Below are 143,505 nucleotides of genomic sequence, written 5' to 3' on the forward strand. Positions count from 1 at the left end.
CCGGTCACTATATCACTGAGTGCTGAGACCCCGGGGCTATTACTTCTTATTATAGGATGGATTGCTTTATACTTTATTACATTGTCTTCATCTTCAGTATCATATTTTTCACTAAAGACTCTGTTCTGTGTGTTACTCCCATGTATGATATCTTATATATTTACCAGTCAGTCTCCAGCACCGGCCTGTAGGCTCCAGATACAATCAGTGTATGAGGACTATGAATATGTACAGGACGGAGACATTATGGTCGGAGGAGTTGTCACTGTCCACAGTCTTATAAAATATGTGAGTGCGATGGATCAAGGTGGCCTGATGTGTCTTCAGTAAGTGCCAGAACAGTTTTACATTCTGAAAATCCGGCTCTTAGTGTGGCGAGAGGGTTGGGTTTAAGTTTTATCATGTGATAAAACGTACAGGGATAGATGGATGACGTCTCAGAGAGTGATATATACCGGTGCACCCTGGATTGTCACACACTGTTGTCTGGACGCACATTTTGGCACATAGGGGTGGGGTGGGGGGGAGGGCACGGCAGCATGGGGGGGGGGGGAGGGCACGGCAGCATGCATCTTTTCCACTCATTCGCTTCATTAGAGTCTGGACAGAAAGGGGGACATCAAGACTAGTGTATGAGTAGGCCGGTCTTATATAAAGCCCCATCCCCGGTTTCTGATTTGCAAGGAGGCGGGCAACTCAGGAGCAGGTGTAGATTTGTGGCATGATTTACCCCACACCTCCTCTTACCTGCCTGCAGGAGATACAACTGGTTTACACCACAGGAAAATGACGAATCTGCCCCTTTTCCATGGCGTACGCCTGTGGTGCATTGTGATAAATGTAATGTCCCCCAAAAAGTTGGACAGGATGGGGGGGGGGGCATTTAAAAAGTTTACTATGGGGCCCAGCCATTTCTAGTTCTAGTTACGCCGCTGCCTGACACCATGGGCCCTGTAGAAGCTGCTATGGTGGTAGTTATGCCCCTGAAAATAATTTAATAACTGAATATAAAAGGGAAATTGTAAAATTCTGATGTAAATACTGGTCCATAGTTAGAAGTGATCTGATCCTGAAATCTGTAGTTCCCCAAATATCCAGGTATTATATTCCATAAAACAAGAAACCTATGTAGCCCCTTGTTGTCTTAGTCCTTTAAATCAAGCATCAGTGATCTGTCAGTTATTCAGTTAAACTTTTTGGCCTAAAAATGGACCCAATGACCTCTGAAATGATCCCTGATACTCACAATAATATGATCCAGAGAGGGAGTGTGATGTTCCAGAGAGGGAGTGGGGTGTCCCACCATGGGTGTTGCTACTTTAAACACCCCTTACAAAAGCCTGGTATCTTAAAAGTGAAATGGTAATGAAGTCATGTATATGTTTTGCCACTAGATGTCAGTAGTATTTATATTCATGTATATACTTTGCACAGCTGTGGTCATGTCAGGGTTATTGTTTTGTTTGTGATCTGTACACCAATGAGAGCTACTCTTTCCCTCCGCCTAGCTCTATCCTTCTTTCTTCTCGCACTCTCTTCTCCACCACTGACAGGAGCTGTTATACCCCTGTAGGAAATCGTTACATGGGAAGAGAAAGTGTAGACCCACACTTAGTTAAGTTCTCTTCTGTTTCTCAGTGAAGAACGACACACAGATCAGGCATCCCTGCTGAGTTAGCCACTGACCTGGCTCTGCCAGGTTCCCTGTCTGGGACAGACCAGCTGTAGTGTACAGATGTATGGAGGAGAACACAGAGACTTTCCTTTCTAATGCAACACTACCTATAATGCAGTGCTAAACACCTAAAGAGAGGACAAGTCAGAGATCACCCCAACCCACGCCGTGAACCACTTAAACACAGTGCAGAACAGTATCCTATAAGTAGAGGAATTGATCCAGATAGAGTACGTAGGCTCTTAGCTGCTTTGCTCTATCTCGCAAAGCAGGTGACACCGGAGGACCGGACACTTCGCTCAACTCAGGTAACTAGTACTGGGGCTTGTGTCACCCTGATAGGACGGGTAGCTCATCACTGCAGGGCAAAAGGTGGTATAGCGACAAAGGTCGAAACACAGGCACAAGTATTCTTCTTCTTTCAAGTCTTCTTCTCAAGTATTCTACTTCTTCTAAAGTTCCGGCAGAGCACATTACTAAATTGGGTTTGGACTCTCATGACCTACTCTTCGCCACTCCTCTGAACTATCTCTACTTTTCTCAGCACACAACCAAGTCAGCACTGCTACTCTTCTCTCTACGTCAACAGCTATCAGTACAAATCTAGTGTCTGGTCTGTATCAGTCAAGAATTGTTAATCTGTATTGCAAAAGATTCATCAGTAAAAGAAAGTTTATTTATTCTATTGGGGCTCAGTAATTATTGTACCAGCACCTACACAGCAGCTACACCATCCTTGGGTCACCTCCCCTTTCTGTGGGTGCGGTACCGAGAGTCTGAGTGGGTCATAACCCCACTCCGGACCACTGTGAGGGAGCCCAAGGGAGCCATCACAAGCCAGCAGGTCAACGATCATTGGGGAACAGTAAAGCCGGCCACAAAAAACTAAAAGCAGATGTGCCTTTATACCTGTGTGCTGAGTCAGCAATGGCGTCACGACAACCTATCACCTGGCTGAGCTATATTCCACCAATAATGATGAGCGAACGTGCTCGTCCGAGCTTGATACTTGATCGAGTATTAAGGTACTCAATGGTACTCGTTACTCGGACGAGCATCTCACGATACTCGAGGAAATCTCATCATCCGTTTCTGGTAAGCTTGGGCGCTATTTCTCAGCCAATAAACTTGCAGGAGACTCTTTGGTACATCCTGCAATGACGTGGGACCCATACATGTTGATAGTAGCGATTGGTTGGCCAGATCAGATGACCCTGCCATACAAAACTTGGCGCCGGCAGTGCTCGCTTCAGGCGCATGCTGTGAGAGATCAGGGACAGAGCTGCTGCTGGTCACGGAGAGTGTCAGTGTAGGATTTAGTGTTCCAGTAGGCAGGGTATATACTAGCAATATAAACAAACAGACCTTTTCAGGGCTTAAAAGCTTTTATTAATACTATTACTACAGACTGCTGGCTGGGAGTTGTAGTGCTGCTACCGCGATTTCCCCAGCACACTGTGGTGACCGGCTGCTGGCAGAAAGGGGGCAATAGGTATTGCACATACCCCTAAGAAGTGCTCAGTGTACTCTTTTTTTGATTTTGGGGCTGGTGGTGCTGCTATATTACACTGTATTGCTGGGATTTGTAGTACATCCTGCATAGAACTTCACTGCTGATTGGAAGGGGGTGTCAGAGTGTGTATAGTTCACGCCAATACCAGATTGAACCAAACAGCCACCCTAAACTAGTGGGCACTACACTGTATTGCTTCTGTATCACTTCTAATGGTTCTCTTTGTCCTGCCATGGTCTGACGTCACACTACATCTGTGGAGGAGCAGGACTAGTTGCCGGGGGCCCGCCGATTGCACCCCGCCAACCAGCCAGCTGTTTTATTTTATTTTTTTGGTCTAGCCGTGGCCGGGGCCTCACCACCCCCGGTTGAGAGGCATCAAGTGTACTGTTGAGGGTGAGTGGTGACTGACAGCAGGCTTAACCAGTTAGCTGTCAGCACCCGGGTTCATGTCCACTACATATCCCAGCCCCTGGACTCACTCCAATTTGTGGGTGAGCTCACTTGATTCCTCACTTACTTGTAATGGTTCTCTGTGTCCTCACTGCCATGCTGTGTCTGGCCTAATTTTTGGGAGACTCACTAGCTTCCTCACTCACTTGTAATGGTTCTCTGTGTGTTCAAGGCCCTGCACTGTCTGACCTAGTTTTGCCCTTGCCTCTAAATTGTCTACTGCTCGGCCTTAACTGGCATCCATGTTGACTACTGCTGGGCCTTAACTGGCATCCATGTTGACTACTGCTGGGCCTTTACTGGCATCCATTTTGACTACTGCTGTGCCTTTACTGGCATCCATGTTGACTACTGGTGTGCCTGCTCTTGCCTCCTTGTTGGCTACTGCTGGGCCTTAACTGGCATCCCGGGTTCGAGTGTAATTAGCAGTGAGCTTGGTTGCATGTGACAAGGGGCGGAACCTGGTGGCGGCTCTGCAACTCGGCAGCCTCACACATGTACCATGCCTGGCCCACGTCTTCAACCTAATGTTGCTGCGGTTCCTTAAAACTTACCCCAATGTGGCTGACTTGTTTACCAAGGTGCACCGCATCTGTGCGCATTTCCGCAAGTCAACCAGTTAAATTAACCCCAACTGCTGCAGTCAAATTCAAAGTCAAATTGAAACTCAAAACAACGGTGGGGGGAGAAGTGGAGAGTGTCATGATGCAGGGAATGTTACCCCAACTGCTAGAGTCAAATTCATAGTCAAATTCAATTTACCTTCCTTGTCTTGTCCATTTCGAACCATATTATCTGTGGATGTGATCTTATCTTAGGGGTGTCCTCTGCCATCCTTACACCAGCACCTTCTACCTTTTTTGGATGTTTTAGCCGTTTTGAAGGCAGGATTGACCAGGCCTTTCACCAGTAGCTTCTATCCTTACTTGGATGTTGTAGCCTTTTCAAAGGCAGGATTGACCAGGTCTTTTTAATAGACATTTGCCCTCTCTTAGAGACTCTTTAAAGGATTGAAAGTGTATTCATTCATTCAAATCAAATTCCGGGTCCCCTTAAGAAGACTGTATTGTTATTCTTGGTCCCTACCACCAAAGATATGCCTCTCATGCACAACTGCATGTGGGTGTGAGACTAGATCTAGACATAATAGCCAACAGAGGAGCCAGAAGCAGCTATCTCTGCAAGCTAAGTTCTTTTATATTGTATTTGTGAGCGAGTTTTGGAGCGTGCAAGTTTTTGATCTGAATTGTGTTTTTGTCTCAAGTGTTGGACTTTAATATTCTGGGACTTTAGATTTGGGGAGTTTTAGAGGAAAACAAATTGTTTATTTGCTTTTGAACACATTGTTTGCTTTTGTTGCTTGTTTTTTTATTTTATTTATTTATTTATACATAATATCCCCATAAAAATGAGCGCCATGTTTTACAATGCGGCCCAGTGTACATCTTGTGCGATGTATGCAATCCTTGATCAACTGATCGAGGGTGCATACCATTGTGGGAGATGTGTGCATGTTGCTGGTTTGGAAGCCCAGATCCTGGATCTAAATGAGCGGCTGCGACGATTGAGATGCATTAGCAAACTGGAAAGGGGTCTGCTGCTCACTGAGCAAGCACTCCAAGGGGTAGATGGGGGAGAGAGTGATAGCATGGAGGTACAGGAGGAAGAGGCAACTAGTTGGGTCACAGTTAGAAAACGGGGTAGAGGGAAGAGTGTGAGGGAGGCCAGTCCTGATCTGGCACACCCCAACAAGTTTGCCAAATTGGCGGATGAGGGGGATGTTGATTCAGGGGTGGCATTGCTGCAGCAGGACACTGCCTCTGAAAGCCAGGGGGTGTCTGCTCCAGTAAGGTGGGAAACAGGAGTTCAGGGCAGGCCAGGCAGCTACTGGTAGTGGGGGACTCAATTATTAGGGGGACAGACAAGGCAATTTGCCACAAAGGCCGGGATCGTCGAACAGTGTGTTGCCTTCCTGGAGCTCGAGTTCATCACATCGACTACTGCTGGGCCTTTACTGGCATCCATGTTGACTACTGCTGACTACTGTGGTTCCTGCCCTTACCTCCATGTTGGCTACTGCTGGGCCTAAACTGGCATCCATGTTGACTACTGCTGACTACTGGTGTGCCTGCCCTTGCCTCCATGTTGGCTACTGCTGATCCTGCCTGGCCTCCATGTTAACTACTGTTGCTCCTTCCTGGCCTCCATGTTGGTTACTGTTGCTCCTGCCTGGCCTCCATATTGGTTACTGTTGCTCCTGCCTGGCCTCCATGTTGGTTACTGTTGCTCCTGCCTTGCCTCCATGTTGGCTACTCCTGATCCCGGGAGTTCTCTGTGTGCTCAATGCCATGCAGTGTTTGGCCTAATTTTGGGGAGGCTCACTTGCTTCCTCAATTACTTTTAATGGTTCTCTGTGAGCTCACTGCCATGCTAGGTCTGGTATAATTTATGAAAGGCTGATTGGCTACCGCTTCTACCTTGTTCACTCTGTCCTCACCACTATGCTGTGTCAGGCTGAATTTTTTGGTGGTTCATGATATGCTACCTCTGTTTTAATGGTTTCCTGTGTTCTCACTGCCATGCTGTGTCAGGCTGAGTTTTTGGGTGGTCCCTATGCCTACCTCCATTTTAACCAGGCTGTTGCACAGAATTAGGCATAATGGTATCATTAGGCAGCCTCAGAGGCATGCATACATGCTGCCCCTGCTGTTTCCTGTACATTTCTGTTGTGTTTTCATCAATTTCTGAGGTTGACAGGTTTTCACACGACCTTCTCTGTACTAAACTTGAGTCTCCTGCAAAAAAGCTTGAGTCTCCTATTGACTTCGATGGGGTTCGTTTCTCCAAACGAGCATTCGAGTATTGGAAAAAACTTGTCTCGAGTAACAAGCACCCGAGCATTTTATAATATTCATTTGTCAATCCGTCGGGTCCGGGTGACTTATTGGATTTAAGTGATCTTATTATGAAGGCCACTTCTTTCTCTGTCAGTGGTTTGGATGGTTCTTCACGTTCTTGGGGTTTGACAGAGGGGAGTGAGATACTATTCAGAAATGACTGAATACCTGTCCTAGTGGGTTGGATATTATTAGAGTCCTTAGCAAAATTATAAAAATTCTCAGAATATTCTGCCAAACTGTCCATTATTCCCTGTGGGTCCATAATTTTATTTTTATTAGTCATAGGGGATTCTTGGTTTAGCTGTTTGGTCACCGATTTGGTTAGCTAGCATTGCAGATGGCATGTTTCCATACCATAATGCTACAATTTTAGCTTTCGTAAAGAAAAATCTTACTTATACATATTTATTTCGTGAAGATGTTGTGATAAAGCTGAAATTTTATCTGCTCTTTTTGGATCAGAATGTATCCTATGCTAATATCTAATGCTCTAGGCCCCATCTCTTTGACACCAGAATAAAATGATTTTTTTCACCAGAATATCAGCACCAGCAGACAAGGGAGCCCGGGACCTGGCATCTATCAAGGCTACAGAATGGTATCAGAGGTTTAGGGGTGGTGTTGGGTCAAAACAGATTTTCTTTAAAAGAAACTGTGTTACCATGCTGTGGCGTGTTATCGGTAAATCAATCTCCTTATTTTACAGGCCAGTCACGTATTACTATGAGAATCTATTGGCTTTCTTCTATTCTGTTGATGAAATCAATAAGAATCCTGCTATTCTACCAAACCTGACTCTGGGATATCACATCTATGACTCCTGTGCAGATCCCAGGAAGGCCATAAAGAGCATTTTACAGATATTATCTGGGCCCGGACACATTGTCCCCAACTACTCCTGCACTCGGAAGAAGAAGGTTGTTGGATTTATTGGAGATCATTTCTCTTTGACCACTTTACCTGTAGCGCAATTCCTGGGGATCTATCCGTACTCACAGGTTAGTAATAGTGTCACATTAGCAATCAATTTCAGTACCTGACTCCATGCTATTCAGTAACTGAGCAGACTGTTCAGCATGGGGACCATGCTATTAAGTCTGGCACCCAGAAGGTTAAATGGGGATGCTATGCATCCTCACTTAACCCTCTGGAGTCCAGACTGTTCAGCCTGGCATCTGATGGGTTAAAAGGGAATGCAATGCATCTTCATTTAACCTCTGGGGGCCAGATGTTTAGCATGGTCCCCAATGGGTTAAGTGGGTATGCTATGCACCTTTACTTAACCCCTTGGGGACCAGACTAAGTTTTTGAGCCCAAAAATTGCATTCCCATTGATTTAAATGGGATGCAGATTTGATTCTGGGTTGGGGTTCAGTCTGGCTACTCGAACCATTTTTCTTTTTCCTGTTTGGTCTTACCCAGAAAACTTTAATATCTGCCCAAAACCACTGCTACAAATAATCATCTTGAAGATAGAGACAGAAAGGAATAAAAATGTGACCAGAATATGACCCCTCCCCAAATGGAATGTGCCTTGGTTTAATTGCTTATATTATGCTTATGACCAATATTTTATTATATTACAGATTAGTTATGGAGCCACAGACACATTGCTGAGTGACAGACGTCTCTTCCCGTCTTTTTTCCGGACCGTCCCTGACGACCAAAGAACTTTTTCTGGCATATGTCATTTTTTGAGATACTTAGGATGGACCTGGGTTGGAATCATATCCAGTGAAGATGAAGCTGGAGAAAGAGAAGTACAAGTACTAATAAACCTTCTCGCCAGTCACGACATCTGTGTGGCCTTTGTTATGAAAGGTGGAAATCATGCTAGTGATAACATGGCAAGAAACATTGCGATGATAAAGAAGTCTTCTGCCCGGGTTGTTATAACTTGTGGAGGTTATACCACCTTTCTGCAGTTTATTTATGATCAATTTAATCATGTGTTACATGACAAGATCTTAATCCTTACCCCCACCTTCGCTCCTAATATTGGATACGTCATACAACATCCACAGGTGTTCAACCTTAGTCTTTTATTTGTTGAACGCCCAGGGAAAGCTCCGAACATGGAGCATTACTTCAAAAGTTTCCATCCCCGGAGGAATCCTAAAGACATGATTCTTGAAACTTTCTGGATTATATTGCATAAATGTTTATCGGGAAAAGCGGAAAAGGATGATTTTTTTTCAAAACTACATAAAATATCTCTTCGTAAATGTGACGGAACAGAACGAATAGATGATCTTCTTGATATGTCATTTAAAAGAACCTATTCTCAGATGTATTCTGCTGTTGGGACCATGGTCTTTGCCGTGAACCATATGTACAATGTTCATAAGCATCAATCTACAGCCCATCAGTTATATCAATATGCACACTCTGTAAGTCAGTGGAGAATATTTAAGATCTCCTTAAAAAACATTTAACATCCCCGTTAACAGCCCAGTCTCCCCATCATCCTAACAGTTTCTTTCACTTCCTCTCTTTGCCTCTTTCAGTTTTCTGACTCTCCAATGCACAAGTAATACTCTTGAACTGGTCTTCCCTAGACTAGTCCAGTTGCTAACTTTAATTTGTCTCTCTCTGAACTCCCAGACCACAAATTGCTCTCCTTCTTGATCACAAATTCTGGCCACCAACTTCAAAGACAAATAGATGACATTTGTTAAGAGATCATCTCTCAGTCCCCAAGTAGTATTAATCCCATTCCAGGCTCCTCTCGTCCCATCACCCGGTGGCATAGCTACCATGAAGGCAGACCGTGCAACTATCATGGGGCCCATGTGGTAAGGGGGCCCTGCGAAGTGTGCCTTCATGGTACACCAATGACAGCAGAGAATGGTGTAGTTGGGGACACGCAGACAGGTCAGGGCAGGCTGCTGACAAAAATGGAGTCAAGGGCCGGTAGCAAAGGGACTGGTACACTGTATCACTGACAGAGAATGTTTTTTCTGCAGACCGTAAGGCACTAATGATTCAGCAAGGACCAAAGGAAGAGGCTGGGCTCTATAGGGAAGGCCCTGGGGCTTAAACCAATTTTGGTGCACTGGCTCTTTAAATTGTAGCAGAGTCGATGTGTGTGCACCAGCCCTAGGAGAAGGAGACACATGTACCAACCGGCAGAGGAGTCAGGGAAGTGTCAAGAGGTGCAGGAGCTGGGAAGAACAGGAGGAGAAGCTGGGCACACCAGAGGTACGTGTCATGACTGTGACACTGACAATACCTCCCACCTCTTTGGCCTCCCCTTCTTTCTTGCATGTAAGAACTTCTTGGTGAGATCCCAATCTAGAATTTTGGCCTCAGGCTCCCAAGATCTCTCTTCAGGGATGAAGCCCTTCCAATCTACCAGAAAACGATGTCTTCCTCTAATAACCTTCATGGCAAGAATTTCCTGAACCAAAAATACATCAGAAATATCCACTTGCGAAGGCAACACTTTGTGAATAATGATTTAAAAAACTACTAGTCTCAGTGGGGAAACGTAGGAAGAATCTGGAGTCTGGAAAAGGAAGGCAAACAAAGCTTGTAAACCACAGGGTTGATCCGTTTCAGCACAACAAAAATTGAGAATCTTCAAGTGGATGTATTTGGAAGATAGCCAAACCTTTTCCACAGGAGTGAAAGAGGCTGTAGGCCTTCTTTTGTCTGCCTGAGACTTCATACGTAAGGAAGCCTGTAACAAGGACTGATGAATCTTGTTCCAAATAGCTGAGAAGTCCCGAAACAACTCAACAGCGAGACCATCCGAGCAGACGGGCACAGGCAGGGGAGGACAAGAATGTTGGCTATACATGGAATGGAGAGTCTCCAGTGGAACTGGAGTCTTGATGAATGTAGGAAAATTCTGCCCATGGTAACAAGTCAGCCCAATTGTCCCCAAAAGCCGACACAAAACGGCGCCGGTTGCATCCTAGGATCTGGTTAAGCCTTTTGACTTGGCCAGTCCACTAGGTATGATAGGCTGAAGAGAAGTCCACTTTGCAGACGGTAAAAGAGGGCTCACCAGATTTTAGAGACAAATTGGGACCCATGATTAGGGGTCCCATGATGAGGTAGGGATGGTCCGAACCTGCTGAGGTTCGGGTTCGTACGAACCTGAACTCTCGGCAATGATTACTGCTGTCTGCCCGCTCCGTGGAGAGGGTGGATACAGCCAGAGGACCACCTGGAAAACTGGGATACAGCCATAGCCATAGGCTGTATCCCAGTTTTCCAGGCGGTCCTCCGGTTGTATCCACCCACTCCACAGAGCGGGCAGACAGCAGTAATCATTGCCGAGAGTTCAGGTTCGTACGAACCCGAACCTCGGCAGGTTCAGACCATCCCTAATCAGAGGCAATATTGAGGGGAAATCTATTTAACTGAAAAATGTGCTGAAAGAAAAGACTGTCCAGCTGGGGAGCATAGGGAAGCCAAGGGAGTGGAACAAAATGAGACATTTTCGAGAACCGGTCTGTGACTACCCAAAATGACAGAATTGCCAGCATAGGAGGGAGGGTCTGTGATAAAGTCCAAGGCAATATGGAGCCAAGGGGTATCCAGTACCAGCAAAGGTTAGAGTAGACTTTCAGGCTTTTGTCAAAAAGACATATTGTGGGTACATAAAGCGCAGGAAGACACAAAAATGTCCTTCGTCAAAGTAGGCCACCACTAGTAATGGGAGAACAGGTCCTGTTTAGGCCAGGATGCCCCACCGCCAAAGAGCTATGCCCACATTTTAGTACCGGTCCTCTGAGTGCTGGTGATAGATGCTGGTGGTTTTCCCAGGAGGCAACAGATGGAGATCCACAGAAGATCGGGGGTGAGATTTTCTGGTGGGGCAATGTGACAAGGTGTAGAATTTTGTCCAAGGACATCAGAGGACCAGGACAAGGCTTGACATTTGTCTCCAAGGGGCAGACGTTAATAAAGTAATTAAAATGTGAAAAGAACAGAGTCAACTGGCTTGCCTTGGATTGAGGTGCTGGGCCGACTTGAGGTACAGAAGGTTCTTGTGATCCATAAAAATGTTAATAGAATGCCCAGCCCCCACCCATAAGTGACACCATTCCATGATGCAAGCTTAATAGCTAGGAGTTCACAATCCCTGATAGTGTTATTTCTCTTGGACAGAGAAAATGTCTTCAAGAAGAAGCCACAGGTTTTGGTCTCGCTCCTTGAATTTTTTTTTTGAGTAAGGACTGCTTGTGCTTCAACTGAAAAAGCATGCAGCTCTAGGGAGAAGGGCTTAGCATATGGGCAAAATAAAATGGGAGCGAAAGCAAAGGCTGCCTTGAGTTTTTGTAAGGCCTTCTCCATCTCTGGAGACCCTGATTGTGGGTTACCATTCCTCCGGGTGAGCGTTCAATAGGTGCTACTACTGTGGAATATTGTGGGATGAACTGACAGTAATAGTTGGTGGATAGCCTGGAAGCCAATAGGACAAGGCCAATGAAGAATGTCTGAGAGCTTGGCTGGATCCATTTGAAATCCCTTATAGCCAAGGAATGGAAGACTAGAGTGATGGTACAAACATTTCTCCAGTTTGGCGTAGAGATGATTCTCCCTAAGATGCCTTTGAACTAAACGGACATGGTTAATTTGTTGGTAAAGAAGATGAGAATATCATCAAGGTAAACGACCACACAGGAATACAGAAGTCTTGGAAGACAGACAGGGCATTGCAGAGCCCAAATGGCGTAATCAAATACTTGTAGGGACCGTTCTGGATATTGAAGGCCGTTTTTCACTCGTCGTTCTTATGAATGTGAATCAGGTTATAGAATATAGTTTGGAACAGATTCAGGCACCTTGGAAGTGATCAAACAGTTCAGTGATTAGGGGTAAGTGATCTTATTAAGACCCCGATAGTCAATGCATGGCCTCAGGAAGCTGTCATCTTTTTAAACAAAGAAGAATCTTGCGCCCATAGAAGAAGTGGATTTTCAGATGAAACTTTTTTGCAGGTTTTCCTTGATAAAGGCACACATGTTCTTAGTCTCTGGAATTAAGAATATACCCTCCACCGTGGAGGTCAAGAGTCTTGCAGAAGGTTAATTGGGCAAATGTAGGGCCGATGAGGAGAGTCTCTGCTTTTTTGTCCCAGAAAAAACATCAACAAAGTCCTGGTAGGAAGCCGATAAAGCCAACAGATGCCCGGATGGGATTGGTGAAGGAACGGTAGGACCTCAACAAACTACCTCCCCTAAGCTGCAATCCAGCATGGGAGCTTGCCGCTGAAGCCATAGAAGCCCTAGGAGAATGGCTGAAGAGAAGCGGGTAAGAACAAAAATCTCTTCTTTGTGCAGGACGCCCAAATAAAAAAAAATTAAAAATCACCAATCCTGTACGATACTGGATGGTATCATTGAGAAACAGAAGATACGCTCAACGATTTAGGGAGGTGGAAAATTGCCCGTCCATAAGGCATTGAGATTCAGATCCACAGGAACAGTCATGGAGAGGAAGTATTCACACCTAGGAAGGCCTCTCCTACAGTACATTGCCTAGGTGCGGGAGTTTCCTGAATGCTGTGAACGCTGAGGGCAGTTCAGGTGGAAATGATCGGGACTGGCATAGTATAGGCATAAACTCTACTCCTACGTGAGACAACGCTGTCCACCTGCATGGGTTCCTCAGTAGAATGCTAAGGAGAGGGAGAGGGTGGTCTTTGGAAAGCAGATGCCAACCAAAAGGAATGGAAAGGACAGGCCAACTGGCACTATTGATGGACCTCCTCCTCTCTTTCAGAGATCGTTAATCTCGGTAGCGAAAAGGATTATATTATTCACGGAGGACGGAAGATCTCTGCTGGATAGCACATCCTTAACTTGACTGGCAAGTCCCTTCTTCAAGGTAGCAACTAGCATTGTTCTAATCAAGCTCTGAGGCCGGAGTGCAGAATTGCTCTGCATTAGAGATGAGCGAACCTCGAACATGCTCGAGTCTATCCGGACCCGAGCATTCGGCATAGTGGGGCTGCTGAACTTGGATAAAGCCCTAAGGCTATGGGGAAAACATATCCATGTATTAATGTTTTCCAGACAGCTTAAGAGCTTTATCCAACTTCAGCAGCTCCCGCTATGCCGAATGCTCGGGTTCGGATAGACTCGAGCATGCTTGAGGTTCGCTCATCTCTACTCTGCATACTCCTCAGTGGAAAAGTTCCCTTAATTAACATTTAGAAGATCGGTCTCAGCAGAGGATGCACAGGCAGGCTCCTCAAAGACGCATTTAAACTCTGACAAAAAGGCTTGGAGGTTGGTGGTGACTGGACCATCCCGATCCCACAGGGATGTAGTCCATGTCTTCCCAAAGAGAAGACAAATGCCCCCTTGGAGCGTTCAGTTGTAAAGTGGTTGGCCATGAACTCAATGTGCTTACTGTGTGACAAAGCCCACAAGAACAACTTGGAATTCCCATCAAATTTGGACAGTAGTGCCAGATGAAGATTAGGTTGCAAGCTTGATGCTGCAGGCACTGCAGGAGGTGGAGGCGCTGGTGGAGATTGTTGAGCCACTAGAAGTTGCTACACTGCAGCAGATAGTTGCTATAGTTGTTTGTGACTGCTGGACCATCTTCTGGGACAGCTAGGTGAGCAATCTGGAAATGTTAAAGACATCAGACACCTTTCCGGGATCTATGGCCGGGTCTTACTATAATGGCTAGAGTATAGTGGATGTGCTGCACCAGGGAGCGGAGTCTAAGGGGCTCTTTCACCAGAGACTGCCATAAGGCGACCCTAAGGTAACTAACCCAGTACAACTTGCTTGTGAGGTGAAGCGTGGTACAGTAACGTAAGGCAAAAGCATAGCCGGGGACAGGCAGACACATCAGGGCAGGCAGCTGGCAAGAACAGAGTCAGGGAACGGTAGCAAAGGGACTGTAATGGAAACCACTGGCAAAGAATGCTTTCTCTGTAGGCTGTAAGGCACTTAAGAACCAGCAAGGACCAAAGAAAGAGGCTGGCCTTGATAGGGAAGGTCCTGGGGCTTGCACTAATTAATGGTGCACTGGCCCTTTAAATTGAGCAGAGCCAGCGCAAGTGCATCCTAGGAGGCGGAGATGCGCACACCAGTCCACAGAGGAAACTGGGGAGTGCCGGGAGGCACAGGAGCTTGGAATCACAGAAGGATGAGCAGGGGATGCCGGATAACCGCAGATGCGATCCCATCCCCGGAGGTATGCGGCAGTGACAAATGGTATTGCAGTTCATTGGCTCTTCTGCAGGTAAGTGATATAGCATTGGGGTCTTTAAAGGAGCACTCCAGCAAAATATAAAAATTTACGGTGGGCAGGGGTGGGTGAGAACACAAAAAAGTCATACTTACCTATCCTAGTGCCTCTGCAGCACCACAAGCCCTCTGCTGGACTCCAATCTCCTGTTTCTCCCAGCTTCATGTGTCATTATGGAATAGGAAACAGGACTGCACACCTCTACCACTAAGATGGGGGCTCTTGTAGCAATAGGTTCTTCAACCGATTATCATGGATCGATAAGCCATGGCACACCGATTTACAATGCAGGTGAAGTAGTTTATTTACAGTGTAAGTAGAGAAAAAACAGACCAAAATGGGTCCTAACCAGGCACAGGGGTAGGACCTTCCTCAGGCATAGGGGTCTCTGTGTAAAAAATGGACATACTATAAATCAGCTGCTCATGGTACAGTATACATGGGAGTAAAGTAAGGTTTACAGTAGATGGTATAAATCAATAATGGAGACTGGATGACCACAGGCAAAAATAAATTACATACTATATAATACATGTATGTACACATTTCTATATACAAAATGATGCAGCGTCTGAAGCAAAACAGCATAAAAGTATGTATAGGGCAAGAGGTAAACAAACCAGATGGAATGGAGCCATAAAAAAGAGATAAAAAAATCAGATGAGATGAAAGGAGCAGAGGATAAAGAGAGAACAGCATAGACAGGGGCCATCTGCTGGCTGGTCAATAGTACTGCAGCTAGAGGATCAAAATGGAGGACTCAGGGAATGAGGGATGGAAATGAGGAGAAGAGTCAGTGGGAGAGAAGGGAGGTGGGAGCAGATGGATGCAGGGAAGGATCACCACATACTTGTAATGGAGGAGAAGGAATCCCGGCTGGTGGAGTGTGTGGGAGAGCAGCCTGTGCTGCCTAATAAGCATGGATGGTGGGGTCATGTGACATGGCATGTTCACCCGTCGTCCATGTACTACGTGGTGGGCGGGGCTAAGGGGGCGGAGCGTCAGAGCAGTCTGTGACATCAGTATAGGCCAGAACTAAGGGCAAAAGTGAGGGCAAGTGGGATGCACATGAGACATGTGAGTGGTGGCGCTGCGGCGGCGCTGGGACAGGTAAGTATGACTTCTTCATTATCTTCCTACCCACTCTGGATTTTTACATTTCACTGCCTTTATTTCTCTAGGGGGAAGCGGGTGTGCCTGAACAATAGGCAGCTTACATTATTTCTTTAATGGAGTGTATAATATTCTGTGGCATGTTACAATGATACGTATACATACAAAACCAGCCATTACATAGTATATCCTATTTCTTATGAATATTTGATGGGATCTTCATCTCTTTTATAACAGCTACCCCATCATTTAAAACTATTATTATGTTCCCACGGAGATGAAGGAGTCGATTCCTGTTTCACGGACAGAGGAGATGTAGTTTCCTCCTATATCATCTATAACGGCATCTTATGGACTGGAGATAACTTCACTATGTACCCGGTGGGACGGTACAGTTTTATTAAAGACTTGGATTTTTGGGTTGCCACAAAAAAAATAGTATGGAAAAATAATGCCAAAGAAGTGAGTTCTTGTATTATTTTCATGCCTGGTTTTAAGGAATGTACATTAAGGGTCTGTTCACATGCAGAGGATCTGCAGCTTCAAATCTGCGCCATCAAATCTGCTGCAGATCCTGTACGTGTGAACGCACCCTAAAGCTAACATCACAATTTGCCAGGATTGGCCATAACATTATCACTGGAGATAAGTAAGAGAAGAGAACACCAGGGTTATAGTGGGGGTCAGTGCCAGAATTCACAGCACTAAATGCTGTGGCTAATAAATCCAAGTCTTACCAGAGTTAGGCAATCAGTGCTGTGGCTCATAAATATAGGTGTTACCAGAGTTAGGCAATCAGTGCTGTGGCTAATAAATCCAAGTCTTACCAGAGTTAGGCAATCAGTGCTGTGGCTCATAAATATAGGTGTTAGTAGAGTTAGGCAATCAGTGCTGTGGCTAATAAATCCAAGTCTTACCAGAGTTAGGCAATCAGTGCTGTGGCTCATAAATATAGGTGATGCCAGAGTTAGGCAATCAGTGCTGTGGCTCATAAATATAGGTGTTACCAGAGTTAGGCAATCAGTGCTGTGGCTCATAAATATAGGTGATGCCAGAGTTAGGCAATCAGTGCTGTGGCTCATAAATATAGGTGATGCCAGAGTTAGGCAATCAGTGCTGTGGCTCATAAATATAGGTGTTACCAGAGTTAGGCAATCAGTCCTGTGGCTCATAAATATAGGTGTTACCAGAGTTAGGCAATCAGTGCTGTGGCTCATAAATATAGGTGATGCCAGAGTTAGGCAATCAGTGCTGTGGCTCATAAATATAGGTGTTGCCAGAGTTAGGCAATCAGTGCTGTGGCTCATAAATATAGGTGATGCCAGAGTTAGGCAATCAGTGCTGTGGCTCATAAATATAGGTGATGCCAGAGTTAGGCAATCAGTGCTGTGGCTCATAAATATAGGTGTTACCAGAGTTAGGCAATCAGTGCTGTGGCTCATAAATATAGGTGATGCCAGAGTTAGGCAATCAGTGCTGTGGCTCATAAATATAGGTGTTGCCAGAGTTAGGCAATCAGTGCTGTGGCTCATAAATATAGGTGATGCCAGAGTTAGGCAATCAGTGCTGTGGCTCATAAATATAGGTGATGCCAGAGTTAGGCAATCAGTGCTGTGGCTCATAAATATAGCTGATGCCAGAGTTAAGCAATCAGTGCTGTGGCTCATAAATATAGGTGATGCCAGAGTTAGGCAATCAGTGCTGTGGCTCATAAATATAGGTGTTGCCAGAATTAGGCAATCAGTGCTGTGGGTCATAAATATAGGTGATGCCAGAGTTAGGCAATCAGTTCTGTGGCTCATAAATATAGGTGATGCCAGAGTTAGGCAATCAGTGCTGTGGCTAATAAATCCAAGTCTTACCAGAGTTAGGCAATCAGTGCTGTGGCTCATAAATATAGGTGTTAGTAGAGTTAGGCAATCAGTGCTGTGGCTAATAAATCCAAGTCTTACCAGAGTTAGGCAATCAGTGCTGTGGCTCATAAATATAGGTGATGCCAGAGTTAGGCAATCAGTGCTGTGGCTCATAAATATAGGTGTTACCAGAGTTAGGCAATCAAGTGCTGTGGCTCATAAATATAGGTGTTGCCAGAATTAGGCAATCAGTGCTGTGGCTCATAAATATAGGTGATGCCAGAGTTAGGCAATCAGTGCTGTGGCTCATAAATATGTGTCTTGCCAGAGTTAGGCAATCAGTGATGTGGCTCATAAATATGTGTCTTGCCAGAATTAGGCAATCAGTGCTGTGGCTCATAAATATAGGTGATGCCAGAGTTAGGCAATCAGTGCTGTGGCTCATAAATATAGGTGTTACCAGAGTTAGGCAATCAGTGCTGTGGCTCATAAATATAGGTGTTACCAGAGTTAGGCAATCAGTGCTGTGGCTCATAAATATAGGTGATGCCAGAGTTAGGCAATCAGTGCTGTGGCTCATAAATATAGGTGTTGCCAGAGTTAGGCAATCAGTGCTGTGGCTCATAAATATAGGTGATGCCAGAGTTAGGCAATCAGTGCTGTGGCTCATAAATATAGGTGATGCCAGAGTTAGGCAATCAGTGCTGTGGCTCATAAATATAGCTGATGCCAGAGTTAAGCAATCAGTGCTGTGGCTCATAAATATAGGTGATGCCAGAGTTAGGCAATCAGTGCTGTGGCTCATAAATATAGGTGTTGCCAGAATTAGGCAATCAGTGCTGTGGGTCATAAATATAGGTGATGCCAGAGTTAGGCAATCAGTGCTGTGGCTCATAAATATAGGTGTTGCCAGAATTAGGCAATCAGTGCTGTGGCTCATAAATATAGGTGATGGCAGAGTTAGGCAATCAGTGATGTGGCTCATAAATATGTGTCTTGCCAGAGTTAGGCAATCAGTGATGTGGTTCATAAATATGTGTCTTGCCAGAATTAGGCAATCAGTGCTGTGGCTCATAAATATAGGTGATGCCAGAGTTAGGCAATCAGTGCTGTGGCTCATAAATATAGGTGTTGCCAGAATTAGGCAATCAGTGCTGTGGCTCATAAATATAGGTGATCCCAGAGTTAGGCAATCAGTGATGTGGCTCATAAATATGTGTCTTGCCAGAGTTAGGCAATCAGTGCTGTGGCTCATAAATATAGGTGATCCCAGAGTTAGGCAATCAGTGATGTGGCTCATAAATATGTGTCTTGCCAGAGTTAGGCAATCAGTGATGTAGCTCATAAATATGTGTCTTGCCAGAGTTAGGCAATCAGTGCTGTGGCTCATAAATATGTGTCTTGCCAGAGTTAGGCAATCAGTGCTGTGGCTCATAAATATGTGTTAGGCTGCATTCACACATTGGTAGATTTTACGGACCTACGGATGGTGAATTCATGAAATGGATTGTTTCCCCGCTGCCGGCATGATATTGAAACATTGTGCCAGCAGAAGGGGAACAATCCATTTCATGCATTAACCGTCCGTAGGTCCGCGAAATCTACCGATGTGTGAATGCAGCCTTAGGCCATACGTGGCTATTAAATCCAAGTGTTTGGGAATAAAAAATGTAAAGAAACCAATAAATAAGGGACGTGATTATGGTTCTCTTGCTAGTGGTGATGGAGCTGATGATAATGGGAGCAGATGGGTAGATCACCTTCCTCTGGTGCAACCAGGACCAGGGTCTGCAGTGTGCGTTACTAGGCCTCAATATCGCTCGCCAAATGGTCAGTCAGGAGAAAGTGAAGGCGTCAGTAGATTTTATGGCACAGAGTGGCTCCAGTTCCATGGGTTTGTCTTCCACCTGCTGCTGAAAGCATAATCCCTCCACCTCACCCCCTTGCAGATCAGCAAAGCATTATGAGTCCCACGTCATGGAGCAGTCACTATTGCTCTCTGAAGACTCCTCTGTGGTTGATTTAGTGGGATATCCACCTACTCCAGTTGAAGACATTAAATCCACAGTTGCCCATTCACTGATGGAGGATAAGGACCCCGGAATGCAGTGTCCAAGAACCCATGTGCCACTGCTGTTCTGTTTGTATGTAGGTTGGCACTGTATATGTATTATTGGAGTCAAGCTGAGAATGCACTTTGGTATCTAGATGTCACTGTCTGCTGTTCTATTACAGTAAGCAAAGCTGAAGGGAACTGTAAAAAAAAGGGTAATGGTATTAACTAGTGTTAGTGTTAGGAATCAGGGACAGGGTAACACAAGGACAGGTGAGCCCTGAAGCTGGCACCCGCCCCACCGTCACTGCCTACTTGCCTCAGAAGCCCTAAGCGACAACGGACAACTGGACGGCAAACCATGTTCTCTACTAGGTGCAACACAGAACAATACAAGACAATCACACACAATAAGGCAATGTCAGAAGTCCGGGTCAGTAACACACAAGCAATACATTACAATACAGAATCCAGGAGGGTAGTCGAATAGTCAAGAGCCAGAAGTCAGATAACCAGGAAAGCAGTGCAGGAAATAATGCTAGGCCAAGATACACTAGTACACTAGGCACTATCGCAGACAAGGACTGAGGCAGAGGGGAAGATACCTATGGAACCTGGAGTCCCAGTCCCAGAAGTGATTGGGTCTGAGGCTCCAGGTCCGGCCCAGGTGCTGACAGCTGTCAGTCAATCAACACATATAACAAACACCTTATGCTGATCGGCCGTGGGCGTTAAAACCCCAGCTGCAGCTACATCAAAGGAAAGCACTGCAGTGCAATAGAAGCAGGTCTTTTTAAAGTCTCCCTGCTCAAAGCCAGTGTAGGCTCAGGAGCCTATTCACAGGAGGCCATTCGGTTATCAGCCTACTGAAGTCCTCCAGTAGGATATCTCAAGAGTCTATAAATATATCACAGAAATACTAAAGGATAACAATAAAGCTTTGTCTGATTTCTCCAGATCCCGCAGTCTCGCTGCTCAGCAAGATGTTCACCTGGACAGAGGAGAGTGACAACCTCTAGTATACACATGTGCTGCTATGACTGTGCCCGATGTTCAGAAGGAGAAATCTCCAATATATCAGGTAGATTATAGTAGATTATAAATAACAGAATCCTTTACCCCTTAAACGTTCTGAGTGACTTTTAGGTGATTATAGGTAACTACAGTGTGTCCACCCTTACCCTTTTCTTAGTTAAGTACCCCAATTTCTCATAAGAATCCCAATTTCCCAAAACCTTTACTTTTCCAGATTTTGTCATTTTTTATTAGGCCCACACCCTTCCTCTCCATTCACTAGCTTTTGGTTCCATTACTTCATTATGAGCCTAAACTGTTAACTTAGTGGGAATTACCACTTCCGCTCAGAAGTTAGGTTTGAGCCGAAGCATTTTAGCATCATGGTATTAAAAGATACGTTTTACCACTAATACAATATTTATAGTTGAGTAGGAACTGGTGGTCGCGTTCTTCCCTTGGCGTCAACTCTTGATGAAGGTTTTGATATCTCTCTCTCCAACATGTGGAAAGTCTATTTAAATGACAGTCACATGTTAAGATGATTTTCCTACACCAGATCCTTATGGGTCTCTAAAGAGCTACATCGGATCCTGAAGAGGGACAAATAGTTTTCTGCAACATCTTCTCCGTGTTTTCTTGTATCATGTTGTCAGGAATCTGCAGTAGCCTGGTCTGAACTGGGCCTGGTGTTTTGCTCAGTATAAAGCAAAGCAAAGGCAGAGTTCCAGTGCTGGTTAATTAGGTTCACTCCTGGTCCCAGCTCCCCTTGTCCTACTCCTGCGAACCCCGTCCTATTCCTTTTCTGCCTGACGTACCCGTGTTCTGACCTCCGCCTGACTTTTGACTATCCCGTTGTGTTGCTGATTTTGTACTTCGTTGCCGTGTGGTTTGACCCGGCTTGTTCCATTACTCTTTATTGTGTTCGTCTGTCTGTACTGTTCAGTGTGTTCACTTACGTAGGGAACGTCTTCGTGGTTGTCCGCGACCGCCTAGGGTCGACTGAGGCAAGTAGGCAGGTGACAGTGGGTGGGTTCAGATTTAGGGCCCACTGTCTCTTGTCTTGTCTACACCTGCCAGTCCTGACAGATTAACCAGCCTAAACTGTTGTTTTGCCTCATGGAGAACCGGACCGCCATGTCTAATATTGTGGACCAAATGCAGCGGCTTAATACTATGGTGCAGGAGCTAGCTGTAAGGGTCCAGGAGCAGGATACGGCCCCACGACAACTTACGGTGACCTCCCCAGTACCTCCTGAACTGCCCGTCCAGCTCCCCGATAAATTCTCAGGGGACAGGAGAAAGTTCCGGGCCTTTCGGGAGGGATGTAAGCTGTTTTTTAGGTTACTCCCCCGCTCCTCCGGAGATGAGGCCCAGAAGGTGGACATAGTCATGTCCCTACTCCAAGGGCCACCACAAGCAGGGCAGTTTCTAGGTCATTTTGGCAACAGGGCGAATTTTGATAAAAGCGCCCCCCCCCCCCCCCTCACTCAGTTCAGGGGAAGGAAGGGGGGCTTTTATCAAGATTCAGGATACTAGGGGGAAGCAGTGTGTGTGTATTGCAGCATAGAGCAGTGCAGCGCTTCTAACAGATAATGTTTTACTCAATACAAATTCATCATACAGTGATTTACAGGTGACGTCTTCTTTGATCTGAGACGTCACTTTCACTTTTCCTCTCCATCCGGCTCAGACCTCCATGATGGTTTCTTGCAGCTACAACTCATCTCTTCTGAACCTGCCAGACAGACATCTCAGGATCCGCACTTCCAGAAACTTCCTTCCCACCTATAAGGTCCCAAACTGTATGCTGGGAGAGCTGGATGACCTCCATTACACTGACATACAGGATGCTGGAAAAGCTGGGTGACCTCCATTATACACTGACATACAGGATGCTGGGAGAGCTGGATGACCTCCATTACACTGACATACAGGATGCTGGGAAAGCTGGGTGACCTCCATTACACTGACATACAGGATGCTGGGAGAGTTGGATGACCTCCATTACACTGACATACAGGATGCTGGGAGAGTTGGATGACCTCCATTACACTGACATACAGGATGCTGGGAGAGTTGGATGACCTCCATTACACTGACATACAGGATGCTGGGAGAGCTGGGTGACCTCCATTATACACTGATATAGTGACATACAGGATTAATGGAGAGCTGGGTGACCTCCATTATACACTGACATACAGGATTAGGGGAGAGCTGGGTGATCTCCATTATACACTGCCATACAGGATTAGGGGAGAGCTGGGTGACCTCCATTATACACTGCCATACAGGATTAGGGGAGAGCTGGGTGACCTCCATTATACAATGCCATACAGGATTAGGGGAGAGCTGGGTGATCTTCATTATACACTGACATACAGGATGCTGGGAGAGCTGGGTGACCTCCATTATACACTGATATAGTGACATACAGGATTAGGGGAGAGCTGGGTGACCTCCATTATACACTGACATACAGGATTAGGGGAGAGCTGGGTGACCTCCATTATACACTGACATACAGGATTAGGGGAGAGCTGGGTGACCTCCATTATACAATGCCATACAGGATTAGGGGAGAGCTGGGTGATCTTCATTATACACTGACATACAGGATGCTGGGAGAGCTGGGTGACCTCCATTATACACTGATATAGTGACATACAGGATTAGGGGAGAGCTGGGTGACCTCCATTATACACTGACATACAAGATTAGGGGAGAGCTGGGTGACCTCCATTATACACTGACATACAGGATTAGGGGAGAGCTGGGTGACCTCCATTATACACTGCCATACAGGATTAGGGGAGAGCTGGGTGACCTCCATTATACACTGCCATACAGGATTAGGGGAGAGCTGGGTGACCTCCATTACACTGACATACAGGATTAGGGGAGAGCTGGGTGACCTCCATTATACACTGACATACAGGATTAAGGGAGAGCTGGGTGACCGCTGGGGGGGGGGGGGGGGGGGGGGGCGGCGGGCTTATCGGGACATATCGGCTCCCTCTGTGCAGGATCCCCCACCAGCTACTCACCTCTCCCCCTGCTGCCTCCAGCTCCTCTTCTCGTGAGTCCGTCCTCTTCTGGCTTCCGGTGCAGGCAGCCATCCTGTCATACACAGCCGCCTGCACAGGAAGCCTCTCTGTCTCTGCCCCGGCTGCTGTTTCCTTTAGCTGTGCTTGCTGTACGCACAGCTAAAGGTCTCTCTGGCCAGGGGGTCTGAAACTTAGATTCCAGATCCTCGGGCCAGTCCTAATGATACGGGGACTGCGGGCCGGGTACTATCGGGCGCCGCCTGGTGCCCCCTAGCTGTGGGCGCCCCGTGCGGTGGCCCGGCTCGCCCGCCCCTAGAAACGGCCCTGACCACAAGAATGGTATCTTTCCTTACCACCTGCCGCACCTGAGCTGCTTACCGTAGACCAGTTTTTTGTGGCTTTGGGGTTATTATATGATGACCCGGACAGTGCTGCCAATGCTGAGCGTCTGTTGACGGGGTTGAGGCAGGGTAGACGACTGTTCTGAGTTTAGACAGTGGAGCGGTCTCTCCACTTGGAATGACTCAGCCCTCAGATTCCAGTTTCGTGCGGGGTTGAGTGACCGACTTAAGGACATGCTGGTGGCTTACCCCACCCCTTACTCACTCGAGGAGAGTATGACGTTGGCCATCAGTGTTGACTGACGTTTGAGGTACAGGCAGCGAGAAAGGGGTACTCCTGACCTCCCAAGAACCTCATTGCCTCCAGTCACCTACCCTAAACCATCCCCTCCTGTTACACCCACGCCAGAAGAGCCAATGCAGGTGGATTCCACTGACTCCAAGGTCAGACGTATGCATCGGCTACAGAACAATCTGTGTCTGTACTGTGGGAATTCAGGTCATCGGGTTCGTCAGTGTCCGTCCAGGCCAGGACCACCGGCGGAAAACTCCAGCGTCTGAGAGACTATCGAGGGGGTCTCTCAGGCGCACAGGTAACCTTCAAAAATGAATTGCTGTTACCTATTTCTCTGGTATTGGGAAATAAAAATATTAATGGGTATGCCCAGATCGACTCTGGCGCTTATTAACCCCATGTTTTTTCAGGCTTGGAGGTATGTCCCCTACTACTTCAGCGTCCACTTAACGTCACTGGAGCAGATTCTGCCCCCTTTGCTCAAGGTGACATACGGTATATGACCCCATGTCTAGAGGTCAAGGTGGGGTCTGTCCATATTGAGAACCTCGAGTTCCTTCTTATGCATAACTTGTCCTCTGATGTTATTTTGGGATTGCCCTGGCTGGAAACACATAATCCGGTCTTTGATTGGTCCAGCAGGGAACTTGTGCGGTGGAGACCTGGGTGCGCTTCCCACTCTATTGCTGTGACTCTTGCGGAATGCTCCCCGGGGGAGGGGGAGATTCCGGAATTCTTGTCCGATTATTTTGATGTGAGAGATTTGAGAGAGAAGCTATGCGAGAGTACATAAAGGACAGCCTATGCAAGGGCCACATACGTCCGTCCTCTTCTCCTCTGGGGGCAGGGTTCTTTTTTGTAGGCAAAAAAGACGGGGGTCTCCGGCCCTGTATTGACTACCGGGAACTTAACAAGATTACTGTTAAAAATCAACATCCATTTCCGTTAATTCCTGATCTCTTTAACCAAATCGTGGGTGCTAAGTGGTTTTCCAAGGTTGATTTGCGGGGGGCTTATAATGTAATTAGAATCAGAGAAGGTGACGAGTGGAAGACTGCCTTCAATACCCCAGAGGGCCACTTCGAGTATCTTGTGATGCCCTTTGGGTTATGCAATGCCCCGGCAGTCTTCCAACACTTTGTCAATGACATTTTCCGTGAGCATCTTGGACGCTTTCTTGTGGTCTATCTTGATGATATTTTGATTTTCTCCTCAGATTGGTCGTCTCACATGAGGCATGTTCGTACTGTGATGGAGCTTCTGAGACAAAATAACCTATGTGCTAAGTTGTCAAAATGCCAATTCGGTATCCAGGAGGTCTCATTTCTGGGCTGTAACATTACTCCCAATTCATTTGTTATGGATCCACTTAAAGTAGCAGCTATTAAAAAGTGGGAACGACCTAACAACCTAAAGGCCTTACAAAGGTTTTTGGGTTTCGCGAATTATTATAAAAAATTCATTAAATGGTTCTCAATAATAGCCAAACCTCTCACGGATTTGACCAGAAAGGGGGCGGATCTGGTCCACTGGTCCACTGAGGCTATCAAGGCATTCGACACACTTCGGCAATGTTTCTCAGAGGCTCCAGTACTGGCTCAGCCAGAATTCGAGCGCCCGTTTATTGTTGAAGTTGATGCATCCGAGGTGGGGGTGGGAGCAGTCTTGTCCCAGGGATCGGACACTCTTACCCATCTTCGGCCTATTGCGTACTTCTCAAGGAAGTTCTCTCAAGTAGAGCACAATTACGATATTGGGAATAGAGAACTACTGGCCATTAAGATGGCATTTGATGAGTGGAGGCATTTTTGTGGAAGGGGCCAAACATAAAGTCACTGTGCTAACAGACCATAAAAACCTGGTTTATCTTGATACGGCTAAACGTCTTTCTCCACGGCAGGCCAGATGGGCATTATTTTTTACGAGGTTCAACTTTGAGATCACGTATTGGCCTGGGTCTCGTGATATCAAGGCTGATGCCCTCTCTCGCAGCTTTGAACTTAAAGATGCTCCCGAGAAACCGATCGATACGATCTTAAAACCTGGTGTGGTTGTGTCCGTCCTGCAGCCGGATCTGGTGACTCTGGTGTCGAAGTCTCAGGATTTAGCCGCCCATAACACTCCTGAGTCCCTCACGTTTGTGCCGCCAAACCTTCGCCTCCGGGTTTTGGAGGAAATCCATAGGTCCGTCTTGGCGGGACATCCAGGCATAGCAGGTACCAAATATCTGCTTTCGCGTCATTTCTGGTGGCCAACCTGGGCCCGAGATGTTAAAGCGTTTGTTGATGCTTGTGAGGTCTGTGCTAGGTCCAAGGTTCCCCGTAGACCACTGGAGGGACTGTTACATCCTCTGCCGGTTCCTAAGAGGCCCTGGACACACCTATCTATGGACTTCATTACTGACTTGCCCGTGTCTAGGGGTAAAACTGTAATTTGGGTAGTGGTAGATCGGTTTTCGAAAATGTGTCACCTTATCCCACTGCGTAAACTTCCTAGTGCTTGTCTTCTGGCCACGCTGTTTATCAATCATATTTTGCGCTTACATGGTGTCCCGGAAAACATTGTTTCTGATCGAGGTGTCCAGTTTGTGGCCCAAGCTCATCAGAGCTTGGTTAAAGCCCAAGAGTCTTACCAAAAACAAGCTAACAAAAGCCGCATATCTGGCCATCAATATGTAGTAGGTGATAAGGTCTGGCTCTCTATTAGAAATCTGAAATTGAGAGTACAATCAGGGAAGCTAGCCATATACTATTGTGGAAGTTATTAACCCTGTGTCTTTCAGACTTAAACTAGCGACGTCTCTAAGGATTCATCCCGTATTTCATAAGGCTCCACTGAAAAAATATGTGCAGCCGTCGCTTCCCCCTGCCCCACTGGTCGTTCAGGGGGAGTTAGAGTATGAGGTGGAGAGAATCCTGAACTCTCGTTGGGTACAGGGCTCGTTGCAATACCTAGTCCACTGGAAGGGCTTTGGACCAGAGGAGCATGACTTGGTCTGACGATACCATGCCCAGAATCCGTCTAAGCCAGGTCCTTTCAATGAGGGTCCTGAGGCCCCTCATAAGAGGGGGGGGGGTACTGTCAGGAATCTGCAGTAGCCTGGTCTGAACTGGGCTTGGTGTTTTGCTTTTGTGTGCCACACCCGATTGCTTCTCAGCTTCCGGACATGCAGGAGTTTAGCTGAGAAGCTTCTAGACTTGATTTTACACCTGTCTGGTCTCTGTGATTGACTGGTTTCTCTGCCTGTCTGTAGTCTGGAGAATCAAAGCGCTGGTCCAATGAGGATCTGGACCGGGCTCTTGCTCAGTATAAAGCAAAGCTAAGGCCGAGTTCCAGTGCTGGTTAATTAGGTTCACTCCTGGTCCCAGCTCCCCTTGTCCTACTCCTGCGAACCCCGTCCTATTCCTTTTCTGCCTGACGTACCCGTGTTCTGACCTCCGCCTGACTTTTGACTATCCCGTTGTGTTGCTGATTTTGTACTTCGTTGCCCGTGTGGTTTGACTCGGCTTGTTCCATTACTCTTTATTGTGTTCGTCTGTCTGTACTGTTCAGTGTGTTCACTTACGTAGCGTAGGGAACGTCTTTGTTGTTGTCCGCGACCGCCTAGGGTCGACTGAGGCAAGTAGGCAGGTGACAGTGGGTGGGTTCAGATCTCTTGTCTTGTCTACACCTGCCAGTCCTGACACATGTAGTGTTTCTCTAAGACAATACTAAAGTTTTTGTTATTATAGGCCCCCCATGTGACCACAAGGAATGAGCGTCTCTCACATAGACTTTCTATTACAGATAGTGAGAACTGCAGGAAATGTCCAGAAGACGCCTGGTCAAATGAGAACAGAACATTGTGTGTGATGAAGGAGATGGAATATTTATCTTACACTGAGGACATCATTTCTATCGCTTTTTCCTCTTTAGCCACTTTCTTCTGGATTTTGATTATTTTCATTATTTTAACTTTTGTTGCAAATCATAACAAAGCAATTGTGAGAGCGAATAACAAGAACCTGAGCTTTGTCCTCCTGGTCTCCATCATGCTGAGCTTCCTCTCTGTCTTCTTGTTCCTCGGTCGTCCTGTGGATACAACCTGCAGGATACGTCAGATCTCTACTGGAATACTACTCTCAATATCCATCTCTTCATTGTTGGCCAAGACCATCATGGTTTACATGGCATTCAGAGCCACCAAGCCTGGAAGTGTGTGGAGCAGATGGAGTGGAGTAACGCTCCCTAACTGTGTGCTCCTGATCTGCTCCTCTGTCCAGGGGGTCATCTGTATGAGTTGGGTGACCCTCTCTCCCCCCTTCCAGGAGCTGGACACACACTCTTATAAGGAGAAGATGGTAGTTCAGTGTAATGAAGGGTCAGATCTTTGGTTCTACTCTGTCCTGGGTTATATGGGGATTCTGGCCGCTGTTAGTTTTATTACAGCTTTCTTAGCCAGGACATTACCGGACAGTTTCAATGAGGCCAAGTACATCACCTTCAGCATGCTGGTGTTCTGCAGTGTCTGGATAGCCATGATCCCGGCTTATCTCAGCACCAAAGGCAAATACATGGTGGCCGTGGAGATATTTGCCATCCTGACCTCTAACGCTGGACTGTTGGGCTGTATATTCTTCCCCAAATGTTATATCATCCTCTTCAAGCCGGAATTAAATACAAGAAAACATATTCTAGGATGTAAAAATACTATGTGACATCATTGACCCTGGGTTATCCAAGCAGCAAAGGCAAATCTATTTCAAATCTATCCGTTTACCTATCTAGCACTTGCTATAGCATTTTTTACTGTTAAATTCTTGAAAACCCTTTAATTAAGTTCACAATTAGTATACTTTTCGTTTTTTTTTCTCATATATTATATAAATAGAGATCTGGTTTGAAGGCAAGGTGTTATGATGTGTAGCATTTACCAGTGAGCAGGTAATAACCCAGGGTGGGTCTTCCATGCTGCATGTTGCAGGAGCTTGATGGTCTCATGCAGACCTGTATTTGGAGTTCATGCTGCCTTAAGCACTCTGAGTGTTAGCAGTCCTGGAATGTTCAAAAATGGCACTTCTGGTTTGGAGCAGTAGCAGGCTGGTATTATTAGGCTTAGAAAAGTCAAAATAAATGGCCGTCTCCTCCTTGGTATTACTAGTCTGCTGTTTGGTATGTAGGGTTCCCTCTATTTTCCATAAGCAGTCAAGTAACCAAACAGCAGCAGCCTATTAACACCAGACTTGAAAAAATATTTAGTTTGGTCCATTCCAGCCTGGTAATACCAGCCTGTTACCACACCAGACCAGGGGTGCCATTTTTAGTTGCTTTAGGACTGGTAGCACTCAAAGTGCCTAAGACAGCATGAACTCCAAATACTGCTGTACAGTTTTAGTGGGTACTGGTGTAATAATGTGGGGGTTAGTGTTAGCCATTTTACAGGCTAACAGTAAGCATCAGCTTAGTAATGGATGCCGTCTATCAGACAAGCTACCAGAGAGATTTGTTATTGAAATAAAAACTCTGCCCCAACCCTTGTTCACTATTTTATTAAAAAAACAAGAAAGAAAGAAGTCTATATTGTGGACTACAATGGAGTCCACCAAATCCAATGTAGTCCTCAGTAAACCAGTAAAATAAAAAATAAAAAATAAATTTTTTTTTAGTAAATTTAGGGCAATCTTCCCTGTTGTGCTAGTGGCGGCATAAAATACTGATCAATATCTGATCAACACCCCCCCATCCCCCATAAAAAAGTAAATAGATTGATATTTACCTTACAGGTCCCTTAATGTCAATGGGGTATTCCAGTATGAGAAAACTGAATTTAACTAAAGCTATCACCACAAGGCCTATACATACTAATAAAATGTATTAAAAGGTAGCATTGGTCTTGTACTACCTTTACTTGTACTTGTCTCCGAGCTCTAGCCCCTCCCCCTGATTGATGTCTCCACCTCTGGCCATACAGTATACATATGCAAAGAAGGGGTCCGTAGAGTCTCAAAACACGGGAATAGAAGGAAGCTCCACGGACCCCTTCTTTGCATATTCAAATTTTGTGGGGGGCAATCAGTGGAGACTCGTAAATGAGTACTCCATTGGATTTTTTCGCTGTTCTCCCTGAGTTCAGTGATTGTTGTGTTTTGTTGGCTCATACAGTATACATACAAATGGATGCCAGAAGGAATTTTGGTGGTAAGCTATCCTATATGCTTCTGCAGAATTAGTAATTTTACCTGACACTGGAGTGCCTCTTTACTGCCATTTAAATAAACTTTTGACAGAAATGTTTCATTACTGAGACCCCAAGTGATCTACGCTAGAGTTGAGTGAGTACTAAAATGCTCCCATGCTCATTATTCGAGTTGAGTATTTTCCAATTCTCGAATGCTTGATTCCAATAATGAACCCCATTAAGTTTCCCCAGCTATTAAGGGGTGCACCTATTAAAGTAAACCCCTTAATAGCTGGCCCATCTCTCGCCCTACTTCCCGTCGTCTCTAACAACCACATATATAGGGTCTGAGAGGGGGTAGCATAAACTTCTGCGCTGCTGTCATGTTTAGTTGAGTTTAATGTAACAAAAATTACAGTATCCCCGCTCGGCAGCTGCTCACCTCTATTGCTGCTGTCCCGCGGCCCAGCTCACCACCATGCCCACGGTACCCCACGACTTTACTGTGTGGTAAGGTGATCTGGCGGGCAGTTAGTGGTTGTGGGGGGCTTTGAGGATCCTGAGGTTTAGGAATGAGGCGGAAAACTTAGAGTCGGCCCTGTGGGATGGTTTGGTTGTGGCCTTGTATGCTGGCTCCTCTATGGCAGGAAGCTTTCAGCCTCATGGGCGGCACCTATAACAGTGATGTGGATGCCAGTGGTATAATGCATATTTTTTAAAAAACATTTTTCTATAAGCAATGACTTAATAATTGCTCATACTCTCATGGGGATCAATGCAGTACAAAGGACTGCATTAATCCATTATCTCAGTGATCGATTGATACAGCCTGCTAGAGGCAGGGTATACCAACCACCGAGTCACACAGCCACGGGAAACCTAAAGAGCCTTAGGCTGCACTGACAAGGGATTAGTACCCTGCCATATTACTGCAGTGGACTGATCCAAACCACTGGATCAGCAATGACTGGTGGCAGAACCATTTAATTGCCACTGTCACATTTGACAGCAGAATTTAAATGGTTGAAAAGGTGCGGGCTATCGATGTTATTATTGGTGGCTCTCCGAACCACTGGACCACCAATGACAGGCAACAGTGCCATTAAATGCCATTGTCACTTTTGACAGCGCCATCTAAATGGTGAAGTGAGTCCAGGATGCAGGTTTCAACTATGGGATCTGAATTTTGGTTAGGATCTGAGGCTCCACGACCTCCTTCGGGCTGTATGTACCACGGGTGGTAGGCTGTGTGAGCCAAAAACCCACAGCACATACAAGACTACCACGTGTGGTGCACAGTGGCCTATGGCCCGCAGGACATACAGGGCTACCACCCACAGTGCACGCAGCCAGAAGGAGTCCGTGGAGCCTCAGATCCTCAGATACTGCCCGCACCACAAGAACCGGCCCTGCACCCCCCTAAAATGGCGGTACGTGTTATGGATGGTACATGCAGACTTGACATATCATAGCAATTTATTATATTATATTTATCTATATATATATTTATTTATTTATCATAGTGCACAGAAGCAGGAGACGCACACTGCTCTGACAGTGCAAGGAACGCCACACACTGCTCTGACAGTGCAAGGAACGCCACACACTGCTCTGACAGTGCAAGGAACGCCACACACTGCTCTGACAGTGCAAGGAACGCCACACACTGCTCTGACAGTGCAAGGAACGCCACACACTGCTCTGACAGTGACAGAAATGCTGTACGCATACTTTAATAGATGGCCCCAGCTTTATGCATATTTTTCATTTTGGCCCACTGTGTATTTGATACACAAATATATTGAAATTTGTTATTTTTATTTTGGTCCAATATGTTGGTGTTGGTGCACTTGGCTGCCGCTTAATACATCACCTCTTTGTTTTCCTGAACGCTACGGGTCATTGTTACATTGAAGGCTTTAGCACCAGGGAAGGTAACACATAACATTTATTCTTCATAATTATAAAATACACCTCTCTAAATGTCAGGATACATTGTATATAAAAATACAGAGGCGTCTGGGAGCGTGGCACACCCAAACAAACAAAGGGCCAGATCCTCGAACCAAATAATAATATTATAAAACTGTCTCTTTTTCAAAACACATAGGAGGAGCTGCACTTTTTGGTGTTTTTTGGAATATTGTTAAAACTGTGCCCAGTCAAGGGCCCCCAGTCCCCATAGGGGATGGACCAGCAGTTGTTTCCTTAACTAATGAATGGCAACAGTGATGTCCGCCCTGGCCACTAATGGGCTGAGCTGGCCAGTACACAAGAAGGGCTTCATAGTGGGGACCAGAGGGTCATAAGAACGGTGGCAGCAGGGAAGGTAAGTCTACATTACTGAATACTCACCTGGGCATAGTTCAAAAATCTTGTTTCAACAACTTACACCATGGTATACCTAAAGAGAAGGAAAGGAAAGGGCAATGTCCTTTTTTGTGTTAAGCCACTACCCTTCATGCCGAGGCCCACCCATTTAATGAATGAGGTTAAAAGTAGCAAAAAGTTGCAAATTATGGTTCAAAGCAGGGCTTGCTAGAAATTTTGTTTAGTTTTGAAGCCAGAAAAAGTTGACAACTCTGGTATTACTTTCGACCCATAACATAATAAAAATAACTGAACTCTCCCAGCCACCTTGTATTTATTTTTTGTACTGACATATCCGAGGATCAGTGATGTAGCACAGTATTCCAGTAGAGATCTGACGTAACCTGCAGGTTGTATCCACAGGACGACCGAGGAACAAGAAGACAGAGAGGAAGCTCAGCATGATGGAGACCAGGAGGACAAAGCTCAGGTTCTTGTTATTCGCTCTCACAATCGCCGTGTCACGTTGGGAAACAAAAATGAGAAGAATGAGAAGAGTCAGAATCCAGAAGAAAGTGGCTAAAGAGGAAAAAGCAATAGAAAAGATGTCCTCAGTATAAGATAAATATTCCATCTCCTTCATCACACACAATGTTCTGTTCTCATTTGACCAGGCGTCTTCTGGACATTTCCTGCAGTTCTCACTATCTGTAATAGAAAGCCTATGTGAGAGACGCTCATTCAACAACAATTCTAAATATTCTTAGATATAGTGAATCTTATCCTAAAACTTATTGAATTTTAGGCTATGCATGTTTCCAGCACCCTCCTTACCTCTATACAGATCCCCCATCCATAGTGTCCCAAACATTAATTGTTCCTCCTATTGAAGATCCAATCAGTTATTAGCCCCTTCTGTTCCTCCTTCGTTTTTGCCCTGAAACTGCCTGTCATCTGATGGCTTCCTGCTCTGTGACTCCTGTCAGCTGATGGCCCCCTGCTCTGTGCCTCCTGTCAGCTGATGGCCCCCTGCTCTGTGTCTCCTGTCAGATGATGGCTCCCTGCTCTGTGCTTCCTGTCAGATGATGGCCCCCTGCTCTGTGCCTCCTGTCAGATGATGGCTCCCTGCTCTGTGCCTCCTGTCAGCTGATGGCCCCCTGCTCTGTGTCTCCTGTCAGCTTATGGCTCCCTGCTCTGTGCTTCCTGTCAGATGATGGCTCCTTGCTCTGTGTCTTCTGTCAGCTGATAGCTCCCTGCTCTGTGTCTCCTGTCAGCTGATGGCTCCTTGCTCTGTGTCTTCTGTCAGCTGATGGCTCCTTGCTCTGTGTCTCCTGTCAGCTGATAGCTCCCTGCTCTGTGTCTCCTGTCAGCTGATGGCTCCTTGCTCTGTGTCTCCTGTCAGCTGATAGCTCCCTGCTCTGTGTCTCCTGTCAGTTGGCTGCTCCCTGCTCTGTGTCTCCTGTCAGTTGGCTGCTCCCTGCTCTGTGTCTCCTGTCAGCTGATAGCTCCCTGCTCTGTGCCTTCTGTCAGCTGATGGCTCCCTGCTCTGTGCCTCCTGTCAGATGATGGCTCCCTGCTCTGTGTCTCCTGTCAGCTGTGTTTGCGCCTTTACATCTTTAGAACACAGATACCAGCAGCGGCGCCTGCACCAGTACAGATGAACATCAGTCTATTGCTGAACTCTCTGCTCCTGTACTGTAGTGAGCGGTCATACATAGAATATATACATTGCCACTCACTGTGCAGGGGGCGGTCGGTGCTACCACCTGAAGGGCCATATAACCTCCATCTTTCCTCATGGCTGACGTGGCCCTGATGACACCATATTCTGTGGATAGGAGATGAGTTCTGTATCTCACAATACCCCTGCAATATCATCTTTAGTTTAGAAACAATTTATTAAAAACAACTTTTTGTTTCTATGCGGAAATACATCCATTATTTATGTGCAAATCCCAACTCCATTCTCCTTCCACCTGGACCTGGGATTCCTATCAGGTATCGCTTCCTTCCGGCTAACCTTAACCCCCTTTCTAACCCCATTTTACCTTTACCCCCACCAGCCTCTCTTTCCTTCCCCCACAAACTCTGAGGACACTCCGATAGCGTTGGAACAATTGACCATAACAGCCTCTTTATTAAAGTGCTTCAAAAATTACCAAAACAGAACAAAATAGAGAACATTAAATAACATAAATAACAATATAAATCAAGTCTCGGGAGGTCTGGCAGAGAATCCTGCAGCGGCACCAATACTTTACTATCCTCCGGCTGAATCGCTGACAAATCTGTCACCTGGCACTGCAATTCCTATTCCCGGGTCCTATCCAAGTAACAACTAAACCATACTTCCACAATTACTAGCAAAGTAATGGGGGAGAACCATCCCTCTTACGGGTCCCCCTTAGAGTTACTCCACCTTGAAGTGCCCTGCAAGGCCTCCCTACTGTCATGGCAATAGAAACAAAATGGAAAGCCATCATCCAGACACCAAGTAACCTGCAATAACGGTGGGCGGACTGGATCTGGTCCAGCAGGAACTGTAGCTCCTCCTCTTCTCCACCACCTCTTCTTATAGACCTGCCTCCCATTGGTAAGTGACTCACCTAGTAACTCCCGCACCTATCCCCATTATCCCCTACAATCCCAGCTAACCTAGTCTGGGCCTCCTATTATGTCCTAATGACAGTTTCTGCCTAACTGATACTCTGATTGATAGGATGGTCATACATTAAGATCCCCCTAGTGGTGGCTGTTATGAATAGGAGTTGTATACAGAAGATCTTCCCCCAGTGGTGGCCATGATCAATAGAGCCTATTTACAGAAGAGCTCCCCCCAGTGGTGGCTGTCATCAATAGAGCCTATATACAGAATAGCTCTGCCCAGTGCTGGCCGTGATCAATAGAGCCAATATACAGAAGAGCTCCCCCCAGTGGTGGCTGTCATCAATAGAGCCTATATACAGAAGAGCTCCCCCCAGTGGTGGCTGTCACCAATAGAGCCTATATACAGAAGAGCTCCCCCCCCCCCCCCCCCGTGCTGGCCATGATCAATAGAGCCTATATACAGAAGAGCTCCCCCCAGTGATGGCTGTCATCAATAGAGCCTATATACAGAAGAGCTCCCCCCAGTGCTGGCCGTGATCAATAGAGCCTATATACAGAAGAGCTCCCCCCCCCCCGTGCTGGCCGTGATCAATAGAGCCTATATACAGAAGAGCTCCCCCCAGTGGTGGCCGTGATCAATAGAGCCTATATACAGAAGAGCTCCCCCCAGTGCTGGCCGTGATCAATAGAGCCTATATACAGAAGAGCTCCCCCCAGTGGTGGCCATGATCAATAGAGCCTATATACAGAAGAGCTCCCCCCCAGTGCTGGCCGTGATCAATAGAGCCTATATACAGAAGAGCTCCCCCCAGTGGTGGCTGTGATAAGACCTGTCCCAGGAGTCTGCGACACTTTGTTAAAAAAAAATGGGGAAAGGCTTTAATATTTTTATATAGAAATATGTTTTAAGTACCTGATCTATTGGAGATTTCTCCTTCTGGACATTGGGCGCAGTCATAGCAGCACAGGTGTATATTGTCACTTTCAGCTTGCTGAGAATCGGGATCTGGGGATCTATATAAAACAGAGAAAATTTCATTGTCATCATTTGACTCCTTTGTGACTGGGTTTTCTGTCACTTTCTGTGACACCAAAATGATCCAAGAACTGACTTCTTTGCGGTTGTTTATCCAGACCCAAAAGTCCAGGTTGTTCCAAGACTTTTGCCTGTACGATCCCACAATTTTCAAAGACAATGATTCATTCCATAGAAGAGCATTTCTAATGACAAAGCCGGATTCTCTCTCTTATTTCTCCGTGAAACATTTGCGTTCCTCTCCTGATTCGTCCGGACACATCATGGAGTCTAAGTAATGGTGCACCTTCCAGAAAGAGAAGAAGATGTTAATATGAGAAATATGCTAGAAGGAAAAGAATGTTAAAACAGGACTATTTATAGACCTTGGGGATTGGTCAGGGTCTCCTTACTGCCCTAATGTTGTGGGATAGAGATGATCAAACATGGCCGTACAAGCTCACTATTCTCTTGCGGTACTCAACAGTACTTGAAACTCGAAGCTGCATCAGTTGACCTGGTGTATATAGACTGGGTGTATATAGACTCAGGTCTCCATCAACGCCACAGACTGGAAAAGGCTTTGGGGTGGCCAGAGGGATAAGGTGGTCTTAAACAAGTGGTCCTGAAACTGCTCCTTGGATTCACCCCCTTGCGTCAAGCCAATGTGCAGAGAATTGATCTTCCTTGGTGTGGCGCTTTATTAAGAAAAATTGTCTTGTCTTGTGTGACCTGTATTGTGCAAAGATAGGCAGGGGAGCCACCCCTAACAACTTGACCACCACCAGCACGATCTGGCACTCGTCAGTGAAGCACCTTACTAGGAACCAAGACCGTGGTCCACAACAGGAGCTTGCTTGTGACACCACAGCATCTTCCCGTGTCTGGTCACCCGTGCCCTGACCAATGCGATTTCAGAGAAGGTCCACTTAACTACCGACACATTTACCGGTACTTGTGTCCATGGTTGCTACATTTCCCTCATGGCACACCCCAAGGATTGCGGGCTCTACCTCAGCAGATTATTCCACTTCCACCAACCTCTCCTCCTCCATCTCCCCCTCCACATCCCAATCCTCGTCTGTGAGCCTGCTGCCATTGAGCCTGCCATGGGGAAGTGGCCATGGGGAAGTGGCTCTGCTGAAACCGCTCAACTTAGGTGAAAAACAGCGCAGAGCTGTTGAATGGCATCCAGCAGCAGGCTGACCCGTGGCTCTTGTCCCTTAACTTAGAACTATGATTGTGTGTGACAATGGCCATAACCTGGTGTCAGCTTTGCAGCTCGGAAACCTAACATATGTGCCATGCCTGGCACACGTCTTCAACATACTTTGGTTGCTCCACAAGGTAAGCCCGTTTTAGAAAGTGCGCCGCTGATTGGGCCTCCCTGAAGACACTGAAGCAGCACACACACCCTTGTGTGATGTGGCCACGCGCTGCTACTCCACATTCTACATGTTGGCCAGGGTTTGCGAGTAGCAGAGAGCCATCAGAGAGTAGTGATGATCAAACCGTTCGAGAAAAGTTAAGTTTGAGTTGAACATCGCGATTTTCTCAAACCGAACATTTTACTGTTTTTTCGAGTTAGCGTTCGAATTCGAGTGAAAGTTTGAGCGCCTTTTTGCCAGCCAATCAGTGCAGAGCTCATGGGAGTGTCAGAAACATCATTGCAGAGGTGTAGGGATCTCATTGGCTGCTAAAATCACATGACCGTCTCACATAAAACTGTGATGTGTTCTGATCATTTTCAGCTCACTCCCTGTGCTGTGTACATTGCTCCCTGACTGTCTGCCTGCCTACCCAGTAATCAATTGTACATAGGATTAGTGTACTGTAATCTATCCAGAGTGGGTAGAGCTGTATTTTTCTTCAGTTACAAAAAATTTATCACATCTGTTATACCCAGTACTCAATCGTATATAGGATTAGTGTACTGTAATCTATCCAGAGTGGGCAGAGCTCTATTTTTCTTCAGTTACAAAAAATTTATCACATCTGTTATACCCAGTACTCAATCGTATATAGGATTAGTGTACTGTAATCTATCCAGAGTGGGTAGAGCTGTATTTTTCTTCAGTTACAAAAAATTGATCACATCTGTTATACCCAGTAATCAATCGTACATAGGATTAGTGTACTGTTATCTATCCAGAGTGGGTAGAGTTGTATTTTTCTTTAGTTACAAAAAATTGATCCCATTTGTTATATCCAGTAATCAATCGTACAAAGGATTAGTGCAGTGCTTCCCAATTCCAGTCCTCAGGCCTCACCAACAGGCCATGTTTTGAGGATGTTCTTAGTATTTCACAGGTGATATAATTATACTTTTTATAAGAATTTAAAAAAAAAAGTTCGGTTAAAGGGGTACTCCATCGCGGCCATATTTTTCAGATCTGGCTGGGGAGGGGGTGGTTATGGGAGGCGGAGGTCACTTACCTCCCCGGTTCCAGCACCGGGTCCCGGATCTTGGCGCCCCAGGTCTGGGCTGCTGCACGAGACGTGACATCTCAAGGCAGCTCAGCCATTCGGCGGCTGTAGCGGAGTCCCGCCTCGGCCGCTGAATGGCTGAGCTGCTTTGAGACGTCACGTCTCGTGCGGCAGCTCAGACCTGGAAGCGGCGGCGGGACAGGAGTACGGGGCGCCGCGATCTGGGACCCGGCGCTGGAATCGGGGAGGTAAGTGACCTCCACCACCCATAACCACCTGCTCCCCGGCCAGATCTGAAAAATACGGCCGCGCCGGAGTACCCTTTTAATATGAAAAAATGTCATATCTTGCTTTTATTGCCTAATTCTAATTTTTTCTGCAAATACTTGGGGGATCTCAACACTCAATATGCTTATAGCTGACTTCCCTAAGGGGTGTAGTTTTCAAAATGGCGTCTTCTGAGGGGTTTTTCTGCAACACTGTAACAAAGCTTGGTTAGGATTGGAAGGATCCGACAACACTCAGGCACAGAGACAGGTTGAATCAGTTTAAATAGGAACAGGTGGGACTGGATATTCTGAAGGCAGGAGCAGGTGGAGATAGGCCGATCTTCTAAATCCACAGCAAGAAACCACATGTGGTGGACAGAGGTGGCCTGTAGAAGGAATCGCACTCCAGGAGCTATGCAAATACTGGAGGACCAAGCAGGACCGGGACCAGCATGGAGAGCAGTAGAGGAGTGGACTGGACCACTTTAGTTTGTCTGATGCTTTAGGCTATGTTCACACTGCGTATGAATCCGTCCGTTGATTGTGCGCTGCCGTACATGTGCGGCTGAAACTACGGGCGTGGGAAAAATAGACATGCTGCCGGATGCGTACGAACCGCGAACATACGCCCGCAGTACAGTTATGCGTGTCGTCATTGGGCACAGTGCGGAAAAAAGACGGGAACAGACGTCTGTCACTCAGCAATGTGTCTGTGGCTCCATAACTGATCTGTAATGTTAAGAACTTTGTCATGGTATCAAGGTGAAACAATGAGAACACAATTGGGGAAGGTGGTGGTGTTGGGGGGGATCTTTGCTTATTTTACAGTTGCTGTGAAAAAGAACAAAGCATTTACGAGTAAAATATGGGTTTTTCCTCAAAGGGAACCCGTCACCTATTACCAGAGAAATGCACCCCAATAATTATTGCCCCGTTTCTGCAGTTTATAGAAATACCCCATATGTGGCCCTATTGCGCTATTTGACGCAACCACAAGCCTCAGATATAAGGGAGCGCCTAGTGAATTTCAACGCCTCCGTTATATTTGGTCATTTTTGACTGTACCACTTCAGGTTGGCAGAGGCTCTGGGGTGTCAAAACCTAAAAAACACCCCTAAAGGGACACCATTTAGAAAACTACACCCCTCAAGGAATGTAACAAGGGGTGCGGTGAGCATCTGCACCCCACAGGTGCTTCACAGATTTTCCGAACAATATGGCGTGAAAAAAGAAAAATTAATTTTTTACACTAAAACGTTGTTCTAGCCTTCAATTTTTCATTTTCTTAAAGGGATAAGAGGCAAAAAAAGACAAAAATGTGTAGCGCAGTTTCTCCCGAGTACAGAAATACCCCACATGTGGCGATAGAGTGCCAAGGGGGCGCAGGACGAGCCTCCAAAGGGAAGGAGCGCCAATTGGCTTTTGGAAGCTGAATTTCACTGAAAAGGATTTCAAGGGCCATGTCGCATTTACAGAGCCCTCGTGCTGCCAAGACACTGGAAACCCCCCACAAGTGACTCCATTCTGGAAACTACACCCCTCAAGGAATCTAACAAGGGGTTCAGTGAGCATATGGACCCCACTGGTGATGGGCACAAATGTGGAACAATGTGACGTGAAAGGGAAAAATTTCATTTTTTCACTTTCATGGCACAAATGTGCCCGTCATCAAGGGGTCCATATCCTCACTGCACCCCTTTTTAGATTCCCTGAGGGCTGCAGTTTCCAGAATGGGGTCACTTGTGGGGGGTTTCCAGTGTTTTGGCAGCACGATGGCTCTGTAAATGCGACATGGCGTTCATCATCCATTCTAGCCAAATCCAACCTCCAAAATCCAAATGGCGCTCCTTCCCTTCGGAGGCTTGCCCTGCGCCCACATGGCGCTTTATGTCCACATGTGGGGTATTTACAGACTTGGGGGAAATTGCTCTACATATATTGTGTGTTTTTTTCTCTTTTAACCCCTTGTGAAAATGATAAATTCAAGGCTAAACCAACATTATAGTGTAAAAAATTTAATATTTCATTTTCACGCCACATTGTTCCACATTTGTGCCCGTCACCAGTGGGGTCCATATGCTCACTACACCCCTTGTTACATTCCTTGAGGGGTGCAGTTTCCATAATGGGGTCACTTGTGGGGGGTTTCAACTGTCTTGGCAACACAGGGGCCTTTTGAATGCAACATGGCCCCTCGAAATCCATTCCATCCAAATCCAGCCTTCAAAAACCAAATGGCGCTTCTTCCCTTCGGAGGCTTACCCTGCACCCGCATGGCGCTTTATGTCCACATGTGGGGTATTTCCGTACTCAGGGGAAATTGCTCTACACATTAAATGTTTTTTTTAATCTTTTATCCCCTTGTGAAAATGAAAAAACATGACAAGATTAATGATTTAGAGTAAAAATTTTACAAAAATTACACTAAATGTTGGTCTAGCCTTGATTTTTTTCCATTTCCACAAGGGGTTAAAAAAGAAAATGAACACAAAACGTGTAGGGTAGTGTCCCCTGAGTACGAAAATACCCCACATGTGGGCATAATGTGCCATATGGGCACAGGGCAAGTCACCAAAGGGACAGAGCGCCATTTAGAGGCTGGAATGGAGGATGGAGGCCATGTCGCAATTACAAAGCTCCTGTGCTGCCAGGACAGTAGAAACCTCTGACAAGTGACCCCATTCTGGAAACTACACCCCATAAGGAATCTAACAAGGGGTGCAGTGAGCATATGGACCCCACTGGTGACGGGCACTTACGTAGAACATGTGCTGAGAAAATAAAAAATACAATTTTTTTCATTTTCACGTCCCAAATGTGGCCGTCACCAGGGGGCCATATCCCCGCTGCCCCCCTTCTTAGATTCCTTATGGGGTGTAGTTTCCAGAATGGGGTCACTTGTGGGGGGTTTCTACTGTCCTGGCCGCACAGAGGCTTTGTAATTGCATCATGGCCTCCTCTAATGGGAATGGCGGCCATACCTATTTAGCTGGGGAAAAGGGACAATTCTAATTTATTTGGGGGTATTAGGCCAATTATTAGTTTATAAGGTTGGAAATGACAGGTGTCCATCAAACTCAACCTGTGTTGATCCAGAGGAAGGCAAAAAAAAACCCTCGTAAGGCAGACGACAGTAGCCTCATCACAGGGAAAAAATTCCTTCCCGACTCCATAATGGCGATCAGAATAATCCCTGGATCAACGTGACCCCTGAAATAGGAATAAGGGACAGAATTTAGAAAATGTAGAACCCCAATGACGTGTGGTGCGCCTTGAAGCGATCCACTATGTAGAGGCCGGGGTGATCAGGACAGGTGTCACACGGGAAAATGTTGTCCTTCCTGATCCCCCTGTTACCCCACACTCTGCACTTCTTCTGGGGTCTCCCTTTCTCCAGTGTGGGGGACGTCACCTGGAAAATGTTGTCCTGGTGCGATCCGGGGTCCTTCATATCCAGAAGCGCTGGGTTTGCTCCATGGCTGCTAAATATTAGGGCGCTATTACTGGTTCTGATATGTTCGGATGGTGCCGCAAGCTACAGTAGCTCGGGCAGCGAGAGACCAGAGGAGGGGGGTGCTGGTATAAAAGTTATCCCCGTACAGGTGGTGACCTTTATCCAGCAGTGGGAAGATCAGTTCCCGGACGATCTTCCCACTAACTCCGAGGATGGGGGGGGGGGGGCATCTGGGGCTGGATTCGGGTGTCCCTTCCTACATACACTCTAAGGGTACATGCACACTGCGGAATCGCGACAGATAACCCTTCGTGCATTCCGCAGCTGGCACCCACCGGCGGACTGATGCAGGCGCACATCTCCACACGTGTCATAGACTCCATTCTATGCACGGACGGATTCCGCTCTCCGTCCAACGTGTTCATTCTTTGGATGGACGACGGATTCCGTCCGTGCATAGAATGGAGTCTATGACACGGATGGAGACGCGCGCCCGCATCAGTCCGCCGGTGGGTGCCAGCTGCGGAATGCACAAAGGGTTATCCTTCGCCATTCCGCAGTGTGCACGTACCCTAAATCTGTAAGTGTACCCTGAGGTACTCTCACAGAGTGTGTAGAATTTCACACCATACCGTCATCTCTTATTGGGACGGTACTGGCGGAAAAGACGTGTCTGGGGGGCAGCGTACGCTACGCTACCCCCAGACATGTCACTGGATGATGAGGATGATGAGGATGAATGGAGGAAAGAAGGATCCCCCCATTCATCCTCACTGGCTGTTTCGGTGTCGGAGGCAATAATAACGTATCCCTCTGACGCCGAAAACACCCTGGGGGCCATCTTTATATGGGGATTGGTATATGGGGTATGTAGTGGTGTAGTGTCAAACTTTATTCAATGTAGTGTAGTGTGGTGTAATGTAGTGTTTTTTACGTGTTTTTTTACAGTAAGTATAAAAAAAAACCTACGCCAACAAAGGAGTTGCTGATAAATGCCGCACTTATGTGCGGCACTTATTAGCAGACTGTGGCAGTAGAATATAGAAAAAAAACACCCTACGCCAAAAGGAGGAGTTGCTGATTAGCAGCGCACTTTCGTGCGATGCTGATCAACACTCAGCGGCGATAGGGTGCGGAAAATAGAAAAAAAAAAATTTGAAAAAAATAAAAATAAAAAATTTCTACATTCTGAACATCCCTGTAGCTGCTGATAAGTGTATTACACATATCAGCCGCTAGAGGGCAGCAGAGCGCAAAATACGGAAAGAGCCGACACTGGAGCCGAAAATAGCCGAGAGAAGCCGAACGTGACGTCACGGAAGAAGCCGAAGACCCGAACGAAGACGAGGATGCCGCGAACCCGGAAGACGCCGATCAGGAGCCCGGGACAGGTGAGTAATGTACAAATACCTGCTCTGGACCCCTCGGCTACCTAGCTGAGGGGTCCAGGGCAGGTATTTACTATTTTGTGGGACTCTGATCGCCGTGCCACCGGCCCGATCGCCGTGAACGGCCAGCCGGCCGTTCACGGCGATCGGGCCGGTGGCACGGCGATCACCATTACTTTTTACAGTAATGGCGGTCGGTGCCGTCCTCGGACAGCACCGACCGCCATTTTTTTCCGGGTCATCGGGTCGCCGATGACCCGGAAAGGTTCCGATCGCCGCTATTGGCTGATCTGAATTGATCAGCCTATAGCGGCGATCGTAAGCACGGGGGGTGTTAACCACCCCCCGTGCCGTGAAGCTAAGATGGCCTGCTATGATTTATAGCAGGCCATCTTCCCCGACCGCTGTGTGTGAACACGCAGCGATTGGGGAAACATCGGGCGTAAATTTACGCCCTGATGCGCCAAGTACCAGGGCGCGAGGGCGTAAGTTTACGCCCGATGTCGTTAAGGGGTTAAGGACCGGGCCTAAAATGGCCTTAAGGACCGAGGCAAATTTTATGAATATGACCTGTGTCACTTTATTCATTAATAACTTCGGGATGCTTTTACCTATCCGGCTGATTGTGAGATTGTTTTCTCGTGACATATTGTACTTCACATTTCGGGTAAATTGGAGTCTATACTTTTAACAAATCTTTATGAAAAAAACAAAATAACATAAAAAATTGTGAAAAAATGCATTTTTCCAACTTTGAAACTTTTCTCCTTATACAGAAAGTGGTTATGCCACATAAATTATATATTTAATAGCATTAGAAATATGTCTACTTTATGTTGGCGGCATTTATTAAACTATCTTTAATTTTTTTAGACAATAAGAAGCTTAAAACATTAGCAGCAATTTCCAAATTTTCAGTAAAATTTCAAAATCTGAGGTTTTTAGCTACCTGTTCAGGTTAAGGCTATGTTCACACTGCGTATGAATCCGTCCGTTGATCGTACGCCGCCATACATGTGCGGCTGAAACTACGGGCGTGGGAAAAATCGACATGCGGCCGGATGCGTACGAACCGCGAACATATGCCCGCAGTAGAGTTATGCTTCCCTAGCTTGTTTCGAAGCGATCTGAGACAGGTCATTTACTTGGAAATCTTCGCCCAGCCCCGTAAACCACACAGAAACTTTTGGATCGAAAAATCAAGTTCAATTTGTCTGAAATAAGTACTTCGTACGGGACCGCATGGAAATCCACGGCCGTGAGTTGTAACATTTCCGTCCTCAAACAATTGTCTTGTTCATTCTTCACGGCGCCGTATACGATCCGGCCGTAAGCTCATACGTAGTGTGCACTGTGCGGGCGTATATCGTATACTTTCAAGCGAACGCATCAACCTCAAAACTACGTGCGTATATTCGCGGTTCGCACTACGGACGGATTCATACGCAGTGTGAACATTGCCTTTAAGTGTATTTAAGGGGACTGTATGTTAGAAATCCCCACAAAGCACCCCATTTAAGAAACTGCACCCCCCAAACTCTGCAAAAGCACATCCAGAAAGTTTTTTAACCCTTTAGGGGATTCACAGAAATAAAAGCATAGGGCGACATGTATCATCCGGCGTACGGATGATTTTCGACGGAAAGTGCCGATTTGCGTATTTTTTTATTCGCAAATGGCCGGTTTGCGAATAAAATATTTGCATATCGGCACTTCACGCCAAGTACGCCGGGGGGGGGGGGGGGGGGGGGGGGCGGGGAGGGGGTGTGGAGGGGGCGTTACGGGGGCGATTTATAATTTTTTCGGCCCAATGATACGCCGAAAACCTACTCCACCTTTCAGGGGGCGTAGGTTTTCGGCTGTGCGCACCGACGCGCACGGGATTTATGTAGAGGCGGTCCGCCTCTACATAAATCTCCGTAGCGCCGGAGATGCGGGGACATTTATAAGTCCGGCGTAAAAAACGCCGGACTTCATAAATGTCCCCCTTAGTGTGTAAGGAATTTGAAAATTTTTATTTTCTGTGCAGAGATTTTATTGTAATCCAATATCTTTCATAATTATAAACCTATTACCAGAGAAATGCACCCCAACATTAATTGCCCCGTTTCTACAGTTTATAGAAATACCCACAAGCCTCAGATATAAAGGAGCGCCTAGTGAATTTCCCCGCCTCCGTTATATTTGGTCATTTTTGACTGTACCACTGGGGTGCCAAAACATAAAAAACACCCCTTAAGGGACACCATTTAGAAAACTGCACCCCTCAAGGAATGTAACAAGAGGTGCAGTGAGCATTTGGACCCCACAGGTGCTTCACAGATTTTCAGAACAAGGAAAAATATTTTTTTTTACACTAAAACGTTGTTCTAGCCTTCAATTTTTCATTGTTACGAGGGGATAAAAGAAAAAACACACCAAACATGTAGCGCAGTTTCTCCCGAGTTCAGAAATACCCCACATGTGGACATTAAGTGCCAAGCGGGCGCAGCACGAGCCTCCAAAGGAAAGGAGCGCCAATTGGCTTTTGGAAGCTGAATTTTTACTGGAATGGATTTCGAGGGCCACGTCGCATTTACAGAGCCCTCGTGCTGCCAAAACACTGGAAACCCCCCACAAGTGACCCCATTCTGGAAACTACACCCCTCAAGGAATCTAACAAGGGGTGCAGTGAGCAAATGGACCCCACTGGTGACGGGCACAAATGTGGAACAATGTGACGTGAAAGGGAAGTGCCCATCACCAGGGGGCCATATCCTCACTGGACACCTCGTTAGATTCCTTGAGGGGTGTAGTTTCCAGAATGGGGTCACTTGTGGGGATTTTCACTGTCTGGGCAGCATGAGGGCTCTGTAAATGCGACATGGCGTTCATCATCCATTCTGGCCAAATCCGGCCTTTTTTTTTTACACTAAATGTTGGTCTAGCCTTGATTTTTTTCAATTTCCACAAGGGGATAAAAAAGAAAATGAACGCAAAACGTGTAGAGTAATTTCCCCCATTCTGGAAACTACATCCCTCAAGAAATCTAACAAGGGGTGCAGTGAGCATGTTGACCCCACTGGTGACGGGCACATATGTAGAACATGTGGTGTAAAAATAAAACATACCATTTTTTTTGGTTTTCACAGTACAAATGTGCCCGTCACCAGGGGGCCATATCCCGCTGCACCCCTTGTTAGATTCCTTATGGGGTGTACTTTCCAGAATGTAATTGCATCATTGCAAGTCTCTAATGGGAATGGCGGCCATACCTATTTAGTTGGGGAAAAGGGACAATTTTTTATTTATTTAGGGGTATTAGGCCAATTATTAGTTTATAAGGTTGAAAATGACAGGAGTCCATCAAATTCAACCTGTGTTGATCCAGAGGAAGGCAAAAAACCCTCGTGAGGCAGACGACAGTAGCCTCATCACAGGGGAAAAATTCCTTCCCGACTCCATAATGGCGATCAGAATAATCCCTGGACCAATGTGACCCCTGAAATAGTAATAAGGGAATGAATTTAGATAATGTAGAACTCCGATGACGTGTGGTACGCCTTGAAGCGATCCAGTATGCAGAGGCCGGGGGGATCAGGACAGGTGTCACACTGGAAAATGGTGTCCTTCCTGATCCCCCTGTTACGCCACACTCTGCACTTCTTCTGGGGTCTCTTGTTTTTCAGTGTGGGGGACGTCACCTGGAAAATGTTGCCCTGGTGCGATACGGGGTCCCACATATCCAGAAGCGCTGGGTCCGCTCCATGGCTGCTAAATATTAGGGCTCTGTTACTGCTTCTGATATTTTCGGATCGTGCCGCAAGCTACAGTAGCTCGGGCAGCGAGGGACCGGAAGAGGGGGTGCTGGTATAAAAGTTATCCCCGTACGGGTGGTGACCTTTACCCAGCAGTGGGAAGATCAGTTCCCGAACGACCTTCCCACTAACTCCAAGGATGGGGGGGGGCATCTGGAGGCTGGATTCCGGTGTCCCTTCCTTCATACGCTCTAAGGGTACGTGCACACTGCGGAATGGCGAAGGATAACCCTTTGTGCATTCTGCAGCTGGCACCCACCGGCAGACTGATGCAGGCGTGCGCGTCTCTGCACGTTTGATAGACTCTATTCTATGCACGGGCATAGAATGGAGTCTATGACAGCTGTGGAATGCACAAAGGGAAAAAAGCATCAAAAAATCACAGCTGCGTTGCACGATGTATTGCGCAGAGAAAACTGGTTAGAAATACGTGGAATTATTATATATACTTCCGGAATCACGTATTTAAAATTAACTTTTATTAATTAGTTTAAAAGTGTTGTGTAACCAACCTAGCTACAACAGCAAAAAAGAAAATGTATAAATTCTAAAATGGCACCTCACAACAATGCTGGAGTGTTAAGTCTCCAGGTACCCTGCTTTACTCGTGAACTTGTCACTGATAGGAATAACACACAGAATGGAGTTTCCTCTATAGAGAACTGCATTGAAGCTGAAGATGATGTTAAAAGGTATAAAGTAATACATCCTATATTAAGGAAGAATAACCCCGGGTTCTCAGCATTCACCAACATAGTGACCGGCAGTAACTTCTCCAGCGTCTCAGTGTGACTGCAGCCTGAGCGAATCCTCCCCCTTATATACACAGCTCTGCTCACTATCATACATGGTGTCCTAATATTACACTCAGGTCTCATAGCATCAGGGAGGAAAATATCTTCTTCACTTATAAAAATTAAGACTTAAATATTAAAGTCTTAAAAATTAAGACTTAAAAATATAGAGTTTAAAGCAAAACTTTTTTGATTTCAGGAACACTTGCAGAGACGTAGAAGGCTGTTCAACAGAAGTAAGAGGACAGTGAAAGTTATTGAATTATAATCCTGAACATTGCCCTAAACGTCACTATACAACATTTCAATTAAACGTGGATGACATCAATCGCTCTTATGTGAGTTCACACATTCAGATTTTTAATTGCAGTTTTTAAGTTGACACCCAGGGATGCATTTGAAAAGAGGTGAAGTGTCAGACCTTCCTATATACGACTTCTGGATCTCTCCAGGGTTTACTATTCAAGAGAAGATTGTGCTCCTGAGCTGGACATGTGGCTGTAAAGTTATATGAAAAAGCAAGTGACCCCACTATTATTATTATTATTATTATTATTATTATTATTATTATTATTATTATTATTATTATTATTATCATTAATGTTTTATTATTATTAATGGTTTATTATTATTATTGTTTTATTTATTTATATAGAGAATACCCAGCAAGTTATAAACCAAGCAGTAGCAGCCTAGTAGTACCAGGATGTGAAGTGCAATGGATTTGACCCTTTCCTTTTTAATAATGCCAGCCTGTGGCCACCCCTTTCCACTCTATCATTTTGATGCTCCAGGTCTGATGGTCTCTGGATTTAGCAGGTATCCCTGGTGTGGATGGGTTTCAGGGTAATAATGGGGTTAATTCTAGCCTTTAAACAAGCGAAAGCTCTCAACAAGCTCTCTGCTTACTTAAAGACAACATCAATTAGACATAACAAGAAATGTACAAAGTGATAAAAAAAAAATACCTGCCATGTTTCATATACTGACACAGGCCATGTTCACATAATGTACAACACCGGCCATTCTGTCACCTGGCCAGGTCATAGAACGTCCGGTGTTACTGAAGATCATCCCAGACGATACTGCAGTACCGGCCAGATGATCTTCACTTCTGCTGATTTTGGATTTGGGTGCAGCAGTGTGCACCCGCATCCGAATTCACCGCTGCACACAATGTAGCATGTGGCCGGAGCTTTGTGTGAACTGACATGTTTTAGCTGGGCCACTACCAATCGCGGCTGGAGCGTATACTATGTGTATGAGCTGAAGATCAGTGTCATTGCTGGATGTCCCACCGATAAGCTGTACGGTGGATCCTGTGGATAGCTTATCATTACATTTAGCCCAGAAAACCCCTTTAAGATGCAAAACAAATTTCAATCTCAGATAGTTAGATTAAGGATAAATTAAGGATTTTTGTATTTTTACATGAATTATTTAAAAATATACATTTATTTTCAGCAGCTTTGGAACAGATTTACTAGAAGCCATTATTTTATATGCAAGTTTGGGGCAAAATGTTGCTGCTAACTCATTAAGAGTTGCAGATGAGTTAAAATTGTAGGTAGATCCGTGGCTTCCCGCGCCGCTCAGCGTGAAATCTACTGGAGCTGCGAGCTGAGTAAACTTCAGGCACAATGTATGCAATAGCAAGACCCCATGCCTCCTTTACAATCCCACTCCCTACATGTTCTACAGTGAGCGGCTTGCACTTGTAGCTGGTCTGGATACACTGGCAATATATAGCGTCAAATAGTATAAAATAGTAAGAGGTCATTTATTTTTGCACAAAACATTGCTGCTTTTTGACACCAAAAAACTTCCATACTTAATTGAAAAACTCTTCACCCCCACACTCCCCGTCCCCCACCGCTAAAATGGTTATATAATATTTGTGTAATAATATTAATCTTCAGCTCACTAGAGTAATCAATAAAACAAACTCTCCATGAATAATGTTGAACGGACTTGGGTTGGGTTCGGCACCATTCTCCAAACACAAGCGCTCAGCAATTGGCTCTCTGTGGCTGAAGAAGTTGGATGCAGCTCCAGGGGGTCCTGGGAAACATAGATGTGGCCGATGGCTGTATGAATGTTTTCCAGGACTCCCTGGGGCTGTGTCAAACTTCTGCAGCTGAGGGCAGTCAAATGCCGAGTGTTTGGGTCCTAAGAACGTTGCCAAACCCTAACACTGTTCAACACTATCCATAAACACAATATATTTGATTTGCGGGGATCAGTGATGTCCCATAGTATTTTTAGTTCCTAGAATATGTTTTCTTGTATTTAGTTTCGGCTTGAACAGGATGATATAACATTTGGGGAAGAATATACATCCCAACAGTCCAGCGTTCGAGGTCAGGATGGCAAATATCTCCACGGCCACCATGTATTTGCCTTTGGTGCTGAGATAAGCCGGGATCATGGCTATCCAGACACTGCAGAACACCAGCATGCTGAAGGTGATGTACTTGGCCTCATTGAAACTGTCCGGTAATGTCCTGGCTAAGAAAGCTGTAATAAAACTAACAGCGGCCAGAATCCCCATATAACCCAGGACAGAGTAGAAGCAAAGATCTGACCCTTCATTACACTGAACTACCATCTTCTCCTTATAAGAGTGTGTGTCCAGCTCCTGGAAGGGGGGAGAGAGGGTCACCCAACTCATACAGATGACCCCCTGGACAGAGGAGCAGATCAGGAGCACACAGTTAGGAAGCGTTACTCCACTCCATCTGCTCCACACACTTCCAGGCTTGGTGGCTCTGAATGCCATGTAAACCATGATGGTCTTGGCCAACAATGAAGAGATGGATATTGAGAGTAATATTCCAGTAGAGATCTGACGTAACATGCAGGTTGTATCCACAGGACGACCGAGGAACAAGAAGACAGAGAGGAAGCTCAGCATGATGGAGACCAGGAGGACAAAGCTCAGGTTCTTGTTATTCGCTCTCACAATCGCCGTGTCACGTTGGGAAACAAAAATGAGAAGAATGAGAAGAGTCAGAATCCAGAAGAAAGTGGCTAAAGAGGAAAAAGCGATAGAAATGATGTCCTCAGTATAAGATAAATATTCCATCTCCTTCATCACACACAATGTTCTGTTCTCATTTGACCAGGCGTCTTCTGGACATTTCCTGCAGTTCTCACTATCTGTAATAGAAAGTCTAGGTAAGAGACGCTTATTCCTTGAGATTACAAGGACTGTGGTCATGTGCCGTCCTCTCTGCTTCAGCACCTCCCCGGTAGCCTGGCCATTTCAGAGCGCGTCCATGCCTCTCTGCTTCGGACCGGGGGACATCGTAGATACCCGACATTGCACCTGGTAACCAGGGATGACTAGGCGGGTCAACATCACTACCAAGGAGGCGCAGAACGCACCTGTGTATGTTGCGGCCTGGGGGTTTGGGTGGCACCAGGCCGCTCAGATGTTCTAGATCTTGGATCATTGGGCCGGTCCAATGAGCTGCTGGATAGAGCTCCTGATCCATTATAAGCAGTGAAAAGTACAGCAGACAGACACTGGCTATTGAGTTAAGCTCTGTCTGCTAAGTGCGCTCTCTATTGCATTTACCTGATTCTGACCTTTTTGCCTGTATACTCGACTATCCCTGTCTGATGTCTGCTTCAGTCTCTTTTCTTGACTTTGACTATTTAACGGATCTAGATTTTGTACTTTTTCTGCCTGCTGTTACCGACTTGGATTACTGACTTTGGTTTAATGGGTCTGTGTTTCATGTGCCACCTTAGTCAGTAGGGACTGTCCTTGTGGTTTTCTGCAGCCGCCTTGGACCGTCAGTGGCAGGTAGACGGGGCAGTGGGCGGGAACAGTGTAGTGCTCACTGTAGCTAACAGTAATAAGGTTTGATGTGTAAAAGAGGAAATAACAGATAGAATCTACCTGATCTATTGGAGATTTCTCCTTCTGGACATTGGGCGCAGTCATAGCAGCACATGTGTATACTAGAGGTCGCCATTTTCCTGTGTCCGGGGGAGCAGCTTGGTGAGCATTGTGACCTGGGAACCTGCAGAAACCAGAGAAGATTGGCACTGACTGCATGTGTATAATCATCTACAGAACAAGTCATTAGGAAAGGGTGAAACATTACAGCCGGTAACATCAATCCATTGTATACAGGATACATGGTGATGGCGGCGGCCTGCATCTCTCTTCTATCGGCTCATCTAACAGGACACCCTGCCCATCTCTCTCTTTTAAGTGATGCTGATCTGCTGTAAGAGAATTTCCTAATACAGTGGGGTCCAAGTTCTCTAAGTCACGTCTGGTCTTTGTATGTTACTGGGTACATCAGCCATGTGTAGTCCTACTTGGGCCCTGGGTGGAGTCATATGGAATCTATGTGACATGGCTAATAAAGAAATAAGTGGCTGCATTATATGTATTAAATGTTAGATGTATTATTCATCTAGTAATTGTATGTTTTACCCCTTACTTGACATTATACCTACTATCTATCTAGACTAGGGATGGGGAACCTTCAACCCTCCAGCTAAAGCTTCAGCAGTCCAGGCATGATAGGAATTGTAGTTTTGCAACAACCTGAGGGCCGAAGGTTCCCCATCCCCGGTCTAGACAATGTAAGTACAGTTAATATAGACAGATTGGGGCAACCTTTATGGCAAAGCTACTGAGTGATACCATTTATTACATGAATACTGTTGGATTGGGCCCTTACCTCTTAATCATTGAACGCATGGGACAAATTCTTCAGTATCTTTAGTGAAGTGAATCTTAAAGCATGTCTGACATGATCTGAGGGAGAAAATTCCCCCATTTTTTTCCCCCAAACATCTTAGTAAACACAAATATCCTTGAGGGCTAGGCACTTTTTATGTTCAATATCAGGGGAGGTCCCAGCCCAATAAACCTTGGCACTAAGAAGTAGTGACCTACACCGAATCTCTTTGATTCTACCTCTTATAATGTGACTGCAGCCTGTGAGACAAACCCGGCACCACCAGTAATGTGGTTTCAACCTCTGAGACAGACCTAGAACCTATAATAATGTGACTGCAACCTGTGAGACATACCTAGAACCTCTTATAATGTGACTGCAGCCTGTGAGACAGACCTAGAACCTCTAATAATGTGACTGCAGTCTGTGAGACAGACCTAGAACCTCTAATAATGTGACTGCAGCCTGTGAGACAGATCATTCTCTTCTGATAATGTGACTGCAGTCTGTGAGACAGATCATTCTCTTCTGATAATGTGACTGCAGTCTGTGAGACAGACCTAGAACCTCTAATAATGTGACTTCAGCCTGTGAGACAGATCATTCTCTTCTGATAATGTGACTGCAGTCTGTGAGACAGATCATTCTCTTCTGATAATGTGACTGCAGTCTGTGAGACAGATCTTTCTCTTCTGATAATGTGACTGCAGTCTGTGAGACAGATCATTCTCCTCTGATAATGTGACTGCAGTCTGTGAGACAGATCATTCTCTTCTGATAATGTGACTGTAGTCTGTGAGACAGATCATTCTCTTCTGATAATGTGACTGCAGTCTGTGAGACAGATCATTCTCCTCTGATAATGTGACTGTAGTCTGTGAGACAGATCATTCTCTTCTGATAATGTGACTGCAGTCTGTGAGACAGATCATTCTCTTCTGATAATGTGACTGCAGTCTGTGAGACAGAGCCTTCTCTTCTGATAATGTGACTGCAGTCTGTGAGACAGAGCCTTCTCTTCTGATAATCTGACTGCAGTCTGTGAGATCATTCTCTTCCATGCCATGTGCTTTGCTATAGGAGTCTTTTGTCTAGTGTATTGTTGCTTTTTGGAAATACTGGTAGGACTTTTCTAAAAATGTTAATGCTCAAATCTCTTATAAGTACTGTTCATTCACAGCAAATAAAGAAATGGCTGGGTAGCTAAGCTCACAAATCCGATGTCTTGCCAGTAACGGTATGTCCCCATTATATACTGTGGTCACTGATACTGACCCTGACTTCCCCTTTAAATAACTACTTGTTTGAAAGAAACAACTGCCACTGCTGGGTAATGTGAGAGTCACTATTGTGATGGAAACCGGCTCAGGGACTGTAGAGACTGTGAGAGGAGTAAAGTTTTTTTTTTTTTTTGAGAATATCTGGTAACCAACACAACATAGACCAGTGTGAAGCCAAGAAAATCTGCTACTATATGTATAAGAAGGAGACTGGACACTAATAAATGTTGAGGATAAAAAACATACAAGTAATACATGTAATCCTGTCGTATGAAGTTTAGGCAAATGGATGGATGCAGTGGAAGAGGCGGCAGTATAAAGGAAAGAATGGATTATTGGTATAAAAAGCTCTATGAAATAAATCTCTTCATCAGGTTGTATCTTCCAAAATGCGAAATGTGAAATGCGTTATTACATGGAACTTTTTCTGCTTATAAACTGGTTTTTATGCCAACAAACCCTCCTTCTGCTTTATACTGCTGCCTCTTCCATGGTGGGTTATACCGCAGGACCAGGACCACATCCAGTGTATTTTTTCTCTCCTTTTCCTGTGGATACTAATAAAAGTACCGACCCCTGTAATATCCAACCTGAGAAATAAACATTACAAACAGATAAACTCACTTGGTTTTGGGCGTTTTTCCATCTAATATTTTCTATGTCAATAAAGAACTGCAGATCCCCGCTAGAGTTTTGATAGTACCACCCCACTCTGTTCTCGGCCACCACTAATCTTGAGAGTGAAATATCATTACGGATGAGATACAGGGATTCTCTATCTCCTTTGTCGGTAAAGCATTTGATTTTGTCAGTGGGTTCTCTTGGACACCTCAACGCTTTTAAATAATGATGGACCTATCATGGAGATGAAGAAGACATCAATTATCTTGACATATATCTTTAGGCTTTGTTCACCCAACGTAAGTTTCATATTAATCATGGCCGTTGTTGTGATTTGCAACAACAGCCGTGATTTATACAAAACATATGTTGTATGTGTATAAATAAAATCCTGGATGGAGCATAAACACATAGTATACGCTCTGGCGGAGATTCTAACCAGTCGCACAAAAAAACTGACATGTCAGTTTTCTGCAGCCGCTATTGATTTAATAGCGGCCACAAAGAACATTCCAGTTCACACAATGGAGCGTGCGTTGCAATAGCAGAGAAAGATTCAGTTGCCTTTAGCCTTATTGCTAATATTGCAGACCCCAAAGGTCGGTATGTTATTTCGAGGTGTTCAATCAACTCTATAGAATACACTTCTGTATCATTATATGCTCCAAACTATGAACAATTGTCATTTATAAGGAAAACAATCAAACAAGTGAGAAAACACGATGGCGGCCAATTGGTCATTTCGTGAGAGAAAGGTATAACCAGCCCCCCACATATCTATGGCACTGTAACACATCTCTTATGACCCTCTCTCACTACGGACCCCAAGTATTTAACGACTTAATAGAGTTTTTTGAGCTTAATTCACCCTCTGTTTCCGATCTGATGATGCTGTGCAATGCCCATAAGGCGTATATAAGGGGTTCCTTTGTGAAGTTTGGCGCTGCTATGAAAAAGCAAAGGGAACAAAGGGTGTCAGATTTACTACAGATCAAAATCACTGACTAGCAACAAAGCACATTCTGGCCGGACGTCTTAAATCTGGACACACTAAAGCCAAGATCCCATTCCTAATCCACTCATCCACAGGGGCTAAACTCCTCTCTCCCAAAGATGGGGCAGAAGGTTTGAGGGAGAACAATGCTAAATTATACAACTGACTCTGAAGGCCGCCCTCCTATTACAGATCTAAATTGGGAATTTGGGTTGGTATAAAGGATAGTGGTATAAAAGTTCCAGGCAGATGAGTTTGAACACCCATCTGTTGGTGGTAGTCTTTCTAGATTTGGAAAGATGTAGTGACTAGCGGATTTGAGCATGTTGGTTTAGTGTCTTTCCAAAATGGCATCAGTAATAGGTGTTGTAATGTGTATGTTGTTATGGACGATTCCTCGATTTGTTCCCAAGCATTTCCCTCTCTGATCGCCACCAGCACTTAAGTTGTGATATAAGGGATGTTATATAGAAACCTTTAACCTTTGGGACCCCCGCATGTCTGTGCTTAAGTAGTAAGTGGGCTGCAATACGGGGAAGGGAAAGGGGAAGGCATACAGCATCATCCAAAAGACACCTGGAAGACCCTGGCAGTACGATCCTGTACTGCATCCAGAATCTGCCCCTGCCTTCCTCTCCTCACTGCTCTGGAGATTATCAACTCCAGATATCTAAAGGCTTCTTCCAAATTCCTGCCTCTCAATAGATTCCTCCAATAGATCCACCAAATCCAGAGTCTCAGGGTCTAGCCTATCTGGTAGGCTCGCCCAAAGCTCTCTTGCTGACGGCACTGGCAATTGGAATTGGGTCTCAGACACCCAATCACCACTCCAACGATTCTGTCTTTGACTGGGACCACTTTCTGTCACCTTGGCCGCTTACACTGGCTGTACCCTGAGAAGGGTCAGATTTTTTGGCATGCTTGGGCATTTTGGCCCCCTATAATGGGACCCAACTAAAATATAACTTTTAATCTAACATACAAATAAAATCTATGTATCAAACATACACACAACAGTCAAACTGCTACGGTATAAACATATGCAGCAGGACCAACCCAGATCTTAGTCACTGAATATGGTGGAGCAGTATGCTGTTGCTATTTTAAATCTGCCTATAGCCTCTTCAACATGTTATCCGCAGCCTCCTCAGCCTCCTCAGGAAGAATTACTATCCATAAACATGTCAATTCTTTGGGCGGACAGCAGATTGAGCTTCAGAATATCATTGACTCAATGGGACTGGTGGAACTTCAAGTGGAGCCCGCTGAGCGATCTCCACTTGAAATGTCCGCTGGTGTTCCTTAGTGGAAACATACCCTTAGAAAAATAGTGTCAATTTTTAAACAAATAAGAAAAGTTTTTATTAATTTATACTTTTACTTCTCCAAGTGACTTAAGTGATAATTTAAAGGACTTTTCTGGTCATAATAGACTGATGAGCTACTCATAGGATACCTTAGACACTGCAGGGTCTTAATACCCCGCTCCCCCACTGATCAGCTGATCAGCCTTTGCACCACACAATGAACTGAGATTGACTCTCATCGCTGTGTAGCAGTGGTGACCAGTAACTACAGCTCAGCGTCTATTCAGTTAAATGGCGCTAAGGTGCATTTACAGGACACCACCGCTACACAGTGACCAGAGACTAATTTCTCTTACTGTGTAGTACAGGCTCCGATCAGCTGATCACTGTGGGCACAGGTGGCCCAAAATCCTTTTAATGACTTGTAGATTGCACTGCAATAGTCGTATATTGAAGTGCATTGCTCTTTCCTCTTCTGCAACATCCTGTCCTCAGTGGGGTGCACTAGATGTAGGGATGGGGGAAACTTTTTAAATAAGTTTTGTTTCTATCTTTATTGTTTTTTGCATGAATACATAAAATACAGTAATACTATACAGTATAATGGTCACCTTGTGCACATTTTGATATATCTGATCTGTAGCCCGATGGTCATTACAGATGTAGATATAGTGTACGGCAGATATCAGGTATTTTACAGAGAGATACATTTGGAAAGTGTTTGAATAAGTTAAAAATAAAGCATGACGATCCAATCGTTCTGTTCCATTACATTTACGGAGAGATCTTTTATAAACCATAGATAACAATTTATCCTTTGCTTCTATTCCTGAAGAACAACTAAACATCTTAATCCAGAGATGCTTGAGGAGCATGTCATTGGGATTCTTCAAGGGATGGACGCTTCTCATGTAACTTTCCATATCTGGTATATGTTCTGGATGAACATCAAATGTTAAACTAAGATTGAATGTCTGTTGGTAATCTAATACTGTGATCATATAAGGAGAGAAGGTGGGATTAATGATGACGGTTCTGTCACGTATCAGATATTTAACATTATGGAAGAATTTTTCCATCTGGTTAGAAAAAGTTCCACATATTAGAATGATCTGGGCGGATGACTCCTGGATTTTGCTGCCAATCTTCTCCATTAAACTGTCTAACTGATTTTTATATTTTATATTTTTGAAGGCAAAGGCCACACAGATGCCACGACTGGTGAGAAGATTTGTCAGCAGACGTGTTTCTCTTTCTCCAGCTTCATCATCAGAGTATAATATTCCAACCCAGTTCCATCCAAAGTAGCTCACAAAATGAGATATGACAGAATAGGTTGTGTGGATATTGGGTGTGGTTCGGAAAAAAGTCGGGAACAGATGTCTGTCACTTAGCAATGGGTCTGTTGCTCCGTAACTAATCTGTATAGAAAATTATAAAAGTATTGGTTATAACCTTTACCAGATAAATACGATGCTTAGAAACAAAAAAAAACGTGTAGCTAACAACACTGAAGGACATAGACCATAACCTAAGAACACAGACAGTAATGTTACACTTAGGTTTGCGTTGTGATATTGTACTGCACTCCTGAAGTAGGGATAAGTTATCCTAAGATAAGGCTGGCTACAGCTGTATTCCCAGTGGCAAAGCTACAAGGGTTGCAGCGGTCACCACTGCAACCCGTCCCGCCACAAGGGGGGGCCCGCATTCAGCAGAAGAAGAGTCTCAACAGGGGAGCAGGTTGTTAGGCGAGTTGTGTGTGTCTGTTTTTTTTTTAATCTGCTGTGCACTGTGAGGGGAGAAGGGGCCATCTATAAGGGGGAGGGGGTGAAAGAGGGTGCCATCTATAAGGGGGGGAAGAGGGCTCCATCCATAAGGGGGGCGAAGAGGGGGCCATCTATAAGGGGGGGGCGAAAAGGGGGCTATCTATAAGGGGGGGCGAAGAGGGGGCAATCTATAAGGGGGGCGAAGAAGGGGCCATCTATAAGGGGGGGGCGAAGAGGGGGACATCTATAGGGGGGGCGAAGAGGGGGCCATCTATAAGGGGGGAAGTGGGGGACATCTATAAGGAAGGAAAGAGGGGGCCATCTATAAGGAGGGGAAGAGGGGGACATCTATAAGGGGGAAGAGGGGGACATCTATAAGGGGGGAGAGAGGGCCATCTGTAAGGGGGGTAAGAGGGGGCCATCTATAAGGGGGGGAAAGGAGGCGATCTATAAGGGGGGGAGAGGGAGTCATCTATAAGTGAGGGGAGAGAGACGGGGCCATCTATAAGGGAGGGAGAAGGGGCAATCTATAAGGGAGGGGGGGAGAGGGCCATCTATAAGGGGGTGTAAGTAAGGGGGGAGAGGGGGCCATCTATAAGGAGGGAGAGGGGGCCATTTATAAGGGAGGGGAGAGAGACGGGGCCATCCATAAGGGGAGGAGAAGGGGCCATCTACAAGGGAGGGGGGAGAGGGGGCCATCTACAAGGGGGTATAAGTAAGGGGGGGGAAGGCCATCTATAAGGGGGGGCAACATAGGGGGAGGCCATCTACAAGGGGGTATAAGTAAGGGGGGGAGAAGGGACCATCTATAAGGGAGGAGGGAGCCATCGATAAGGGGGTATAAGTAAGGGTAGGGAGAGGGCCATCTATAAGGGGGGCAACATAGGGGGAGAGGGGGCCATCTACAAGGGGGTATAAGTAAGGGGGGAAAAGGGGCCATCTATAAGGGGGCGGGGAGGGAGCCATCGATAAGGGGGTATAAGTAAGGGTAGGAAGAGGGCCATCTATAAGGGGGGCAACATAGGGGGAGAGGGGGCCATCTATAAGGGGGGGCAACATAGGGGGAGAGGGGGCCAACTATAAGGGGGACAACATAGGGGGAGAGGGGGCCATCTATGGGGGGGCAACATAGGGGAGAGGGAGCCATCTATAAGGGGACAACATAGGGGTGAGGGCGCCATCAATAAGGGGACAACACGGGGCCATCTATAAGGGGGACAACATAGGGGTGCCATCTATAAGGGGGACTACACAGGGGGCGTATATAATAGGGCATGCATAGAAGTGGGCATCTACTATAGTGGACTACACAGATGGGACATCTATAAGGAGGGGCTACAGAGAGGAGGACCATATACTATATGGGATGCACAGAGGGTGTCATCTACTATAGGGGACTACACAGAAGGGGGCTCTCAAGTAGATGCACATGGGGCCATCTATATGTAAGACTGAACAAGGGGCCATCTATAAGATGGGTGGCTACATAGAGGAGGGGCATATACTATAGGGGATACTCAGAGGGGGACCATCTATAAGGAGGCGCATATACTATAAGGACGTCACATAGAGTCAGCCTACCCACTAAATCAGGGCGTAAAGAGGCCAATACAGATGAGGATGGTGCCAGAGCGAGGACCCTAATATTTCTGTCTGGCAGATTCTGTGGATTCTTGCCTCTGAGAAGTTCTCATAATATTCCAGGGCAGAAGAAGAAGAAGAAGATGAAAAGGGAAGAACTCTAATCAGAGAAGACGTCTCATGTGAGTCACTGGATATAGCTGCACTGTAATGTATATGGTGTACAGAACCTGTGTAGAGCTGGGTACCTCTATATGACTGTATGAGGTGAAAGTGATCTGTGTACAGTGGATTATTCAGCAGCGGTGGTGTTAGACAGTATGTGGTGGTGTTAGTCAGTATGTGTCACGATTTGGTCAGTAACAATATGGTGGTGATGGTAGTGGTTGTGGTGTGGCGGTAATATTTCCTTCCTATATACTGGTATTATTGGCAATATTGGTCTCAGTATACAGGATTTTGTCAGTAACAGTATGGCAGTAATGTGTATGGTGATAATATTTTCTCTTCCTATATGCTGGTGTTATTGGTAATATCTGTCTTGGTATATATATATATATATATATATATATATATATATACATAAATATATATATATATATATATGCCATTTTTCACTGCGACATCAGTGATTGTATCACCCACGAAGGATATAACTACCACCCGAAGAAGCACGAGAAAAGTCAGCAAGTTCCCGCCAAACTCAATACCATCCACAGGTGGATCCTAAAGTCAATCGAGTCTTTCCAGGGGGACTCCTAAAGGTGCTACACCCTTCCCCTAACATCACCGAATCGGCCATCTTGGAAGAGGCCGCTGTCCATAGACTTTTATTGTGCCCAATGTTGCCGCCTACCTAAAGTGATGACTACTTGGCAGATGCTGACAAGATGGCAGATGGTGAACAGCATATGTTGGATGTTACTGAGAAATCGATCACGGAGATCTTCAGAGCCATGGCCCGCTGGTCAGCCGTGATACCACAGCCACCAGCCTGGCGCTGCCGCTCCGTCCTCTGGTTATGCAGCCTACTCCATGGTTGGAAGCCTGCTATGACTCTGACTACTTCGAATACCACAGCCCAGAGGATGAGAACGATGTATACTCAGAGTTCACTGCTTTTGAGGCAGAATACGTTGCCGAGCCTGACCCGACAGATGAGGAACTTACTGCTGTCCCAGCGCCCCCGGGTAGCAACGGCTTCAAGTACCCTTATGCAAGGCCACCGCCTATCCCTCCACTACTACAGTGGTCCTGCGGGAATGAGCCTGAGGTACTGCAGGAGTTGTCTCCTGGCTTCTTCACAGAAGTTCCAGTGCCTTACCCTCATCTGGCGGCGGAGGAGGAAGAGACCTGGCCACATCCAAGCCTGGTGGTGCCAATGTGGTGTCCCACCATGGGTGTTTCTGTTTTGAACACCCCTCGCAAAAGCCTGTTACTTCAAAACTAAAGTGGTAATGAAGTCAAGTATAAGTTTTGCTACTAGATGTCAGTATTATGTATATTTATGTATGATGCCCAGCTGTAGTCATATAAGGGTTATTGTATTGTATTTTGTGATTCTGTACCCCAATGAGAGAGACTATTTCCTTCTACCTATCTCTAACCTCCTTTCTTCTCCACCACTCACAGGAGCTGTTACATACACCCTGTAGGAAGTTGTCACATGGGGAGAGGAAGTGTAAGTGCTGCTATAAGAGGGGCTGAGGGGTCAGTGCTGCTATTAGAGGAGCTGAGGGGTCAGTGCTGCTATTAGAGGAGGAGCTGAGGGGTCAGTGCTGCTATAAGAGGGGCTGAGGGGTCAGTGCTGCTAATAGAGGAGCTGAGGGGTCAGTGCTGCTATTAGAGGAGGAGCTGAGGGGGTCAGTGCTGCTATTAGAGGAGCTGAGGGGTCAGTGCTGCTATTAGAGGAGGGGCTGAGGGGTCAGTGCTGCTATTAGAGGGGCTGAGGGGTCAGTGCTGCTATTAGAGGGGCTGAGGGGTCAGTGCTGCTATTAGAGGAGGAGCTGAGGGGTCAGTGCTGCTATTAGAGGAGGAGCTCAGGGGTCAGTGCTGCTATTAGAGGAGGGGCTGAGGGGTCAGTGCTGCTATTAGAGAGGCTGAGGGGTCAGTGCTGCTATTAGAGAGGCTGAGGGGTCATTGCTGCTATTAGAGGGGCTGAGGGGTCAGTGCTGCTATTAGAGGAGCTGAGGGGGTCAGTGCTGCTATTAGAGAGGCTGAGGGGTCAGTGCTGCTATTAGAGGGGCTGAGGGGTCAGTGCTGCTATTAGAGGAGCTGAGGGGTCAGTGCTGCTATTAGAGGAGGAGCTGAGGGGTCAGTGCTGCTATTACTAACCTGTGAGTATGGATAGATCCCCAGGATCTGGGCTATAGGTAAAGTGGTTGATGAGTAATGATCCCCAATAAATCCAACAACCACCTTCTTCTTCCGAGTGCAGGAGTAGTTGGGGACAATGTGTCCGGGCCCAGATAATATCTGTAAGATGTTCCTTATGGCCTTCCTGGGATCTGCACAGGAGTCATAGATGTGATATCCCAGAGTCAGGTTTGGGAGAATAGACAGATTCTTATTCATCTCCTCCACAGAATAGAAGAAAGACAATAGATTCTTATAATAATAAATGATTGGACTGTAAAGTAAGGAGATTGATTTACTGACAAGAAACACAGATCACATAGAAATGTACATTGTGCAGGTGAGATGTGTTAGTGTGGCGTCCAGTCTGTTAGATTCGGGTTATTTAGCAGCTTTGTTACATTTCCGAAAGCAGGAAAAAAGCAATAACTAAAGCAATAAAAAACCAAGTACTATGATTACAAGTCATACGTTTTTTCACATGTGTTTTTTCTTTCCTGCTCTTCAAAAAAAAAAAAGAAAGAAAAAAAAATACACTTGAAGCTTACTGAGGATTGTCTGAATAATGTTATACTAACTACTTAGCATCGAGACTTACAAAGATTTTTTGAGTAGTATATCTCATTATTATCAGTCAAAACCAGGACTGGACCTAGCATGAAGGGAAGAGAACTAGAACGATAGATTTTCCCCTCTTTTTGGACCCACTACGTTTGTTTGTTTGTTTGTTTTTTGCTGTTTGCTGTGTGTGACAACTGTATTTTCCAATAGACTTACATAGATATTATTAGATAGGAAGATGGCATTTTTTTTATTTACATTTATAATAAATTCAATGGCACTTACTAGAAACAAAACTGGATATTAAAGTTCTCTCGGAATGAATATATCGTGAAAGTGTTGACAGTGACAACTCCTCCAATGATAACGTCTCCATCCTGTACATATTCATAATCATCCGCAGGTTTTTCTATCTGGAGCCTACAGGCCGGAGACTGACATGAGACTGTCCGAGGAGTCACACACAGGAATAACACAGAGAATAAAACCTTTGGGACAAGAGTAATCGATAATTTTGAATAAAATGATGAAATATATAAAGTATCAGGTCCGACATAAAGATGTAATATCTCCTGGATGGCAGCATGAAGTAATATAGTGACCGGCAGTAACTTGTGCAGCATCTTAGTGTCACTGCAGCCTGAGCCAATCCTCCCCCTTATATACACAGCTCTGCTCACTATCATACATGGAGTCCTAATATTACACTCAGGTCTCATATGTTATCGTGGTAAATATATTCTCTACTCTAATTTTCTCTTAAAAGTAGAATAAGATAATAAAAAAAATGGAAGAAATAAATCATTGAACAATTTCATTAACACTTGCAGAGACGAGACTACACTATATGGCCATAAGTATGGGAAGCCTTCCTAGGTCCTGGAAGCAGATGTGTAATCCCCAAAGATGAACATCGGCAGTAGAATGGGTCACACTGAAGAGCTCAATAACCATGAGTGTGACCATGCCGGTGTAGGATATCACCATTGCCACCAGTCAGTTAGTGAAGTTACTGGTCTGTGAGATCTGCCCAGGGCGACTATAAGAGCAAGTCTTCTGACGGGAAGGTGTCTAGGTAACTACAGCTCAGTGGTGGACCATGCAGACCTACAAAGCGTGGTGGCCGAGTGCTGGATCATAAAACCATTTGCCATTGTGTTCATTATTACAGAGTTCTGAAAGGTCAGGCTTTTATAATCCACAGTGAGTTTAATGGAGAAACATATGTAGAGCATCTTTCTAATGCCCCATTTGTAGGTAGTTTTCCCTTCAAGTCAGTCATTTATTTCGCCTAACTGATAGTATTAGTCTCTCAGGTGAAGTCTCTAAAGGGGTCACACATGATGTTGTGTCTGGCTATCAATGTAAGTGCGATGCCCTGACCCGTGAGGGCTACTCCGCAGTGCAGGTGTTACTAGCAGGCAGGAACCGGGCAGCTGCAGGGTATAGAGTTGTCACGGTAATGGCACGAGGGTGGCACAGCTGTAGGCCAGTCTGCGGTTCTATGTGGGACACTGGGCATGCGATTCTTCGCTGTACCTAGTCGGAGCACCAGATAAGGGACACCAATGCCAGGGTTCAGTAACAGCGGTGGTTACAAGTTTATTGTAACTGAGGTAACTGGTAGCAACAGTCTCTTCCGGATGCAACCGGGTATATAGCAGGGTTAAACAGACAGAGCAAAGGTGGTGCTGCATAGGCTGAGGTGAAGCGTGCCGGATGATGGGGGTAGTAGTGACAGAGGAATAGAGAGGCTGGGTGGATTATAATACTTGTGGTGAATATCTTGAGTTGATGAGGAGATGGAGAGCAGGAACGACACCCAGATGAGAGGATACTCCAGGCACTTGAGCAGGCGGACAGCCAGGAACTGTTACAGCAGAGCACCGAGTCCACTCTTCTAAAGGTGAACAGGGCCGCAGGAACACATCTGTCCTCTCTGAGGAAGAGGGCAGAACTTACACAGACATCCTATTCCCTTTGTGGCAGGGAATAAACTGACTTGCAAGAGGAAGTCACATGGTAACCCCTGGCCAAAGCTCGACGGCCATTGGAGGAACCATGGTTACGGGGCACGGTCACGTGATCACCAGCCTTTGCATACCACTACACATAGTTATGCACACAAAATATACACATGAACCTGAGAGTAATAGGGACTACACAGTAAACAGTAGCAGTGCATCTAGTTTCCAGGACAGGCATGGCTATAGCAATAAAAGCAGACTTAAAGTGAGAAACTGACAGCCTGTTCTGGGACACTGCATAAGCCCCCATATTATCGTGTCATACAGGATCCTAGCAGGAGTCTTCCTACATCTTTCCTTAGGATAAGCCCTCCCCCCTATGACACCCATAAATAGGTAAAACTAGTTCAATGTTACATTTTATCTTTATGGGGAGCACGTCTGGGTGTGTTTTGGACTACTGACCCTAATGTTTTGGGTGGTATACTGCACCTTCTTGTAACTTCCTCATTGCCCCTATTGCCTCCCCTTGTATCACTCTCTCTAGTTCCTCACCTCCAGCTGGTGCCTCACTATCCTTACTGATTCCACTGTCCATACTCCCCCTTCCTGTCACTACCTCACTGTCCATACTACCCCTTCCTGTCACTATCTCACTGTCCATACCCCACTTCCTGTCACTATCTCACTGTCTATACTCCCCCTTTCTGTCACTACCTCACTGTCCATACTCTCCCCCTTCCTTTCACTGCTATTGTCAAATGCCTTTCTATCCCTATTGACCCCTATCCTGTTACATGCCTTATAGATCCTACTCCCCTGTCGTGTCACTGCCTCATTGACTCTAGTTATCCTACTCTTTTTTTGTATGACTGTCCCTAATGCCCACCCTGCTATTACTGTCAATAGTAATCCCTCGCTCCTCACAGTCCCTACTGCTCTTTCTCATCACTGCCCCCTTTTCAATCCTGACCCCTTTTGTTACTCCCTTTTTGCCTCCCCCATTAATGCTTTACTGTCCCTGCTGCTCCCCCTCCTGGTCTTAGCTGCTTTCCCTCATGTCCCTCCCTACCTCACTGTCCCTACTCTGCCATCCTGTCATTGCCTCACTGTCTTAGCTGCTTCCTCTTATGTCACTGCCTCACTTTCGAAACTTTGCCCAATTCTCTCTAGTCTCAAGTCTTTCTTCCTACTGCTCTCTTTTCAATACATCTCTGTCCCTTTTGCTTCCTCCTGTTATTTTTTCTCATCCTACTTTCCTCTTTTGTAACCGCCTCAATGTTGTCATTGCCTCTCTATGTTATTCCTCTCTGTCCCACTGCCCCCTCCTGTCACTGCCTTAGGGCCCTATTCCACAGGTTGATTATCGTTCGGATAATCGTTAAAGTGTTCGGTAGAATAGCAGTTAACGATTAAACGACGAACGAGAAATCGTTGATGGCTTAATAAGACCTGGACCTATTTTTATCGTTGCTCGTTCGCAAATCATTTGCATGTAATAAGACGTCGTTCGCAGTAGCAACGAACGCAATAGCGACGACAAGACGACAGCAAGAACGGTCATAAGTAACGATCATCATTCCATGTAAATGGGTGAACGATTTTAGGCCGTTTGAGATCGTTTATCGTTAACGATTATGCGAACGATAATCGTCCGATTGGAAAGGGGCCCTTACTGTCCCTATTCCTCCCTTTTGTCACTGCATCACTCTACCTACTCCCTCACTGTGTGGTAGTGCCCTACTGTTCCTACTGTTTCTCTTGTCACTGCCTCGCTGTCTCTTCTGCTTCCCTTACTGTCGCTTCCTCACTGTTTCTACTTCCCCAATCCTGTTGCTGCATCTGTCCCTACTCCTCCCTTATGTCACTGCCTCACTGTCCCTACTCCTCTCTCCTGTCACTGCCTCACTGTCCCTACTCCTCCCTCCTGTCACTGCCACACTGTCCCTACTCCTCCCTCCTGTCACTGCCTCACTGTCCCTACTCCTCCCTCCTGTCACTGCCACACTGTCCCTGCTCCTCCCTCCTGTCACTGCCTCACTGTCCCTACTCCTCCCTTATGTAACTGTCTCACTGTCCCTACTCCTCCCTTATGTAACTGTCTCACTTTCCCTGCTCCTCCCTTATGCCACTGCCTCACTGTCCCTGCTCCTCCCTCCTGTCACTGTCTCACTGTCCCTGCTCCTCCCTTATGTCACTGCCTCACTGCCCCTGCTCCTCCCTTATGTCACTGCATCACTTACCCTGATCCTCCCTTATGTCACTGCCTCACTGTCCCTGCTCCTCCCTTATGTCACTGCCTCACTGCCCCTGCTCCTCCCTTATGTCACTGCCTCACTGTCTTTGCTCCTCCCTTATGTCACTGCATCACTGTCCCTGCTCCTCCCTTATGTCACTGCATCACTGTCCCTGCTCCTCCCTTATGTCACTGCATCACTGTCCCTGCTCCTCCCTTATGTCACTGCCTCACTGCCCCTGCTCCTCCCTTATGTCACTGCATCACTGTCCCTGCTCCTCCCTTATGTCACTGCCTCACTGCCCCTGCTCCTCCCTTATGTCACTGCATCACTGTCCCTGCTCCTCCCTTATGTCACTGCATCACTGTCCCTGCTCCTCCCTTATGTCACTGCATCACTGTCCCTGCTCCTCCCTTATGTCACTGCCTCACTGTCCCTGCTCCTCCCTTATGTCACTGCCTCACTGTCCCTGCTCCTCCCACCTGTCACTGTCTCACTGTCCCTGCTCCTCCCTTATGTCACTGCCTCACTGCCCCTGCTCCTCCCTTATGTCACTGCCTCACAGTCCCTGCTCCTCCCTTATGTCACTGCATCACTGTCCCTGCTCCTCCCTTATGTCGCCGATCACTCTACCTACTCCCCCCCCCCCGTGGTAGTGCCCTACTGTTTCTCTCGTCACTGCCTCGCGGTCTCTTCTGCTTTCCTTCCTCACTGTTCCTACTTCCCCAATCCTGTTGCTGCATCTGTCCCTTCTTCTCCCTCCTCTTATTTCCTTACTGTCCCTATTGCTTACCCTCTTGCTAATCACTCACTGTTCCTTCATCCTCCACTTCTGTCACTCTCTCTGTGGCCCAATTGCTCTCTCCTGTCATTGACTCTCTGACTATGCTGCTTCCCCTCCTGTCATTGCCTCACTAACCCTACTTCCCCAATTCCTGTCACTATCTTACAGTTCTGCCTCCCTCAGTAAAGGCCTTACAGTCCGTTTCTCCCATACTCCAGGCAATATCTCTCTGCCCTTCTGCCCCCATCACTGCCTCACTGTTGCTGCTTCACCCACTCCTATCACTCCATTACTTTCACTAATGCCCAGCACCATCGTGTAACTGCTCGGCTAATCCTAATATAGTCAAGGAGTGGGTGCAGCTCACTAGAACCTCTATGTTCAGGTCAAAATAGGCAGTAATGACCCTAGTTTACTAAACATCAAATGGAAAAAATAGAAGAGTGCCTAGACCTCTAAGCTGTGATTGTGGATATATTGTCAGAGATAAAGAATAAAGTAACAACGCTCAATATAACAGTAAAAATAGATCTACAATCAAAAATGTATTATTAATTAGTGCTAATACGATAAAAACTTCACAAACATTGTAATCATGAAAATCAAGGTACCAATATACCAAAAAGCTGCGTTCACACTACGTATATTTCAGTCAGTATATTTCAGTCAGTATTGCAACCAAAACCAGGAGTGGATCAAAAACACAGAAAGGATCTGTTCACATAATGGTGAAATTGAGTGGATGGCTGCCATATAATGGCAAATATTTGCTGTTATTTTAAAACAACGGCTGTTATATTGAAATAATGGCCGTTATTTACTGTTATATGGCGGCCATCCACTCAATTTCACCATTGTGTGAACAGAGCCTTTCTGTGTTTTTAATCCACTCCTGGTTTTGGTTGCTATACTGACTGAAATATACGTAGTGTGAACGCAGCCTTTAAGGGCGCTTGTGGTAAAAAACAATAATAGCGGTATCTGTAAAAAAATCACTCCTAAAGCAAAGGTTACAAGGATTCCTTGGTGTTAGTCAGTATAGGTGGTTCTGTATTGAAGAGAGCGGCATGCAGTCCCCGCTTCTCAGTTGTGGCGGACTAGAAGTCTCAGTCAGTTACATATATAGTTACATAGTTACATAGTTAATACGGTTGAAAAAAGACACATGTCCATCAAGTTCAACCAAGGAGGGGATGGATACAGGGAAGGGGGAGGGGTGATAGGTTCTATACATATGCATTTATATTATTTTGCTCTAAGAACTTGTCCAGGCCGGTTTTGAAGCCCTCTACTGTTTTTGCTGTGACCAGATCCTGTGGTGACTGTTCCACAGATTCACAGTTCTCATGGTAAAGAAGGCTTGTCGCCTCCGGAGATTGAGCCTTTTTTTCTCCAGGCGGAGGCAGTGCCCTCTTGTCCTTTGAGGGGGTTTTACCTGGAACATCTTTTCCCCATATCTCTTGTAGGGGCCATTTATATATGTAAATAAATTAATCATATCTCCTCTTAAACGTCTCTTCTCCAGACTAAACAAATGTAATTCTTTTAATTTCTCCTCATAACTAAGATGCTCCATTCCCCTTATTAGTTTAGTTGCCCGTCTTTGTTCCCTCTCCAGCTCTAGAACGTCCTTTTTATGAATCGGGTTCCAAAACTGGACGGCGACTCCAGATGAGGCCGCACCAAAGCTTTATAAAGCGGTAATATTATATCCCTGTCCCGAGAGTCCAGGCCTGGTATATACATGAATATATCCTGCTGGCCTTAGAAGCCGCTGACTGACATTGTGTGCTGTTCTGTAGTCTATTATCTACAAGTACACCCAGATCCTTCTCTATCAGCGACTCTCCCAGAATAACTCCCCCCCCCAGGACATATGATGCATGCGGGTTATTAGTACCCAGGTGCATAACTTTACATTTATCCACGTTGAACCTCAAGTTGACGCCCAAACACTCAGTGTGTCTAAGTCATCCTGTAACATCTGCTCATCCTCCATAGACTGTACTGTACTACAAAGCCTGTAACATCTGCACATCCTATATAGACTGTACTGTACTACAAAGCCTGTAACATCTGCACATCCTCCATAGTGTACTGTACTACAACTGTCTGATTCTTTGCTGATTCTACTCGGGGAGATAGGAATAAGACACAATGTGTTTTTTGCCGGCCAACACTTCTCACCATTCCTGACCTCCTCTCCGGGGCTGATATTCCTAAGTGTCACTCGTCTCCTCTATCTGGCTGCCCGTCCTCGTGGTCTTCTCGTTCTTCGCGTGGCTTTGTTGTCGTCTACAGTAGTTATAGTAGAATTAACAGTGCTGGGTCCTAGTGCCGATATGTAAAAGTATGATGCCGGGGCCTGTGGCAATGGCGCTCATATTCCGCAATGTTCTTAGTAAATGTGATACTTGATACAGATAGTTCATAACAGTGATACTGTATATCCATGATTTATTCTTTGGTGTGCCAAATGTGTTTCCGAACCGGCATGGGTTCCCTCTTCAGTGGCTCTTGTATAAATATGAGTATGTATGTATATATATATATATATATATATATATATATATATATATACTTTTTTCCCAGTGCTCTCTCACCGCACAGGGCCACCATCAGAATCCTTTCTCCGTATTCCCCAGCCGAGCCTTGTGCTTCCCCACTCAGCACACTCACTGTATAAAAGGCAGGGCCGATTCTGGGGTCTCTGCCGCCTGAAGCAAACCTCAGGCGGCCGCCCCCTCAGTGACGGCCGGCATCGCCTGTCCCACGCTGCAGGCGGCCTGCGCTCTCCTCTGTCTGCACATCCCATTAGGTCCCGCGACGTCACCTTGCAGCTGTCATGGACCTCCAGGCTGTGGTGCATGAGTGGGGTGATTGGGTCACGCGGATCGACCGGGGCAGGAAGGGGGGGGGTGTTGGGGGGTTGGTAGTGTTTGCGGTTTGATGCGCCACCCGCATCGCATCAAACCGCAACAACCCCCCGGCGGCCCCGCGCGACCCGTTCACCCCAGCGCGTCCCCCACCGACCCCGGGCACTCACCACAGCCTGGAGGTCCATGACAGCTGCAGGGTGACGTCGCGGGACCTGACGGGATGTGGAGAGCGCGGGCGACAGGACAGGTGAGCAGTTGCTGTCATTTTTGTTAAGTGATACTTAACTAAAAGGAGAGCAGGGAGGATTGGCAGGTCTCCCTGCTAGCCAGTGTGCTTTGTTATTAGGAGTTCGTGGTTGGAGGTCAGAGGTCTGGTCCAATCACATTCTGGACCAGACCACTGACCTCCAAAAAAACATTTGTGTATTAACCCCTCACTGGCTACAGAGTCTAGCATGTCCCTAGCAAGTCCAGTTCTCCCCACATTTACCCTTTGCCTGTCTGACCTTTTGCTCTGTTACCTGGGCTATCCTTTCTTTCCGCTTGCCCTGACTACTTGTCACGTGACCTGACTATTCATTTGCCTCAGATTTTTTACCTTGCTCTCCTCAGCTTTCTGAACCTCTTGTGTTTTGCTGTCTTGTCTGCACTCTGTGTGCCTGTGTACCTAAGTTAGGGACCGTCACCCAGTTGTCTGCAGTCGCCTAGGGCTGATTATGGCAAGTAGGCAGGGACAGTGGTCAGGAACAAGTGCAGGGTCTTCTGGCTGTGTGTCTTCCCCATCACTTCCCTGACCGAGTGTACCGCTATTCATAACACATAGCTTACACAAAATACTACTACATTCAATAAATTCCCATTAGATTTGAATGTTTCTTTTTCGATGTATTTGATTTATGTGATAATAAAAATATTCAGCTCCCTAGATCCAGACACAAAGTAACTGAACTTTCTACGGCCACTATTTGCTCTTGGTTCTTATATAACCCAGGATCAGTGATGTCCCATAGTATTTTTAGTTCCTAAAATATGTTTTCTTGTATTTAGTTCCGGCTTGAAGAGGATGATATAACATTTGGGGAAGAATATACAGCCCAACAGTCCAGCGTTTGAGGTCAGGATGGCAAATATCTCCACGGCCACCATGTATTTGCCTTTGGTGCTGAGATAAGCCGGGATCATGGCTATCCAGACACTGCAGAACACCAGCATGCTGAAGGTGATGTACTTGGCCTCATTGAAACTGTCCGGTAATGTCCTGGCTAAGAAAGCTGTAATAAAACTAACAGAGGCCAGACTTGTAAATAACAGATAGAACCTACCTGATCTATTGGAGATTTCTCCTTCTGGACATTGGGCGCAGTCATAGCAGCACATGTGCATACTAGAGGTCGCCATTTTCCTGTGTCCGGGGGAGCAGCTCGCTGAGCATTGTGACCTGGGAACCTGCAGAAACCAGAGAAGATTGGCACTGACTGTATGTGTATAATCATCTACAGAACAAGTCATTAGGAAAGGGTGAAACATTACAGCCGGTAACATCAATCCATTGTACACATGATACTTGATGATGGCGGCGGCCTGCATCTCTCTTGTATCGGCTCATCTAACAGCCTGACCATCTCTCTCTTAAGTGATGCTGATCTGCTGTAAGAGAATTTCCTAATACAGTGGGGTCCAAGTTCTATAAAGTCATGTTTGGACTTTGTGTGTAACTGTGTACACGAGCCCTGTGTAGTCATTAGCGATGGGCGAAGTAGCCAAAAAATTTGTTTCGTGAGGTTTGTGAATTTTGGATCAAACTTGCTAAGATTTGCAAATTGTATTCTAATGAATTTCCATAAAACAGCCAAACTACAGTAACCACAATACTGGGACTATTATAGAACAACAAATATGTTAACACATGTTCTTGTAAAACTGTAAATAAATAAATAAATAAATAAAAAAAAGTCAATCATTCCATTTCATGGACAGCAGTCGACCTTGGTGAAACAGCAGGATGAAATATATAAACTTTCTATTAAACCATTTAACACGTTCCAACCCCTCTTCAAGTACCCTTTCACCTCCCCTTGTGTGGAGCCCTTTGTATCCCCATTTAGTTTAAGTTGCATCAATGTAAGTGCCAATTTCATTTTGATTTCAATTGTTTTTTTTTTTTTTTTATGTAGACTTAGAGTGACCCAAGTAGGGAGTGTGAGCACTGATAATGTAAGGCACACTGTCAGGATATATGGGACCAACAAGACAAAGGACAGGTGCAGCCCTAACACTGGCATCCACCCCGCCCCGCTGCCCCTGCCTACTTGCCCCAACAGCCCTAAGCGGCAGCGGACAACTGGTTGGCGGTCTCTATCCTATATAGTGTGAACACGTAACAAGTGGGGATGAGCGAACTGGCTGAAGTTCGGGTTCGTATAAACCTGAACTATCGGCTTCTGATTCCCACTGTCTGCTCGCTCCGTGGAGAGGGTGGATACAACCTTGAGGACTGCCTAGAAAACTGGGATACAGCCTATGGCAAGGACAAGACAATTAAAACACAAATAATCAAAGTCAGGGGTCCAAGTCAATAGCAGGAGGTCAGATCGAGAGAATAGTCAGAGCCCAGAAAGCCAAAAGTCAGGAATACCTAAAATGCAGGAAATGCTAGGTTAAGGCACACTAGTAAATCTAGGCTCTATCACAGGCAAGGCATGGTGGATAGGGGTGGATACTTATAGGGCGTGGAGTCCCAGCCCCAAGGCAAATTCTGACTTCTGACTGACGGTGCCTGCTGTCAGTCAGTAACTAATTGAATTCACCTAATGCCAATCGGCTGGGGGCTGTGAAGCCACGGCCATGACACATCATAGAGAAGCGCCAACACGTCGCCAGCAACCTGGCTGGCTGCTAAGGATGTGGTTGTTGCGCACCTAGCAACAAGTGGACTGGTCACCAGGGCTGCCATCGGCGCTGTTAGGGAGCCGGCTACGGGTCCTGGCAGTGGAGCATGGCCTGACTCCTGACACGCACACTCAGTTGGCTAATGAAAACAAACTTGTACAATATAACACAGTAGGAGTGGAGTGCGACCACTGGTTATGTAAAGCGCATGCTCCATTCACTGATCCCAGTAAATTGTTATAACTCAATAGGACTTTACAGTGAGTGAATAATATGGAATGCGTCTTCATTGTTCCCTGTGAATTCTTATAGGCCCCCAGTTACTTGGTAAACTGGACACTTGGTTGACAGCTACTACAAACAATCACCCACAATCAGCCCCCCTCTTCTCTCCTCTCTGTCCCTATATCGCTCTCTTAGTCTCTCCCTGCTCTGCTCTAACTGCCTGCTGCAATCCGGCTCTTTCCTCCACATACAGCCGACTGGCCACCTCTGTTACCGAACCGCCTCATATAGAGGAAGAGGTGCTGACATCACACAGGGCCTGCAGCTGATTGGATGGGCACAAGGGATTATGGTTAATCCATTTCTCCCGCCCACTGATGCTCTACACATCATGTGCAGCCGCCACTTTGTTTTTTTTTTGTAGAATTTCCTTAACAAATATGCAGAAATATGTTTCACATAACAAAGCGAATTGACAACACGATTTGCAAGGAATTTTGCTTTGCCGGATTCGCTTTGCTCATCTCTAGTAGTCATACTTTGGCCCTCCATGGAATAGTATTATAGGATTAATATGGACACTACATGACATGGTTAATAAAGAAATAAGTGGCACTTGCTGCAGTATATGTATTAAAAATGGAGGTGTTAAATGTATTATTTATTGTATGTTTTTACCCATTCCTTGACATTATATCTACTATCTACAGTTGTGCTCAAAAGTTTACAATTTTACCCCAGCAGAATTTTTGTTTTCTTGCCCTTTTTTCAGAGAATATGAATAACACAAAAACTCCCCCCCCCCCCCTTGTAGTTAGTGGTCGGGTGACACCATTTATTGTCACACTACTGTGTTTTCTCTTTTTAAATCATAATGACAACCAGAAAAACATCCAAATGACCCAGATCAAAAGTTCCCAACTTTTGCCCAAAATTTGGGAAAATTGTTCGGGATGCAAAGAAAAACCCACAAATAACATAATCTGAAATCCAAGACTCTCTGAAAACTAGCGGTGTGGCTCTTTCAAGATGTAGAATAAAATAGGTTGCATGGTGGAGTCGCCAGAATAAAGTCATTACCAAGCAAATGCCTCAAAGTATCTCGCCCACAATATGCCAAACAGAGACAAGTCACTAAACTTCTGGAACAAGGTAATTTAGAGTGAGGAAACCAAAATTGAACTTTTTGGCCACAACCATAAGCAATACATTTGGAGAGGCGTCAAAAAGGCCTATGATGGAAGGAACACCATTCCTACTGCTAAGCACGGTGGTGGATTGCTGATGTTTTGGGGATGTGTGAGCTACAATGGCTCTTGAAACTTAGTCAAAGTTGAAGAAAAGATGAGTGCAGCACGTTATCAGCCCGGAAGCTGCTTATGGGACGTACTTGGACGTTTCTAGCATGACAACGATCCAAAACACAAGGCCTAGTCGACCTGACATTGGTTACAGAAGAAAAAAGTGAAGGTTCTGGAGCGGCCATCTCAGTCTCTTGTAGTGATGAGCGAATATTGTTCGATCGAATAGATATTCAATCGGATAGTAAGGTATTCGATAGTATCGAATAATATTGAATAGTACGCCGAATATTCTATGAATATTTGATAAGAGTTCAAATCCCTTTTCTTGAGGTTTCATTGTGGACTTGGTGAACCTCCAAGTGGTCGAATAGATGTTTTTCAATAATCGAATACTTGTTCCCATAGACTTTAATGGGATCGAATATTCTATCGGACGTTCGAATATCTGGGAGATATTTGTACGAATATCGAATATTCGAATATTTCACTATTGGCTCATCACTGGTCTGCTGAGCTCAGTATCATTGGGCCCCTCTGGGGAGATCTCAAGCACACAGATCATGCAAGACAGCCAAGGAATTTACGGGAACTGGAAGTTTTTTTCCAGGAAGAATGGGCGGCTTTACCATCTAAGAAAATGAAGAGCTTCATGCACAACTACAACTAAAGACTTCAAACTGTCATTGATGTTAGAGGGGGCAATACACGGGATTAAGAACTCGGGTATGTAAACTTTTGATCAGGGTCGTTTGCATGTATTTTGTTGTCATTATGATATAAAAAGAGAAAACACAGTAGCTTGACAATAAATTAACAAATGGACAAAAAGAACAAGAAAGCAAAAAATCTGTCGAGGTATATGCGCTTTTGAGCACAGCTGTATCTAGACAATGTAAGTACAAGTTACGGCAAAATCTGCTGAGTGATACAATTTATATGAATACTGTTGGAAACACACCATAAGTATTGGGTCCCACCTCTTAATCATTAATCTCAGGAGATGAATTCTTCCCCACTAGAATTATCACAAAGACTGTACCCGCTGGGAGCTTCATGATATGGGCATCCATGGTTGAGCAGCTGCATGCCAGCCTTACATCCCCAAGTATAATGCCAAGTATCAGATGGATTGATGTAAAGCCGTCACTGCACTCTCTAACAGAGGTAACATTGTCTCTGGCATCTGGTGGAAGAGTCTAGGTTTGGTGAATGCCAAGAGAACATTCCCTGCTTGACTGCATTGTGCCAGCTGTAAAGTTTGGTAGAGATGGTCCCTACTCTCCTGGGCTGAATAAGCCTACAACTGGACAGATAGGAGCCAAATGAACTCTTTTATAGTAGCCTTGGGACATGGGTGGAGTGCAAGCCAACAGGAGGTAGCCACACCCCCACATTCAACAGGAGGAAGCCACACCCGCAGATACAACAGGAGGTAGCCACACCTCCCACATTCTCCAGGATGTAGCCACACCCCCCACATTCAACACAAAAAAAGGAAAAATTGGCCGCACATCTATGACTCTATTCACACTGCAGGTTGCACTCTGCTCGTGACTTAAGTACAGACAAAAAACAGAAGGTGCAGCAGCAACCCACAGGTGCAAGGGCTTACCGTTTATACTTCCCCCAGCGTACACACGGCAAACACCTGCTCTGTTGGCCTGCACTCCACCCTAGTCCCAAGGGTGCTATAAAAGAGATTTGGCTCCGGTCTGCCCAGTTGTAGGCTTATTCAGCCCAGGAGAGGCCATTGCTAGTGTGAAAATGCTAGAGTAGGGACCGTGTCTCGAGGATGCCTTAACGTTGGCGACATGGTACACTCTGTTTGATCAAATAGTTTGCTAAGATCTTCATTTTTTAATATCTACAGAGCAGGTGTTTGCCGTGTGTACGCTGTGGGTTGCTGCTGCAACTTCTTTTTTTTGTCTCTACTTCCAGCACTTCCCAGGCAAGGAATGCAACGGCAGGCGGTGAGGGTAGGAGAAGTGGCAGCACCAGGCCCGGTGGCAGCCGGGGCAACAGGTGTGGCAGCAGGGTGCAGCTACCCCAGGCGCCCACTGGTTATGTAAGAACCACACAGCCAGCGGTTCTAGATTGGCTTACCCAATTCTCCACTTCCACCACCCAAAGCTCCCAAACGAGGTCGGCTGGATCATCTGACAGAACCCTTACATGGGACGGTCAGCGACAGTCCTCTGCCCCGTCCCCTGTTATTACTATGCCACTCACCTCTGGGGCACCTTCTGCCAGGGAACTGTTGGCAAATCTTGTTTTGCCCTTGGAGTCACTACCGCTTTTTAGTGATGAGGAGGAGGAGGAGGAGGTAGTAGTCCCCCAAAGGCAGCAGGTGGAACGTGATGAGACTGCAGAGGAGGTGGTGGCTGTAAGCCAGGGAGGGGCATCCAGTGCCACACCTGAGATCCTGTCCCAGCCCCTGGAGGACAGTAGCAGTGGTGGTGATGATGATGTCGCTGATCGGACGTGGCGCCCCCAAGCACCATTATCCTCAGCGTCATCAGGGGAGGAAATTGAGGTGCTACCGAAGCAGCAACATCCCACTGGTGCAAGGAAGCGAGGCACAAGAGGGAGGGGTAGAAGACAACCTACCAGGCAGAGTCCATTACCTCCAAGCCTTGGTCCTGAGAGGGGACCCTCAGGCAGCGGTGGCAGTGAACAGGCCGCAAGACCCCACGTGGCTGGAAGCAAACCACGGTCCTCTGTCGTCTGGCAGTTCTTTCGGCTGGGGACAGATAAGCACATCGCTCTGTGCCTGCTGTGCAACGAGAGGGTCAGTGGTGGCAGCGGTGATAATCTTGGGACAACATCCATGAGGAAGCACATGGAAAGGCAACACCAACAGGCCTGGAAAAACCGTGACCCCAATACCACCTCCTGTCAGGATGCACCATACACTGCAGATCCCATCATGCAGCATCCTGTCACTGTAACTCGCCAGCCTCAGTTGCCAGCAGCAGCACAGTCTCCCTGCCATGTACACCCCTAATGAGGCAGCAATCCCTGACCGAGTCCATGGGCATACGTCAGGTGTACTGCAGCAGCCATCCCATGGCACAGAAACTGGCCGGACACCTGGTTAAGCTGCTGGTGCTTCAGTCCCTGCCATTTAATCTTGTGGACTCCCAGCCTTTCAGGGATTTCATGGCGTGTGCGCACCCCAGATGGCGAGTCCCCAGCCGCCACTACTTCTCTAGCAAAGCTGTCCCATCACTGCACAGTTATGTGCAGGGCCGATTCTGGGGTTTTTGCCGCCTGAGGCAAACCTCAGGCGGCCGCCCCGAGTGATGGCCGGCATCCCCCCCCGCAACCCCCCCCCCCCCCGCAGCCAGCCGCTCACCTGTCCCACGCCGCAGCCGGCCCGCGCTCTCCGCTGTCTCCACATCCCATCAGGTCCCGTGATGTCACCCTGCAGCTGTCACGGACCTCCAGGCTGTGGTGAGTGAGTGGGGTGATTGGGTCACGCAGGGCGGCCCCGTGCGACCCGATCACCCCAGCGCGTCCCCCACCGACCCCGGGCACTCACCACAGCCTGGAGGTCTGTGACAGCTGCAGGGTGACATCGCGGGACCTGACGGGATGTGGAGAGCGCAGGCGACGGGACAGGTGAGCGGACGCTGTCATTTTTGTTAAGTGATACTTAACAAAAATGACAGCAGGGGGGACATAATGCCGCCCCCCTGCCGGACCGCAAAATCTGCCGTCTGAGGCGGAAGCAGGGGCGTAGCTAAAGGCTGATGGGCCCTGGTGCAAAATGTTAGCTTGGGCCCCCCCCATCTCCCCCCGATCAGGCAAAGTCCTATCTAACGTTATATCCAATTACTCTAATGTGCCACCATGTTCTAATGCCCTGTCACTGCCTCCACCTCATGTACTGCACTACTGCCCCCTATAGATAATGGACTGTACTGTGTCATTGACTAATCATTGTATTCCAATCTTTGACTCTACAGCTGAAAAACTACAACTCTCATCATGAACTGCCAGTTGAATATGATGGGGGTTGTAGTGCTGCAACCTGAAGAGCCAAATGCTGCAAAACTCCCATAACAAACTATCAGCAGGGCACGATGAAGTTTGAACTTCTGCAACCTGGATAAGTCACCTGATGTCACCTGCAGTCCTATGTAACAGCACAGATAACACAGTGATATCTCTGAGTACAGATAATGTAATAGATGTCACCTGCAGTCCTATGTAACAGCACAGATAACACAGTGATATCTCTGAGTACAGATCATGTAGTAGATGTCACCTGCAGTCCTATGTAACAGCACAGATAACACAGTGATATCTCTGAGTACAGATCATGTAGTAGATGTCACCTGCAGTCCTATGTAACAGCACAGATAACACAGTGATATCTCTGAGTATAGATAATCTAGTAGATGTCACCTGCAGTCCTATGTAACACCACAGATAGCACAGTGATATCCCTCTGAGTACAGATAATGTAGTAGATGTCACCTGCAGTCCTATGTAACACCACAGATAACACAGTGATATCTCTGAGTACAGATAATGTAGTAGATGTCACCTGCAGTCCTATGTAACACCACAGATAACAGTGATTTCTCTGAGTACAAATAATGTAGATGTCACCTGCAGTCCTATGTAACACAACAGATAACACAGTGATATCTCTGAGTACAGATAATCTAGATGTCCCCTGCAGTCTTATGTAACACCACAGATAACACAGTGATATCCCTCTGAGTACAGATAATGTAGTAGATGTCACCTGCAGTCCTATGTAACACCACAGATAACACAGTGATATCTCTGAGTACAGATAATGTAGTAGATGTCACCTGCAGTCCTATGTAACACCACAGATAACAGTGATTTCTCTGAGTACAAATAATGTAGATGTCACCTGCAGTCCTATGTAACACAACAGATAACACAGTGATATCTCTGAGTACAGATAATGTAGATATAGACCCCTATGTAGCCCCCTCCCACAGTATTGACCCCCTGTGTAGCCCCCCACAGTATAGACCCCCTGTGTAGATCCCCCACAGTACAGACCCCCTGTGTAACCCCCCTCATAGTATAGACCCCCTTTGTAGCCCCCCTCCCATAGTAAAGACCCCTTTTGCATCCCCCCTCATAGTATAGACCCCCTGTGCAGTTCCCCTCATAGTATAGACCCCCTGTGCAGCCCCCCTCATAGTATAGACCCCCTATTCAGCCCCCCCTCATAGTATAGACCCCCTTTGCAGCCCCCCTCATAGTATAGACCCCCTGTGCAGCCGCCCCCCCATTGTATAGACCCCCTGTGCAGCCCCCGCTCATAGTATAGACACCCTGTACAGCCCCCCCTCATAGTATAGACCCCCTTTGCAGCCGCCCCCCCATTGTATAGACCCCCTGTGCAGCCCCCCCATTGTATAGACCCCCTGTGCAGCCCCCCCCCTCATAGTATAGACCCCCTGTGCAGCCCCCCCATTGTATAGACCCCCTGTGCAGCCCCCCCATTTTAAAGACCCCCTGTGCAGCCCCCCACCATTTTATAGACCCCCTGTGCAGCCCCCCCCCATTGTATAGACCCCCTGTGCAGCCACCCCTCATAGTAAAAACCCCTTGTGCAGCCCCCCCCTGTATAGACCCCTTGTGCAGCCCCCCACATTACAACATTTATGTAAAAAATGAAAATAAATAAATAAACTCACCTCACCTGGATCCTTGATCTTCCTCAGGCCTGGCAGCTTCTCTTTTAAGTTCAGTGAGCTTCCGGGACGCCGGCCCCAGCCGGAAGCTCACTGATGCAGGACCGCGGCGCCCGGACTTCTCCTCTCTACTGCACGCAGCTGACATGTGACGTGATGACGTCACATGTCAGCTGCTGAGGAGGAGAAGTCCCGGCGCCGCGGTCCTGCATCAGTGAGCTTCCGGCTGGGGCCGGCGTCCCGGAAGCTCACTGAATTTACAAGAGGTCCGGCGGCAAGAGGTCCAGAAGTGGCAAGGGGGGGGCCGTGCGGGCCCCCCTAGCGTAGGGGCCCGGTCGCCATGGCGACCCCTGCGACCCCTATAGCTACGCCACTGGGCGGAAGGCTCATTCCACCTCATGGCAGAAGCGGGCCTGGTTATGTGAAGAGAAAGGTTGGCGACTCATTGGGACTCTCGGTGTCCAAGACCGTGCACCTGAGTGCTGATGTCTGGTCCTCTAATTATGGGCAAGGGCAGTACATGTCCGTTACTGCCCATTGGGTCAACATCCTCCCAGGAGACCATCAAGAAGTTGGCCCATTCTTGCCACTGTCACCTCCACGGTGCTTTAGGGGGCCAGCAGCGGGTAGCACAAGTTCTGCCTCCACCACCACTGCAGTCCAACCTGCCCCGGTGTCTTACCGCCGATGTCAGGCCTGGCGCTCTCAGGCTGTCCACCATTTGGTGAGCCTGGGTCAACGAAGCCACAGTGGGCAGGAGCTCCTCCGGACCATCAGGGAGGAGATAGCTGAATGGCTGACCCCACGTCGACTAACGGTGGGAAGTGTTGTAGCGGACAACGGGAGGAACATTGTCTCTGCAGTTCAGCGGGGAGGGCTGACTCATACACCTTGTATGGCACATGTGATCAACCTCATAGTGCACAGGTTTCTCCGATCATTCCATGCACTACATGACCTTCTGAGGATGTCACGTAGAGTGTGCAAACAGTTCAGCCACTCCTACGCAGGGCCGTTTCTAGGGCCGGGCGAGCCGGGCCACTGCACGGGGCGCCCACAGCTAGACTGTACCCCCCCCCCCCCCCGCATCATCAGGGCTTGCCCGGGGATCCAGAATCTAAGTTCCAGTTCCCGTGGCAAACCTTTAGCTGTGCGTACCCACGCACAGCTAAAGGGCACAGCGCAGGGGCAGAGACACAGAGGCTTCATGTGCAGGCGGCCTCTGTATGTCAGACTGACTGCCTGCACCGGAAGCCAGAAGAGGATGGACTCACTCACCATGAGGAGGAGCGATGAAGAGCAGGGTGAGTAGCTGGTGGGGGATAATGAGGAGGGGGTGGGAGAATTCTGCCCAGAGGGAGCCCCGGATATGTCTAGATAATCCCACGCCCCCAGTCGCGATAAGCCCCGCCCCCCGCGATGATAAGCTCCGCCCCCGGCACAACTGGTCACCCAGCTTTCCCAGCATCCTGTATGGCAGTGTAATTGAGGTGACCCTGCTTTCCCAGCATCCTGTATGGCAGTGTAATGGAGGTGACCCAGCTTTCCCAGCATCCTGTATGGCAGTGTAATGGAGGTCACACAGCTTTCTCAGTATCCTGTATGTCAGTGTAATGGAGGTGACTCAGCTTTCCCAGCATCCTGTATGTCAGTGTAATGGAGGTCACACAGCTTTCTCAGTATCCTGTATGTCAGTGTAATGGAGGTCACACAGCTTTCTCAGTATCCTGTATGTCAGTGTAATGGAGGTCACACAGCTTTCTCAGTATCCTGTATGTCAGTGTAATGGAGGTCACACAGCTTTCTCAGTATCCTGTATGTCAGTGTAATGGAGGTCACACAGCTTTCCTGGCATCCTGTATGTCAGTCTAATGGAGGTAACACAGCTTTCTCAGTATCCTGTATGGCAGTGTAATGGAGGTCACACAGCTTTCTCAGCTTCCTGTATGTCAGTGTAATGGAGGTCACACAGCTTTCTCAGCATCCTGTATGTCAGTTTAATGGAGGTCACACAGCTTTCTCAGTATCCTGTATGTCAGTATAATGGAGGTCACCCAGCTCTCCCAGCATCCTGTATGTCAGTGTAATGGAGGTCACACAGCTTTCTCAGCATCCTGTATGTCAGTGTAATGGAAGTCACACAGCTTTCTTAGCATCCTGTATGTCAGTGTAATGGAGGTCACACAGCTTTCTCAGCATCCTGTATGTCAGTGTAATGGAGGTCACACAGCTTTCTCAGCATCCTGTATGTCAGTGTAATGGAGGTCACACTATGCAGACTTTACTGCACCAAGCAGTAGAATTACTACAGTTTGGGACCTTTTAGGAGGGGAAAGGGGAAGGAAGTTGCTGAAAGTGCGGAGCTGCAACTAACCGTCATGGTGGTCCGGGCCGGATGGAGAGGAAAAGGAAAGTGATGCCTCAGATCAAAGAAGACGTCACCTGTGAGTCCCTGGGGTTAGGGTTATTCCCCCTGGGGTTAGGGTTGTCCCCCCTGGGGTTAGGGTTATTCCCCCGGGGGTTAGGGTTGTTCCACCCCCTGGGGGTAGGGTTATTAACCCTAGGGTTAGGGTTATTCCCCCGGGAGTTAGGGATATTCCCCCTGGGGTTAGGGTTATCCCCCCTGGGGTTAGGGTTATTCCCCCGGGGGTTAGGGATATTCCCCCTGGGGTTAGGGTTATCCCCCCTGGGGTTAGGGTTATTCCCCCTGGGGTTAGGGTTATCCCCCCTGGGGTTAGGGTTATTCCCCCGGGGGTTAGGGTTGTTCCACCCCCTGGGGGTAGGGTTATTAACCCTAGGGTTAGGGTTATTCCCCTAGGGGACTTCTAGTATAAGCACATAGAGATCTATGAAGTATAGTTATACTGCATAGATCGATGAGATCAGTGTTCTATTGCTTTTGCTTTTGTTGCCGTAGCCAAAAGCAATAGAATGCCGAGCCGGGATCAGCGCCATTATGGTGCAGACCCCGGCCAGCACCAGACACGGGGATCATTCCTCCCTGACAACATCACAGGGGGGCGATCTCCCCACTAGACACCAGGGATGAGGCTGCAGTAAGTCTTCAGATGCAGCTGTCAACTTTGACAGCTGCATCTGAAGACTTAATTAGCGGGAACAGCGTTCAGACCGTGCCCGCTACATGCAGCACCCGGGACCGCAGCGGTTCAGATCGGGGTCGCCACATGGCTCCGCTCTGAACTCCCCCTCAGCGAGAGGATGTACAGTTACGCCCTCGTGCGGGAATAAATAAACTGCCATTGGTGCAAAATCGCAACACCCGTTGTTTAAGGAATTTATACGTTGTGTGAACATAAGCTAATAGTGCAAATAAACTGTATATTTACGTTTTAAAGGTTCTTATTGAGGTTTTTCCAAAGAATATTTTTTACAAGTACAACAAGTAATACAGATGCAATATTAGTTGTGAAGTGTCGAGCAGAAAAATACAAAGGCATCTTAACAAACAAAATATAATGCAACAAGGTGCTGCTAACAAAGAAATGAGAGCTGCAAATCAAACAGTAAGCTGGATGTCATGGATGCCACAGGAAGCATAGTGACAGCTACCACTGAATGGAGCAAGGCGCTAAGTGCGCTCCACTTCGAGTGTCCATGTAGGAAAGGGACAGATCTGTATCAGGGATAACGCTATAGGGCCCCAAACTATATGCAATAAAGGAATGCATCGGGATACTGTCCTGTTACAAAAACAATTCTAAAATATGGCTAGAGTATAGCGCGCAAAGTCGGACTTATATAAAGTGATGGGCACTAGCAATGAGGGTCCCTGTTATGGCTGTGCTCTGCGTGGACCGCTGAGGGAGACTATCACTGTGTGCGGCTGAGGCAAAGAAAAAAGCATCAATGAAGATAACATCGACAAAGTAGATAATACAAAATGCACACAGGAAACATCGGACACCAAAACAAGAAGACAAAAACACAGACACAATGACCAAAGATGAACAAAAACAACAGGCAAGCAACCAAACAAGCAAGCGACTTTATGGTGCAACACAGACACAATGACCGAAGATAAACAGCACCAACTCAGAGCAACGGTGGGTAGGAGGGGGGGCACAGAGTCCAGTAAGGCTGAGGAGATAACGGAGCATGTGAAAAGCATATATCAATCAGACAGCATGACGGCCACGACGACAGCCAGCTAAGATCGGTATGGCAAGCGGAGTCTCAATCAATTCCAATGCTCTGGGAAGATAGCAAAGTTCCAGAAAGTTCCTAAGCAGGCTGGGCAGAGTACCACGTCTGTAAGAGCTGCAAGCCCTCATCCACTTCCCAAATTATGAAGGATTTAGTTGCTTTGGTGACGATGAGGGATGAGGAGTTACCCCATTTATATGAAATTCCATTGTCTCTCAAAGTGGAGGTGACCGGAGCAAGGGATCTGCTAAACCTGAGCGTAGTAGGAGACAAGTCCGGGAATACTGAAACCATTCCATATTTATTGGAGGATGCCTTCCGCTTTCTGGTGGCTGTAATGGTGCGTTTACACAGAGAGATTTATCTGACAGAGTTTGGAAGCCAAAGCCAGGAACAGACTATAAACATGGAGCAGGTCATAAAGAAAAGATTGAGATTTCTCCTCTTTTCAAATCCATTCCTGGCTTCGGCTTCCTAAATCTCCGTGTAAACGCACCCTTAGAAAGGCTGATTTAACATGAAGATGCCTCACTCTCACTAGAGCATCTCTCGGTGTGTCCGGTGGCAGATGGGCTGGACGAGGGAGTCGGCGTGCCCAGTCAATGGCAAGCTCCCCCTGACTGCAAGTTGGTAATAATTCTTGAATGAAGCCCTGGGCAAAATTAGGGAGGTCAGAGACCGTAAACAATGGAGCCTTCTCAAATGGCCTCGGCAGTTGCCACCCTTATTACCTGCCATTGCATCAAGGTCAAAGTCAAACTGCCTACAGAAATCACCATTCTTGCTTTTTGTGAAGACATCCGCACATGTACAGCATAGGTTTACAATGCAGCTGGTGTCAAGGAAGGACATTTTTTTCTGTGCAGGTCTGTGAGGTGATGTTTAGATTTATTGGAATGAATAAAATGATTGCAGAGTTTTCTGCACTTGCCATGCAAGTGTAGTTTCTTAGAAACCATTGTAATGACTGTAGTCGTGATTCCACTGGTCCGCCACTAGCTATGGTGTAAGCCGCAGAGGGCAGAGTTTAAGGGGCCGCTAATCTTTACCAGAGCCCACCTCAAGGCAGGAGGGGTTTGAGGCAGCAGGTGACCCCCAGGTCGCTACCCCTAGTTTGGCCTGCCATCAATGGCAGGCTAGGTGCCGCAGAAGACAACACAGACATGTCAGCAGGAGAGCAGGCAGGAACACACCAGGAACCATGGGCAAGAATCCTAGGCAGGAATCATGGCAACTATTTATATCTATCAGCCAATTAGGGGCACACCGGCCCAAAGAGGCAGGAATGGGTATGCCTGCAAAGAGGAGACTGAGCAGAAGTGTGGATAGGTAAGGTACATCGAGGGGCAGAAGGGGAGGTGGTGCCAAGCATTGACATGCAGCTCGGTGTCCACAGAGTCAAGGGAGTGGTGGCAGCCCGGGGCACAGGTTGTCACCACAGCCGTGACAACCATTAGGTTGATGATGCACCCTGTGCAGGAACAAAGGATGATGTTGACGAAGCACTGCCACAATATTGGTTCTATTGTCTGCAATCACATTGCCAAGGATGAGATGGTGTGTGAAAAACCATTGCGAAGTTTCTTTTCTCATGCAGGACAAAAAATATTGCTTTTGGTGTCCAGAATTTGTAGATGCAGCAGTGCATGACAATAACTGACTTCACGATGGTGGAAAGTGAAAGTATATTTAATATGTCCTAGCAGGGACTCTGTGGAGAAGAAAAAGGAAGAGGACCGATCTGCATTTAATCTCCAATTTTGAAGAGGAGTGGCACAAGCCTGCTGGTGGTATCAGACCATGTTCCGATCCCTGTCTAGTTGTTGATTGCTCCCATATATTAACCGAGTGGGCCATACAAATCAGATACTGCCCCTTCTCTGGCAGGGCCTCAGTGACCAACAACTTGGCCAGATTTCAGTTATGCAAGTGGATTACTAGGTAAATGAATTACAAGGTGGGTATATGTGGTCTCCCACCACTGTCACAGTCCTAATCACCTTAGTAGATTGTTCTCTCAGGATAACCAGCGGGAGATGTAGTATTGCATTTTCCCCAATAGGTGTCACCACTGTTTTAATGTCTTCTATGCACAGCTGAAGTTATCCTACTACTAAGCAGTACTAAGCTTCGCTTAGGGGAGAGGAGCCACCTAGGATAACCCTTTCCCACGCCAGGAACATTTCTAAAACACGCAGGGCAGTCTCCTGATACAAGAGGAACTGACCTTAGTAGGACAAAGCTACCAGGGAAAAGATCTACGTATCCTACTGCGCAGCGCAAGGAGACTGGGAAGTCTCGGCAACCTGCTACACCCAGATAACCAACGACTGGGGCTCGTATTACCCACCTAGGACAGGTTCTAAACAACTAGGGGGCAAAGGCATTTCAGAGCCACGATTGGCATTCATGAGTACAAGTATCACTTATACTACATTGGGCAGGGCTCCTCTGGCAACTCCTCTTCCTTTTCTCTTCAAAGCACCAACTCTTACAAGCACTGGTTCCACTTCACTGTCAGCAACTACGTTTCTGTGTCAGGATTTGCACTACTGTATTACATGCACAGTTCACCTCAAGCCTTGCTCAGTAAAGTATTTTATTTTTATTCAACGCACGGGACACTGTCAAATCTGTCAACACTTGCGCCCGTGCATACCACCAAACACTTGGATTATTTCTCCCCTTTTTTGTGAGTGACGGTACCAATAACCCGGTTGGGTCTATTACCACTCTAGGTTACCTTGACAAGTGCCCAAGTGACCTTCTACACTCCCAGAGGTTAACGACCATTGGGGACAGTAAACTGGCCAAAGTAGGTACCAACATCATACCAGTACAAGAACACCCAATACTCAGTGTTATCACAGAGGTGGCCAAATAAAGCTTCATCGCATACATTTGTTGTGACCCCAGCAATTACCCTGGAAAGAGGAGGAGGAGCAGCAGAACATAATGACAGCACTGACAGTTGACGAGGCCTGGCTGGAAGACAGTCGTGTTTCTTCAGCAACATCATCACCAACAGGAGGAGCAGATGCAACACGGTGTTGTGATGGCTTTTTAACAGCAGCTACCATGGCCTTATGGTGACACATCATGTGCCTCTGTAAGGCTGTGGTGCCTATATTTGTGCCCTTGCCGCAGCTTACTTCCTTCTGACAAATGTTGGGTGAGAATTGGAAACATCCACCGCAACCTACAGCACCCTTCTGGCAGCAGGCCTAACTCTGTCCCATTTGGTAGCTGATGTTACGCTCTGCCCCCTAGGACCTTTTGACTGTCCCTCATCCCAGTGCGGCTGCTAGGCTACTCTTCCTCTGATGATGACCCTTCTCAACACCTAGCCCCCATGTTCTCTCCAATAATACATCATCATCTTTATTATCAGTTCTTCATCTTCCAGTTCAGCAGCACCATCCACCTGACACCACTGTCACCCCCCACTTTTCAGTGTCTCACTGTCAGCCATAACTTCTATCTCCACCAAATGTAAAAGTTGGCTGTCCTCACACAACTCCACCTCCTCCTCTCATGGTAGATTATCTCCATTTTTTTTGCCACAGCCTGGCTAGAAGCATCAGGGTCTTTCTCGTGACTGCTTCTTGTAGTCACAACCAGTCCACAACCTCCACACTCTTCATGCCAAGTTGCAGAGATGGACAACTGTTGGTGGCTGCTCCTGTTCCCACCACCCCTGCTATTGCTTATAGTAAGCCTAACCTAGCACAAGGGACTTCTGCTACTCGAAGCAACACCAAATATCCTGGCCTGTCCTGGAGATTTTTTTTTTAAGCCCACCATCTGCCCACTCTTTTGCAGCAAACCGTGAAAAACTCTGATTCCGCCCAAGTCCAAGTTTGACCCAGAAGTTTGGTATGCAGAAATTTTAATGAAAAACCTCACCATGTCTCTGCAAGTGCTAATGAAATCTTTCAATAAGTTTATTTTCTACTTTGTACTTTTATAATCTGAAATGATAATTTTCAATAGGTGGAGAAGATATTTTCCTCCCTGATGCTATGAGACCGGAGTGTAATATTAGGACACCGTGTATGATAGTGAGCAGAGCTGTGTATATAAGGGGGAGGATTCGCTCAGGCTGCAGTGACACTAAGATGCTGCACAAGTTACTGCTGGTCACTATGTCAGTCAATGGCGGGAGCCCTGGGCTGTTTCTTATTATTATAGGATGGATTATTTTATACCTTGTAACATCGTCTTCAGTTTCAACATCATCATTTTCTCTGAAATCTTTGCTCTGTGTGTTACTCCTGTGTGTGACACCTTGTGTAGTGACCAATCAGTCTCCAGCACCGACCTGTAGTCTCCAGATAGACACAGTGATTGAGGACTATGAATATGTAAAGGAGGGAGACATTATGGTCGGAGGGGTCGTCACGGTCCACGGTGTTTTAATATCTTTGCAAACAAATTTTAAGACATCTCCACCTGAGAAATGTTGTTTTTAGTAAGTGCCAGAACGAATGATATCAGGTACTAAGTCTTATTGCAGAAAGTGTTTGCATTGTCAGTGAGATCCCACAAAGAAATGGTTCAGTGTCCTGTGACCACGACATGACAACAACAACAAAAAAGTTGTACAAAAATTGCAAAAAGTTTTACTGCACATACACATAAGCACTGCACCATCTATGAGCCAAAGTCAGCACCTTGCCCCAGTCAATACTTGAGATGGTCCCGGAGGTCGGGGTGTGAGCTGGTGCTATAGCTAACAGCTCTTGTAGTTGGGGATTTTTAATTGCTTTTTGTTCTTAGGATTGATGGGATCATGAATGTATTTTTTGTATTTCTTGCTTATTTCAGTTCTCATAATGTGATTATCAATGAAGAGATCATATTTATTCAAACATACTGGTGTGCCAGTCAGCTGTTCTGTATACTTTATTCGTATGTTAGTATTGGGTCCTTTCGTTATAGAGACTGAGCACCCAGATATTCTGTAGATATTCAATCTGGGTGTCAGCAGTGGTGGGAAAGCCGGTAAAAGGTCAGTATACTGGGATGGTGTATTATCTGTATTATCTGGGATATTGCTTTCGTACACTGAGCACAGGAGTGTTGGGCAGCTTTACTGACCTGTTAGATATATATGCTATGTTCTCCTGAGATCAGGGACTCCTTCAGGTTACCCCTATTATCCAATCCTTCATTACCCTTGCACGTTCATGTCAGGTAACTCTGCTCTGACTCTACTAAGTAGAGATGAGTGAACAGAACACAGAACACAAACTCACATTCATTACTAACTTTGCAAAATATTTGGTTTGTTCTACCACCAAACTTTTTGCAAAGTTTGTAGCCAACCTCGTCCAAGATGGCAGCCACACATTTTAATAAATAAAAACGGCACTAAAACAGAACTAAATAGTGCTTTTGTGTGGTTCGTTTAAGGTTCAGTCGGGAGAAACCTGAACTGTGTGGCAACATTCGGCGAACCAACCGACAACATAACTTCATTTCATACCAGCCTGTTTACTCCATTGCCTACCAACTATATGACTCCATCTCCTACCAGTCTTGTGACTCAATCCCAAAACAGTCCTGTGACTTCCTCCCCTAACAGTGCTATGACTCCTTCTCCTACCAGTCCATTGACTCTATCTCCTACAGTACCAGTCCTGTAACTCCATCTTTACCAGTCCTATGACTCCATCTCCTACCACTCCTATGACTTCATCCAGTACCAGTTCTATGACTTCATCTCCCACTAGTCCTATGATCATCCCCTACCAGTCATATGACTCCATCATCTACCAGTCCTCTGACTCCATCTCCTACCAGTTCTATGAATTTATCTCCTACCAGTCCTATGACTCCATCTCCTACCAGTCCTATGACTCCATCTCCTACCAGTCCTGTGACTCCATCTCCTACCAGTTCTATGAATTTATCTCCTACCAGTCCTATGACTCCATCTCCTACCAGTCCTATGACTCCATCTCCTACCAGTCCTGTGACTCCATCTCCTACCAGTTCTATGAATTTATCTCCTACCAGTCCTATGACTCCATCTCCTACCAGTCCTATGACTCCATCTCCTACCAGTCCTATGACTCCATCTCCTACCAGTCCTATGACTCCATCTCCTACCAGTCCTATGACTCCATCTCCTACCAGTCTTATGACTTCATCTCCTACCAGTCTTATGACTTCATCCCTTACCAGTCTTATGACTCCATCTTCCACCAGTCTTATGACCCCATCTTTTACCAGTCTTATAACTCCATCTTCTACTATCTTGTTTTGCATTTATGAGATTTAAATTAAAAAAAACTGTGTGTAACTGTCAGAGTATGAAACATGAAAAGTCACAAAGAAGGTTGTGCCGCTGTTGGTGGTGATGGAGTTGTTGCTGCTATTGTAGGGAGTAGATATGAGAGATCTATGCCATCTTTCTCTGGTGCAAGCAAGCAACAGGGATTACAGCATCACTTGATAGGCCCTAATATTGGCTGATGAATGGTCAGTCAAGATCAAGTGAAAGCTTTAGTTGATAACATGGCACAGAATGCCTCCACTGCGATGGGCTTTTCTTCCAACAGCTTCTCTCCACTGAAACCATTGACTTCTCTGCTTCACCCCCTTGAAAATCTTCTGAACGCTTTGTGCCCCAGATGATGGAGCAATAGTTAATGTTCTTTGACGATGCTATATATATATGTAGGAATTATAGGTTCAGATCTAGTTCTAGTCTGCTGTTCAGTTTATACACAGCCTATGAGAGAGCTGCTTCACAGAGCCTGCTGACCATGTGCATACAGGCCGTGGTCTGCTGCCAGGAGCCTTGTGCGGGACTTCTGTCTTTTCTTTTTACTACTAGATGCAAGCCATGGACGACTAGAGCACTGTGTAGAGCTGCGGTGAGGACGGGACTAACCTATTACGCTGAGATACTGTCTTCTCTATTCATGCTACCTCAGAAGGAATCTACAAGAGTATTGAGATACCAGATTCTAAATCAGTTGTCCTGGACAACTAGCTCTTCCGCTAGGTGGACCCGTAAGTCAGCTGATGTCCTTTCCTGTGGATTCCAACTTTGTCTCAGGAAGCCCAAGCTGAGCCACTCTGCCAAAAGACCCCTGCAGTATTCTAACCTACTTATGCACTACAACCACAGTCTATTCCAACTAACTACAAAACTCTAAATAACTACCAGTATATTGTGATATCCCACCACTGGTGCTATCTAGAGCACCCAAGTAAGTTGTTCTCTTAGGCTAACAAGTGGGAGATGTAGTGTTGTATTTTTCCCACTAGGTGTCACCACTGTTTTTGTGTCTCCTATGCACGGCTGAAGAATTTTACGGGTTAATTCTTTTATACCATGTGCTTTGTGCTGACCACTCTCAAGTGTTCTTTCCTCTAAATCTGTCTTCTTTCCTCTGTCACACACACACTCAGCCCCACCACAGAAGGGTACAAAAACTCCCGTGTAGGCGGAAATTAGGAGTTAGTAGTTGGAGGTCTAAGCAAACAGACATGTGAGAGGCTAGCTTGTTACAATGTTATCCTACTATACACTACAGCATTTATGCAGTGCTAAGTTAACCTTAGGGGAGAGAAGCTACCTAGGATAACCCTTGCCCATGCCAGAAACCTCTCTAAAACCTGCAGGGCAATCTCCTGACACAAGAGGAACTGACCACAGTAGGACAAAGCTATCAGGGAAAAGGTCTATGTATCCTATTGTGCAGTGCAGGAAGACTGGGAAACCTCGGCAGCCTGCTACAAATAGATAACTGACGACTGGAGCTCGTATTACCCACCTAGGATGGGTACCTTGCAAACTTGGGGGCAAAGGCAGTTCAGAGCCACGATTGGAATCTGTGAAAACAAGTATCACTTATCTCTTCTTTCTACACACTTGTTCCGGCAGAGCACACTTACTGCTTGGGCAGGGTTCCTCTGGCATTTCCTCTCCTCTTTCTTCTCTCTCTACAAAGCACCTACGAGTACTGGATCTACTGTACTGTCAGCAATAACGTTTTTGTGATTTGCAATACTGTACGTGTTACATGCAATACTGTACGTGTTATGTGTTACGTAACAATACTGTAAAACTCAAACCTTATCCAGTAAAGTGTTCTGTTTTTATTCAACACACAGGACTGTCAAATCTGTAAGCACCTGTACCCACGCACACCACCAACACTTAGGTTATCTTTCCCTTTTCTGTAGTTGGCGGGTCTGCTACCGCTCTCGGTTACTGTGACAAGTGCCCAAGTGACCCTCAACACCCCCTGAGGTTACCGACCTTTGGGGACAGTAAACCGGCCAAGGCAGGTGCCTACATCACACCTATATACACCTACATCTTAGGTCCAGATTCCATCACAGAGAGGGACAATCCCTTAATAGTTCCCCCCCACCCCCATAGGGCAATCTAATGTGTTACAGCAGCGTAGATATTACAAATACAAAAAACTCAGAAGTAAAGTAAAGGCATTAAAGTTACAGTAGACAAATAAAAAAAAAAAAAATCGTACAAAGGTATGAAGGATAAAACAAGCTAAAGTATAGCGATTCTTGGTTTACTAAAACCCTGTGTCTCAAGTTGTCAATTGGCTTATACACCCAGCAGCTGGGCAAGGCTTAGATCTCTACACGACACTAGAGAAGCTTAAACTGAGGGATGGTCAGCATGTCCCACTCCTGGTTTACCTGGTGCCCGTGGGTGCTTCCAACCTTTCCAAAATCTGCCCCTCTGTGTTGCTGCTGCTCATCCACAGCCCATCCACCGCACCCCTGTGTTGCAAGATTCCTAAACAGTGCTAACTACTGGATGACCACCTAACTGGATCCCAACTATAAGAATAGTGTTGCATCACTAATACCAATATTAAAGCGGGAGAGAAATATAAGAGATAAAAGCTGGTGGAGGCACTACTGTCAAAATTTCCATCTGTTAGAGAGGGCTCTGGGTAGCAACAGGCTGAGAAGATCACCACCACAATTTAAGGGACCAGCATCCTGTCAGAAGGGAGGATGAGCATAGCCTCAATGTAGAAGAACTTCCCAATTGTGCTCAATTATGGCTTCTTCCAATTCAATTTCTGAGTTTCCAAATTGAACACCTGGACAGAGGTCCCCCTCTATGCCTTGGAGGTTCTGGTCTGCCCTGTAGCCAGTGTGCTCCCTGAAAGGGTATTTAGCACAGCTGAGGGTGTCATCACTGACAAGCGGGTCCGCCTATCCACAACCAACGTGGACGAACGGACATTACTAAAAATGAACATGACGTAGATCACAGACGACTTGTCAGACGCAGAGCCTGATTAAGATGTGAAAATCTGTGAAATGATGTGAAAATTATGTCAATGTTGGCTATTGCCTCCTTCTTGGTCTCTTCTTTCCTCTGCCATCCCCATCTACTCCTCCTTCTTCCCCAAATGGATGTCCTTGTCACCCTTCAAAATTATTAATTTATTTCTTTAAATTAAATTAAATTAATTGTATTTATGTCTTAATTTTTTTCTTTTAGATTTTTTTTTATCTTAACATTTTAAATACTTTCTTTATCTCATTGTTCCCATTGTACTTGCCTTGCTCTTACCCCTATTTTGGTTTCATTTCTAGACCCTTATGCTTTTCTACACTCATACAGTCATTTACAGTCATTTTTTTGGCCCAAAGTTCCTGTCCCCATTTACTTCAATTGGAGTCTGGTCCACACAAAAGTGCAAGTAAAAGCCTTTTTTTTTTCTTAATTTTTCAGGATTTGAAAGAACCGGTCAAACCCAAATATCTCTAGGACGGTTCATCACCTGCCATAACCTGCTCCTTTCCCTGTGCTAAATATTAATGTATTTCAATAAATCAGTTTGGCAGATTGTAGAAGGCATTTTTAAGAATTAATGACAATAATAAAAACAAAAATAGTAGACAAAATAAGATCTGTATGCCTGTCCAGTGGGATCACATCTGACCTGCAGTATTATATATTATATAACATATCAGATAGTTGCGTTGTCTAGAAATCAATCACTTTATTTTACAGTCCAGCCCTATATTACTACAAGAATCTGATGACCTTATTCTATTCTGTTGATGAAATCAATAAAGATCCTTCTATTCTACCAAACCTGACAATGGGATATCACATCTATGACTCCTGTGCAGATCCCAGGAAGGCCATAAAGAGCATTTTACAGATATTATCTGGTCCCGGACACATTGTCCCCAACTACTCCTGCACTCGGAAGAAGAAGGTTGTTGGATTTATTGGGGACCATTTCTCATTGACCACTTTACCTATAACGAAATTCCTGGGAATCTATCCCTACACACAGGTAAGTCTGTGGGACTCACAGGTATTCTGGCAAATTAAAGTTTGTTTCTTTTAACATTTTGTAATGTATAACTTTATAACATAACATAAAAGTGTTAAACCACTCAGCTCATCTGCTGCCACCAATAGCCCTATAAGTATTCTCCCCTTTCTACCATGCCTTGCCTGCGATATAGCCTAGTTTACTAGAGTTTCTTGACCTAGCGTTGCTTCCTGCATTTGTGTACTTGGTATTATGACTTCTGGCTTTTGGACTTGGACTATTCTCCTGGAGTACGTTTTGTACTGAGCTGCCCTCTTGTTAATGACTTGGACTTCTGACCCTGCTGTATTGTGTTGCCTTTGTCTTGTTTCTTGTTCCGTGTTCACACTTAGTAAGGATTAATGACCGCCGACCAGTTGTTTGCTGCCATTAGGGCTGTTGAGGCAATCAGGCAGGGACAGTGGGGCGGGCTCAAGCTTCTGCACCTGTCTTTTGTCTTCCTTACCAGAGACTTCCCCGATTCGGCACATCTGTTGAACCGTCAGTAGCTGACCGCCTCAACGATATTGTGACACGGATGGAGGGCATGGATTGTGCCATGGCGCACCTGTCACAGCATGTTTATAACCTGACCCAGTCAGCTACTCAATTGAGTATTCCAATGAATAAAAAATGTAGATGTTTTTTCCGCAACTGAGAGTGGGAAGTGTGTCAAAACTTTGGCTGCTCCACTCCGGTAATTCATCAAGTAATATATCAAGAGACACACACAGCAATTTCTTTTGACTTTTTGCACTAGATTTTACTGTATAGGCAGTTGTGAGACAGGCAGTGTGTATACACTGTATAAGCTGTTGTGAGACAGGCAGAGTGTATACACTGCATAAGCAGTTGTGAGACAGGCAGTGTGTATACACTGTATAAGCAGTTGTGAGACAGGCAGTGTGTATACACTTTATAAGCTGTTGTGAGACAGGCAGTGTGTATACCCTGCATAAGCAGTTGTGAGACAGGCAGTGTGTATACCCTGCATAAGCAGTTGTGAGACAGGCAGTGTGTATACACTGTATAAGCAGTTGTGAGACAAGCAGTGTGTATACACTGTATAAGCTGTTGTGAGACAGGCAGTGTGTATACACTGTATAAGCTGTTGTGAGACAAGCAGTGTGTATACACTGTTGAACCAGTTGTGAGACAGGCAGTGTGTATACACTGTATAAGCAGTTGTGAGACAGGCAGTGTGTATACACTGTATAAGCTGTTGTGAGACAAGCAGTGTGTATACACTGTTGAACCAGTTGTGAGACAGGCAGTGTGTATACACTGTATAAGCTGTTGTGAGACAGGCAGTGTATACACTGTATAAGCAGTTGTGAGACAAGCAGTGTGTATACACTGTATAAGCAGTTGTGAGACAAGCAGTGTGTATACACTGTATAAGCTGTTGTGAGACAAGCAGTGTGTATACACCGTATAAGCTGTTGTGAGACAGGCAGAGTGTATACACTGTATAAGCAGTTGTGAGACAGGCAGTGTATACACACACTGTATAAGCTGTTGCGAGACAGGCAGTGTGTATACCCTGTATAAGCAGTTGTGAGACAGGCAGTGTATATACACACTGTAGAACCAGTTGTGAGACAGGCAGTGTGTATACACTGTATAAGCTGTTGTGAGACAGGCAGTGTGTATACACTGTATAAGCTGTTGTGAGACAGGCAGTGTGTATACACTGTATAAGCTGTTGTGAGACAGGCAGTGTTTATACACTGTATAAGCTGTTGTGAGACAGGCAGTGTGTATACACTGTATAAGCTGTTGTGAGACAGGCAGTGTGTATACACTGTATAAGCAGTTTTGAGACAAGCAGTGTGTATACACAGTGTGTGTACCCACTGATAGTGTATACAGCTGTATACTGTGTGTGTGGGATAATACCTCTTATCTTACAACCACAGATTTGTGCAGTCTGCGTGTAGTGGAGGCGTTGACCAGCCCTTTATTTCTATTGTTGTAAAAACAATTATATATCTGGTATAAGGCTGTATACTGTAAGTGTGGGATAATACCTTTTAGCTTGCTACTACAGATTTGCGCAGTCTGAGTCCTGTGAAGGCATTGACCAGCCCTATATTTCTATTATTGTAAAAACAATTCTATATCCGATATATGGCTGTATACTGTTAGTGTGGGATAAGTTAAAAACTATCTGGGACAGCTAAATTGTATTAAAAAAGTTAAATGGCTATTAGAATATGTAGCGCAAAGCGAAGAGGACAGGGACGCGGAGATGCTGCCACGGTCAAGTGATTAAGGATATAGCGCGCACTTCAGAGGGTCATCCAGCATTGCACGCATCCACCATCCCTGACTTTAAAGGACAGTTGTGCAGGCGAGGCTTCACCAAGTGTTACGATGGATGGCGGAGAGTGCTTCCAGCCATTTATGCACTCACTCAAGTCTTGAGACTAGCCAAGAGTCTGACACTCATGTCTCCAAACCTGCACAATTAGTCCATCATAGTCATCCCACTCTTGCCCACTCCGAGGAGCTCTTTTCAGGTCCTTTTCCCCAAATGGACAGTGTTCAAATACTTGATGAATCCCAGGAGCTACCTGAGGATTGTATCTGTAGCAATGCACAAAATCTGGAGCATTCGCCATGTCCAGATGATTTTGCAGTTGTGGACGGGCAACCCGAAGTCATGAGGACTGACGATGAGGAGACCCAATTGCCGTTAGGCCAAACAGTTGACATGCCCAGTGTGCAGTGGGAGCAGTAGAGTAAGGAGATAGAGAAGGAGGGGCTGGACGATGAAGCGAACAACCAGACCTGGCAAGGGGTGATGTCCAGTGGGGAAAGTACCAAAAAAGGTGCAAAGAGATAGAGGGATGTCCAGAGGTAGAGGACAGACGAGTCAGCAAAGGCAAAACAGAGTAACGAGGACTGAAGCTTTTCCCCCAAAACAGCTAGTCATGCCAAGCTCCCCTCTTGATGTCACGCAGTTTGCAGTTCTTTTGTGTGGAGGTTTTTTAATGTTTGTGCGGATGACAAGTTGAGCGTGGTGTTCACGCTATGTCACTCCAAACTAAGTAGAGGCTCGGAGAGGAGAAACTTTACTACCTTGACCATGCGGCTTCACCTGGAAGCTAAGCACTTGGCGCCCGGCGTTGCTACTGTTGACTCTTCCCCTGTTCTCTCTGCAAGCGCTGCAGTCCAGACCACCAGCCAGGACACCTCGCCATCTGCCTGTGCTTTGGCCACTTTGGTGCCTTCTTCACCTTCCCCTTTGCCTGTGTCTACTGCTTCACCTGCATCGCCATGCGCCTCTTCACAGCAATTGTCCATCAGTCAGGCATTTGATTGCAGCCGTAAGCACTAGAGATGAGCGAACGTGCTCGTCCGAGCTTGGTACTCGATGGAGTATTAGGGTACTCGATGGTACTCGTTACTCGGACGAGCATCTTGCGATACTCGAGGAAATCTCATCATCCATTTCCTGTAAGTTTGCACGCTTTTTCGCAGCCAATAAACATGCAGGAGACTCTTTGGTACATCCTGCGATCACGTGGGACCCATACATGTCGATAGCAGCGATTGGTCGGCCAGATCAGATGACCCTGCCATATAAAACTGGGCGGGGGCAGTGCTTGCTTCAGACGCATGCTGTGAGAGATCAGGGAGAGAGCTGCTGCTGGTCAGGGAGAGCGTCAGTGTAGGATATAGCCTTCCAGTAGGCAGGGTATATACTAGCAATACAAACAAACAGACCTTTTCAGGGCTTAAAAGCTTTTATTAATACTATTACTACAGACTGCTGGCTGGGACTTGCAGTGCTGCTACCATGATTTCACCAGCACACTGTGGTGACCGGCTGCTGGCAGAAAGGGGGCATTAGGTGTTGCATACACACCCCTAAGAAGTGCTCAGTGTACTCCTTTACGATTTTGGGGCTGGTGGTCCTGGTGTACTGCACTGTATAGCTGGGAGTTGTAGTGCAGAACTTCACTGCTCATATTGTATTGGGGTGACAAAGCGTGTGTACAGTTGTTGCCCATACCAGATAGCACCATCAAGCCCCTCCCCCCTAAACTAGTGTGTACTGCACTGTATAGTTGGGATTTGTAGTGCATCCTGCATAGAACTTACTTCACTGCTCATTGTATTGGGGTGACAAATTGTGTTCAGTTGTTGCCCATACCAGATAGCACCGTCAAGCCCCCCCTAAACTACTGTGTACTGCACTGTATAGCTGGAATTTGTAGTGCATCCTGCATAGAACTTACTTCACTGCTCATTGTATTGGGGTAACAAAGTGTGTACAGTTGTTGCCCATACCAGAGAGCACCGTCAAGCCCCCCTAAACTAGTGTGTACTGCACTGTATAGCTGGGATTTGTAGTGCATCCTGCATAGAACTTCACTGCTTATTGTAAGGGAGTGTCACAGCATGTGTGTATAGTTCCGGCCAATACCAGATTGTACCGTACAGCCCCCTAAACTAGTGGGTACTACACTGTATTGCTGGGATTTGTAGTACACCTGCATAAAACTTCACTGCTCATTGTAAGGGGGTATCCCAGCGTGTGTCTAGGTCCAGCAACTACCAGATTGTACCGTACAGCCCCCCCTAAACTAGTGGGTACTACACTGTATTGCTAGGATTTGTAGTACACTACCCCTCAAGTGATGATCCCTTTGCATGAGACAATTGCCAGATCCTCAAGGATGAAAGTCAAATTCAAAATCAAAACATCGGTGGGAGGAGAGGTGGTGAGTCACATTATGCAGGGAATACAGTCAAATTGAAAATTGAAAGGGTGGTGGTGGGGGTAGAAGTGAGTAGTTACATTATGCAGGGAATGTTACCCCAACTGCTACAGTCAAATTGAAATTCAAAAGGGTGCTGGGGGTTGTTGGCTACTTGTTGACTACTGCTGGGCCTTAACTGGCACCCATGTAGACTACTGGTGTGCTTGCCCTTGCCCCGTTGTTGCTGGGCCTTAACTGGCACCCATGTAGACTACTGGTGTGCCTGCCCTTGCCTCGTTGTTGCTGGGCCTTAACTGGCATTCATGTAGACTACTGGTGTGCCTGCCCTTGCCTCGTTGTTGCTGGGCCTTTACTGGTACCCATGTAGACTACTGGTGCGCCTGCCCTTGCCTCGTTGTTGCTTGGCCTTAACTGGCACCCATGTAGACTACTGTTGTGCCTGCCCTTGCCTCGTTGTTGCTGGGCCTTAACTGGCATCCATGTAGACTACTGGTGTGCCTGCCCTTGCCTTGTTGTTGCTGGGCCTTAACTGGCATCCATGTAGACTACTGGTGTGCCTGCCGTAGCCTCATTGTTGCTGGGCCTTAACTGGCACCCATGTAGACTACTGGTGTGCCTGCCCTTGCCTCATTGTTGCTGGGCCTTAACTGGCACCCATGTGGACTACTGGTGTGCCTGCCCTTGCCTCGTTGTTGCTGAGCCTTAACTGGCACCCATGTAGACTACTGGTGTGCCTGCCCTTGCCGGTAATGGCCACTTTATGTTTTTTTATTTTCTAACCTTCAATTTAAATTTTAAAATCAAATCGACTTCAATTCAAGTGCAATTTTCAGTGATAATGGTGGATCCTAATTTAGCATCCTTGTGTTATCCATTTCAAACCATATGACCTGTGGATGTGATCCTGCGGGGGTTCTCTGCTGTCCTTTCATTTTTTATCTCGGGGCCTCTTAAGAAGACTGTTTTGTTCTTCTTCGTCCCTACCTTCAAAGAGATGCCTATCACGCACAACTGCATGAGGGTGTGAGGCTAAATTTAGCCATAATCCGGCTATTTTAGTTTTAGGCGCAGCAGCACTGCCGTGGGTAAGCGCCAGCAGGCGGTGCTCAAACTGCTTAACAGCACCTTCTAGCTTCCTTGGATGTTTTAGCCGTTTTGAAGGCAGGATTGAAGGCCCGCCGATCGTGCCCCCGCCAACCAGCCAGCTGTTTTATTTTAGTTTTTTTTGGTCTAGCTGTGGTCGGGGCCTCACCACCCCCGGTCGAGAGGCATCAGGTGTACCCTTGATGGTCACTGACAGCTGGCCTAGCCAGTTAGCTGTCAGCCCCCATGTTCGTGTGTAATTAGCAGTGAGCTTGGTTCCGTGTGACAAGGGGCGGAACCTGGTGGCGGCTCTGCAACTTGGCAGCCTCACACATGTACCATGCCTGGCCCACGTCTTCAACCTAATGTTGCTGCGGATCCTTAAAGCTTATCCCAATGTGGCTTACTTGCTCAACAAGGTGCACCGCATCTGTGCGCATTTCCGCAAGTCAACTGGCATCCATGTTAACTACTGGTGTGCCTGCCCTTTCATCCTTGTTACTGGGCCTTAACTGGCATCCATGTTGACTACTGATGGGCCTTAACTGGCATCCATGTTGACTACTGGTGTGCCTGCCCTTGCATCCTTGTTGCTGGGCCTTAACTGGCATCTATGTGGACTACTGCTGGGCCTTAACTGGCATTCATGTTGACTACTGGTGTGCCTGCCCTTGCATCCTTGTTGCTGGTCCTTAACTGGCATTTATGTTGACTACTGCTGGGCCTTAACTGGCATCCATGTTGACTACTGGTGTGCCTGCCCTTGCATCCTTGTTGCTGGTCCTTAACTGGCATCCATGTTGACTACTGCTGGGCCTTAAGTGGCATCCATGTGGACAACTGCTGGGCCTTAACTGGCATCCATGTTGACTACTGCTGGGCCTTAACTGACATCCATGTTGACTACTGGTGTGCCTGCCCTTGCATCCTTGTTGCTGGTCCTTAACTGGCATCCATGTTGACTACTGCTGGGCCTTAACTGGCATCCAAGTTGACTACTGGTTTTGGACAACACAGATTACTGGGTTTTCACACTCCTGGACCCTTGGTAGAAACCAAACTTTACCACTGTCATTCCTGCCGAAGAACGCAGTATGAGAGTCAATCAATATCAAAAGGCCCTGGTGCAGAAGCTAAAAATGTACTTCCAAACTGACACCACTAGCGCCAGAGGACGTAGTTCTGTGGGCCAAAGAGCGGGGAGAGGAGCGGTGGAGCAGGCAGCTTGTCAAGGGGCAGGGGAACACTCTCCAAGGCCTTTGACAGTTTCATGGCACCCTAGCAAGACTATGTCAACCGTCCCCAGTCTAGACAGAGTAGGGGAAAGCCTTCAAGAAGATGGTGAGGGAGTACCTTGTACACCATACCACTGTCCTTCCCGATCACTCTGCTACCTACAACTACTGGGTTTTAAAGCTGGATACGTGGCCCCAACTGGCGCTTTGCGCCTTGGAGGTGCTGGCCTGCCCTGCCGCTAGCGTGTTGTTAGAGCGGGTCTTCAGTGCAGCCGGTGCCATCATCACTGATAAGCACACCCACCTGTCCACTGACAGGCTGACATTTATAAAAATGAACAAAGCCTGGATTTTACCTGAATCCAACTGTTCACCCGGGGAAAGCAGCTGAACATGAAGATTCTTGGTATCTCCTCTGCTCCTCCTCCTCCTCTTCCTACAATTCTCAGCCAACTGCCAAGTTTTCTTCCACCATGGAGGGTCTGGCCTAATTATTGGGAGGCTCAATTGCTTCCTCACTCCTAATGGTTTTCTGTGTCCTCACTGCCATGCTCTGACGTCACACTACGTCTGCGGAGGAGCGGGACTGGTTGACTGGTGCCCGCCGATCGCGCCCCTGCCAACATGCCTGCAGTTTATTTATTTATTTTTTTGTAGCCGTGGCCGTGGCCTCACCATCCCTGGTCGAGAGGCATCAAGTGTACCCTTGATGGTGAGTGCTGACTGACAACTGGCCTAGCAAGTTAGCTGTCAACACTCGGGTTCATGACCACTACATATCCCAGCCCCTGGAGTCACTCCAATTTTTGGGTGGACTCACTTGTAATGGCTCTCTTTGTCTGTCCTAATTTTTGGGAGGCTCACTAGCTTCACTCACTTGTAATGGCTCTCTGTGTGCTGAATGCCATGCTGTGTCTGGCTTAGTTTTGGGGAGCCTCACTAGCTTCCTCACTCACTTGAAATGACTCTCTGTTTGTTCAAGGCCCTGCAGTGTGTGGCCTAGTTTTAGGGAGCCTCACTAGGTGTGCCTGCCCTTGCCTTCTTTTTGCTGGCCCTTAACTGGTATCCATGTTGACTACTGCTGGGCCTTTACTGGCATCCATGTTGACTACTGCTGGGCCTGCCCTTGCCTCCTTTTTGCTGGGCCTTAACTGGCATCCATGTTGACTATTGCTGGGCCTTAACTGGCATCCATGTTGACTACTGCTCTGCCTGCTCTTGTTTTTTTTAAATTATTATTATTTGTATAGCGCACACAGATTCCACAGCATTTCACCTATCTGTATTTTTTTGGGTGTGGGAGGAAACAGGAGTACCCGGAAGAAACCATACAACCTTTTTGCAGATGTTGTCCTTGGTTGTCTTTGAACCCAGGACCCAGCACTGCAAGGCTACAGTGCTAACCACTGAGCCACCGTGCTGCCCTTGCCTCCATGTTGGCTACTTCTGAGCCTTTACTGGCATCCATGTTGACAACTGCTGACTACTGTGGTGCCTGCCCTTGCCTGCATGTTGGCTACTGCTGGGCCTTAACTGGCATCCATTTTGACTACTGCCGACTAATGGTGTGCCTGCCCTTGCCTCCATGTTGGCTACTTCTGGGCCTTAACTGGCATCCATGTAGACTACTGCTGGGCCTTTACTGGAATTCATGTTGACTACTGCTGACTACTGTGGTGCCTGCCCTTGCCTCCATGTTGGCTACTGCTGGGCCTTAACTGGCATTCATGTTGACTACTGCTTACTACTGGTGTGCCTGCCCTTGCCTCCATGTTGGCTACTGCTGATCCTGCCTGGCCTCCATGTTAACTACTGCTGCTTCTGCCTGGCCTCCATGTTGGTTACTGTTGCTCCTGCCTGGCCTCCATGTTGGCTACTGCTGATCCCGGCAGTTCTCTGTGTGCTCAATGCCATGCAGTGTTTGGCCTAATTTTGGGAGACTCACTTTCTTCCTCACTCACTTTTAATGGTTCTCTGTGAGCTCACTGCCATGCTAGGTCTGGTATAATTTTTGGAAGGCTGACTGGCTACCACTTCTACCTTGTTCACTCTGTCCTCACCGCTATGCTGTGTCAGGCTGAATTTTTGGGTGGTCCATGATAAGCTACCTCTGTTTTAATGGTTTCCTGTATTCTCAATGCCATGCTGTGTCAGGCTGAGTTTTTGGGTGGTCCCTATGCCTACCTCTGTTTTAACCAGGCGGTTGCACAGAATTAGGCATAATGGTGCCATTATGCAGCCTCACAGGCATGCATACATGCTGCCCCTGCTGTTTCCTGTCCATTTCCATTGTGTTTCCATCAATTTCTGAGGTTGACAGGTTTTTACACAACCTTCTCTCTACCGAACTTGAGTCCCCTCAAAAAATGCTCGAGTGTCCTTTTGATTTCAATGGGGTTCGTTACTCGAAACGAGCACTCGTGTATCGGGAAATACTCGGCTCGAGTAACGAGCACCCGAGCATTTTAGTACTCGCTCATCACTTCTCCTGACAAATTTTTTGTACCTAGAAATCTTAGATAGGTAATGTTAAAGGAGATCCTTTCTTCACCCCTGGCGGGTCAGCCAGGTATAGCAGGAAGTGGTTATCTGTTGTCCCAATCATGTTGGTGGCCTTCTTTGCAAAAAAATTGCCAATAGTATGTGAAATCACATGAGACCTGTACTCGGGCTAAAACCCCTAGATCGTTACCGGAAGGGCTACTCCAACCCCTCCCTTGCCCCTGGACTCCATGGATTTTATCAAAAATCTTCCCCCTTCTCATGGTAAGACCATGATTTTTGAAATAGTAGACAGATTTAGTAAAATGTGTCACCTAGTAGCACTTAAGGAAACTACCTTGCGCAAGATGGCTCTGCGCACCTCTAGAGTATACAGCCACCCCCCTGATGACGGCATCTCTGGCCAACCAGTCCGGCTGGGTGCAGGGAGCATGCCACCAGCGTCCCTGATGACAGGTTGCTAAGGGAGCGGTGGCGCTTCTTATTGTGTAGCTGCGGCCGGAGCTTTACCAACCCCGGCCAAATAGTATCAGGTGTTTTGAGCGTTATAACACTGACTGGCGGCCAGCACTGCTAGTAAGCTATTAGATGTGTCCTGGGGCTGAAGTCTCAGCCTAATCATACCTGGGGCTGGGACTCCAGGCCCCACAAGTATCCTCCTCTGTCTACTGTGCCTTGCTTGCGATAGAGTCTAGTTTATTAGAGTGTCTTTACCTAGAGTTGCTTCCAACATTTGTGTACTTGGTATTCTGACTGGCTTCTAGACTATTCTACTGGATTACATTTTTTACTGTGCTGCCCTCTTGTTTCTGACTTGGACATCTAACCTTGCAGCATTCCGTGTTCACACATAGTAAGGATTAGGAAATGTCGACCAGTTGTCCGCTGCCATTAGTGCTGTTGAGGCAATCAGGGAGGAACAGCAGGGCAGGTTCAGGGCTGCACCTGTCTTTTTTTCTTCCTGGTCCCATATCCTGACAACAATATAGCATGAGAAAAGACATTACACTGGAGGGTGAACGTAGGGAACTGTCTGTGCCAGTAGTGCCTCAGCCTCCCCTGATGTCTACATAATACATGTTACCATTAGAATAGACATTACACTGGGGGAGCTGTCCCAGACGACTATATATCTTATTCCGTCATAAGTTATTTTTTTACACTCCTTTGTCTGGACCTGAGTTGGAATTATTGCCTTTGATGATAACATTGGAAAAAGGGAAGCCAGTTTACTGAGTACACAATCTGGCACCAAAGGGGTAAAGTTTGCATGCATTGCATACACACTTAACCCTTTGGGAGCTAGACTAATTTTACACTGCACCCATACCAGCAAGGAAGGGGTTAAGTGACCCCATTCCTTGCTGGGATGGATGCAGTGCGGGGGGGGGGGGGGGGGGGGGGGTTAGCAGAGCTTTTTACTCACTGTCAGGACAGGCGAGGTAGGGACAAGACATGACAATGAGCCCTAGAGCTGAAGCCCACCCACCGTCTCTACCTACTCGCCTCAAAAGGCCCTAGGTAACTGCGGACAGCCCTGCTCTTTTAAAGGTGCAACACAAAACGAGACAGATGGACAAACACAAAGAAAGTCCAAACCAAACAGGCAACGCAGAACAAAGTCAGGTAACAATCAGATAGTCAAAGGTCAGGCGGGGGGCTCAGATAACAGGTCAAGCAAGCAGAGGAATTAGGAACAGGGATCGCAGGAGTAGACAGGGGGAACTTCGATCAGGGTATCAACCTTAATAGCCAGCAATCAGGAACTGACCGCTGGCTCTTTAAATACAGGACCAGGAGTCCAGACCAGAATGTGATTGGTCCGGACTCCTGAGTCCTGATGCACAACACATGGGGAGCTGCAGGCTGGGTGACAGCAGCGTCTGCCACTCAGCCTGAGCTTAACTCTGCTCAGCTGAGCGAGACTTCGCTCAGCTGAGCTGCCACACGTCACTGGAGCCCGCAGCACCCCTGGTAACTAGGGATGCCGTCGGGTCTCTGTGATGTCACACGGCCCCAAGGCAGGAGGACGGCGCTGCGCTTCAGCATAATTTGCTCCGGCTGGAGCGCAGCACCGTCCTCCTGTCTGGGGGCCGTGTGATGTCACAGAGACCCAACGGCATCCCTGGTTAAGTTCCTGACACTAACCCTCGATGTCTTTAGCACATGGCTTCATGTGCCAGGTGCCTCTGGACAGCCCCGCAGCCTGTGATTGCCTTAGCAGGCTCTCACTTATAGCTGGAGAATGACAGCCGCTCGGCCAATCACTGTCTGAGGTGCTCTCCCGTTTCAGTCACTCACTGATTGGTTGAGCAGCTCAGCCATTCGGTGACTGACTGAGACAGGACATTACTGCCGCCAGTGATTGGCAGAGCGGGCTGTCACTCTCCAGATATGAGTGACAGCCCACTTAGCCAATAACAGGCTGCGATGCTGTCCACTCTCAGTCACTTACTGATTGGCTGAGAGGCCCAGCCAATCAGGGACTGGCTAAGAAGAGACAGTACCGCAGCCAAGCTGCAGGACTGTCAGCAGGTCAGAGGGTGCCGAAGAGGACGCCTGGGGAATGCGGACAGGTAAGTGATCTTCAGTAAACTTTACTAAAACAGCTAAACAATTGTTTAGCTGTTTTAGTAAAGTTCGTTTAGATTCAAATTTTCAATCAGATACTCGATCAAAACGTGTCTTTCGAGTAGTGAGATACTCAATGAAATAGCTACTCGATCGAGTATTACTCGCTCATCTCTAAAAAAGATTCACCAGAATAAATGTATAACCTCATCTACTATTTGCTATGTCTCTAAAATAACAAGCTAAAGCACATACAGGTCCTGAGCTGCCTTAGACCCTTTGGTTTCTTACTAGAGATGAGCGAACCGGGTTCAGGTTCGAGTCGATCCGAACCCGCACGATCGGCATTTGATTAGCTGGGGCTGCTGAACTTGGATAAAGCTCTAAGGTTGTCTGGAAAACATGGATACAGCCAATGACTATATCCATGATTTCCACATAGCCTTAGGGCTTTATCCAAGTTTAGCAGCCACCGCTAATCAAATGCCGAACGTTCGGGTTCGGATCGACTTGGGCATGCTCCAGGTTCACTCATCTCTATTTCTTAACCTTGTTAAATATTCTCATTGCTCTGCTTATATCATTACTAGAGATGAACGAACCTCGAGCATGCTTAAGTTGATCCGAACCCGAACTTTCGGCATTTGATTAGCGGTGGCTGCTGAACTTGGATAAAGCGCCAAGGCTATGTGGAAATCATGGATATAGTCATTGGCTGTATCCATGTTTTCCAGACAATGTTAGAGCTTTATCCAAGTTCAGCAGCCCCCGCTAATCAAATGCCGATCGTTCGGGTTCGGATCGACTCGAACCCGAACCGGGTTCGCTCATCTCTAATCATTACATACTACAGCCAGGTCAGAAAAGGAAGTCACTGTGCTGGTCAACCTCTCACTGCTTATTTATTTCCAGTAAGAAAAGAGGATTGTCATGACCTCAGACCACTGACTGTCGAGAGGAAATCCCTCTGTAAGTTCCCACAACCAGATGTAAAGCAGAGCAGACTAACCTGAGCTTAGATTTCTTATACCTGGCTCCAAAACAGATTTTATTGGTTATCTCCATAATTGATGCCGTTGGTAATAGGGAACATTGTGCGGATAATTATGTTTTCCCTCGTGATAATAACCATGTTTTTATTAATATTACAGATCAGTTATGGAGCCACAGACACATTGTTGGGTGACAGACGTCTGTTCCCGTATTTTTTCCGGACTGTCCCAGACGACTACACATCTTATTTCGTCATAAGTGACTTCTTACGCTGCTTTGGCTGGACCTGGGTTGGAGTCATCGCCTTTGATGATAACATTGGAGATAGAGAAGCCAGCTTACTGACCAGTGTTCTCTCCAGTCATGGCATCTGTGTGGACTTTGTCGTCAAAGGAAATTACTGGAAGAAACAGACAGGACATATCATTAAAAGTAGCTTTGAGGTGATGAGGAAGTCTTCTGCCCGGATTATTATAGCTTGTGGAACTTTTTCTACCATCCTGCTAACTTTTGTTGCATCTTTTCGAGAAGAGAAACATGACAAGATCCTTATCCTTAATCCCACCTTCTCTCCTTATTTTGGATCTTCAGGGTTGTTCAATATCGCTATATTATTTGACCTGAAACCAGGAAAAATTCCAGACATGGAAAGCTACTTCAAAAGTTTCCATCCCTTGAGAAATCCTAAAGACAAAATCCTTGAAAATCTCTGGATTATAATGTTTCAATGTTTATCGGGAAATAAGGAAAAGGATCATTTGTATGCAGGAATTTATAAAAAGCCTCTTCATAAATGTGATGGAGCAGAGAGAATAGAACGTATTCTACCTTCATGTAGGGGAAATAGTTTCCAGATATATCTGGCTGTCCGGTCCCTGGCTGACGCCTTCCACCATATGTACATCTCTCATTGCCACCCGTCTGCAGACCATCAGATACATCAGCATACACACAAGGTGAGTCTAGGGATAATATTCCTTCCACCATATGAACATCTCTCATGGCCATCAGTCTACAGACCACCAGATACATCAGCATCCACACAAGGTGACTCTATGGGGATAATATTCCTTCCACCATATATACATCTCTCATGGCCATCAGTCTACAGACCATCAGATACATCAGCATACACACAAGGTGAGTCTATGGAGATAATATTCCTTCCATCATATGTACATCTCTCATGGCCATCAGTCTACAGACCATCAGATAAATCGGCATCCACACAAGGTGAGACTATGGGGATAATATTCCTTCCACCATATGTACATCTCTCATGGCCACCAGTCTACAGACCATCAGATACATCAGTATACACACAAGGTGAGGCTATGGGGATAATATTCCTTCCACCATATGTACATCTCTCATGGCCACCAGTCTACAGACCATCAGATACATCAGCATACACACAAGGTGAGGAGTCTATGGGGCTAATATTCCTTCCACCATATGTACATCTCTCATGGCCACCAGTCTACAGACCATCAGATACATCAGCATACACACAAGGTGAGTCTATGGGGATAATATTCCTTCCACCATATGTACATCTCTCATGGCCATCAGTCTACAGACCATCAGATACATCAGTATACACACAAGGTGAGTCTATGGGGATAATATTCCTTACACCATATGTACATCTCTCATGGCCATCAGTCTACAGACGATCAGATACATCAGTATACACACAAGGTGAGTCTATGGAGATAATATTCCTTACACCATATGTACATCTCTCATGGCCACCAGTCTACAGACATCAGATACATCAGTATACACACAAGGTGAGTCTATGGAGATAATATTCCTTCCACCATATGTACATCTCTCATGGCCATCAGTTTACAGACCATCAGATACATCATCGTCCACACAAGGTGAGTCTATGGGGATTATATTCCTTATGTAAGAGATGACTGATGTAGATGAGCCCAGGATATTGATAGTTATATTTCCGCATCCAACTAGTTCTTTCATGTTGATCCTATTTCAGTTTTTTCCATGCATCGTTTGGAGAGCAAGAGCCGGTGAAGAGTTTGATTAGTTTGCTAAGTGTGGTTCGATGTCTTTGGGTGATATTAAAGAACTAAAATTATGGGAATTTACCATACAATGACACATTACAGACTGCTTTCCCCTTACCATCTGTTTCCGTGCATTGTTATTTTTTAGTCTTTTTTGTTCTCTCATATTCACTATATTTGATGAATTCTTTGTCTCATTATAGACGGTGCACAATTACATAAAAGCCATGATGTGTTCCGATGAATCTGGAGTGGAACGGAAATGTTTCACAGAGAAAGGCCATAAGGAATCTCTCTATACCATTAATAATGCCACTTTATGGAATATTTATGACTCATCTTTGAACCCAATTGGATCATACAGGCCAAGCTCTAAGGACAGCATGGATTCTTGGTTTAACGCACAAGACATAGTATGGAAGAATAACATTAAAAGAGTAAGTTCTTTGAAGATCTTCTTGCTTTGTTTCACAGAAAATATGTTAAGGCTAAGTTCACACAACATATTTTTTTATTTAATAATGGCCGTTGTAAAACCGGACGTTATTTAAATGAGAAAAAATATTTTGCATTGATTGTAATGGAATTCCAGCCGGAGTGTATGTCGGAGTGTAACTTCACTGACACCGGCCGTCCCTTGATGGTACAAGTCTGATCTTCTTACTGTCAGTGAGATCAGGGCTGTGCTGTCACCCCCACTTAGCTTTCCGGGGACCAAACTGTTCTCCACTTGCACTGTGCCCACCCCTGCAAAGAAAGAGGTTCCATGGGGTTTACATGGAGATACTATCATGAGGATACTATGCATCCTGACTAAATCCCCTGGGGGTTATGTCACTTGAATCCTACCTTGCTGAGCCAAAAGCAGTGTGCTTATCACAGAGGAGAACAGTTTGGTCCCCAGGGGCATTAAGTGGGGATGCTATGCATTAACCTTCTGGGAAACAGACAGTAAGCAGCTATTCATACACCTGTGAAAATGATGGTTGTTCTGCTCCCACCATGTCAGATTTGGTGGACTACATTAATGATGTTGCATATTTTTTTTTTTTTATTAACATAGTCAAAGACTGATGTGGGAGTGTTTTTAGGTTTATTAAAAACATTTTTCTAGTGTGTATTGTCTTTTTAATACAGGTGTAGCAGAAGAAGCCATCATATAGACAGCATTCATTATTAAGTCGGGCTAAGTGTTGGCCCACAAAATTACTACACCAGTACCCACCACCACAGGGGAACTGGGAAGAACCAGGTATCAGTGGTCCCGGAGCATCAAAAAAATGTGACTCCTGGTCTGGGTGGTAGCAAGCTGATATTAATAGGCTGGAAAGGGCAGAATAAATGGCCCTTCCCACTTTGGTACTACTAGGCTGCTGCTGTCTTGTTTTTTACCTCGCTGATTATAAAAAAAAAAAGTGGGGGACCCTACAAACTTTTTTCATCTTCCAACTTTTTAATTATTATTAAAAAAAAAAAAATTACACAGTCAATTTTTTTTCATTGTAATAAAAACACCTCCATATCTCCATATCTTTTTACATTTCCTCTCTAAATTTATTAGAGATGAAGACATCTTAACTTGCAAATGAAAAGGCATCTCTCTTGAGGTTCTATAACAATTGCAATGCCCCTTACTTTACCGAAGCACCGCCGGGGGGGGGGGGGGGGTGGGGCGCGCAAGTATTAATTTTTATTGGTTGGAGCCCTATATAGGTTCATAGTACACTAAAACACGGTACACTAAAATGTTTTCTCTATTTTATGGGTCATTATGATTTCAACAGTGTATTAAAATAGGAATAAAATAAATTATTTAAAAAAATCATTGTATCGTGTCATCAGGAACCAGGAATTAGGCGAAAATACCTAGGAGCATCGGCACGCCATCTGCATCTGCAGGGGATACCTTCTTTTTTATGATTACACCAAACCCAGTCATGTGGAAAAATCATCTCTGGGCAACCCCTTTAATGCCATACATATTAAATAATATTTTGACCAATGTTGTGCTCGATGTCCTCCTGCAATGTGTTCAGTTACGCTGCTGAAAGATCCCACTGCCACAACATAAGGGGGAAGGTATTTACATAAACTGATGAAATTGTGTTGTTCTGCAGATGCCCAGATCCCAATGTTCAGCAAGCTGCTCACCTGGACAGAGAAAAATGGCGACCTCTAGTATACATCTGTGCTGCTATGACTGTGCCCCCTGTTCGGAAGGAGAAATATCCAATATATCAGGTAGATTCTAATGTCTTTCTAATTTTTTAGGGTTTTATCATTAAATATTTCCCATCCTTACATAATGCAGCATAATCAGATAATTGATCTTTCAAGGGGTTTGCCAATGAATACAAGTTAGACAAAGTGTTATTCTGAAGTTTGGTAGAAAAAACATGAATGATGCTGAGACATTACACCCAACAAAGTAGCATAATACTAGACATGAGCGAACGTGCTCGTCCGAGCTTGGTACTCTCACGATACTCGAGGAAATCTCATCATCCGTTTCCTGTAAGTTTGGGCGCTTTTTCGCAGCCAATAAACATGCAGGAGACTCTTTGGTACATCCTGCGATCACGTGGGACCCATACATGTCGATAGCAGCGATTGGTTGGCCAGATCAGATGACCCTGCCATATAAAACTCGGCGCCGGCAGTGCTGGCTTCAGACGTGTGCTGAAAGAGATCAGGGACAGAGCTGCTGCTGGTCAGGGAGAGGGTCAGTGTAGGATAAAGCGTTCCAGTAGGCAGGGTATATACTAGCAATACAAACAAACAGACCTTTTCAGGGCTTAAAAGCTTTTATTAATACTATTACTACAGACTGCTGGCTGGGAGTTGCAGTGCTGCTACCACGATTTCACCAGCACATTGTGGTGACCGGCTGCTGGCAGAAAGGGGCATTAGGTGTTACATACACCCCTAAGAAGTGCTCAGTGTACTTTTTTTGTTTAGGGGCTGGTGGTCCAGGTGTACTGCACTGTATAGCTGGGAGTTGTAGTGCATCCTGCATAGAACTTACTTCACTGCTCATTGTATTGGGGGTGACAGAGTGTGTACAGTTGTTGCCCATACCAGATAGCACCGTCAAGCCCCCCTAAACTAGTGTGTACTGCACTGTATAGCTGGGATTTGTAGTGCATCCTGAATAGAACTTAACTGATCATTGTAAGGGGGTGTCACAGCATGTGTGTATAGTTCCGGCCAATACCAGATTGTACTGTACAGCCCCCCTAAACTAGTGGGTACTACACTGTATTGCTGGGATTTGTAGTACACCTGCATAAAACTTCACTGCTCATTGTAAGGGGGTGTCACAGTGTGTGTCTAGGTCCAGCCGCTACCAGATTGTACCGTACATCCTCCCTAAACTAGTGGGTACTACACTGTATTGCTGAGATTTGTAGTACACTACCCCTCAAGTGATGATCCCTTTGCATGAGACAATTGCCAGATCCTCAAGGATGAAAGTCAAATTCAAAATCAAAACAGCGGTGGGGGGAGAGGTGATGAGTCACATTATGCAGGGAATGCAGTCAAATTGAAAATCGAAAGGGTGGTGGTGGGGGTAGAACTGAGTAGTTAAATTATGCAGGGAATGTTACCCCAACTGCTGCAGTCAAATTGAAAATCGAAAGGGTAGTGGCGGGGGTAGAAGTCAGTAGTTACATTATGCAGGGAATGTTACCCCAACTGCTACAGTCAAATTGAAAATCGAAAGGGTGCTGGGGGTTGTTGGCTACTTTTTGGCTACTGCTCGGCCTTAACTGGCACCCATGTAGCCTACTGGTGTGCCTGGCCTTGCCTCGTTGTTGGTGGGCCTTAACTGGCACACATGTAGCCTACTGATGTGCCTGCCCTTGCCTCGTTGTTGCTGGGCCGTAACTGGCACACATGTAGACTACTGGTGTGCCTGCCCTTGCCTCATTGTTGCTGGGTCTTAACTGGCACCCATGTAGCCTACTGGTGTGCCTGCCCTTGCCTCGGTGTTGCTGGGCCTTAACTGGCACTCATGTAGCTTACTAGTGTTCCTGCCCTTGCCTCATTGTTACTGGGCCTTAACTGGCACCCATTTAGACTACTGGTGTGCCTGCCCTTGCCTCGTTGTTGCTGGGCCTTAACTGGCACACATGTAGACTACTGGTTTGCCTGCCCTTGCCTCATTGTTGCTGGGCCTTAACTGGCACCCATGTAGACTACTGGTTTGCCTGCCCTTGCCTCGTTGTTGCTGGGCCTTAACTGGCACCCATGTAGACTACTGGTGTACCTGCCCTTGCCTCGTTGTTGCTGGGCCTTCACTGGCACCCATGTAGCCTACTGGTGTGCCTGCCCTTGCCTTGTTGTTGCTGGGCCTTAACTGGCACCCATGTAGACTACTGGTGTGCCTGCCCTTGCCGGTAATGGCCACTTTATGTTTTTTTTTTATTTTCTAACCTTCAATTAAAATTTTAAAATCAAATCGACTTCAATTCAAGTGCAATTTTCACTGTTCAAAGGAACAGACAGTGATAATGGTGGATCCTAATTTAGCATCCTTGTGTTATCCATTTCAAACCATATGACCTGTGGATGTGAACTTGCGGGGGTTCTCTGCTGTCCTTTCATTTTTTAGCTCGGTACCTCTTAAGAAGACTATTGTTATTCTTCGTACCTACCTCCAAAGAGATGCCTATCACGCACAACTGCATGAGGGTGTGAGGCTAAATCTAGCCATAATACGGCTATTTTAGTTTTAGGCGCAGCAGCACTGCCATGGGTAAGCGCCAACAAGCGGTGCTCAAACTGCTTAACAGCACCTTCTACCTTCCTTGGATTGAAAGTGTATTTGATCAAATTCCGTGGCCTCTTAAGCAGACTGTATTGTTCTCTGTGTCCTCACTGCCAGGCTCTGACGTCACACTACGTCTGCGGAGGAGCGGGACTTGTTGCCGGGGGCCCGCCGATCGTGTGTGTGTGTAATTAGCAGCGAGCTTGGTTGCGTGTGAAGAGGGGCGGAACCTGGTGGCGGCTCTGCAACTCGGCAGCCTCACACATGTACCATGCCTGGCCCATGTCATCAACCTAATGTTGCTGCGGTTCCTTAAAGCTTATCCCAATGTGACTGACTTGCTCAAGAAGGTGCACCGCATCTGTGCGCATTTCCGCAAGTCAACTGGTATTTATGTTGACTACTGGTGTGCCTGCCCTTGCATCCTTGTTGCTGGTCCTTAACTGGCATCCATGCTGACTACTGCTGGGCCTTAACTGGTATCCATGTGGACTACTGCTGGGCCTTAACTGGAATCCATGTTGACTACTGCTGGGCCTGCCCTTGCATCCTTGTTGCTGGTCCTTAACTGACATCCATGTTGACTACTGCTGGGCCTTAACAGGCATCCATGTTGAGTACTGGTGTGCCTGCCCTTGCATCCTTGTTGCTGGTCCTTAACTGGCATCCATGTTGACTACTGGTGTGCTTGCCCTTGCATCCTTGTTGCTGGTCCTTAACTGGCATCCATGTTGACTACTGGTGTGCTTGCCCTTGCATCGTTGTTGCTGGTCCTTAACTGGCATCCAAGTTGAGTACTGGTGTGCTACCCTTGCATCCTTGTTGCTGGTTCTTAACTGGAATCCATGTTGACTACTGCTGGGCCTGCCCTTGCATCCTTGTTGCTGGTCCTTAACAAGCATCCATGTTGACTACTGCTAAGCCTTAACTGGCATCCATGTGGACTATTGCTGGGCCTTAACTGGCATCCATGTTGACTACTGGTGTGCCTGCCCTTGCATCCTTGTTGCTGGTCCTTAACTGGCATCCATGTTGACTACTGCTGGGCCTTAACTGGCATCTATGTTGACTACTGGTTTTGGACAACACAGATTACTGGGTGTTCACTCTCCTGGACCCTTGGTAGAAACCGAACTTTTCCACTGTCATTCCTGCTGAGGAACGCAGTATGAGAGTGAATCAATATCAACAGACCCTGGTGCAGAAGCTTAAAATGTACTTCCCATCTGACACCACTAGCGCCAGAGGAAGTAGTTCTGTGGGCCAAAGAGTGGGGGAGAGGAGGGGTGGAGCAGGCAGCTTGTCAAGGGGAAGGGGAACACTCTCCAAGGCCTTTGACAGTTTCATGGCACCCCAGCAAGACTTTGTCAACTGTCCCCAGTCTAGACAGAGTAGGGGGGAAGCCTTCAGGAAGATGGTGAGGGAGTACCTTGTATACCATACCACTGTCCTTCCCGATCACTCTGCTACCTACAACTACTGGGTTTCAAAGCTGGATACGTGGCCCCAACTGGCGCTTTACGTCTTGGAGGTGCTGGCCTGCCTTGCCGCTAGCGTGTTGTTGAGAGGGTCTTCAGTGCAGCTGGTGCCATCATCACTGAAATGCGCACCCGCCTGTCCACTGACAGCGCTGACAGGCTGACGTTTATAAAATTGAAAAAAAGCCTGGATTTCACCTGAATCCAACTGTCCACCCGGGGAAAGCAGCTCAACATGAAGATTCTTGGTATGTCCTCTCCTCCTCCTCTTCCTCCTCCTCCTCTTCCTACAATTCTCAGCCAACTGCCAAGTCTTCTTCCGCCATGCAGGGTCTGGCCTCATTATTGGGAGGCTCAATTCCTTCCTCACTCCTTATGGTTCTCTGTGTCCTCACTGCCATGCTCTGATGTCACACTATGTCTGCGGAGGAGTGGGACTGGTTGACGGGGCCCGCCGATCACGCCCCCACCAACCAGCCTGCTGTTTTATTTTATTTTTTTGTAGCAGTGTACCCTTGATGGTGAGTGCTGACTGACAACTGGCCTAGCCAGTTAGCTGTCAGCACCCGGGTTCATGACCACTACATATCCCAGCCCCTGGACTCACTCCAATTTTTGGGTGGACTAACTTGTAATGGCTCTCTTTGTCTGGCCTAATTTTTGGGAGGCTCACTAGCTTCCTCACTCACTTGTAATGGTTCTCTGTGTGTTCAAGGCCCTGCACTGTCTAACCTAGTTTTGGGGAGCCTCACTAGCTTCCTCACTCACTTTTAATGGTTTTCTGTGTGCTGAATGCTATGCTGTGTCTGGCCTAGTTTTGGGGAGCCTCACTAGCTTCCTCACTTACTTGAAATGGCTCTCTGTGTGTTCAAGGCCCTGCAGTGTCTGGCCTAGTTTTAGGGAGCCTTACTAGGTGTGCCTGCCCTTGCCTCCTTTTTGCTGGCCCTTAACTGGCATCCATGTTGACTACTGCTGGGCCTTTACTGGCATCAATGTTGACTACTGCTGGGCCTGCCCTTGTTTTTTTTTCTTTTATTATTTGTATAGCGCACACAGATTCTGCAGCGCTTCTGTTTTTGGGTGTGGGAGGAAACCGGAGTACCCGGAGGAAACCTACGTAAACACAGAGAGAATATACAAACTTTTTGCAGATGTTGTCCTTGGTCGTCTTTGAACCCAGGACTCCAGCGCTGCAAGGCTACAGTGCTAACCACTGAGCCACCTGCTGCCCTTTCCTCCATGTTGGCTACTGCTGGGCCTTTACTGGCATTCATGTTGACTACTGCTGACTACTGTGGTGCCTGCCCTTGCCTCCATGTTGGCTACTGCTAAGCCTTAACTGGCATCCATGTTGACTACTGCTGGGCCTTAACTGGCATCCAAGTTGACTACTGCTGACTACTGTGGTGCCTGCCCTTGCCTCCATGTTGGCTACTGCTGGGCCTTAACTGGCATCCATGTTTGCTACTGCTGACTACTGGTGTGCCTGCCCTTGCCTCCATGTTGGCTACTGCTGGGCCTTAACTGGCATCCATGTTTACTACTGCTGACTACTGGTGTGCCTGCCCTTGCCTCCATGTTGGCTACTGCTGATCCTGCCTGGCCTCCATGTTAACTACTGTTGCTCCTGCCTGGCTTCCATGTTGACCAACAAAACACAGTTATCACTAAACTTAAGGAGAACAGCGAAAAAAATTCCAATGAAATACTCAATCAAGAGTCTCCACTGATGCCCCAAAAAATGTAAATATGCAAAACAGGAGTCCGTGGAGCCTCGGTTGCGAGTCTCAAAACACGGGATAGCCAGATATCTCTAGCCTGTTGCCACGGGGTGCCTCCCTGATAGGGAGAGCACCACACCACCCTGTTAAATAGCCCCTTAAGTCCCACTTGGTTGCGAGTATTGGAACATAAATAGGGAAACACCAGGGTGGCCCCTTTTTGTCAATGTCTAACTCAAGGTGCGAGTATTGCGATCATGACGAGGGCTTGCTATGGCCTCCATGTTGGTTGCTGTTGCTCCTGCTTGGCCTCCATGTTGGCTTCTGTTGATCCCGGCAGTTCTCTGTGTGCTCAATGCCATGCAGTGTTTGGCCTAATTTTGGGGAGGCTCACTTTTTTCCTCACTCACTTTTAATGGTTCTCTGTGAGCTCACTGCCATGCTAGGTCTGGTATAATTTTTTGAAGGCTGACTGGCTTCCGCTTCTACCTTGTTCACTCTGTCCTCACCACTATGCTGTGTCAGGCTGAATTTTTGGGTGGTTCATGATAAGCTACCTCTGTTTTAATGGTTTCCTGTGTTCTCAATGCCATGCTGTGTCAGGCTGAGTTTTTGGGTGGTCCCTATGCCTACCTCTGTTTTAACCAGGCTGTTGCACAGAATTAGGCATAATGGTGCCATTAGGCAGCCTCAGAGGCATGCGTACATGCTGCCCCTGCTGTTTCCTGTCCATTTCCGTTGTGTTTCCATCAATTTCTGAGGTTGACAGGTTTTCACACGACCTTCCCTCTACCGAACTTGAGTCCCCTCAAAAAATGCTCGAGTCTCCCATTGACTTTAATAGGGTTCGTTACTCGAAACATGCACTTACGAGCACCCGAGCATTTTAGTACTCGCTCATCACTACATAATACTAATCCTACATCCTAAACATATACAGATGCCTTTGTTGTCACACTATTGTTCCACAGAAAGGTTATGTATGGCTTTAATGCCATACCAAGTGGGTTTAAGACCACAATATTCAGCATGTATTGCTGAAATGCATTGTTAACTCCTGGAAAACTGAGATTCAGGGTGCCTTCCCATCTACTGGATCCTCAGTGGATTTAGAGAAATCTGCTGCGGATCCAGTGTCATTAAACCCTACACACCGCTCTAGCTTGCTTCGGGGGGGAGGGGGGGAGACATGCAGTGTTGTGGGCAACAGACTAGATGTGCTGCTAAAGTAACCCTTCCCCACATGATGGTGGACTGCTACAGCTATACAGGGAATTACCTACTAGGGAATACGTAAAACATGGGGGACTATGTTAAACCTATTGGAGGACTAGCAGGGGAGTAACATAAAGGGGGATGCCTACTACTGGGGGGACTATGAGAAAGGATTACTTGGGAACGCCTAAGATGGGGACTACTATCTGCATAGAGATGCCGAAATACTATATTGATGCACAGAGGGGCATCTGACTACCTGCTGAAGGACAGGGGGCGGGAGGATAACTACCAGGGAGTTATTACCTACATAGTAATGCCAAAGGGGATACTGTCAGCATTATTATATGGATACACAGAGGGGTGTCTAAATAGCCTAATTATTATATGGATACAAAGAGGGGGAGCCAAGCTACTATATGGATGTACATTATGGTGCCTAACTACTATATGGATGCCCAGTAGGACACCTAACTACTATATGGGGGCACTGAAAGGACCTAACCACCATATAGAGGGCACTGAGAAAACCTAACCACTATACTGGTGGCACTGAGAGGTCCTAACTACTATATGGGGGAACAGAAAAGCACATAACTACTATATAGATGAACAATGCCTAATTACTATAAGAATTCCTATTAGTGATGAGCGAGCATGCTCGTCCGAGCTTGGTACTCGATGGAGTATTAGGGTACTCAATGGTACTCGTTACTCGGACAAGCATCTTGCGATACTCGAGAAAATCTCATCATCCGTTTCCTGTAAGTTTGGGCGCTATTTCTCAGCCAATAAACATGCAGGAGACTCTTTGGTACATCTTGCGATGACGTGGGACCCATACATGGCGATAGCAGCGATTGGTTGGCCAGATCAGATGACCCTGCCATATAAAACTCGGCGCCGGCAGTGTTCGCTTCAGACGCATGCTGTGAGATATCAGGGACAGAGCTGCTGCTGGTCAGGGAGAGCGTCAGTGTAGGATATAGCGTTCCAGTAGGCAGGGTATATACTAGCAATACAAACAAACAGACCTTTTCAGGGCTTAAAAGCTTTTATTAATACTATTACTACAGACTGCTGGCTGGGAGTTGCAGTGCTGCTACCGCGATTTCACCAGCACACTGTGGTGACCGGCTGCTGGCAGGAAGGGGGCATTAGGTGTTGCATACACACCCCTAAGAAGTGCTCAGTAGTCTTTTAGTTTTTTGTGGCTGGTGGTGCTGCTGTACTACATTGTATTGCTGGGATTTGTAGTACACCTGCATAGAACTTAACTATTCACTGTGAGGGTGTGTCATAGAGTGTATTGGTGCAGCCACTACCGGATTGTATCCCATAGCCCCCCAAAACTAGTGGGACCACAAGTTTTTTTTCCTGATTTCTGTATTTCATACGCAAGGCATATCTAAGTTCCATACTGTGCAGTGTCCATAAAATTGTGAACCCCAGGGGTAAGGGTCGAGGACGAGGACGAGGGCGTGAGCGTGGGGTTCCAAGCGATGCAGTTGGCAGAGGGCGTGGTTCAGGGTAGGGTGACACAGCAGCACCTGTTGAGGAGGTAGCAGTGGCCAGTGTCGGACTGGAGTGCCTTGGCCCACCAGGGGAAATCATTCTTGGGGCCCACCCTTCTGCCACCGCACTTATCTATGGTAACATTAATAAGGGTCCATTAACACGGCGTGATATGGGGCAGCATAGGGCTGCAAATGATTGCTAATCAGCAGGGCAGGAATATATAGAGATGTGCAGCCGACAGCAATGATCTTAGCCGCACAAAAGATCAAATCAGTCGACTATGGGACATTTGCTGGCATGTCAGCCAATCTCTGGCACTTTTACATGGGCCGATCATCGGCTGAATAGACTTCCTAGGAGCACTTGTTACCGATTATTGGCCGGTGTAATTGGGCTATAAGACAATTTTTTTGTATGATAACGCTGTATATTTAGATACAAGTCATACAGCTACCAATAACACCAGTATACAAAGAGCAAATATCCCCACACATATTACCGCTATATAGTAACTGACCAAATCCTGTCTATCAAGACCGATATTACCAATAAACCAGTATACAGGAGGGAAATAGTATCACCATACATATTACCGCTATACTGTTACTGACCAAATCCTGTATACTGAGACCAATATTACCAGTATACAAGGGGGAAATATTACCGCAACACCACAACCATTGCTACTATATTGTTACTGACCAAATCTGGTATACTAAGACCAATGAACACCGCACCAGATTACAAGTAACAAATAATACCCCCACATACTGACTAACACCACCACATACTGACTAACACCACCAAATACTGACTAACACCACCGCTGCTACTGAATAAAATCCTCTGAACAAAAGATCAATATCCCCTCATACAGTCATATAGAGGTAGCCCCAGCTCTACACCATATACATTACGGTGCACATAGATTTAGTGACTCACAGGTGACGTCTTCTCTGATCGGAGTTCTTCCCTTTTCATCTTCTTCTCCATCTGCCCTGGGCCCTTATGAGAACTTCTCCGAGCCACGAATCCACAGAATCTGCCAGAGAAATATATTAGGCTCCTCGCTCTGTCACCATCCTCATCTCTCTACACACTGCACATCTGTACTGGCCCCTTTACACCTTCTCTCAGTGATTAGCCCTGACTATTTGTAGCGCGTGTGTGTGTGTGTGTGTGTGTGTGTATGTATGTGTATATATATATATATATATATATATATATATATATATATATATATATAGTGTACACACCTTGTAGATGGCCCCTTGTTCAGTTCTCCATATAGATGGCCCCTTGTCTCCATATAGATGGCCCTGTGTGCCTCTACTATAGTAGAGATCCCCCTCTGTGTAATCCCCTTACAGTAGATGACAACCTCTGTGCATTCCCTATATCAGGGGTAGGGAACTTCTCCAGCTGTTGCAAAACTACAACTCCCATCATGCCTGGACAGCCACAGCTAAAGCTGTAGTTTTGCAACAGCTGAAGAGCCAAGGTTCCCTATTCCTGCCCTATAGTATATGGCCCCCTCTGTGTAGTCCCCTTATAGATGACCCCTCTGTGTAGTCCACTAAAGTAGATGCCCCTCTCTGTGCATGCCCTATTGTATACACACCGCACCCAGTATAGTTACCCTTATACATTGTTGTCCCCCTCTGTGTAGTGCCCTTTATAGATGCCTCCTCAGTGTTGTCCTCCTTATAAATTGCCCCCAACCAGTGTCCCTTATAGATGGCTCCCTGTGTTATCCCCCTTATAAATGGCCCGCTTGTGTTATCCATCCCCCCATATAGATAGCCCCCTTATGTTGGCCATCCCTACCCCCCATATAGCTCCTTATGTTGTCTATTCCCCCGTATAGCCCCCTTAGGTTGTCCTTGCCCCATATAGCCCCTTATGTTGTCCTTTCCTGTATACAGCCCCCCTTATATTGTCCTTTCCTGTATATAGCCCCTTATGTTTTCCTTCCCCTGTATATAGCCCCCTTATGTTGTCCTTCCCCTGTATATACCCCCCTTATGTTGTCCTTCCCCTGTATACAGCCCCCCTTATGTTGTCCTCCCCCTGTATATAGCCCCCCTTCTGTTGTCCTCCCCCTGTATACAGACCCCCTTCTGTTGTCCTCCCCTGTATACAGCCCCCTTCTGTTGTCCTCCCCCTGTATACAGACCCCCTTCTGTTGTCCTCCCCCTGTATACAGACCCCCTTCTGTTGTCCTCCCCCTGTATATAGCCCCCCTTATGTTGTCCTCCCCCTGTATACAGCCCCCCCTTATGTTGTCCTCCCCCTGTATACAGACCCCCTTATGTTGTCCTCCCCCTGTATATAGCCCCCCTTATGTTGTCCTCCCCCTGTATATAGCCCCCCTTATGTTGTCCTTCCCCTGTATATAGCCCCCCTTCTGTTGTCCTCCCCCTGTATACAGACCCCCTTCTGTTGTCCTCCCCCGTATATAGCCCCCCTTATGTTGTCCTCCCCCTGTATACAGCCCCCCTTATGTTGTCCTCCCCTGTATACAGCCCCCCTTATGTTGTCCTCCCCTGTATACAGCCCCCCTTATGTTGTCCTCCACCCTGTATACAGCCCCCCTTATCTTTTCCTTCCCCTGTATATACCCCCTTATGTTGTCCTCCCCTGTATACAGCCCCCCTTATGTTGTCCTCCCCCTGTATATAGCCCCCCTATGTTGTCCTCCCCCTGTATACAGCCCCCCTTATGTTGTCCTCCCCTGTATACAGCCCCCCTTATGTTGTCCTCCCCTGTATACAGCCCCCCTTATGTTGTCCTCCACCCTGTATACAGTCCCCCTTATGTTGTCCTCCCCCTGTATACAGTCCCCCTTATGTTGTCCTCCCCCTGTATACAGCCCCCCTTATGTTGTCCTCCCCCTGTATATAGCCCCCCTATGTTGTCCTCCCCCTGTATACAGCCCCCCTTATGTTGTCCTCCCCTGTATACAGCCCCCCTTATGTTGTCCTCCACCCTGTATACAGCCCCCCTTATGTTGTCCTCCCCCTGTATATAGCCCCCCTTATGTTGTTCTCCCCCTGTATACAGCCCCCTTATGTTATCCTCCCCCTGTATACAGCCCCCCTTATGTTGTCCTCCCCCTGTATATAGCCCCCCTTATGTTGTCCTCCCCCTGTATACAGCCCCCCTTATGTTGTCCTCCCCTGTATATAGCCCCCCTTCTGTTGTCCTCCCCCTGTATATAGCCCCCCTTATGTTGTCCTCCCCCTGTATATAGCCCCCGTTATGTTGTCCTTCCCCTGTATACAGCCCCATATGTTGTCCTCCCCCTGTATATAGCCCCCCTTATGTTGTCCTCCCCCTGTATACAGCCCCTTATGTTGTCCTCCCCTGTATACAGCCCCTTATGTTGTCCTCCCCTGTATATAGCCCCCCTTCTGTTGCCCCCCCCCTGTATATAGCCCCCCTTCTGTTGTCCTCCCCCTGTATACAGCCCCCCTTATGTTGTCCTCCCCTGTATACAGCCCCCCTTATGTTGTCCTCCACCCTGTATACAGCCCCCCTTATGTTGTCCTCCCCCTGTATATAGCCCCCCTTATGTTGTTCTCCCCCTGTATACAGCCCCCTTATGTTATCCTCCCCCTGTATACAGCCCCCCTTATGTTGTCCTCCCCCTGTATATAGCCCCCCTTATGTTGTCCTCCCCCTGTATACAGCCCCCCTTATGTTGTCCTCCCCTGTATATAGCCCCCCTTCTGTTGTCCTCCCCCTGTATATAGCCCCCCTTATGTTGTCCTCCCCCTGTATATAGCCCCCGTTATGTTGTCCTTCCCCTGTATACAGCCCCATATGTTGTCCCCCCCCTGTATATAGCCCCCCTTATGTTGTCCTCCCCCTGTATACAGCCCCTTATGTTGTCCTCCCCTGTATACAGCCCCTTATGTTGTCCTCCCCTGTATATAGCCCCCCTTCTGTTGTCCCCCCCTGTATATAGCCCCCCTTCTGTTGTCCTCCCCCTGTATATAGCCCCCCTTATGTTGTCCTCCCCCTGTATATAGCCCCCCTTATGTTGTCCTCCCCTGTATACAGCCCCTTATGTTGTCCTCCCCTGTATATAGCCCCCCTTCTGTTGTCCCCCCCTGTATATAGCCCCCCTTATGTTGTCCTCCCCTGTATATAGCCCCCCTTCTGTTGTCCTCCCCTGTATATAGCCCCCCTTATGTTGTCCCCCCCCCTGTATATAGCCCCCCTTCTGTTGTCCTCCCCTGTATATAGCCCCCCTTCTGTTGTCCTCCCCCTGTATATAGCCCCCCTTCTGTTGTCCTCCCCTGTATACAGCCCCCTTATGTTGTCCTCCCCCTGTATATAGCCCCCCTTATGTTGTCCTCCCCCTGTATACAGCCCCCCTTATGTTGTCCTCCCCTGTATATAGCCCCTTCTGTTGTCCTCCCCCTGTATATAGCCCCCCTTATGTTGTCCTCCCCCTGTATACAGCCCCTTATGTTGTCCTCCCCCTGTATACAGCCCCCCTTATGTTGTCCTCCCCCTGTATATAGCCCCCCTTATGTTGTCCTCCCCCTGTATATAGCCCCCCTTATGTTGTCCTCCCCCTGTATACAGCCCCTTATGTTGTCCTCCCCCTGTATATACCCCCCCTATGTTGTCCTCCCCTGTATATAGTCCCCCTTATGTTGTCCTCCCCTGTATATAGCCCCCTTATGTTGTCCCCCCCCCTGTATATAGCCCCCCTTATGTTGTCCTCCCCTGTATATAGCCCCCCTTCTGTTGTCCTCCCCTGTATATAGCCCCCCTTCTGTTGTCCTCCCCCTGTATATAGCCCCTTATGTTGTCCCCCCTGTATACAGCCCCCCTAATGTTGTCCTCCCCCTGTATATACCCCCCCTATGTTGTCCTCCCCCTGTATACAGCCCCCCCCCCTTATCTTACCCCCTCTGATAAAAAAACAAACAAAAAAAAAACACAAGACTACTCACCTAACCACACGATCCCCCGTCGGACGCCGGCCTCCTCTTCTCTCTTCTCCTGACAGGTGAGCAGCTCCGTTGCGAAGTCCCGCCGGCGCCATCACTGACCTCAGTGTGCGCCGCGGTGGCTGGGACTTCCGGTATTCGCTCCATGAACCGGAAGTCCTAGCCGCCGCGGCGCACACTGAGGTCAGTGATGGCGCTGGCGGCACTTCGCAACGGAGCTTGCGACACTCTTGTGATCGCAAGCAAATCTCTGCTTGCGGTCACAAGAGTGATTGACAGGGCGGGAAGCCTACGGCTTCCCGCTTTGTCAATCAGAACACTTCCTAACATTTAACTGGAAGCGATTGTTGCGATCGCTTCCAGTTAAAAAGGGAGGAGCGGGGGGGGGCCCACTCCAGCTCGGGGCCCACCGGGGGTTTCCCCGGCCCCCCGGTGGCCCAGTCCGAGCCTGGCAGTGGCACACCACAGACGTCCACTCCCTAGCTTCTTTGCCCAACTCACGGGGTCTCATGGTAGACCGATATTGAAACCACAGCAGTGTGAACAGGTGATCACGTGGAAAGCGGATAATGTGTCCAGTAACTTATCCACCACCCAGTCTTCCACGCAGTCCAGTCACACTACCCAAGGGAGGGGAACCCTTGCTTCATTAGCTCAGAGTCCTTCCCCACAGCCTGGCCCCTCCAGGGAAAGAAGGGATTCAGATCCACCACCACCACCATGCTCCCAGGAACTCTTTTCTGGACCCTTCCCTGAGTCTGAGCAACTGGAGCAGTCGATCTGTCTCGATGCCCAAACTATGCAGCTCACGCAGTCAGTGGGTGATGAGAGTGGGGACTTGCAAGTGGAGTTGGAAGAGGTGTCTGATGATGACGATGAGACCCGGTTGTCAGACAGTGAGGTTGTTGTCATGGATGTAACTCAAAGTGAGGAGGAGAGTGAGACATTGGAGGAAGAGCTGGTGGATAAGGACGAGGTGGATTAGCCTAGTGAAGACCGTGCTTCTAAGGGGGAGGCAAATTCACCCACAGGACCGGTTAGAAGAGGAAGAGGGGTGGGCAGAGGGAGAAGTACAGGCAGAGCGAGTAGATCAGCAACTTTTTCTAGGAGTCAAACTCCCGTGGCCAGGGCTAGATGTTCCGAAGTCTGGAGGTTTTTTTTAAAGAAAGTGCAGATGACCGACGGACTGTAGTGTGTAACGTGTGCCACGCCAGGATCAGCAGGGGAGCCACCACTACCAGCCTAACCACTACCAGCATGCGCAGGCATATGAGTGCTAAACACCCCACTCAGTGAAACCAAGGCCGTTCAGTGACTGAAAGTCGCACCCCTGCTCCTTCCCCTGTGTCACAGGCTGGCTCTGTCAGTCCCCCTGCCCAGGCCCACACGCACCCTTTCACCTCCACTATGCTCCACACCCTCCAGCAAGGTGTCCAAGCGCAGCGTTCAACTGTCCCTGCAGCAGACCTTTGAACGGAAGCGCAAATACACTTCCTCTGACCCGCATGCACAAGCCCTAAATGTACACATAGGCAAACTGCTGAGCTTGGAGATGCTGCCCTATTGGCTGGTAGAGACAGAGGCTTTTAGGAACCTCATAGGCGGTGGCTGTCCCTCGGTACTCTGTTCCCAGCCGCCACTACTTTTCACGGTGTGCCGTCCCAGCCCTACACCAGCACATGTCGGATAACATCATCCCTGCCCTGACCCACGCAGTCAGAGACAAGGTCCACCTAACCACGGACACATGGACAAGTGCTGGCGGGCAGGGTTACTATATCTCCCTGACAGCACATTGTGTCAACTTGTGTCCTTAGTTGTTGAGTGTGTATGGCCTGAAGAGGAGGAATTGGTATAGGAGGAGGAGGAGGTGGAGGAGGAGGAAAATGAGCCTTGTGAGGAAAGGGAGTTCTTGCGTGTTGGGACCCTGGCGCACATGGCTGACTTTATGTTATGCTGTCTTTCCCGTGACCCTCGGGTTAATTTTTTTTTACAACACAGATTACTGGGTGTTCACCCTCATGGACCCTCGGTACAAACAGAACTTTTCCACTCTCATTCCTGCCGAGGAACGCAGTATGAGAGTGAATCAATATCAACAGGCCCTGGTGCAGAAGCTTAAAATGTACTTCCCATCTGACACCACTAGCGCCTGAGGACGTAGTTCTGTGGGCCAAAGAGCAGAGGAAAGGAGCGGTGGAGCAGGCAGCTTATCAAGGGGCAGGGGAACACTCTCCAAGGCCTTTTACAGTTTCAAGGCACCCCAGCAAGACAATGTCAACCGTCACCAGTCTAGACAAAGTAGGGGGGAAGCCTTCAGGAAGATGGTGAGGGAGTACCTTGCTGACCATACCAACGTCCTTCCCGATCACTCTGCTACCTACAACTACTGGATTGCAAAGCTGGATACGTGGCCCGAACTGGCGCTTTACCCCTTGGAGGTGCTGTGCTGCCCTTCCGCTAGCGTGTTGTCAGAGCGGGTCTTCAGTGCAGCTGGTACCATTATCACTGATAAGCGCACCCGCTTGTCAACTAACAGCGCTGTAAGGCTAATGTTTATAAAAATGAACAAAGCCTGGATTTCACCTGAATTCAACTGTCCACCCGGGGAAAGCAGCTCAATATGAAGATTCTTGGTATCTCTGCGGAAAAGTGGGACTGGTTGCCAGGGGCCCGCCAATCGCGCCTCCGCCAACCAGCTAGCTGTTTTTATTTTTTTTGTCTAGCCGTGGCCGGGGCCTCACCACCCCCGATTCAGAGGCATCAGGTGTACCCTTGATGGTGACTGACAGCTGGCCTAGCCAGTTAGCTGTCAGCACCTAGGTACGTGTCCACTAAAAATCCCAGCCCCTGGACTCACTCCAATTTTTGAGTGGGCTCACTTGCTTCTTTACTCACTTTTAATGGTTCTCTGTGTGCTTAACCCCTTGCCGCAAAATGACGTTTGGGGAACGTCATGTAAAGTAGGTAGTTAATGTTTGGGGAACGTCATGTTGTTCCTGCCTCCCCCCGCAGCCCGTAAGTGAGATCGGGCAGCGGGAGGAGGCAGTATCACACCACATCCTCCCGCTGCCTCTGCCCGAAGGGGAGCCGCGCTCCCCCCGGGCAGTTAACCCCATAAACGCCGCGGTCGATGCGACCGCAGCGTCTATGGGGGAGATGTGGTGTTTGCCGCCGATCGGGCGGCGGGAGGAGCGTGCAGGACGTTGCCTCCTCCCGCCGCCACTGTCACTGTGTCCCCCGGCCCCCCTTCCACTGCCGCCGGTACCGGAGATCGCCGATATCAACATTATACCGGCAATCTCCGGTACCGGCGCCGCCGACAACTTTCATCTCCCCCCACCGTGGATTCACGGGGAGATGAAAATGTAATAATCAGACCCCAGATCAGCCCCCCTAGTGCCCCGATCACTAACCCGCTCCCTCCCCGGGCGGCCATCAGATCCAAGATGGCCGCCCCCATCCCTGCGAACAAACGATGTTTGTTCGCAGGGATGGAAATGAAAGAATGATCAAAGCCCCATGCTCTCCGCCACTGGAGGTAGCGGAGAGCATGGGGCAGTGATCGGGGACCCCCCTGTGTGGTCCCGGAGCAGGCGATCGGCGGTATATACTATATACCGCCGATCGCCTGTTCCCAGTGCTGCCGGCACTTTTTATCCCCTGTCACCATAAATCATTGGTGACAGGGGATAAAAAGTGTTACAGTGTCGCCCCCCAAGTCGCCCCCCACCCCCCCAGTCACCCCCGTCCCTCAGTCACCCCCCATTCCCATTATACGTTACCTGATCCTGGAGCTCCTTCCTCTTCGGTGTCCTGGCTGCTTCTGATGTGCGCATGTGCGCCAGAAGCATCCAGCTCTGAAAATTTAAAGTGACAGAGACCAATTTGGTCTCTGTCACTAAACTATGATTACTGTGATAGAAAATATCACAGTAATCATAGTATTACAGTGAAAATGAATGGATAAAGTACAAAAAGTGAAAAACACAAAAAAAAATAAAACACACACTTTTTATTATAGTAATAATTGCAGTTTACTCCCAAATTACCCCTACCCCCCCCCCAGATTACCCGTAACCACCGCACGTTGCCGATAACCGCCCTAGGTTGGCCGAAATCACGCCAGATTGCACGTAACCACCACACGTTGCCCATAACAACCGCACATTGCCCGTAACCACCGCACGTTGCCCGTAACAACCGCACATTGCCCGTAACCACCGCACGTTGCCCGTAACCACCGCACATTGCCCGTAACCACCGCACGTTGCCCGTAATCACGCCAGATTGCACGTAACCACCGCACGTTGCCCCTAACCGCCCCAGGTTGCCTGTAATCACACCAGATTACCCGTAACCACTGCACGTTGCCCCTAATCGCCCCAGGTTGCCCGTAATCACGCCAGATTACACGTAACCACAGCACGTTGCCACTGGCGGCTGCATGTTGCCACTGACGGCCGCACGTTGCCACTGACTGCCGCACGTTGCCACTGACCGCCGCACATTGCCTCTAACCACCGCACACTGCCTCTAACCACCCCAAATTGCCAAAGACCCCCTCCAGATTGCCGTAACCAACCCAAATTACATATAAGCACTTCAGTTTATCCATAACCAACCCAGATTGTCCGTAACCACCCCACGTTGGCCGTAACCACAGCAGGTTACCTGTAACCACCCCAGATTGTCTGTAACCACCGCAGATTACCCGTAACCACCTCCAGATTACCCGTAACCACCCCATATTACCTGCAATCTAATTTTTTTATTGTATTTTAGTAACTGTGCTATTCTAATAACTGTTTCTAGCTGCGGTTTTGCTCCAGCAAATTGGCGCTCCTTCCCTTCTGAGCCCGGCTGTGTGCCCATACAGTGGTTTATGCCCTCATATGGGGTACCGTTCTACTCAGGAGAACCTGCGTTACAGATTTCGGGGTACATTTTCTTTCCTGTTCCTCGTGAAAACTAAAAAATGCACCTGGCGCTCAGAAACTTCTTCAGCAAAATCTGCACTGAAAATGCTAATTGGCGCTCCTTCCCTTCTGATCCCTGCTGTGTGCCCATAGAGTGGTTTATGCCCCCATATGGGGTACCGTTCTACTCACGAGAACCTGCGTTATAAATTTTTTGGTACATTTTCTCTCCTGTTCCTCGTGAAATTGAGAAATTTCAAACTAAACAAACATATTATTGGAAAAATTTGAGTTTTTCTTTTTTACTCTCTACTTTTAAATACTTTCAGGAGAACCTGTGTTACAGATTTTGGGGTACATTTTCTTTACTGTTCCTCGTGAAATTTTGAAATTTCCAACTAAAGGAACATATTACTGGAAAAATTCGAGTTTTTCATTTTTACTGTCTACTTTTGAATACTTTCCTCTAATACCTGTGGGGTCAAAATGGTCACCACACCCCAAGATGAATTCTTTGAGGGGTGTACTTTCCTAAATGGGGTGACTTTTCGGGGGGTTCTATTCTGCTGACACTACAGGGGCGCTGCAAACGCACCTGGCGCTCAGAAACTTCTTCGGAAAAATCGGCACTGAAAATGCTAATTGGCGCTGCTTCCCTTCTGAGCCCAGCTGGGTACCCATACAGTGGTTTATGCCCACATATGGGGTACCATTCTACTCAGGAGAACCTGCGTTACAGATTTTGGTATGCAGCTTCTCCCCTGTTCCTCGTGAAATTGAGAAATTTCAAACTAAACGAACATATTATTGGAAAAATTCTAGTTTTTCAATGTTACTGTCTTATTTTGAATACTTTCCTCTAATACCTGTGGGGTCAAAATGGTCACCACACCCAAAGATGAATTCCTTGAGGGGTGTACTTTCCAAAATGGGGTGACTTTTGGGGGGTTTCTCGTCTGCGGACACTACAGGGGTGCTGCAAACGCTCCTGGCGCTCAGAAACTTCTTCAGAAAAATCTGCATTGAAAAAGCTAATTGGCGCTCCTTCCCATCTGAGCCCGGCTGTGTGGCCATACAGTGGTTTACGCCCACATATGGGGTACCGTTGTATTCAGGAGAACCTGCGTTACAAATTTTGGGGTACTTTTTTTTCTCTTGTTCCTCGTGAAATTGAGAAATTTCAAACTAAACAAACATATTATTGGAAAAATTCGTGTTTTTCATTTTTACTGTCTAATTCTGAATACTTTCCTCTAATACCTGTGGGGTCAAAGTGCTCATCCTACCCAAAGATGAATTCTTTGAGGGGTGTACTTTCAAAAATGGGGTGACTTTTGGGGGGATTCTATTCTGCGGACACTACAGGGGCTCTGCAAACGCACCTGGCGCTCAGAAACTTCTTCAGCAAAATCTGCATTAAAAAAGCTAATTGGCGCTCCTTCCCTTCTGAGACCGGCTGTGTGCCCATACAGTGGTTTACGCCCACATCTGGGGTACCGTTGTATTCAGGAGAACCTGCGTTACAAATTTTGGCATGCTTTTTTTCTCATGTTCCTTTTGAAAATGAGAAACTTTAATCTAAACGTTTATATTATTTGAAAACTTAAATTTTCGATTTTTTTACGGCCTAATTGTGAATACTTTCCTCCAGCCCCTGTAGGGTTAAAATGCTCATTATACCCCTAGAATAATTCTTTAAGGTGTCTAGTTTCCAAAATGGGGTCACTTATGGGGGTTTCCAGTATACAAGCCTTCTAAATCCATTTAAAAAAAGAACTGGTCCCTAAAAAAAAATCAGTTTTGGAAATTTTCACAAAATGTGATAATTTGCTAATAAATTTCTAAGCCCCATAACACCCTCAAAAAGTAAAATATGTTTCCAAAATTATGCCAGAATAAAGAGGACATATTGGTAATGTGATTTAGTAACTAATTTATGTGCTATGACTTGCTTTTTTAGAAGCAGAGAATTTCAGAAGTTCATAAAATGCAAAATTTTCAAATTTTTCATGATATTTTGATGTTTTTCACAAAAAATACACAAAGTAGTAACCAAATTTTGCTACTAATATAAAGTGCCATATGTGACGAAAAAACAATCTCAGAATCGCTAGCATACGTTACAGCATCACTGAGCTATGAGCGCATAAAGTGAGACAGGTCAGATTTTGAAAAATGAGCCTGGTCATTAAGGCCAAAACAGGCTTTAGAGGCAAGGGGTTAATGCTGTGCAGTGTCTGGCCTAATTTTGGGGAGGCTCACTTGCTCCTCACTCACTTTTAATGGTTCCCTGTGTGCTCAATGCCATGCTGTGTCTGGTATAATTTTGGGGAGGCTCACTTGCTTCCTCACTCACGTCTAATGGTTCTCTTTGTCCTCACTGCCTTGCTCTGATTTCACACTACGTCTGCGGAGGAGCGGGACTGGTTGCCGGGGGCCACCCGATCACGCCCCTGCCAACCAGCCAGCTGTTTCATTTTTTTTTTTTGTCTAGCCGGGGCCTCACCACCCCCGGTTGAGAGGCATCAGGTGTACCCTTGATGGTGACTGACAGCTGGCCTAGCCAGTTAGCTGTCAGCACCTAGATATGTGGCACAGAGGGGCCTAACTATTATATGGGAGGCACACAGGCAATCTAACTATTATGTGAGGAAACAAAGGATGCCTACTGTATGAGCAAGAAGCCTAAAATGTTTCTCTGGCAGATTCTGCAGGGATTAGTTGTGCGCGGGAAAAGTTTTTTATGATTGCCGAGCCAGATGGAGATTAAAGCGAAAAATGAGCGACTAAAATCAGAGAAGACATTACCTTTAAGTCACTGGATGAAAGTGCACTGTAATTCACTTCCAGTATATGGTGTGCAAAGCCTGTGTTTATTAATATCTGTCTTTATATGGGTGATACTGTCATTTATACAGTGAAAGCTTTATAAGTGTACGGTATTCTGACAGTTTTGGTTCAGCTGAAAACACGTTATTACAAGGGATTTGTCATAGATACAGATGAATTTTCCTCTGATGGGCCCCAGGTACCCCAATCCCCACCCCAGAAAACATGTTCCAGGTAAAACCTTCTCAAAAGTCGAGGCGGTACTGACTGAACAGGGAATCTGTGAACAGTCACCTAAGGATCTGGTCACAGCAAAAACACTTTAGGCTTTACTACAGGCTTAGACAAGACCTTAGAAAAAATGACATTACATACGTAGAAATATAGAATTTAATAATCTTTCCGTCCATATATACCTTTTCCCGACATCCATGTGTGACCAGAAAGTTAAAAATGAGCCACAGGTCATAACCATAGGCAACAAGCTATAAACAGCACATTTGGTCCAGTATGTGGTAGGGCATTATGTAAGAAACTACAAAAAAATGTAATTACTATATATTGAGGATTTTTATCTATACTGGAAGATTAATAAAAAATACAAAAATGATAATTTTTATGTATATAGCACCAACATATTCTACTGCACAATTCCTGGGGTGCATACCTAGACAAAATAAGATATTACAGAAATACACATGTAACCATCCAGTCAAACATGAGCAGAGTTACCGAACAGTTTAGGTTTCACAATGTTCTCCAAACCCCGGATCTTTAGCATTTGACAAAAGAAGTTGAAAGCCTTAGCCCAAACTGTTTGGCCACTCCGCTAAACACTACTTACAGTATATTTGTTTTTCATTTGTCTGTCAGCTTCACAAGACGAGAGGCACATGTGACCACAAGGAATGAGCGTCTCTCACCAAGACTTTCTATTACAGATAGTGAGAACTGCAGGAAATGTCCAGAAGACGCCTGGTCAAATGAGAACAGAACATTGTGTGTGATGAAGGAGATGGAATATTTATCTTATACTGAGGACATCATTTCTATCGCTTTTTCCTCTTTAGCCACTTTCTTCTGGATTCTGACTCTTCTCATTCTTCTCATTTTTGTTTCCCAACGTGACACGGCGATTGTGAGAGCGAATAACAAGAACCTGAGCTTTGTCCTCCTGGTCTCCATCATGCTGAGCTTCCTCTCTGTCTTCTTGTTCCTCGGTCGTCCTGTGGATACAACCTGCAGGTTACGTCAGATCTCTACTGGAATACTACTCTCAATATCCATCTCTTCATTGTTGGCCAAGACCATCATGGTTTACATGGCATTCAGAGCCACCAAGCCTGGAAGTGTGTGGAGCAGATGGAGTGGAGTAACGCTCCCTAACTGTGTGCTCCTGATCTGCTCCTCTGTCCAGGGGGTCATCTGTATGAGTTGGGTGACCCTCTCTCCCCCCTTCCAGGAGCTGGACACACACTCTTATAAGGAGAAGATGGTAGTTCAGTGTAATGAAGGGTCAGATCTTTGGTTCTTCTCTGTCCTGGGTTATATGGGGATTCTGGCCGCTGTTAGTTTTATTACAGCTTTCTTAGCCAGGACATTACCGGACAGTTTCAATGAGGCCAAGTACATCACCTTCAGCATGCTGGTGTTCTGCAGTGTCTGGATAGCCATGATCCCGGCTTATCTCAGCACCAAAGGCAAATACATGGTGGCCGTGGAGATATTTGCCATCCTGACCTCTAATGCTGGACTTTTGGGCTGTATATTCTTCCCGAAATGTTATATCATTCTGTTCAAGCCGGAACTAAATACAAGAAAACATATTTTAGAACCTAAAAATGCTTTTGCAAATTCTTGATCCTGAAGTATTTTGTAACCAAATGGAAATATAAGGAGGCCATGGAGAATTTATTTGTTTTTGGTATATGGGGTATGGACACATTTGAAGGCATATTTGTTTGTTCTTGCTTTGTACTTTCTATGACACATAAAAATATGTCCTTTGTTTTTCTTAAACTTCTCGTTTTCCTTGTTTCTACTTACAAAGTTGGCAATTGTTGTCAATCTCTGCAGCCGAAGAAGCAGTTTCACGCCCCCCACAGGGTACAAGAATGTTTAACTAATTTTGTAGACTCAATGAGAAGTTCATGCATTTTCCAAGAATGTTTATAGGTAGGGATGAGTGATGTGAATCCAGCGAAGCATAATTGCCAAAGAAAATTTTTGCACACTTTTATTTAAAATTCATCAAAAATAGAATATACTGTATTAAGTAAATATATAGTAAAATAATTGGCAGATTTAATGCAAGGGGATTGCATTTATCGGTGAGCGTATAGTATTCAATCGAATAGCTATTTAAAAAAAGATTCGAGTTCGACCGAATATGTGATCGAATATTCGAATCTAAATTAACTTTTGTTAACAAAATCTAAATTAACAATTGTTTAGCTGTTGTAATAAAGTTTATGCTCCCTTGGACAGCAGGGAAGCAATATTACAGGGAACTGTAATATCGGCAATAATACAACTCCCTGTGATAGTTAATATTCCATTAATAAAGCAAATTTTTGTTCTAATAAAGCTTTTTTCGTTGTGCAATAGCATAATTATAACAAATCAATGCTTTTGCAATTAAATATACTGTTAATTCAATTCTAAATATATAAATATATATATATATATATATATATATATATATATTTAGTATATTTAATTGAAAAAGCATGTATTCGTTTTAATTATGCTATTGTACAATGAAAATAGCTTTATTGAACCAAAATGTGCTTTATTAATTAAACAATAACTATTACAGAGAGCTGTATTAATGCCGGCAATTCCTATTGCCGGTAATACAGCTTAATATAATACTTAATTAATACTTTAATTAAAACAGCAAATGTTTCTTCTAATGATGCTATTTTTTTTTTTTTATCACAATAGCAACAGTAGGAGAAACATTTTGATTTAAATGTCTGCCCAGCTAATTGGCTGAGCGGACATATAAAGAGCTGGAACTTGGCGAAGAGAGAAGACCTGGGAGGGTCAATAGAAAGCTCTCCCCCCTCCCCTGCACTGCACCTATCCCAGCAAGGAAGGGGAGTCACTTAACTCTTTCCTTGCTGATATGGGTGCAGTCTGACATCAGTCTGGCCCCCAAGGGGTTAAGTGGGGACCCTTACTAACCCCCTGGGGGCCAGATTGTTCAGTATGGCATCCAAAGGGTTAAGGGGGATGCAATGCATCCTCCCTTAACCCTTTGGGTGCCACACTGTAAGCAGCGATCTGAAAAGATGCTGCATACTGTAAGGTGCACAACACCGCTCACAATGATGGGTGTTGTACTCCTGTATGTGTGTTTTTTGTGTGTTTCTCCCTTTTTGTTTTTCAGATATTGGTATCCTGTGGATAACGGCGGATTCGGTGGACTACATCGATGACCAGCGGTTGTTGGGATTTTTCTTTAATAAAATGGTCAACGAGGGGTGTGGGGGTGTTTTATTTGAATACAAAAAATATTTTACACTTGTGTTGTGTCTTTATTTCTTATTACTATAGAGACTTAGTAGTGGAGGCCGTCTAATAGACGGAATCCATTACTAAGTCAGTGCTTAGTGTTAGCTGGTATAAAATGGCTAACACTAACACCCCCCCCCCCATTATTACCCCAGTATCCGAAGCCACAAGGGGTACTGGGAAAAGCTGGGTGCCAGTGGTCCCGGAGTGTCAAAATTGGTGCTCCTGGACTGGGCGGCAGCAGGCTGATAATATTAAGGCTTGGGGGGGGGGGGGGCAAAATAAATGGTCCTTCCCACCCTGGTGTTACTAGGCTGCCGTTGTTTAATTTACCCTATGCGTTTTTTAAAAATAATTTAATAAATAAATAAGTTTAAAAAACGTGTATCATCCGCAATCTGATGGAGGTGGATGGCTTACCCCCACCTGTCAGCACAAGCCATGCTGGGGGTCAGTAAAAGAGAACAAAGATAGTGCTCCATGTGCAGGACCAGATGTAATTGAATTGATAAAATCCAGTAATGGAGTAAAACCGGGTCCCGTCTCCTCTGGAGTTGTGCAAGATCGAGGAACAAGCGTATAATCAAGAAGGAAACCAGTGTGCAGCCTTCCTACAAACCAACGTCAGGACGCATTGGAGAGGTCCTGCACACATTTAAAGCCCCTCCACTACAGAAACATACTGTATGTCCTGAAACTGGCATCAAAAGCAGTAACATAAGAGTTACACCCATTTTATATTGCTAGAGACCTTACACATACAGCGTATGTGTTCAAGGTATTGTGCTGTCTGTATTATAAGTAAGTTAATATCATAGATTGGTGGATTTCATGTATTGGCAGGATTGAGTGCTTTGTAACAATGTGTTGCTGTGTGTCCACAGATAAGTACAACATATTTTCGTATCAATGCTGGGTGCACAAGGATACCAATTAGTTTGGTACATTGAATATATTCTTAACATTAGTAATGTTAAAGGGGATATCTACTTCTCGCTCTATTACATGTTTTCCGTTAGCTGTAATGGAAGAAACATTATGAAGATTGTGTGCAAGGTCTACTCTGGAGGAGAGCTGTCCCGGACACAAATCCTATGTTCCTCCGGAGTTGACCTTACACATGGTCTTCATAATTTCCCTTACATTGCATCTAAAGTGAAATCCATGTCACTGGAGCCTTGCCGACCCCGACCAGAAGGTGAGAGGTGGATATACACCATAATATTTCTAATGCTTACTTATCACTGTCATACATAATTTAAATAGGGACCAAAGTCACAGAAACTAATGAGGCTGGGTTCACACTACGTTTAAAAAAAAAAAAAAATGGATCCTTTTTTTTTAACGTACACAAAAACTTAGTCAACCTAATTTTTGTGTCCCTAAAAAAAATAGAAGGCAATGGGAAAATGGATAAAAACGGATTCAAACAAATGTGGTCGCGGCGTTTAAGGGGTTAATGGCGGGCGGCCGCGCGATCGTGGCAGCCTGCGATTGACAGTGAGGGCCTGACTGCAGATAGCAGCTGGTCCTCACCCGCTATGGGGCGAGCTCAGTTTGTGAGCCCATTCCACAGCCCGGGACCACCCCAGAGCGTACATTTACACCCTCCTGGGTTTAGACCCAGGCAGTGGGGGCGTAAATGTACGCCCACGGTCGTTAAGGGGTTAAAGTCATTTGAGACACATGTAATGTCTTCAGTGGCGACCCGTGTACCAGGCAGGGGCCACACTCCCTGCTTCCGTTCCTCTGTGGGTGCTGTAGCCTACATGCTGAGGCCCGATGTCGCCTGTGCTTCGGCTCCTTCACCTCTCCTCACTCCTGATGCATACTCCCCTCGCCAAAGTGCGTGCACCAACCTTCTAGGGAACATGCGAGTTCGCTTGCTAAAATTTAAAGGGCCAGTGCGCCCCAAATTGGCAGCATTTCCATATTTAGCCTAGCCCTCTCATGACTCCCTTATTGGAGCCTTTGCATGCTTTGCACAAGTACTGTGATCCCAGCGCTTTTTGCCTGTGATTTCTACCCATGGTTCATGCCTGTGAATCCTGTCTGTGCTTCCTGTTGTGTTCCTGCCTGCTTTACAGCTGATCTATCTCTGTTGTCTCCTGCTGCACTTCGCCCATCTCCGCTAGCAAGCCAAACCAGGTAAAGCGAGCTGAGGGTCGCCTGCTGCAGAAAGCCTGCCTTTTGACAGGCTCTGGTGCAGCTTACACCATCGTTGGCAACCGTCCAGTTGATCCATGAATCCAGCCATGACTACAGTCCAGTCCAGTCAAGACTCTAGTCCCAACTACAGAAGGCTCTAACCATGGATCCTGGCAAGGTGTCTGAGAGATCTCTAGAGTGTTCGCCTATCAGAGTAAGCAGATCGCTCAGCAGTCTCAACAAATGCAGCAATTGTCAGCCATGTTGCAGTAGACTCCTACCATGGATCCCAGCAAGGTGCTTGTTGTCTGAGAGATCTCCAGAGTAGTCACCCTGCAGAGTTAGCAGATCGTCCAGCAGTCACAACAAATGCAGCAATTGTCAGCCATGTTGCAGTAGACTCCTACCATGGATCCCAGCAAGGTGCTTGTTGTCTGAGAGATCTCCAGAGTAGTCACCCTGCAGAGTTAGCAGATCGTCCAGCAGTCACAACAAATGCAGCAATTGTCAGCCATGTTGCAGCAACTCCTTACCGCTCAAAAGGACCTACCTGTGCCTCATTAGCCTCCCTTGTCCGCAGCATCACCCCTTGGACCAAATTCACATCTGGTACTGCCATCCAAGCAGGATGGTGATCCCAAGACATGCAGCGGTATTGTCTCACAGTACACCATGCACATAGAGCTCATGGCCAATCAATTCACCAAGGAATGCTTCAAGGGGGCATTTATCATCAATCCACTTTCTGGGAATGCTTTGGCGAGGGCTACACCTCTATGGGACCAGGATAATCCTGCCAACCTCCAGGCCTTCTGGTTCGTGTTTGAGGAGCCTATTTCAAAGGTGCAAAGATCCACATAGGCCACGAAACCTTGATTTCCTCTGTACTGAATTTTTAAAAATAGCTTTTATTGTATACAAAAGTAAAAAATGCGAGAAAAAACCTGGTTTAAAAACCCACTAAACACCTACAACTGTTTGTATTGTCATACTATCATATTCACTAGTCAGTGAATTTATCTAAATGATCGCTATAGTAGCTTTAGACTCGCTAGTATAGTTATTACAGTTGCAGAGGAAGTGTCATTAAAATCTAACACATTACCTTGATAACTAGTTTCGTTCCTACATGGAGTGTCATCTGGTGCAGGCAATGGCAATATCCGGCAGGTTGTTTGTTGTTTTAAAGCCTTCGGTGATGACATAGTGAAGGTGTGTGCATTAATCGAACCAGTAGGGAACGTCTACGTCTATGGCAGCTGTTTGAGTAGCCTGTATTTGCATCTACTGCGGAGATCACCCTTTTCAATCTAAAGCAAAGGAACTCTTTCGTTGGGGAGTATGTAGTAAATTTCCCCATCCTGGCTGCAGAGTTCAATTGGAACAGTGCTGCTCTAGTCGCAAATTAGAGAAAGAAGGTATGTGATCCCTAGAGGATAATGGTGTAAGATAACGGTGTCCCCACTTATGTATACTACACAGGACAAAAAATATACCAAAAAATTATAAGTGGTAGACTCGACCCTTGAGCAGTGCAACACAGATATTTATTTGGTAAACAATTGTGCTTCATATATACAGTGAAAAAATCGTCATAGAGAGCAAAAAAGCATCCATGTAATTAACAGATGAAAAAGATACAATGATTGGTGGGTAGGTGTGTGTCCACGGTACAGGTGGCTAGTACACCCTGCCTTGCTCTACAGAACCGCTTAGACTGAGCAGCCTCAGTACCAAGCGGAGATTGTCCCTATTGCTGAATAGGTGAAGTGGCAGTGTTGTCACTCCTAGTTGTTGGACAATGGTCTTATGTCTGTATATTCTACGTCAATGCAGGGCTGTGCAATAAGTGTTCAAACATACGTTGATCAAGGTAGAGACTGGAGTCTAGAACAGCAATTTACTTATTCCACAGGTCATCCGACGCGTTTCCCCCTTAATTCTGGTAAGGATAACTGGGTTCATCAGGGATGTTTAGTACGGGGATTCTCAGCCGTGTAATCAATCTCTCAGACCTGTCAACACCGTGTAGTTGTCTTAGCACAGAGATCCGTAACTGTTGTTATAGATTATGGTGTTAGTTGTTGATGCAGATGATAACTTTAGCCACTGTTAGTAGGTGCTGATATTAAATAGCAGGATGATGCCTAAACAAAATAGATATTTTGTCTGTGATGTGGGTATGTCAATGTTGCTCCATGCTGAGGATGAACCAAATGGCACAGGCAGAGAAAGGAGACAAGAGACCCCCGTTAAGATGGAGAGGGCAGTAACGGTGCGGTAGTCCAGGCGGTCTATTCCGGTTGGCACCTGCTTTCCAAAGGCTACCCTCTCCTTCATTTCAGCCATCTACCGAGAAGCCCATGTAGGTAGACAGAGTTCACCTAATGCAAAAGAGAACCTGCCTTTGGAAGCAAAATTTCTACCTTTACTGTGCCAACCTGATCATGTCCTGATCATGTGGTAACTCCTGGTTCCACAAAATCGCTGATCATTTCCGCTATTACAGATGAATTCCTGAGTGAAGTTATCCAGTTCCATACTAAACCAGTGACCTTCCAAGTGAGCACAATACATAAAGAGGAGGTAGCCTTTTTCAGTTATCTCCACATTGCCCAAATGGTCGCCTCATCGATCTTCTACCGGGAGCTATGCCCCCTCAAGGAAAAGTATATCATGAGACTAAAGCCATGTCTGCCTTCATCAAATAAAATCTTTATCCACCAGTCTTTCTCTCCAGCTGGTGCTTACGTTCAGAAGAAGCGTGGATCTCCCCATCCAAGGTGACAGGGAAAAAACAGTATCCTTTGCATTTACTCTAGAAACTATTTGTTCATCTTCGTGGCGCTCAGATTGGACGTGTGCGGTGCTTTTAATCTCATCCGAATTTGTGAAGCAACGAGTTGAAGACCATCTTTGATACCTAAG

The 143,505-nt window shown here is 46.5% G+C and overlaps 3 protein-coding genes across 3 annotated transcripts; 2 read left to right on the forward strand and 1 right to left on the reverse strand.

Annotated features, from left to right (window-relative positions):
* Positions 1–297: 297 nt before the first annotated feature.
* LOC138789165 (vomeronasal type-2 receptor 26-like) lies at positions 298–33,533 on the forward strand. The gene is made up of 10 exons (XM_069967769.1): positions 298–326; positions 7,248–7,539; positions 8,128–8,931; positions 9,049–9,071; positions 9,616–9,742; positions 9,840–9,979; positions 19,680–19,878; positions 20,741–20,864; positions 28,270–29,163; positions 33,361–33,533. Exons 1-10 carry the CDS (start codon positions 298–300, stop codon positions 33,531–33,533), a joined length of 2,805 nt encoding a protein of 934 aa, XP_069823870.1.
* A 17,407-nt stretch (positions 33,534–50,940) lies between these two features.
* Positions 50,941–65,107, reverse strand: LOC138789167 (vomeronasal type-2 receptor 26-like). The gene is made up of 7 exons (XM_069967770.1): positions 64,984–65,107; positions 64,158–64,317; positions 63,291–63,585; positions 58,404–59,027; positions 55,309–55,539; positions 52,609–52,732; positions 50,941–51,860 (listed from the first exon to the last, which is right to left on the reverse strand). Exons 1-7 carry the CDS (start codon positions 65,105–65,107, stop codon positions 50,941–50,943), a joined length of 2,478 nt encoding a protein of 825 aa, XP_069823871.1.
* A 21,070-nt stretch (positions 65,108–86,177) lies between these two features.
* LOC138789168 (vomeronasal type-2 receptor 26-like) lies at positions 86,178–136,771 on the forward strand. Its single transcript, XM_069967771.1, has 7 exons — positions 86,178–86,348; positions 91,766–92,076; positions 96,030–96,321; positions 109,618–110,415; positions 111,696–111,929; positions 113,610–113,733; positions 135,852–136,771. Exons 1-7 carry the CDS (start codon positions 86,178–86,180, stop codon positions 136,769–136,771), a joined length of 2,850 nt encoding a protein of 949 aa, XP_069823872.1.
* The last annotated feature ends 6,734 nt before the right edge of the window (positions 136,772–143,505 follow it).

Source organism: Dendropsophus ebraccatus, chromosome 4 (genome assembly GCF_027789765.1).
Source record: "Dendropsophus ebraccatus isolate aDenEbr1 chromosome 4, aDenEbr1.pat, whole genome shotgun sequence".
Lineage (NCBI taxonomy): Eukaryota > Metazoa > Chordata > Amphibia > Anura > Hylidae > Dendropsophus > Dendropsophus ebraccatus.

Excerpts from the sequence above, each read along its gene's own strand:
- LOC138789165 (XM_069967769.1), top strand. The coding sequence starts at position 298 with ATGGATCAAGGTGGCCTGATGTGTCTTCA. Across the intron at positions 8,932-9,048 it reads TATATCAATATGCACACTCT|TTTTCTGACTCTCCAATGCA; the intron begins GTAAGTCAGTGG and ends TGCCTCTTTCAG. Across the intron at positions 9,743-9,839 it reads AGAAGCTGGGCACACCAGAG|AATTTTGGCCTCAGGCTCCC; the intron begins GTACGTGTCATG and ends ATCCCAATCTAG.
- LOC138789167 (XM_069967770.1), bottom strand. The coding sequence starts at position 65,107 with ATGCTCTACATATGTTTCTCCATTAAACTCACTGTGGATTATAAAAGC. Across the intron at positions 64,318-64,983 it reads GCACTCGGCCACCACGCTTT|TCTCATGTCAGTCTCCGGCC; the intron begins GTAGGTCTGCAT and ends CTCCTCGGACAG. Across the intron at positions 52,733-55,308 it reads GGAAAAACGCCCAAAACCAA|GTTCCCAGGTCACAATGCTC; the intron begins GTGAGTTTATCT and ends TGGTTTCTGCAG.
- LOC138789168 (XM_069967771.1), top strand. The coding sequence starts at position 86,178 with ATGAGGGATGAGGAGTTACCCCATTTATATGAAATTCCATTGTCTCTC. Across the intron at positions 92,077-96,029 it reads TATGACTCCATCTCCTACCA|TCCAGCCCTATATTACTACA; the intron begins GTCCTATGACTC and ends TTTATTTTACAG. Across the intron at positions 110,416-111,695 it reads TACATCAGCATACACACAAG|ACGGTGCACAATTACATAAA; the intron begins GTGAGTCTAGGG and ends GTCTCATTATAG.